General features: G+C 49.5%; 3 protein-coding genes across 4 annotated transcripts; 2 read left to right on the plus strand and 1 right to left on the minus strand.

The window, feature by feature from the left end:
* Nucleotides 1-12,940: 12,940 nt before the first annotated feature.
* HEPACAM (hepatic and glial cell adhesion molecule) lies at nt 12,941-26,725 on the plus strand. Of its 2 annotated transcripts, none has more exons than XM_040977160.1 (7): nt 12,941-13,096; nt 22,779-23,120; nt 23,759-24,040; nt 24,308-24,407; nt 25,241-25,314; nt 25,604-25,674; nt 26,407-26,716. In XM_040977160.1, exons 1-7 carry the CDS (start codon nt 13,012-13,014, stop codon nt 26,707-26,709), a joined length of 1,257 nt encoding a protein of 418 aa, XP_040833094.1. In that variant the 5' UTR covers nt 12,941-13,011; the 3' UTR covers nt 26,710-26,716. The 2 variants fall into 2 exon arrangements, with proteins under 2 accessions (XP_040833094.1, XP_040833095.1); XM_040977161.1 differs by having other exon boundaries at nt 12,971-13,096; nt 24,308-24,401; nt 26,407-26,725.
* A 10,719-nt stretch (nt 26,726-37,444) lies between these two features.
* ROBO4 (roundabout guidance receptor 4) lies at nt 37,445-50,090 on the plus strand. Its single transcript, XM_040976691.1, has 18 exons — nt 37,445-37,514; nt 37,833-38,162; nt 38,386-38,543; nt 38,722-38,842; nt 39,110-39,237; nt 39,338-39,566; nt 39,792-39,904; nt 40,865-41,033; nt 41,192-41,377; nt 41,505-41,547; nt 43,633-43,769; nt 43,902-44,165; nt 47,234-47,341; nt 47,536-47,674; nt 47,818-48,054; nt 48,143-48,501; nt 49,350-49,538; nt 49,640-50,090. Exons 1-18 carry the CDS (start codon nt 37,445-37,447, stop codon nt 49,648-49,650), a joined length of 2,991 nt encoding a protein of 996 aa, XP_040832625.1. The 3' UTR covers nt 49,651-50,090.
* A 66-nt stretch (nt 50,091-50,156) lies between these two features.
* ROBO3 (roundabout guidance receptor 3) lies at nt 50,157-65,822 on the minus strand. The gene is given in 28 exon segments (XM_040976692.1): nt 50,157-50,216; nt 51,889-52,148; nt 52,570-52,731; nt 52,923-53,033; nt 53,169-53,320; nt 53,696-53,908; nt 54,033-54,174; nt 54,306-54,503; nt 54,789-54,919; nt 55,062-55,104; nt 55,200-55,223; nt 55,731-55,916; nt 56,084-56,255; nt 56,529-56,650; nt 56,746-56,971; nt 57,134-57,255; nt 57,687-57,853; nt 58,045-58,210; nt 58,516-58,597; nt 58,819-59,024; nt 59,334-59,505; nt 60,647-60,771; nt 61,010-61,137; nt 61,412-61,550; nt 61,645-61,765; nt 62,161-62,318; nt 62,563-62,889; nt 65,660-65,822. Coding segments are annotated over 28 exon segments (4,278 nt in total).
* Between the last annotated feature and the right edge of the window lie 42,044 nt (nt 65,823-107,866).

Below are 107,866 nucleotides of genomic sequence, written 5' to 3' on the forward strand. Positions count from 1 at the left end.
CCAAGGATGCTCCAGGTAGAAAAGAACAGTACCAGTGCCTCCAGGGAAGGCGTGGTCAGGTAAACTGGAGCAGCGGGGAGGGAGCCATTATTGGTTTTGAGCAAAGGAATGCCAAAATATGATTTTAAATAGATTTGTTTTTTTTTTTTTAGTCTAAAGCTAACCCCTCAGTATTCCCATATTAAGCTGAGAAGCAGAGGGGGAAATGTCCACACATTGAGAAGAATGAGCGAGCTAAAGAAGAAAGCAGCGCTGTAACACCTCAGAAGCCAAGCTTAAAATCAAATATTCCAATGAAGAGAACAGACCATGTGAGTCAAATCCTGATGAGGAAGGCTGAAAACTGACTTGGATGTGAAAATGTGGAAGTAATTAATTTTTATGATGAGGGGTGTCTTTGGGGGCAATTGTCTTAGTGCTTTTGCCTGTTGGAGTATACTTACAGTGAGAGAGGGAACTGGAAACCATCATTTCATGCAACTCTTTCAATGCATTGTACTGTAAAGAGACAAACAAATGGCTGAAAGGAAACTTGGGTTAATGAAAAGTCTTTTTTTAAAGTTCAGAGCAAAGGCTAGCATGGTGGCATAGAGGGTTAAGCTGACACTTGTAACCAGCATCCCATCAAGGGAACAATGGTTTGAGATGCAGTTGGGACATTGTATGTCAATCCAGCTCCCTGCCAACTTGTCTGGGAAGACAATGAAAGATGGCCCAAGTGTCCAAGATTGTGCTACCCATGTGGGAGACCAGGATGGAGGACCTGATTTTTTTCCTGGCCCAGCCCTGACTGCAGCCAAAAATTTGAGGAATGAATCGATATATACACAGGTCTTCATCTTCACCTCCACCACCACCTCCCCGTCTTTTTCCATCTCCCCTCTGCATATAGGCTGAGGAAAGCCATGCCTGACAGGAACAATCACACACAGAGGCCAGTTTGGCAAGGAACTGACGTGAATGAGCCTCAGAATAGATTCTCCAGCTCTAATTTAATCTTCAGAGATTGCTCTTGGCTAATAAATTCAGTGCAACCCTATAAGAGACCCTGAACCAGGCCACCCAGTTAGAAGCTGTTTGAGATCTTATTAATTTGTTTTAAGATGCTAAATTTGGGGACAACTTGTTACACAATGAGAGGGCACTAATACAAATATGAAGAAAGATCACCAGTTAATAAAATAGAGGATGAGATATGGAAGGTTTGGGGAAGGATGAAAAAATATAAAATGGTACTCCAGAAAACAGGAAATAGAAACTAGAGATAAATATAATTGCCAGATGGCTTTAAGGACCCAGGTGAGGTTATGACCACTAAAGTGAGACCAATTAACAAAATTTAGTGGGTTGTTTTTTTTAAAAAAAAAAAAAATCATGTGGTTACTGGCATGAAGGAGCTAAAGAACTGAATTTCAGTTGTCTTTGTAAAAAACACTATTAACCAAGAAAGGGGCAAATGAAATAAAGATTAATACAAAGGAGTAATGAAATTATTAAAGTAAGTAATTAAAGAAGGAACGACAAGACAAATGTGAAATAGGGGGCAGTGAAAAGTTGGTAGGACTAAGATTATAGTTGGGGTGGGATCCCAAGTTTTGTTGGAGCAGGATGCTACTAAGTATGTGCTTAACAAAATAAAAGGTGGTGGCCTGTGAGTGGGATGCAGGGGATAGAGAATGTGGAGGGGTTGTGGCCCAAGGTATAACCAAGGACGTGAAACGCACAGTATACTGAGTTAAAAAGATCACTGTGGAAGAGGAGGTCGTAGGGAATTAAGGCCAGGAGAACTGGATGGATTATATGTGAAAATATTGAAATCATCAAAAACTATTAGTAAGAATTCTGTTGGTGACTTCCAGGAGCGTATTTCTTCTAGGAATTTAAAGAAAGGTGCTGGACGTTGGTAGGTGAGAATAAGTTGGAAAGCAGCAAATGGTGTCATCTTATGATAAAAAAAAAATTAAAGTCAAAGACATGAAAAAGGGAGGGATTGGCTTAGAAAGAGCACTAAGAGTATTGTTCACACATTATATAAATTCTCAGTCAGTGAGAATTAGGAAGGAAATAAGGAAATCCATTCTACCTCCACCCAGAAGGGTATGGAACAGAAAACAGTTACCACAGAGGAAGGCTGAAGTATTCATCTACGCCTACACATTTGTGTACACACACACACACACACACACACACACACACGCCAACATAAATACTTGGCAGAAATGCTGTTAGGTTGAAAAGGTTAATTGTAAAGTGACTGAGCTGCTGAAAGTCTGAAATCTCCAAAGAGATACCTGCATCCTGTTAGAAAAAGTTTCTGTTTCCTAAAACACTGGGAGGCAGACAGGAGATAGAGAGAATCTTGGAGTTTTGAGATTTACTGGAAGGACAACTACCTTCGAGGCATGCTGTGTTATTTTTGTCTGCATTGAAGTGATATGATCAGGACCCCTTCTGTTGCCTGCTTTCTGCTTTGTGTCACAAAGCTTTTGATTTTCCCATAGTATTTGCTGTAAAAAAAAAAAAAAAAACAACCCACACTTATTTCACTAGGTGCTAGGTGCACTTCTTGCTCATGGCAAGACTCGCCATGGACGTGCAATTAAAATCATTTCACGCTCCTTGGAGTCTCACTCGATAGTGCTTTGGTAAAAATCTATACTCTCGCTGCATTTTGAGATTCACGTATCAGTTCCTGTTCCCACTTTTTGACCTCTCCAACAAGGCTTGTATTCTACTTGGCCAGAAGAGGTCTCTCAACAGGAAAGCTGTTTGTTTAGAAATGTCTGTCTGATTGAGAAGCCAAAGAAAAAAAGGGTTCAGAACACTCTGTATCCTTTTTCTGTGGTTGTGTGTGCGTGAGTGGGTGGGTGGGGGGTGTCACTGGTCCTGTCTGCACACAACCCTGAATCCCTGGGCTTTGACAGGAACTCATCCCAAACAAAGCTGATTGTTTTATAAGCCCCAGAGAGCAATTTATTGGTTGTTCCCTGTTCCATTTGTAACTGGTGGCAAGAATACAAGTGGACACCTGTGCCAAGTAGACATTTTGATCACATGGCGGTTCTCAGGGCCCATCCTATGGAGAATTTCCATGAACATGTAAAACATGCTCTCAAAGGAACTGTATGCTGGGAACTCAACCTCACACAGTAGGATCACAACCACTTTCAAGTTTGAGCAGGATTTTCTGGGACTGACCAATGTCCCAGGCTATTTCCTGAAAGCAGTTGTGGCACTGTTCTTTGTTCTTCCTCCTCCTCATCCACTTATCAAAAATATCCTCGCTGGAGTAACTAGAGGGGGTCCCTCTGCTTGCCTGAGCAGATCAGGTTTTGCAGTAGTTTTTCACTGCAAATAGCACCAAGAGCAGATCGCTCCACTCAAGTCCAGTATTCTCAATGCATCTGCTACACTGCTTTTGCAAGAGATCCTCTAATTTTATACTAGTCGCACGTTTTTTTTTCTCTTTATCCTATGTGTGTGATTTAAAAAAAAAAAAGTAATACATAGTCATCTCTCTATCTCTCCATATTACCAATAGTGTCCCTAGCATGCACGTGAGATGTCTTGTACAGGTTGTCCTTCCCAGTTAGAAGCTGTGAATCTTTTAGAAAATTTTTCATTTTTCTGCAGCTTCCATTCCCCCACTTCTTCTACTAGTTATCCCTCTACATGGGAGAAGGCACATGGTCCAGCCTGGGGTAGTTTTCTATTTTCCTGGCTATTGTGATTGATCCAGAGCTGTGGATCTAAACCAAGATAGGCCAATCACACTTCAACATTGAGAAGACATTTTTTTTAAAGCTCTCTTTTTCATTTGTTAAGGGTTTGTTTATTGAAAAGGCAGAGTGTCAGAGAGAGAGAGAGAGACAGGTATTTTTCATTTGCTAATTCACTCCCTAAGTGGCTACATCAACCAGGGATGCTCCAAGCTGAAGCCAAGTGCCATGAACTCTATCCAGACCATCTTATGCTGTCTTCCAACTTGTATTAGCAGGAGCCTGGAAAAGAAGGGGAGAAGCCAGGACTTGAATGCTGCTCTGATATAGAATGCCATCTTTGCTGGTGGCAGCTTAACTAGTTGTAGCACAACACCAGCCCCTGCCAAGATTTGCAGCTGATTCCATCTCTTCCCTGGATGAGAAGTTCCACTATCTAATGAAGTTAACCATTAGCTATATCTGGTTTTGTTAATTAAATGAAATCTTTCATTTATTTCTTTAGTCCTACTAGCCAGAAGAGACTAAAATTGGCTACCGTTGTCGACGACACAAATATAGAACCTTTCCATTGTCATAAGAATTAATAGAGGACCTCATTGATACTCCAGAGTGTCCTGATTCAGGGACTGAACCTTCATCCTAGACGAGTGTGAAGGTTCCAGAGAATGAAGCTGACACCAAAAGCATGAGCAATGCACATTTCAGCATTTACATAGATAATTTCTAATTATTCCTGCTTCTTCCAAAATATTCCCTCATGCGATAAATGCATGTTGGCAAACCAACATTCTTCAGTTTGTCAGGGAGCAATGCAGACTCCAAATCCTGCAGGCCTGGGCTCTGGAAGGCTCTATGTGCTGCACAAGGCAAATCCCTAACTCTAGCAATAAATGATGAAAACTCTGGGCTGCCTCAAGGCCACGTCCTTTACCAATTTAATTGGGCATCTTCTTTTAAGAAACCTCCCACACACCCCCAGCCCCAGCACCTCATCCTGTTGTGGGCCTTCTTTGTCTCGCTTCTTGTTTCAGAACTCTCACTTGACCTACCTCCTTAATTCTAGGCCTGGCCGAAGACAACCTACTTTAGAATTATAGTATCATGAACACTAGCAAGAGGCACACGTTGAGTCTGGGCTTTGCAAACTGTGTGACTTTGAACAGATCACTTAACCCCTCTGAACTTCATGTTCTTCCTTGAAAATGAAGGGGGAAAATATGGGTCCAGCAGCATGGCCTAGCGGCTAAAGTCCTCACCTTGAATGCACCAGGATCCCATATGGGCGCCGGTTCTAGTCTCGGCAGCTCTACTTCCCATCCAGCTCCCTGCTTGTGGCCTGGGAAAGCAGTCCAGGCCGGCCCAAAGCTTTGGGACCCTGCACCCATGTGAGATACCCGGAAGAAGTTCCTGGATCCTGGCTTCAGATCGGCGCAGCATCGGCTGTTGCACTTACTTGGGGAGTGAATCATTGGACAGAAGATCTTCCTCTCTGTCTCTCTTCTTCTCTGTATATCTGACTTTCCAATAAATAAATAAATCTTAAAAAAAAAAAAAAGGAAAAGAAAATGAAGGGAAAAAATAATCCTACCACATGGTCAGAAGGTGAAATAAAATAATATTTTAAAAGGTAACTTGCAGTGCAAATATCCACTACACTTGCTTAAAGATGGGGCCAGCATGATGGCCTGCAGGCTAATATATTCAGATTGCGGCACTGGCATCCTATTTGGGCTCCGGCTCTAGTAGCAGCTGCTCCACTTCTGATGCGGGTCCTTGGTCAATGTGCCTGGGAAATCAGTGGAAGATAACCCAAATCTGTGGGTCCCTGGGTCATTGTGGGAAACCCAGAAGAAGCTCTTGGTTCTCAGCTTTGGATTGGCCCATGTCTGACCATTGTGGCCATTGTGGGACTAAACCAGTGGGGAAAAAAATCTCTTTTTACCCCTCTGTCTCTGTAATTCTGAATTTTGAGTAAAATAAATAAATATATATATTTTTAATTTTTATTGGAAAGGCGGATATACAGAGAGGACAGACAGAGAGGAAGATCTTCTGTCCAATGATTCACTCCCCAAGTGAGCCGCAACGGTCGATGCTATGCCCATCCGAAGCCAGGAGCCTCTTCCGGGTCTCCTGTGCGGGTGCAGGGTCCCAAAGCTTTGGGCCATCCTCGACTGCTTTCCCAGGCCACAAGCAGGGAGCTGGATGGGAAGCGGGGCCGCCGGGATTAGAACCGGCGCCCATATGGGATCCCGGGCGTGCAAGGCGAGGACCTTAACTACTGCGCCACCTCGCCGGGCCCTAAAGTAAATAAATATTTTAAAAAGAAAAAAAAAAAAAGAAAGATGGAGTCCAGCATTATGCCACACCTGTTTCATCACCACTTGCACACCAGGATCCCATATCAAACTGCCAGTTCAAGTCCTGGCTGTTCCACTTCTGATCCCTCTCCTGCAACTATGCCTAGGAAAGCCACATCTAATGGCTCAACGTCTTAGGCCCCTGCTACCCCCATGGAAGACCTGGATTGTGCAGTTTTTTTTTTTCCCCCAAATAAATCAATCTTTACAAAAACAAAATTTTTGAAAATTACATTATCACTTTCCCAATCAAATTTAAGTCCCTGGCTGCGAGAGTGTGTTCCTTTTGAATCTGTCCCCTCCCGTCCCTGCTGTTGTTAACATCTGGAACTTACAGTGCCCATCACACAGTAGGCAACTGTTCGAGGCAGGCCAGCTGATTAGCATCTCTGTGCTTCCCCCTCTTTGGGAGGAGAGTTGGGGGGAGGGGAGCGAATCCCCTGGTTGGTGGGTGGACATCATCTGAGGAACTAGGAGAAAGGACACAATGGGGCCTTTCAGGGCTTGGGGCAGAAAGCGAGGTTTCCCCATGAGTTTGCAACCTGTTTGTATTTGAGCACTGAAGCTTTGTAAGGACAGAACTGCAGAGATGTTCTCTAGCATGTCCTCCTGCATTTTAAGTAGATCAGCAAAAGCAGGATCTTTCCAGAGTTGTAGTGCCCATTAATTTATCCCCTTTGTTCCCCGGAGGGCTGTTGAATAGGGCACGTTCTGCAACCATGGACACAGGCCCGCTCCGTCCTCTCCGCTTCTGAGGGGGTGGGAATTCTATTCAAAAATCAAATATTTACTCTCAGCATAAAAGCCTTTGATGTTTTTTTTTTTTTCTGTTTTCCAGTATAGCAATGGGAACGCCTCTCTCTCTGCCTTTCCAAATTTTACCCAGAGCCCTGCGCCACCCTGGGGTCGGTATTTCTTCTACCAGGCCCCACCCCCTTTGGAACACCGTTTGGTGGAAGAAACTTTTTGCTCCAAGTGCCTCTTTGTGTTTACGGAAATCCATAGACAACAAAGCCAAGGTTCAGATAGAAGGTCCTGGGGACCCTCGAGGCACCTTTTGACACCCATCGCCACCTAGGAGAGCATCGGAGAGAAAGAAAATGTCCCTGGGGAGAGTCATCCCTCACTGTCCTGTGCCCACAGAAAGCTTGTTTTGTTCCGAAGGGAGCTGGCTAATCTGTCTCTTGTTCAGGGGTTGCTGCAGGACCCGGACCCCGCCTCTTCCCAACACAAAGCCTCACACAAATTCCTTGTTTCCCAGGCACTGTGCTGTGGCTCCACGCATTCACTGGCTGGCCTTTGCCTCCGGAGTCCTTGCTCCAGGGGACAGATTGAATTCAAGCAGGGATAGCTTCTGCACCATTTCCATATAGATTTATGGAACAACTCTCCCCGCCCCCCGAACTCTTTCAGCTAAAATAGAAGGCATAAGAGGGGAAGGCTGAGAGGACCCGCTACCACCTGGAGTTTAGAGACTAAGTGCTGGGTGCAAAAGGTCAGGATGTCCTACTGGGAAGTTAAAGAGCTGGTAGGAAAGCTAAGCTTTGTTGGTGATCACCTGGTTCTCATCCAAGTTCAAATCCGGCCACTGAAACAGCCATGTAACCTCAGGAAGTCGCTAACCTCATGAACATTTAGGTCTGTTTGTTTGTAAAACAGAATTATATCCTTAAAAGGGATTATATCCCTGAAAAGGGTGCCAGGAGAATGCAGTGAGCAAATATTTGCAAAGTGCTTGAGAGTCAAATGAGGAGTGGCTTACACACACTTAGACACACACACACACACACACACACACACACACACACACACACACACACACACACACACACACACACACACCAAGAGCAATCAGAGCGGGAAGTAGGTGTGGTGTGCACAGGATGCCTGCATGCAAGACTCAGGATAGCAGTCTGGGGAGTTAACCCCCTGGCCCTCCCTGACAGCTCCCTCTCTGCTGTCTGCCAGAGTTCCCAGCAGGTCTAAGTAATTTGCTCAACAGGCCACCTTTATCAGCTTCCTCCTTCCAAGTTTCTCATCCCCTCCCCCAATATATTACAGGTTGAGCATCCCTAACTCAAAAACCCAAAATCTGAATCTGTTTGTGTGCTAATATACAGCCACAAAGTGGAAAATTCCACACCTGACCATCAAAAAGCAGGTGCTTTTTTTGTGTGTGTTGTCCCAAAGTTTCTGGTTATTTCTCATGTAGATCAGTGTCTGTTTTGTTCTTCGACTCTGTATGCTCTACTATTCCGGGTGGCACATTTAAATGTTTTTCTCTTTTGAAACAAAATGCCTTCCTTCTGCAGAATGTTGGTATCATCCGTTGGAAGAATGCTTTTCATTCTACTACCAAGATCACTGACAGCTCAGTGGAGGAGACAGATATGACTCAGTTAATAACAGGAAATGAATTAAAGGAAGGAAAGGGAGAGTGCCAAATATAAAAATCACCACTGACGTGATCACGTTAGGGCAATTCTAAAACATCCTTAGCGGGTCTGTCACTCTACCCCAGACCTTACAGACAGAGGAGCAGGCCAAGTAGCTGGGGACACTCCCAGCTATAATGTTAAGACTATTTAAAATATTACTTAACTTATCATTTTCCTGTGTTTCTCTGTAAGTGTATGTTTTATCCTTTTGTCCTCTGCTGTTAGGTAACCGGATTTTTTTCCTTCTGTACCTTCTTCCTGCTGATTTTGTTGTCTTGACGTAACTTTAGAACTCCTAGGTCTACCTGCAGACAGCAATTTAACTAGGCAACTCCTTAACCCGTCTGCCCTCTGAGTAATGTAGGGGGACAGGCCACCTCCAGTATCTCACACCACAGGACGAACCTGCTGCTCTGTGTCCCTCCTCCCACTTCCATGACATTTTCAGTTCTTGGAAGACAGAGCTCAGTTTTACAGCTGTTCACTCTACCTTGTGGATCATTTGTTTCCCATTCCTGCCTAGGACAGTGACTCAGTTGAACCCACCAGTTTCCTCCTTCTCCTCTGTTAGACACTTCTGGTGGATGAGTTTGGGGTGTGGGGGGGGGGTCTGGCTGGAGGGGTACAGAGACACTCTTTTCTCAGCTGCAGAGGCCCTGTCTTGGTGCTCTGTGGATAGCCCTGAGTGCAGTGGGTCTGGGCTGTCTGGGGTGCAGGATCCTAGAGCCCTAGAGGCATTGCCAAAGTAGGAGGAGCAGCCTAAAGCAACCGCATGGGGCACAGGTGCCAAAAGAACTGGGTCATGCTGCACAAAAGGGGATGGCGCCTAGGAAACAAATCTGTGGAGACAGCTCAGGGAAGGAAAGGGCAGGGGCTCTGGGCTAGGCAAGGGCATTCCAGCCTCCAGTCAAGCCGGCAGTCTACAGCACTGTTGGCGCAGCCACAGTAGGCACAGCTCCACCCTGGGTTCCCTGAGAACACCCGAGGAGTGAAGGCTTATAGTCCCTACTCCCTAAAGAGCGAGCAGGCAAAACAGGAGCTAGCCACAGTAACTGCAACTTGTTCCAAAAATCAAAGATGCAGACCAACAATTATAAATATATTGCTGGCATAAAAGGAATGTAATATTTCTAATCAAGAAATCTCTTTAAAAAAAGTCTAGCAAGCATCACCAACAGTTAGATAGGATATCCATTCCCTCAAGGACAACCCAGAGGACACCAGCAAGGCCTGCTAAGAGCAACATGATGTGTAAGCTGCCTGTGGCTGTTGTTCTGTGTCTCAGAATCCAGCTGCCTTTTGGCTCAGTGCTCCTCCCGAAGTGGACCCCAGTGATGTCTGCAAATTCCCAAAGAGGTACCTCATGTGTGTCTACACACTGGTCTCTCCTCCTCCCCAAGTCCTTCCTCACGTGAACATGAGACAAAGCCAGCAGCTGGGAACTCGGCCTAGGCTTCTCATTTGCCTGGCAGCATCCCAATTACTTGGACTGTTACTTCTGCCTCCCAGGGTGCACATTAGCAGGAAGCAAAAGTCAGGAGTCACAGCCAGGTATCAACCTACATATTCAAAATGTGGAATATGAATATCTTAACCACTAAGCTAAACCCCCAGCCCTGCTCCAGTCATTTTTTTAAAAGATTTATTCATTTTTTATTACAAAGTCAGATATACAGAGAGGAGGAGAGACAGAGAGAAAGATCTTCCATCCGATGATTCACTCACCAAGCTAGCCGCAACGGCTGATGCTATGCCGATCCGAAGCCAGGATCCAGGAACTTCTTCTGGTTCTCCCACAGGGGTACAGGATTCCAAAGCTTTGGGCCTTCCTCAGCTGCTTTCCCAGGCCACAAGCAGGGAGCTGGGTGGGAAGTGGAACTGCTAGGATTAAAACTGGCACCCATATGGGCTCCCGGCGCGTTCAAGGCGAGGACTTTAGCCGCTAGGCCACTCTGCGGGGCCCACTCCAGTCATTTTAATATTCTCTTTAGAAGGCTCAGGCTCTGCCTGGACAGTCCAGGAAACTGTTCAAGCAAGTTTTCTATATACCAATACTAATCTTGGATTTTGCTAAGAAGGGGTTCTGGCCAATGTTGGTGGTGTGGCTGGAGTCACCCTGTGGCAACAGAGGAACACAGTGCGGATATGTAATTTGCTCAGCATTCCCACTGGTCTCTGCCACTGGCCTCTAGGTTGCTTCCTGGTCTGGTAAAGTTGATACCAACTCCCACCATAGCACCCAGAAGCCTTCAGTCTCAAAAATCCCTGCATCCATGTCCCCTACTATCTCTATCTTTTACTTTCTACCAGTTCCTTACTCGTTGAGCAATTCTGAGTTCTAATAGGGGCCTGTGGGCACTTTAGGAACTTGTAATTTCTGCACAGGTTTAAGGACCCTCAACATCATTCCTGGGATAGAGGAGGGCAAGGTGTTGGGACTTGTATCCTCCTCATGTCTCCCCAGCACATTTTCTCTCCATAATCCTTTGGGCTAAAGAAAGGCAGTCTTCAAGCTCTCTATTTCCTGAACAGCACACCGTTTACCTCTATTCACCCAGCTTCAAAGTCTAGCATTGCAGGCAAGAGGGAACATGTGTCTACTGGACCATAGAAGAACTCCATGATCTGTTCGATGATTCATCAAAGGAAAAGCTTCCAGAAATTAAAATATCTTCTTATCCATTACAAAACCTGGTTTTTAACTCTTTTCATGCTCCCCTGATTCTAAAATACCATCTGAAATGTTCAAAGTTGAGTAGTTTGCAATGTAGCAGTTAAAGCTGCTGCTTATAGTGCCAGCATCCCGTATTAGCACTGATTTGAGTCCTGGCTGCTTCATTTCTGATCCAGCTCCCCACTAATGTACCTGGGAATGCAGTGGAAGACAGCTTGGGCCCCTGCACTCACTTGGAAGACCGGAATAAATCTTCTAGATCCTGGCTTCAATGTGGCTCCAACTCTGGCCTTTGTGGCCAACTGAACCAGTAAGATAGAAGATCTCTCTCCCTGTGTCTCCTCTTCTCTCCCTGTGTCTCCTCTTCTCTCCGTTCTCTCCATGACTCCGACTTTCAAATATGTAACTAGAAAGAATTTGAATACTAACTTTGTCTTCTCTTCCATTCCTGCTGTAACAATACATTGCCTCTTCAGCAGGCAGGTGCCTGGAGCAGTGTAAGGAAAAGTCCAAGACACAGAGATGCAAAAGGAGGAAGAAAACCCCCTGTGAAGTTCAAAATCAGCACTTCCCAATTGTCTCCTCTTGCCTTGCCTCGGACAGGCTCAGCTGTGATGCTTCAGTGAAAGAAACTTGTCCTACTCAGGCTTTCTCTAGCATTGTGAAGACGGTTGTTAGAGAGACAATGGCTCTGTTTATAAGACTAAGATCCAGGTTAGAGATGACTGAGAGGGGGAGTTAGGAACTTTGAAATTATAAAGATCTCTCTACAGGGCAGTTTATAAAAACAAAATAAAAAATGTTTAAAAGCTGTATCTTTAAGAACTTGGTAGGCATACTCCTATGCCAAAATTTTCTCATTTTTTCCATTGGTTCCTCCAGGATAGCAATTGTTTCTCCCCATTTTACAAATGTGAAATCAGAGGCTCAAAGAGGTTGCAAGCCAGTGCCAACCGTACTCAACTAGCAAGTTCACCCTTTCTTGGCTGCTCTCATGAGAAGGTGTAGCCATGTAGGGCAGGGGTGCTTCTCCTCTTTGCAGCCTTCAGACAGGGGTCCAACTGGGCAGTTATGTTGGCAGCTGGCTGTTAGGGCACTGCCTTCACTTGGCTCTGAATTGGCTGAAGGCAGCAGGGGGGCAGAGTGGCTTCCGGAAAGAGATCGCCACCATCTGTATGGTTCTGTCGCAGCAGAGACTCCCAACCAGGACGAAGCACAGGCGTGAGAGCTGGAGAATTCAAAGCCATTTCCCTATGTATATATATTTTTTGCTTTTGGAGTGGAATAGGGGTTTTTCATTTCTTCAGTCGTTCTCTGGAATCTCTCTCAGCTTTTTAAAAGCGCCTCCCCCTCCCTTTGCAAAGCTTTTTGGAGGTCTGTCCTGGCAAGAAACCTTCCCAGAATTCAGGAGTGTGAGGTGGAGACAGGAGAGGCTGGGACCCAAGATCCTGTGGAATGCGCGTCCCAGCACAGCACCCTCACTGAGCCCGGATCCGCTTCTGCTCCAAGAGTGGAACTTGGTGCAGAACTGCGGGGCCACCACTGCCACCCCCTCCCATGCTGGAACCGCCATTGGAAATTACCTCCTAAGCAGATCCCATATTCCATCCTAGGGATGTAGAGCTGGGAAACTAGAAAATGCTAAGTCTGAGAGAGGGGAAAGAACCAGCCCAGCAACACACAGAGCCCTGTGTATTCAGAGGGAAGTTGGCAGAGCTGTGTTGGGGCAGAGAAACTCTGAGTGGTACAAAGGGACGTGCCCAGAGTGGAGAAATCATGCTAATTGTCTGCACCAGAGCTGGAGAACGCCACCCAAAATGAAGAGAGAAAGGGGAGCCCTTTGCAGAGCCTCGGGGGCCCTGCGCCTCGCTCCTTTTGTCTACCTTCTTCTGATCCAGTCAGGTAGGAGCCCCCCAAGGGTAAGAGAGGGGCTGGAGGAAGGCCCCAAGGCTTTCAAAGGAGAGGGAGGGGGGAGCGGAGGGCCCCCGAAGGCCTTTGGGGTGGGAGGAGGGAGAGAGCCCAGCTGTCGTGGGAAGCATCTCAGTAAATCCAGGCATTAGTGTTGAATGTATTTCTTCATTCTGCGAGCCTCGGGCCTGGACCCCTCCCCCAAAGGCGGCATGACTGAGGAGCTCCCACGGCATTCAGTGCATTAGACGGAGGGCACTGGGCCATGTCTTATGGGATGACTTGTTGGCGTGTGACAATTCAGCATTCTTTCCAACGGATTATGGTGGGGCTTGCAGGGAGGGGTAGGGGAAATCTTGGTTTTGTGCTTCCCCAGCCTCCACTCTGATTTCAAAGCGTATAAAACAGCAAGGGAGATGAAGGACATTTTGGAGATAATGAGCCTCCTGGTTTGACTGATTCATACCAACCTATCCGTAGTTTATTATGCCACGGACATCTACCTGTCGTAGCGCCCCCTGTCAACTCCTTGGTGAATTGATCTTATTTTAAATACACTGCGTGTATATATCAATTACAGAAAGCTAAGAAATTCACAACTCACTGGGTGAACAGATACAGAGACCGTTGTGTGCAGATATGCAGAAAATACATAAAAATCAGGAATGCTGCCTACCAGGAGCTGCTACTGGTAGTACAGGGTGAGGGTGAGGCTGGGGGATACCAGGAGTGGCTTCCTGTTAGAAGGAATGTCTGCACTGAATTTTAAAGAATGAGATATATAGGTAGGGATGTGAGTGGGCATTATTGTTGGGGAAATCGACAAAGGTCAACAGCTTGAAATGGCAACATGTGTTTAGGTTGAGCCCAGTAGTTCATCATCGCTGGAAAGAAACGTATGAACTGAATTAAGCAGCAGCCTCATAAACCATACTCAGAACCTGGAATATTACCTGTAAATTATGGCTTGAAAAGGGAATCAGGTGATTTTTAATTAGGGAATTGGCAGAGTTGAGGACACTTTGCAGGTGGTTCAGCTAGCCTGCCGTGAAGGGAAAGTGGAGGCAGATAAAGTAAAAGAGGAAGCTCTCTCTGGTCCCCTAGGGCTGCTATGGTGAAGCATCTTGCGCTGGGCGGCCATCTTCTCAGTTCTGAAGCTTGAAGTAGCGATCAAGGAACAGTGGGACAAGCTCTCTCTGAAGGTGTGAGGCAGTGGTCTGGGACATGTCTTCCTTCGAGGGTCTGATTGTTCATGGCTTGAGGCAGCATAACTCTGGCCTTCACATGGGATTTTCCTTGCTTGTATGTCTGTGTTCAGCTTTCCCTTTTCATCAGAATGTATGCCACAGTGAGCAACTCTACTCCAGGGTGACCTGATCTTAATAAATCTGCAAGATGCCATCGCCAAATAAGATCATATTCTGTGGCTCTAGGGGGTTAGGACTTCAGCATATGAGTTTTGGGTGAAAATAATTCATCCCCTTAGCAAGGCTAGTGAAACAGTCTAGGAAAGAAATAACACAGACTAGAATTGGGATGAAGGTAGGGAATGAGGCATGTTGAAATGGAATTTTGGTGGTAAAGTCAGTGTCAAGTGACTGATAGAAAGATTCAGAGAAGGTAGTAGGTTTTCTATGTAAAACCATAAACCAAAGATGAGCTAGGGTTGGGTGACATGTTGATTAGTGTTTTTCCATGTTTAGGTGGAACCCTAATGAGGCTCCATGTGAAAACATTAAGTAGCCTGAAGCTGAGTGGAGGAGAGGTCAATGTGGACAGAGCATTTGGAAGTTATCAGTGCACAGATGAGGGTTTAAAAGATGAGAATTAGCAACATTCCCTAGGAGAAGGGGAAAAATGAATTAAAAATAAAGCAGCAAGAGGAAGAAAAGTCCTTTGAGGAAGCCATGAAGAAGCGGTCAGTTTCAGAAGAACCAGACAGACCAAAGTTGGATTTTTAGGAGTAAATCAACACCATAAAATGTATCAAAAAGATGTTGATAATATGAACCTGAAGTTAGGGAGGCTAGTGTTCAGCTTTTGAGAGAGGAGTCTCAGGGTAAATTGCATTGACTTGAGAAAATAACAAGAGAAGGTGTTGCGGAGTCCGGGGGCTGCAGACTGGTGTAGTCAAACGTGCAAAGTGGAGATGGCCCCAAAGACTCTCAGCTCATTAAATGAATTGAATGAAAGAAAAGAATTGCAGAAAGATCTGGTCCAGTGTGACTAGGAAAAGCAGAAAGTGATAAAGGATCCTGTATAAATGGACTTCATAACATAATAAAAACATCTAAATATTAACTGCTAACATATTAGTTATGATAGGTGAAAGCTGAGTGCAGGATCAGCCTATTCTGCTGTAACCAAAGAGTAATACAAGGTGAGATTTTGTAAGGAATTCTTGCTATTCTTAATGGATTATTTATTAGAAAGCTTATTTCCTAAGGCCAGCACTGTGGCATAGTGAGTAAAGCCTCCACTTACAATGCCAGCATCCCACATGGGCACCAGCTGTTCTACTTCCAATCTGGCTCCCTGCTAGTGGCCTTGGAGAGGCAGCAGAATATAAGCAAGTGTTTGGGCCCCTGCTACCTACCTGGGAGAGCCAAATGAAACTCCTGACTCCTGGCTTTGGCCTGGCCCAGATCTGGCTTTTGCAGCCATCTGGGAAGTGAACCAGCAAATGGAAGATCTCTCTCCTCTTTCTGTCACTATTTTAGAATAAATAGTGGGTGCAGGGTCCCAAGACTTTGAGCCACCCTTTACTATTTTCCCAGGCCATAAACAGGGAGCTGGATGGAAAGTGAAGCAGACAGGACACGAACAGGTGCCCATATGGGATTCTGGCATTTACCGGCAGAAGATAAGCCAGTAGAGCCGTCTCATTGCTCCCCTCCCTATCCTCAAGCTTTCTAACAGTTGTATTTTGGTGAACAGATAGGAGCATTCTTTTGAAGATGTGCATAGACATAAAACTGCCAAGTTGTAGAGTTTGTGCTTGTTTAGCGTTGGTAGAAGGACAGAGTCATTTTCACAAGTGTTTATAGCCATTATATCCCACACCAAGATGTATGAGAATTCCAGATGGCACACATCTTAACCAACAGTTGTATTTTCTCTTTCATTCTGACTGAGCTACTATTGTAGCGACTTAATATTGGATTTCCATGATAATTATTGAAGCTGACTTTTTTCATATTTTTTAAAGTTTTTTCTTTTATTAGAAAGTCTAATTTACAGAGAGTGGGGAGAGACAGAAACATCTTCCATCCTCTGGTTCACTCCCCAAGTGGCTGCAATGATTGGAGCTGAGCTGATTCAAAACTAGGAGCTTCTTCTGGGTCTCCCAGGCAGGTGCAGGATCCCAAAGTTTTTGACCATCCTCTGCTGCTTTCCCAAGTCACAAGGAGCTGGATAGGGAGTGGAGCAGCTGTGAGACAAACAGGAAGCCATAGCGGATCCTAGTACTTGCAAGGCAAGGATTTAATCACAGAGCCATTGTGTAAGACCCAAGATTTTTCATATTTTATTAATCATTTGAATATCTTTTTGTATCTTTTAAATATTTGTCTATTTTCCTACTGTTTACTTTTTAAAATAAAAATTTGTAGGAATTTTTAAAAAAATATTTTGCATTTGAGTTCTTTCTAGTACTCTGTGGATTCCCCTTTCATTTTTGAGCTGGTATCTTTTAATGAACAGAAGCTCTTAATCATGTTGTGTTCATTGTAACATTTTCTTCTTTTATGGTTGTTACCTTGCGTCTTGTCTAAGAGATCTATACCCACCCTCAAGCCATGGAAATGAGTGTTGTTATTGTTTGGACTTTCACATTTAGATCTGTAGTCCACCTGGAATTGATAAAATAGATGTGGGTTAAGGGTTAAGATTTCTTTTTTTCCCTATATGGTCTAGTGCTATTTATTGAAAGGCAAAAAACACCCACTCTTTCCTTGCTACGCTACAGTGTCGCTTTTGTCATACATTGCATGATCATATAAGTCTGTTTAGGGACTCTATTCTGGTGATTTATCCTCATGCCCAAAACAAACTTCCTAGAATTTTGAATAATATTATATTAAGTTATAAATCCATTTGGGAGAATTGACAGTTTAACAATAATTGTTCTAACCCATAAACATGGTAAATATCTGGATCTCCTATTTTTAAAAATGTTTATTTTTACCTACCTGAAAGGCAGAGAAATAGGCAGAAGGAGAGGGAGAGAGACAAAATGAGAAAGAGGAAGAGAGGGGTACATAGTCTTGAACATTTACATTCCTTGGAATGTAGGTAAAAAGTTAGCAACCCTCTGTTTTGTTCCTAAGGGAGCACTTTCTGTATCCTGGTTTTCTCCCATATTCCCGAATGATTGATGTCACATTCTCATAGATAACAACAGAAAAATACAACTCAGTTGGGCCAGGCACGATGACTTTGCTTTGCAAGCACCGAGATCCCATATAGGCACTGGTTCATTTCCAGCTGCTTATGGTTTGGGAAAGCAGTAGAGGACAGCCCAAAGCCTTGGGACTATGCACTCACATGGGAGACTCTAATGAAGCTCCTGGCTTCGGATCAGCTCAGCTTGGGCCATTGTGGCCAGCTGGGAAGTGAACCAGTGGATGGAAGATCTTTCTCTGTCTCTCCTTCTCTCTGTAAATCTGATCTGCCTTTCCAATAAAAGCAATTAAATCTTATAAAAAGAAAAGAATACAACACAGTCATTCTGACATTATACAATAAGTAATTCATCTGTGTGGTAGCCACAAGGGAGGGGTGTTGTTTTTCAGACCATCATTAATTAGGAAGGATGTTAAGAAATCAAAGTAGGACCAGTATGTTTTTCCTTTCAGAAAGCCAAGCACATGCTACCTTGCATTACTGTATGCAGTTCTGGCCACCACACCTCAAAAAGGAAGCGATATATTGGATATAATGAAGAAAGTTTAGAGAAGGGTATCTATGATGGCAAAGGGATGGTGGGACTTCTCCATGGAGACAGAAACAAAACAAAGACCTTCAGATAGAATGGAGCTGCAGTTGTGAGTGGCAGAGAGTGTGGATAAGGTGACCAAGTTGGGCATCATGCCAGTGGCAATGTTCAAAGGTAAATTCAAAGCAAATACTGGGAAAGAAAGCTTTTGCCTATATCTGGGTGGGAGAGTGAGGGGAGGGGAATTTGGCTTAGCAGTTAAGATGTCCAGGTCCCATACTGGGTTCAGTATCCACCTCTGGCATCTGATCCAGGACCTAGAAGGCAGCAGTGCAAACTCAGGAATTGGGTTCCTGCCACTGTCGTGGGAGACCTGGATTTCATGACCAGCACCTGGTCTTGGCTTCATCTTCTGTCCACAGCTTCATGCATGTGGGGAGTGAACTAGCAGATAGGAGCTCTCTGCCTCTCAAATAAATAAACACAAAATTAAAATGGTTTCTTTAACGAAAGAGGTAGTTGAGTAAACCAAGATTACTTGTAGAAGCTTTCTCACCCTGCAGAGCTTACCGGTCCTTGGCATCACAGCACAAGGGCCCCAAGGAACCCAGAGTGGCATTGTTTAGGTTGACAGGAATGTCTTGCTGAGATGTTTATTTCCTTTTGTTCAGCCTCTGTGGGAACAGAGACTTTCCACATATTGATGCCTCAGAGACAATGAGCCAGTTAATAGCTTCTCCAGGTTGAACGGTCCTGGTGGCCTTCATTTCCACTCCAGGCGGCAGTAAGCCATTTCCTCATTTCTGTGTCCCATTTCACCCCCCTCGGCCCAGGTTTCTGTGTTCTTTGGGCTGGAGTTTTGTTTTTGCTTTTCTTTTTTTTTTTTTTTTTAACAGTGTTTTCTCAGCAAAATGCTCTCTTTGTCAGCCTCTGAGGGACTCCTCCATTTGCTGATGGAGTCATATGCATGTAACCCTCAGCTCAGGCACACAGCCATGTTCACAGGCAGGGGGGCTACCCTCCTAGCCCTTGCGGCAATCTCTAGGCTGTGGCTTCTATGCTGCTCTTGTTTGGAATGAATCAAGTTTGAGTTGACCGAAAGAGCAGACTGAAGAGGGAAAATACATCACAATAGGACTGCCAGGACCTCAGAGGGGATAGGAAAAAATGGAGTCCAGGAGGCTGAAGGGAGAAGTCCAGAAAAGTTGGAAAAGGAGGGAGAACCCGTTCCACTTAACCTTGATGCTGGGGCTGTCACTATCCAGTCTCCTGGAAGAAGGAAAAGAGACACTTCAAAGTTTGGTGCTTGGGGTCACATGTAGAGCTGCTAGCCTCAACATGACTCTGCATTTACAGCCCTCCTGCACGTAGCCCACGACTTCCAGCTGGGTCCTCAGAGGGGACGGATGCGTCCAGTCATTTGGTCATCACCCTGGCCTTTAATGAAGCACTATGGATTTTTTTCAGGGCCACCATATGCCACACATGCTACACCACACATACATACATTATTTATTTATTTATTTATTTATTTATTTATTTGAAAGTCAGGGCCACAGGGAGAGAGAGAGATAGCTATCTTCCATCTGTTGGTTCATGCCTCCGATGGTCAGAATGACCAGGGCTGAATCAGATGAAAGCTAAGAGCCAGAAGCTTCTTTTAGGTTGCCCACTTAGGTTACAGGGGACCAAGAACTTGGTCCATCTTTTGCTGCTTTCTCATGTGCTTTAATAGGGAGCTGGAGAGAACAAGGAGCAGTCAGGACTTGAACTGGTATCCATATTGGTTGCCAGCATTGTAGCTGGTGGCTTCACCCAATTCATCACAAATGTGAAGGCTTGCTTTTCTAAGCCGAGAGAAGCCTAGCAATTAGCAGTTACTAGTCAGGAAATTCCAACATAATAATCACAGAAACTAAGAGTTGGCAGAAACCTTGAGGATCACACATGAATTTTAGTCGACTAGGGCCACAGGGATTCACAGGAAGTCCTCCAAGTTTTAGGGGCCAGAAGGGCTCTAGTCCTCACCACTTCTTCCACCAAAGCTGGTGAGCTGGAATTATATTTCACTCCTTTTCATTTTTACATAGCAATTTTTAAGAAACTAAAGTATCTTCGATAAGAAATGCTTGAATAAGATTGGAGAGATAATAAAACAGTAAGAAATCATATAAATGTTGAAGAAACAAGCATCATATCACAGCTATAAGAGTCCAAATTTAGTAAATCACCTAAAAAGTGAAGAATCTAAACTATCCTGTGCATGTTTTATTATCTAAAATCAACCTCTTAAGTTATTGTTCTTAAGAACTTAAATCATAAAAATTTTATATGATTTTTTAAATGTTTAAAAATGGTTGGGTGGTTGATTTTGTCCTTGCTCCTTTCCCTGTACTACTTTCCCTCAGTAACAGACATATGACATTTGATGCTCATATCCACAGCAGCATGGGTCACTGGAGCCTGTCTATTCCATGCACAAGGTTTCATGATTCTAACAGAGCTGGCTGTCAGAGGCAAGAAGGTGCTCAGATCACCTGGTCCCCATCACTGCTCTGTACATACAAAGACACTGACATCTCCAGAGGTGAAAGAATAGCTAACTGTCCTTTCTTGACCACTTCCAAAGATGAGGGGCTCGCTACTCAACAAAGCACCTGCTCCCAAAATGGGCTAAATATCTGTAGCAAGTAAAATGTGCCTTATTCTTCATGACCAACATTTTAGTGTAATTGCTTCTTGTTTTTTCCTGGCATAGGCCTTCCAGGCACAAGGAGCAAAGCACGGGAGGGAGATGTACCACTCAGCTTCTCTGGGTGTAAAATGCAACCATGGTAGAGTGGGAAATGAAGTGAGAAAGAGGAAACGACTTTTTAAAAAAGATTTATTTATTTTTACTGGAAAGGCAAATTTATAGAGAGAGGAAGAGACAGAAATATCCTCCATCTGCTGGTTCACTCCGCAAGTGGCCGCAATGGCTGGAGCTGAACTAATCCTAAGCCAGGAGCCAGGATCCCCCTCCAGGCCCCCCCATCCAAGAGCAAGCCCCAAGGCTTTGGGACATCCTCTACTGCCCTCCCCTGGCCACAAGTAGCGAACTGTATGGGAAGTGGAGCAGCCAGGATGCAAACCAGTGCCCATATGGGATACCAGCACATACAAGGTGAGGACTTCAGCCACTAGGTTACCATGCCGGGCCCAAGAGGAAACTTCTGAGACAATGATAGAGGAGGCAAGTAGCTGGGGGCATTGCAAGAGGGCCCGAGAACCTGGATTTCAGCCCTGCTCTCATTTGGCATACTCTCCAGCAGACCTTCCTTGGGCGGTTAGAATATTCCACAAGGCCAGATGATACCAACGAACAGCACTGCGCAGGCCTCAAAGCTCCTACAAGCTCCACTGAAATGGGAGATGCAGCACTGAATTGGACAGGATGATAAAATCCTAGAATTAGAGGATCAGAACAACCCAATGAGACCATCTAGCCTACAACTCTTCCCATAGGGGACTGACTTCTCTTGGATCACACAGGCAAAGAGGGCCACATCTCTGCTGTTCCCATGTGTGTTTTCTATACTACGCAACAATAACAGATGTACATATTGTGTCTCACAATCTTGTGAACTTGTTAAGGCAGTGACTGCTGTTCTTATTACCCTTATAATTTTTTTTAATAAGAAGGAAGTTCAGAAGATTTTGTGCCCAAATCTATCTGGTGGCTAAGTGATAGCGCTCAGTCCTGTAAGGCTCTTCTGATGCCCCAAATTTGGCTGGAGTTTTGGTGAATTCCCAAAGCCACCTACACAATTGCAGTGCTGTTCTGCATAGGCAGACTTGGTAAGCTGGCACTAAAGCTGGGGTTAGGACAGGGAAGCACATGGTGTGACTGGTCGATGGTCCTCATGTCTTTAGACCTCTAAGTTGCCCTTTTATTGTCACTATCTTAACCACATTTCTTTCTTGTGAGCCTATTTTCCCATGCATATTCCAATTTCCTGTCCTCCCAATCCTCAGTCACAAATTTACTCTAAAGGCCAATGATCTATAAGCTTTAGTAGGCATAGAATATTGTCTACTTTGCTTTTGATGCAATTCAACAATATAGAAAAGTATGTGGCATAGAACAAGTGCTCACTAAATATCTCTTCTAAAGTTTTTATGTATTTGAAAGAGTTATACAGAGGGAGAGGTAGAGAGATGTTCTGCCTGCTGGTTCATTCCTCAGATAGCTGCAAAAGCCAGGGCTGAGCCAAAACCCAGGAGCCAGGAGCTTCATCTGATTTCCCATGTGGGTTCAGGGGCCCAAAAACTGGGGCCATCTGTTGCTGCTTTCCCAGGCCATTAGCAGGGACCTAGATCAGAAGTTTAGCACCCAGGAAATGACCCAGCACTCATATGGGAAACCTGTGTCACAGGCAGTGGCTTTACTCACTGTGTCACAATGCTGTCTGTTCAAATATATCTGTGAATGAAACACATAGGGTGTGGGTTAACTGGAAACTTCCACAAGAAGAGACAATTGAGATAAGTACCAGAAATCCAGAGGACCAGATGGAAAAAGCACTGAGGGGCATGGATTGGCTGTAAGGGAGGCTAGGGGTAGACAGCCAATGGGCGAGTTCATGGCACCAACATGCAAGAAGTAAGTGCTAGCAGGGAGAGTGGAGGGCTTAAAGGCGGGAGTTGGCTAAGGAACCAAGGGCTGACATTGCCCTCTTCCACATGGGCCTCTGTCTGCAGACCCCCTTGAGGGGGTGAACATCACCAGCCCGGTGCGCCTGATCCGCGGCACAGTGGGCAAGTCGGCCCTGCTCTCCGTGCAGTACAGCAGCACCAGCAGCGACAAGCCTGTAGTGAAGTGGCAGCTGAAGCGGGACAAGCCGGTGACCGTGGTGCAGTCCATTGGCACGGAGGTCATCGGCACTCTCAGGCCGGACTACCGAGACCGCATCCGCCTGTTTGAGAACGGCTCACTGCTGCTCAGCGACCTCCAGCTGGCCGACGAGGGCACCTACGAGGTCGAGATCTCCATCACTGATGACACCTTCACTGGGGAGAAGACCATTAACCTCACAGTAGATGGTAAGATTGTCTGGCGGAGAATGAGGCAGGGCTGGCACCTGGGCTGAGCAGGCTCTGCCCAGAACAGCAGTTAGACTCAGGGCAAACCAACACGGAAGACACCAGGGGGCTGAGAGTGAGCTTGTGGGATGTTGGAAGTTGGCATACAGGTGGAGCTAACAGAGTCCTCAGTGCCAGAGACAGTGCTTTTCGGATGTTCACTCCTTTAATACTTATCATGATCTAAAAATAGTTTAATGTCACTATCCCCAGTTTGCAATTGAAAGGGTAAGTAAGAAAGGAACACAGCTAGTAAGGAAGAGTGTTGGAACTGGGCTCGTTCCAAGCAACGTATCTTCCAGGCTGAGTCAGTAGAAGACATTAAAACCCAGTGGTCTTGGGAAGGTATTTGGAAACAAGGGAATGAGGACGGACACACAGCTGTTCGGCTTAGCATTACAGTTCCTATGCCCAGCGAATGCTCAGTAAGCAACTGGTGAGTAAACGAAGGAGTGATGGGAAAGAACGCGAGGCAGAAGCCCCAGAGGAACTTCTCGGCCCACAACTTGAGTTGTGATGTGTGGGAAGCTAGGGAGATGCAGAAGGAAGGGGAGAAGCTTTCCCACCCCCTGACTCACAGGCCCCCTGCTGGGTTTCAGTGCCCATTTCAAGGCCACAGGTATTAGTGGCTTCGACCACAGTGCTGGAGCTCAGCGAGGCTTTCACCCTGAACTGCTCGCACGAGAATGGCACCAAGCCCAGCTACACCTGGCTGAAGGACGGCAAGCCCCTGCTCAACGACTCGCGGCTGCTGCTGTCCCCTGACCAGAAGGTGCTCACCATCACCCGCGTGCTCCTGGAGGATGATGACCTCTACAGCTGTGTGGTGGAGAACCCGATCAGCCAGGGCCGCAGCCTGCCCGTCAAGATCACAGTGTACAGTTGAGTCTCCCTACCTGTGTTCCTAGAGACCCTGAGAGGCATGGGTCTTTCAGAGTGTGCCACTGCAGAGGGGGAGAGGAGGCAGAGATGAACCATCTACCCGTGGGGGGCAGCAACCCAGCCACGCGGCCGGTGGGCTCTAAGCGCAGAGCTTCCAGCTGGCCCTGCTACCAGGCCCTCCCCAGCTGTTCCTCCTACCACAGAGCTTCCTGCTCTGCTGCCTCCTCTGCATGCTCTTCTACCTCTTTGCTCTTCCCTTTCACCAGGAAGAAGCTCCCTCTACATCATCCTGTCTACAGGAGGCATCTTCCTCCTTGTGACCTTGGTGACAGTGTGTGCCTGCTGGAAACCCTCCAAAAAGTCTAGGTAAACCTCCAAGTGCCACCCTAATCCTTCAGTCTGCCCCAACCCCAAGATCGATCTTTCCTTGCATCTCTTTTCAAATGCCTGTCCTCCCAGAGCTCTGCATGTCTGCCTGGAGATCTGTGTGAGGAAGCATGCCCTATGCTCACCACCTACACATGGACTACCTCAGCACTATTTTTAATATTTCTTTTTATTTGAAAGGCAGGTTTACAGACAAGAGGACACACACACACACACACACACACACACACACACACACACTCGTTTATTCTTTGCTTCACTTCCCAAATGGCCACAGCTGAGCCAATCTGAAGCCAGGAGCTTCTTTTGGGTCTCCCACACAGGTGCAGGGTCCCAAGGCTTTGGGCCGTCCTCTGCTGCTTTCACAAACCACACGCAGAGAACCAGACTGGAAGTAGCACAGCTGGGACACGAATGGTGACCACACAGATGCTGGCACTGCAGGAGGAGGATTAGCCTGTTAAACCACCATGCCATCTCCCAAGTCTTGTATTATTAATGGTGGTCAGGTTACACTGCAGTTAACATGCTCCTTTTGAAGTCTGGTTACCTGCAGCTTACAGATCATGACCAGAGACTGACGGTGGTGAAATGACTTGCTTACTGCAAGAAAAAACTAGTGACAGACTCAGGAGGCAAAATCAAATGTGGCTCATTCTCAAGTTCATGGACCACCGCCCAGTCCCGGCACACACACAGCCCACCTTCCAACCACAAGGTGTCTTTTGTGGCCATCAGACTGCTCTCTGTCTGTCTCTCCCACATGCAGTAAAAACAGCCCTGTTCATGAGAGGGGCTGGGCTGATTTGCAGGAAGAAGAGAAAGCTGGAGAAGCAAACCTCCCTGGAATACATGGATCAGAATGACGACCGTCTGAAATCAGAAGGTGAGTTCCCTCTCACCCCTGCCAGCCACGCTCAGATCAGTGGGCTGCCAGGGAAGGACAGAGCTGGGCCACAAGGAAGCCACCTCTGCAGGGCCCCTACCCCCAGCCACTGCCCTAGAACTGCAGAGCAGAGAGACGTGCCATCAAGGTAGGACCCCAGAGATGCTGCTGTGGGCCTGAAGGTTGTGCTAGGAGTCTTGCCTGGCACCTGGGGAGCCAGGAACCTAGGCTCTGGCTGGAGGAGAGGGTCCGCACCTGGGCCAGTCACCCCACTCTTTCCCCCATGTAGCAGAAACCCTCCCGCGGAGTGGAGAGCAAGAGCGCAAGAACCCCATGGCCCTGTACGTTCTGAAGGACAAGGTGAGTGGCGCAGGGCTGGGTGCTGATGCTGGGGCCCCACAGTAACTGGTATGTATCCCTTTATGATACTCACAACAGCCTTGTGAACTATTGGTGCCACCACATTTTTTGAGATGAGGAAAATAAGGTTGAAAGGGAAAATGATGAACAGGCCTGTCTAGAATCAAGCAAGTAAATAAGTGCCACATCTTCAGACACCGGTTATAATTCCCCTCCTCTAGCACAACTAACTTGACTTAGGCTCTCCAAGGCAAGGGGAACGCAGCAAATTAAAGGCACAAAGCACTCAAAAAAAAAAAAAAAAGAAAGAAAAAGAAGAAAGAAGGAAGGAAGAAGGAAGGAAGGAAGGAAAGAAAGGAGGGAGGGAGGGAGGGAGGGACAGAGAGAGAGAAAGAAAGAAAGAAAGAAAGAAAGAAAGAAAGAAAGAAAGAAAGAAAGAAAGAAAGAAAGAAAGAAAGAAAGAAAGAAAGAAAGAAAGAAAGAAAGAAAGAAAGAAAGAAAGAGAAAAAGGAAGAGAAAAAGAAAGAAAAGGAAAAGAAAAGAAAAAAGAAAAGAGAAGAGAAGAAAAGAAAAGAAAAGAAAGAAAAATTTAGACCCTGCCGCCTTTCAGTAGGTGGGGGCGTGGAGGGAGCTGTAACCCCTGGGCGTCAAGGTTCCCAGCGCCCTTTAACACTACGCGCGCGCCCCATCCCCGCCTGTGTCCCCTGACACCTGTCTCGCGGGTCCTTGCAGGACTCCCCGGAGCCGGAGGAGAGCCCCGCGCCAGAACCTCGGAGCACGCCAGAGCCGGGGCCGCCCGGCTACTCCGTGTCGCCCACGGTGCCGGGCCGCTCACCGGGCCTGCCCCTCCGCTCGGTCCGCCGCTACCCGCGCTCGCCAGCCTGCTCGCCCGCCGCCAGCCGGACGCACTCATCGCCGCCACGCGCCCCGAGCTCGCCGGGCCGCTCGCGCAGCGCCTCGCGCACACTGCGGACTGCGGGCGTGCACATGATCCGCGAGCAGGAGGAGTCCAGCCCGGTGGAGATCAGCGCCTGAGCCGCGTGCGGACCCCGGGAGGCGCGATTGCGGGGCGCGGGGAGGGCCCCGCACCTACGGCGGCGCGAACGGTGTGAGCATGCACGGGTGGGCACGGCGGGCTGGCGGAGAGTCGATGTGGTGGGGTGTTCTCGGTGGGTAAGGATTGTGCCTTTTTAGGATCGTATAGAGTTTTAAATTTCGAGCCCAAATCCCCCCAAAAGTATTCCGGACACTAACACCAATAACCCTGAAACTGTCCTGGCTATGTCCAGTAAAGAGCTCATGTGGTTTCCCCCAAAACCTCGCCTCCCAAGGCACACGTTTGAGAAGCCCAGATTATATTATTCCCAAAAGTACATTCCCACTCACTGCACTTTGCAGACAGCAAGTGGGGAACTGCTTTTTCACCCCTCGAGTTCATGCCTTCTCCCTAGTTCGCTTACAAAAGAAGCTTTTCAGGCAATCATTACACCTTCCTCCAGCTGTCAGAGTGGGCTTGGGAATGTATGGAGGTGAGCGTGTCAGAACCACACGGCCCACCCTCGGGCCTGCTGCCTCCCACCTGCCCAGATGTTGGGGTCGCTAATCACACTAACATCAGAATACAGAGAGGCTGTTCTGCTGTGTAGCCAGGCCGTACCCAGACCACATCTCTTGAACAGTTAGTAGGAGAGGGCAGTACCACTCATGAAGCGAGGGGCAATTGCAAAGCTGGAAGAGGAGGCTCTCTGGGTGTTCTGTCCCGTCTCCCTGAAGCCTCCAGGCCCCTCGCATTCCCAACCCTTCCTTCCCCATCCCTCTGAGCTACAGCTCTGACTCTCCACCTTCCCACGGAGCGAATCCCAAGGCCCCAGCCCACCCACGGGGGCAAGGGGAGGGAGAAGTTTTGTTCCAGCCTCAAGGGTCCCTCTGCCCCCACCCTGCTAGCAAGCCCCTCTCAGCACCCCTCTCCACCTCCCCACACCCACTGGAGCAGTAGCGTTCGTTAGCCAGAACCGACCCTCTCCCCCGCCCCCCCCAATGAGATAGTGTGCTGTAGTGGGGTGGGGTGGGGGGTGTTCAGACCACCGGAGGAGGCAGGTCAGCCTTGAAATGCAGGGCTGAGGGTTAAGGTGAGATGCCACACCCTGGTGCTGAATCCCTGAAGGGCAGCTCCCCAGGTTCAAGCCAAATCTGCCTTAACCTGTGGGGGTAAGGAAGTGGTTTTTCTTTTTTGTTTTGTTTTGATCTTCATCTTTGTATTACTAGCATCTAGTGAGTGCCTAGTACACCCTGGATGCTCAATAAACTTTTGATGAAATGAAACGACCACTTTATTCCACTTAAGCAAGCAGGAAAAACAAACAACATAAACATCCCAGTCATTTCTCTTTTTTCACCTGCTTCCCAAACTCCAAACTTCCAAATCATCACTCACTCACCCATTTATACAACAAGCCTGTGTTTATCTACCATGGATCGGGTCCTGGGCTAGATGTTAAGACAGCATAGCTATGCCATGACCTCATGTGGAAGGTAGGTAAGCACTGGTGCTTTCCCTGCCTTGTATGAACTGGTGTGTCTTAGTTGGCCAATGACAAGTGTGTAAAGGACATTGAGAGAAACAGATACAGTGTACTCTGCAAGCAGGTGGAAGCTAGTCAACAAAGGCATTTGGAGAGCAAATCTGAGCTTAGTCACACATTAGTTAATCAGTTCATAATCAAGGCATGGGACAACAGACTTTACAAGCAAAAAGAGAATATGTATAAGACACATGAGGAATTTAGGATACTGAGCCAAGGCAGTGAATGAGATTCTTTCAGTACACAGAGAGAAAGTGAAGAAGACTGCTCTCTGTGGACATCGCTTACTATAGATTCAACGGTCCTCACCCAGCCAGGTAAAAAGATACAGTCAGTAAAACTAAAAGACCTGAAGGAAACTGATATCATGTAATCACAAAGGGGTTTAAGAAAAGAGAGAGGGAGAGAGAATCCTGGCTTGGTAAAGGGGGATCACATAAGAAAAGGAACCTGCAGGCATGGTGCATTAGCTGTAAGATGATCAGCTTTCTTAAGTGGTTTCAGTTGTATGTTGTGTGAGACCTCCCCGCGCCCCGCAATCGCGCCTCCCGGGGTCCGCACGCGGCTCAGGCGCTGATCTCCACCTACGGCGGCGCGAACGGTGTGAGCATGCACGGGTGGGCACGGCGGGCTGGCGGAGAGTCGATGTGGTGGGGTGTTCTCGGTGGGTAAGGATTGTGCCTTTTTAGGATCGTATTATTTTGCATCACTGACCTTTGAGAGACAGGAGAAATTCCCAAAAGATCACAACCAAAACGGAATTTAAAAAAAATATAATGAGTACAGAGTATTCATTACACACCAAATGTGGAACTGTTTGGGGCAAATGTTTATATGCCAGTGAGATGGATTCTGCACTTGGCCTGTGGCAGAGTGGGGAGAACAGAACCTAAGCCTACTGGATGAAGTTGGTATCCTGGATGCGGGCCCCACTTGGTAGTCCCCAGACTCCCAGCAAATAAAAGTAAAAAATTTTCCCTGGAGAAAAACAAAAATTTCCAGAATTTAAGATCTGCCAAAGATGAGTTAGGGAAAGGTAATTAAATTCACAAATCATCATGAATGAGAACCAAGATTTAAGAAGCAATAGATATAAATCCCCATAAGCCTTGAGATAATATAATGATCAGATGATACTTATGAAATACACAAATACCAAACAAAAATTACTGAAATGAAAAAGTGACAAGAGACTATAAAAAAAGCAACCACATTTGAAAAGGAACAAGATAGAAATTTTAGAAAGAAAAATATAGCTTATTAAATGAAAACATTAAGCACATTATATACAATGAAGATGTTAGTTAATTGAAAAAAGAATCTAGGGGCTAGTGTGGTGGCTCAACTGACTAATCCTCCACCTGCAAGTGCTGGCATTGCTCATGGGTGCCCGTTGGTGTCTTGGCTGCTCCACTTCCCATCCAGCTCCCTGTTGATGGCCAGGGAAGGCAACAGAACATCGTCCAACACCTTGGGACCTGCACCCGCATGGGAGATTCAGACGTTCCTGTTTCCTGGCTTCAGATCGCCTCAGCTCTGGCTGTTGCAGCTATCTGGGAATGAGCCAGTAGATGGAAGATCTTTTTCTCTGTCTCTTTTTTCTGTAAGCTTGCCTTGCCAATAAAAATAAGTAAATCTTTTTTTAAAGAACGAATATGAGGATATATTCAGAATAAAGCATAGCAATATGAGTTAGAGAGGTTAAGGGACACAGCAGGTGGAATAAAAAGTTGTAATATATATAATCATGAGCTCAAAGGAGAGATGAGACAGTGGAGAGGCCATCTTGTAAGAGATAATGACCAAAACTTACCTAGAACTCATGATACAGACATACACATCCAGGAAGTTGGTTTTCTTTTTTAAGATTTATTTATTTATTGGAAAGTCAGATATACAGAGAGGAGGGGAGACAGAGAGGAAGATCTTCTGTCCGATGATTCACTCCCCAAGTGACCACAACAGCCAATGCTATGCCGATCCGAAGCCAGGATCCAGGAACTTCTTCCGGGTCTCCCATACGGGTGCAGGGTCCCAAAGCCTCGACTGCTTTCCCAGGCCACAATCAGGGAGCTGGAAGGGAAGTGGAGCTGCCGGGACTAGAACCGGCGCCCATATGGGATTCCGGCACGTTCAAGGCGAGGACTTTTAGCCGCTAGGCCATGCCGCCGGGCCCCCAGTAAGTTTTTGAAAAGAAAACATGTAAAAAGAATTTTCACACACAGATAAAATGTAGTAAAACCACAGCAAAGCAGAGAAAACCTTAAAATCCAAGACCAAAAAACAGAGTCTTCTGCATTAACATTCCAATAATGGTGAAAATCATTAGAAAGTAGAAAAATATCTTCAAAGTGATGGGCAGAAATTAACTATGAAGCCATAGTATCCAGTAAAAAAGAGACTGTCAAATACAAGGATAAAATGAAGATATTTTGAAAATAGCAAAAATTGAGAATTTACCATCAGTACTAAAAAAAAATTTTCTCTTTAAAAAGAAAGATTTATTTATTTGTAGTGGAAAGTCAGTTTATACGGATTCAGAGAGAAAAATCTTCCATCCGCTAATTCACTCCCTAAGTGGCCGCAACACCTGGAGCTGAGCCGATACCAAGCCAGGAGCCAGGAGCTTCTACCGGGCCTCCTACGTGGGTACAGGATCCCAAGGCGTTGGGCTGTCCTCCACTGGCCTCCCCAGGCCACAGGCAGGGAGGTGGACGGGAAGTGGAGTGATTGGGATATGAACTGGCACCCACATGGGAACCCAAAGGCTGCAAAGTGAGGACTTTAGCTAGTAGGCTACCGCACTGGACTAAGAAACTTCCAAAAGACATTGTAGAATGAGGGGAAAACATTCCCAAAGAAAGATGTCATTTACATTTCATTTTATTTGAAATATAAGAAAGAGTAAGAAGCAAATAAATTAGTAAACAGGCAGTGAAATCTAGATAATGCCTTACGCGAAATGATAATGGCAACATTGAATTTGTGGTTCAGGCGGGTGCTGTGATACAGTGGGTTAAGCCTCTGTCTACAATGCTGCCATCCCATAGGGGCGCCGGTTTGAGTCCCAGCTGTTCCATTTCCAATTTAGCTCCCTGCTAAAGTGCTTGGGAAAGCAGCAGAAGATGGCCCAAGTGCTTGGGCATCTGTCACACAGGTAGTAGTTCCACCTCGCCGAACTAAATGGCCAGAGCTTAGCTGAACAGGAGCCAGGAGCTTCTTCCAGGTCTCCCACACAGGTACAGGGTCCCAAGGCCTTGAACCATCCTCCACTGCTTTCCCAGGCCACAAGCAGGGAGCTGGATGGAAAATAAGGCAGTCAAATATGAACTGGCACTCTTATGGGATCCTAGCACATGCAAGGTGAGAATTTAGCCACTAGGCTGCCGCTTCAGGCCCAGCATCCAACTTGCAAGTGTTAGAAAAGGCACACCTGGGGTGATACAGTGGCCTAACAAGCTAATTTTCTGATTGCAGCACCGGCATCCCATATGGGTTCCAGTTATTATCTCAACTTCTCCACTTCTAATCCAGCTCCCTGCTTTCAACCTGGGAACATAGCAGAGGCTTGCTCAAGTGCTTGGGGCCCTGTACCCATGTCAGAGATTGGAAAGAAGCTCTTGGCTCCTGGTTTTAGATGGGCTCAGCTCCAGCTGCTGCAAGCCGTTCAAGGAGTAAACCAGAGGATGGAAGATTTTCTCTGCATCTTCTTTCTGTAAATCTGCCTTTCCAATGAAGTAAATGAAGTTTTAAGAAGAAGAGAACAATCAAAGCCAAAGAATATACAACAAAGAAAATGATTATTGAGATAACAGCAGAAAATAGCAAAATAGAAAACAGAAGATTTATTACAGAAGATCAGCAAGCCCAAATGTTATCTGAAAAAATTTTTTGACATTTTATTTAATTTTTTATGTTATTTTTAATCTTATAGTACAATTCCACAGGCTCTGGGATTTCCCATACCTCCTCCCCTAATTCTCTCCTCCCGACTGATTTTCCCCCTATTATTGCAATCGTATAATCCTTCATTAGCAGTCTAAATCCATCAGTCTGTTATGTAAGTGTGCCCTGACATTGTTGGTACAGACAATGACAGACAGTCCAGCATTTTACTGACAACATATGTCCAATAGTTTCATTGGGAGTCATGATGAGGACGGCCCAAAGCTTTGGGACCCTGCACCCACGTGGGAGACCCGGAAGAGGCTCCTGGCTTCAGATCGGCATAGCATCGGCCGTTGCGCTCACTTAGGGAGTGAATCATCAGATGGAAGATCTTCCTCTCTGTCTCTCCTCTCTGTATATCCGCCTTTCCAATAAAAAAATCATAAAAATAAATCTTTAAAAAAAAATGGTCCAAACCTAAGGGAAGTACAGTAACTGTGTAATGGAGATTATCACATCTAGTAGCATGTTATTTAGTTTCATGTAGTTGTAAATTTCTATTTTGAATTTGTATTGTGGCTTTTCATTTAAGGGAATGTATAGTAACTGTGTAATGGAGACTATCATATCCAGATGTGAGGATACAATGCAGTATGCATCTCTACTTCCAGATCAAAGATGGACTCCCAATGAAACTGTTTATTATATCTTGACAATCAGATGCTGGACTCTTTGTCACTCTCCATGCCTGCAATGATGAACATGATTATTTATGAAGAACTACACTACAGTGATAATATAGGGGAACCCAGTTGGGGTGGTAAGGAACTCGGGGAGAGGGTAAGGAAAGTCCCAGGGCCTATGGAAATATATCATAAAATGATAATAATAATAATAAAAGTAAAAATAAATAAATAAATGCACTAAACCTACAATAAATATTAATAAATTAATCAATATTGAAGCTTAAAATTCTACTGCAATAAAGAAACCATAAAATCAGACTTGCTTTTGCAGCATCTGTAATCCTTGGAGACTTTCTATCCATCTAAGGGAACTTCAAAATATTAATGAAAATGTAGAACTGAGATGTTTATTTTGGTGCAGAAAATTAAGATCTATGCATAAGCTTTTGAAATATCATTTGTATATCAAACCCTGAAAATCATTCAGAAAAAGACAAACAATTTTAAAAAATGAACAAAAAATAGAAATTGATATTTCCCAAAAGAGAAAACAGGAATGGTGACTAAACATGTGAAAAGATGCTCATTATTTTTAACCAGAAAAATGCAAATTAAGACAACTATAAAATACCATTTTTCACACACTAGACTGGCAAAATTGAGAGGTGGTTCAATTACTCAGAGGATGTGGCTCAAGAGCACTGGCCCAACTCATCTGGAAACAATGGATGCACATCATCTTAAGTTGGATATTTGTCAGTCTCAAGACTTGAATATTCTCCAAGGTTTATTCCCCGAGGAAATCCTGGGGCACTTACCTCAGATGACATGAATATTCAGAGCAATGCTGCTCATGAAAGAAAAAAAAATAATAACCACTTGATCCACTGCCTAGAAAAAGTCATTAAAAAATCAGTTCTGCATGTTCTTCCTAACAGCATCCAATATAAAGCAAGCCCTTGTTGAAATTAGCCACTCTGTGATTCCCCACAACATACACTCTTCACACCCAACTTGTTCAACAATGCGAGGTCTAGTGGTCCTCAGCTGATGGCGATGGGCCGGACCAGGATGAACAGCTAATCTCGCTTTCTTCCTAGACACTCAAATACTGACATCGGCAGCCTTTGAAATCTCCATGTGGGTAATACTTGGTCTAGGCATCACTCATTAATGTTAAAAGCCAGGACAGGGCCCAGTGAGATGTCTCAATTGACTAATCCTCCACCTGCAAGTACCAATATCCCAAATGGGCACCGGTTTGTAATCCAGCTGTTCCACTTCCTATCCAGCTCCCTGCTTGTGGCCTGGGAAAGCAGCAGAGAATGACACACCGTCTCGTCTCAGATCCCTGCACCTGTGTAAGAGACCTGGAAGAATCTCCTAAGTCCTGGTTTGGGATTGGCTCAGCTCTGGCCATAGCAGCCGTTTGGGGAGTGAACCAGCAGACAGAAGATCTTTCTCTCTGTCTTTCTTTCTCTCTATAAACCTGACTTTCCAATAAAAATAAACCTTTAAAAAAGAAGAAGAGGTAGTAAAAGAAGAAGGAAGAAGAGAAGAAAAGGAAAATGTGAGGCAGGTGCTTTCAGATTCCAGGGATCCTGAAATAAGTCATGATAAGGTTGATAGGACCAGGCACTAGGGAATAGAACTGGGGCCATGGAAATGGCATCAACGCAACTTTGTGTGTAAATCCCTTCAGTTCCCACGTAAGCTCATCCCCTTTACCCTACCAGTATGGCCAGAAGGGTCCCTGACCACCTCGTCAGATGACACAGACCAGGAAGCAGAGTCACCAGGAGCCAGCTATGTCACCTGAAGAGTCACACAAAAGAACAGCTGATCTTCTTCCTTCCTCTCTGCTCCAACAGGCAACTAAAGATGTTACAAAAAACTCAAAGTAGTGGAATGAGGGAGGGGTAGAGGAAGACCCTTGCTAACCTGGTCACTGGGCCTGGGCCCTACTGAGGTTCGACTGAGGCCCCACAGAGATCCCAGAGAAGTGTGCCTAAATGAACAAGAGGGGGCAGCTCCCGTGGAGTCACATCAACCCTGTGACTCATGAGCCAGCTCTTCCTTTGTTTATGGAAATGAGACAATCAGGGTGCTGAGGGGCCAGGTTACTGGAAATGAGTACTGTGGTCTCTGGGAGCCTTCCATGTACACCTCATCCTTAGCCCTCGCTCCATGCATCCCTGGGTGCCTGGTGGCTGAACTGGGCTAGAGTCCTAACACCCTATTGGAGTATCCCAGAACAACCGGTTCCCCTAGTCCCTTTCTGATTTTAGCATCTGGGTTTGTGCTGCAGGCTGATCTACAGCAGGGAAACTGTGACCAGGCCTAGGGCCCCAACCCTGCTGGGTGTCCCTGGCAGCTCCTCTCAATTCTCACACCGTTTTCCTAGATTGTGTAGATTTGAGCAAAATCAAATTAACATGAAAATCTTAGCAGAGACCCTGCTTACTCCCCTCAAGTCCAGTGCAAAAGCAGAAGAGGCCTGAAATGGACAGCTGACAGCTACACTGCCAGGAAGCAGTCGGGGGCGTAGAAATCCCAAGCCCCCGTGCCTGGAAAACTCCAAGTTGGCCCTATATGCTGTAAATCCATCTGTCCCGTCACAGCCTCTTCTGTCTGGTCCTTGGCTGACTTTGTGATCCACAGAAATAGCCCTTTCATCACTCTGATTCTGCAGATTCTCAACTGCTCTGCCTGCCACACCTACACCCTCACTTAGGTCATGGCTTTGACCCCCACTCTTAGACACTACCTGTGGGAAGTCCCAGACCCTGAATGCTACCCTTCTGGTTCTGCTATGCTCTTACTCCCCTTACGCCCCTCCTATTTTTCACCTTCAGACACTGAGGGATTTTGGTGTCCTTTTTGCCCTGATTCCTCCTTCTTCATCAGGCTTGGTCTGGGTTTGAGGAGAAGGAGTGACGGAGAGGGTGGGCCGTGAGGACTGGCGCTGCCCCTGAAGTCAGGCTGGGAAGAGGAGGAAGGGCAGGAGTCAGCTGAGTTAGGGGCTCCTCAGAGAAGCTGGCCTGGCCAGGAACAATTGGGAACAAAGCCTGGACACTCTTCCGCAGAGCCCCAGAGCCTGGCCTTGGCCTTCCGGAACAGCTCCAGGAAATGGCTAACATTCCAGGTTTGGGAGGAAGAGACCTGTAAACAGGAGTTGGCTCTGGGAGGGGAGAGAAGCCTGAGTCTGGGTGTGTGTATGTGTGTGTGCGTGTGTATGCCTGTGTGTTTGTGTGTGTGCTTAGATGTATGTGTGTGGAAGGGGGGCGGTGTGGGTAGCACAGTGAGAGCTGACACAACAGACACAGGGTCTCAGAGTTGCTAAGACTCATGAGCATTTACTCCAACCACCTTTCCCAGACCTAAAACACATCCCTGTTAGTCCAAATGGTTTTAGCCATGGGATGTGTGTTTAAAAAAAAAAAACCAATAATATTGGGGCTGGCACCATGGCACAACAGACTGATTCTCCATCTGCAGGTGCCAGCATCCCATACTGGTGCTGGTTCTAGTCCCAGCTGCTCCACTGCTGATCCAGCTCCCTGCTTGTGGCCTGGGAAAGCAGTGGAGGATAACCCAGGTGTTTGGGGGCCCTGCACCTACATGGGAGACTTGGAGGAAACTCCTGGTTCCTAGATTAACTCAGCTCTAGCTATTGCAGCCATTCGGAGAGGGAATCAGTACATGGAAGTTCCTTCTCTGTGTGTTTCTCCTCTTTGTAAATCTGCCTTTCAAATAAAACTAAACATTGTTTAAAGTCAGTAATAGTTCAACTGCTACTGACCCCTTATAGCATGTGGGATCCTGTCTAGACCAAGTGATTTTATGTTTTATTTCATTTCATTATTGCTGTAGCCCTCCAGGTAGGACCTGTTGTATTTAAGTCCCATTTTACAGGTAAGGAAAGTGACTGCAGGTTAAACAATCTGCCCAGGGTGTCATGGGAGTTTTCGCATCCATCCCAGAGCTGAATGAGGACACATCTGGATAATCTTCCAGCTTTTCCGCAGGCTCTGAGTCCATCCTGTCTTCTACCCTGGCATTGTCTGGCCCTTCAGGAAATGGGCAACAGGCTGGCCACTCCCACTCCTCCACTCAGCCTCCACAGCCCATAGCTTCCCTGCGCTCCTGGCTTCTCCCTGCCACACCCCAAGAGTCCACATCTAGCTGTCCATTCCACTGGAGCAGGTGGGCCTCTGCAAGCAAAGGGGTAAAAGTGAAGACTGAAGGTGGACATGCAACTTCAGGGTTACAGGCTCAAGGACGTGGTTAGGATTGTGGGTAGTGTGAGAACTCCCTTTAAGAAATCCCAGAGCAGGTGACAAGGGCAACCTGAGGGCTGAATCCAGGGGTTACTGCAGCCAGCCAAGGGGTCGAGGTCAGAGAGTTTCTCGCCTAGGGGCCCCTCCCAGTTCCCCAAGGCACGGAGGGCCAGGCAGGAAGCATCGGTTTCCTCAGAGCCGCTTCCCTCCTGGGGCAGAGTCTCCGTCACAAACAACCACCGCCACCCCACCCACCGCCCCTCCTTCCCGTCGCAGTGAGCTCAGAACAGCAGGACAAAGTGCCTGTGATTAGGACGGAGGCCTGGGAGCGGCCATGGGCTGTGGGGCAGTGGACCTCCCCGGGGGCTGCTGGCCCCTGCCTCTCCTGCTGCTGCTCATTCCGGGTGAGTGTGACCCTCCCGCTCCTGGCCCCAGCTCCCTGTCTCCCTGTCTCCTTTTCCTGGTGGGGGTGCTGGAGGTGTTGATGATGATGATGATGATGATGATGATGCTGGGAGCATGGGGTGTATGTGATGGAGAGCCAAGCAAGCACCCAGCTGGCCACTGTGCCCTGTCCTATCCCTGAGCTTGCGATTTTGGGGTGCACTTTCTGTAGAACATGGGTGAAAGGGGGGCATAAGAAAAGGCAGAGGAGGTGGGGCCCAAGGGACTGGGGACCTTGTTGTGAGTCATTCTGGTCTCTGCCTCCCTTCCCCTTTCAGGAGGCATGGCTCAGGACTCCCCGCCCCAAATCCTCATCCACCCTGAGGACCAACTACTGGAGGGCGCTGGCCCTGCCCGCATGAGCTGCCGAGCATCCGGCCAGCCACCCCCCACCATCCGCTGGCTGCTGAATGGGCAGCCTCTGAGCATGGAGCCCCCAGGCCTACACAACCTCCTGTCGAATGGAACCCTCTTGCTGCTGCGGCCCCCCACCCGGGGCCGTGCCCATGATGAGCAGGCCCTGTCCACGGCCCTGGGCGTCTACACTTGTGAAGCCAGCAATCGACTGGGCACTGCAGTCAGTCGGGGTGCTCTACTGTCTGTGGCTGGTGAGCTCTGGAGGCAAGATGCTTGTGCTGAGGGGCCGCTGCAGAAGAGGCCTGAGCTGGCAACTTGAGGGGCAGGGCAGGATTCGGGACTGGCCCTGGTTAGGGTTGGGCAGGAGCAATGGGAGGTGGGCTAAACAGAATGGGTGATGGTGGTGGGAGACACGGAAGGAGTGGAGGAGTGGCCTGGGCCTTGCTCCCCGCCCATGTGCTGCCCACCCCCTAGTGCTCCAAGAGGATTTCCAGATTCAGCCAAGGGACACAGTGGCCGTGGAAGGCAAGCAGGTGATTCTGGAGTGTGGGCCGCCGAGGGGCTACCCAGAGCCCATCATCTCGTGGTGGAAAGATGGGAGACCTCTGGCCCTCCGGCCAGGGCAGCACATGGTGAGTGCAGCCCCTTCCCCACACTTCATCCTGACCTGGGTATACCCGGGAGACTGTGCTGCCCTCCACTCCCACAACTCCTGGCAGAACTGGGGGAAGTGTGGGTAGGGAGGTTGCAAATGTCCCTCAGGTCCCCCACTCCGTGTGGGAGGCTTCACAGGGCACCTGGCCTTGGCAGGTGTCCAGGGGGTCCCTGCTGATGACAAGAGCAGAGAAGAGGGATGCAGGGCTCTACATGTGTGTGGCCACCAACACAGCAGGACGACGGGAAAGCCGGGCAGCCAGGCTGTCTGTCCAGGGTAAGGCAAGAGAGGTTGGCCAGAATCCAGGACTGGATGGGCGCTCCAGTTAGGATGGCATGGTTCGGTTTGGGCTGGGATCAGAGTCAGAGTGGTGAGGGCCTATGGTGACAGGGGTTGGTAGACATAGGGTGGTGTTCCCTGTGCCAAAGCAGAGATGAGAGTGCTCTGAGAGTCTGTTCCTGCATGTCTGGGAGATGTCTAGTTCCTTGGTTCCCTCCCTCTGCAGAGCCTGTAGACCCCACTTTTGCCATGTTCTCCTCCCAGACTCCCAGGACCACAGGGAGCATCTGCAGCTTCTGGCTGTGCATATTCATCTGGAAAATGTGACCCTACTGACCCCAGACCCTACAAAGGGTCCCAAGCCTGGGCCTGCTGTGTGGCTTAGCTGGAAGGTAAGATCCCAGGCGCTACAAAGTGGGGCCAATGTGGAGCTCAAGAAAGGTGCCATCCTGACTCCATGACCCTTGTCCCTTCCTCCCAATGACTTCCCAGGTAAGCGGCCCTGCCGCCCCTGCTCAGTCCTACACAGCCTTGTTCAGGACACAGACTGCGCCAGGAGGCCAGGGAGGTCCGTGGGCAGAGGTTCTGCTGGCTGGATATCAGAGCGCAGAGCTGGGAGGCCTGCAATGGGGCCAGGACTATGAGTTCAAAGTGAGACCATCCTCCGGCCGGGCTCAAGGACCTGACAGCAACGTGCTGCTCCTGAGGCTGCCAGAGCAAGGTCAGACCGGGGCCCTGAGAACACAATAGTATCTTCCCTGACTCCTCCCCACCAAGGTCCCTGGAGCGGCCCCACTCCAGTCTGACTCTGGGGCTCTGCTCTACCTTGGCCAGGCATCAGACCTTCTGTTCTCAGGGGGCTCTGACTGACTGTGTGTTCTCCAGTCAGCTCCTTTGCCAAGCCCACTCCCCCAGTCCCATTAACGGTCTCTCCTCACTCCACTAGTGCCCAGTGCACCACCCCAGGAGGTGACACTGAAACCCGGCAACAGCAGTATCCTTGTGAGCTGGGTCCCACCACCTGCTGAAAACCACAATGGCATCATCCGTGGCTACGAGGTATTCCTAGCAGCAGATGCACCCTCTCCTACTGGGGCCCTGCCAGCCCGTGCTCTGGACACTGAACTCATCCCTGTGCAGAGGAGGAGGGTCATGCCTCTGCCAGACCCAGCCCAGCATGGTCCTCCATGATCTTATTTTACATCACAGTCCACCCAATTTGCAGATATAGAAAGCAAGGCTGGGGGTCACATGTGTGAGGGAACAAGCAGGAACAATCCTGTGCCTGTCTGACTTTTAATCCCCAAGGCCGTGGTGCTCAAATGTGACTCCAGGGCCTGGCATGGTAGCCTAGCAGCTATATAAGTCCTCGCCTTGCATGCACCGGGATCCCAATGGGCATCAGTTCTAATCCCGGTAGCCCCACTTCCCATCCAGCTCCCTGCTTGTGGCCTGGGAAAGCAGTCAAGGACGGCCCAGAGCTTTGGGACCCTGCACCCATGTGGGAGACCCAGAAGAGACTCCTGGCTCCTGGCTTTGGATCGGCTCAGCTCCGGCCATTGCAGCCACTTGGGGAGTGAACCAATGGATGGAAGATCTTCCTCTCTTCCTCTCTGTGTATCTGACTTTCCAATAAAAATAACATAAATCTTAAAAACAAACAAACAAACGTGGCTCAGGGGCCAGCAATGTAACCATCCCCCTGGAATGTTAGGCAATTTTAGGGATGTTGAACCCGGCAGCCTACCTTTGGGCAAGCCCTGCCGAGGGGACTCTGAATAAGAACCCCTGTTTCCTGCACATTTTGGCAGATGATTCAGCCCTTCTTCAGTTGGTCTGGGGAGAAGCCACTCTTATTTCGTACATGATAGGGGAATGGGAAGTATGGGAGCCTACTGAGAGGAGGGTCTCCAGGTGGAAGGCAGGGTAGGATGAACCTGTGCCGAGAGGTCAGTAGAGACAGGGCTCAGCTTCTGGGACACTGTCCAGAGCGTTTATTTGCCTTTACATGTCCCTCAGATCTGGAGCTTGGGCAACACTTCATTGTCCCCAGCCAACTGGACCGTGGTGGGAGGGCAGACACAGCTGGAGATCACCACCCAAGCACCGGGCTTCTACTGTGTGCAAGTGGCTGCAGTCACTGGAGCTGGGGCCGGGGAGCCCAGTAGCCCTGTCTGCCTCCTTTTAGGTGAGGGCAGTGCCCACAAATCTCACCTGCACCTTTCTGCCTCCTTCTTACGTTCCACTCTCCCTCTTCCTGCCTACCCCCAACTTCCAGATCCACCCACTTACCTGACAGACCCCTGCTCCCTCACCTGCCTCCTCTGAGCTCTACTTCCCATACAGAGCAGTCCATGGAAAGAGCCACATGGGACCCCAGTAAGTCTGGTGTCTGGAGCCTGGAGCAACTGAAGGCCACTTTGATGCGGCCAGAGATCATCGCCACTGGGGCCGTTGTGTTGTGGCTCCTGCTGCTGGGCACTGCTGTGTGTATCCACCGCCGGCGTCGAGCTGGGTTGCACCTGGGCCCAGGTGAGAGGGCTGGAGAGATGGCCAGCTGCATGGGACTCCTTGGGCCCAGCCAGTACACTGCACAGGGTTTAGATCTCTGGCTGGATGATGGAACCTCTTCACTATACCTTGCTCTGCCTTCTCCTAGGTCTGTACAGATACACCAGTGAGGACGCCATCCTAAAACACAGGTGAGAGGTGAAAGGGGAGGCACTGGAGGTGGGGGACAGAGTAGACAGACAGGGAAAGCACAGTGGAGCTGGCACAGAGAGGTGGATGGCTTGGTATCTACCCAACCTCTAGGCAACTTGGAATCCTGGTCCATGAATTTAGCCAAGTGACAGCTGTTTTCCCTTTCAATGATGTTCTTCTCACACCATTGACTGGTGAATAAACTCAAGTTCACATAACTTTGCCAATGGCTTTACCACTTCATAGCTGGCCTTAAGTTAAGTGTTCTGACCACCAGCATCTTGCTAGCACTTCCGGCCCTCTTCTGATGACTCATTCCCCTGTGCGGGGAGTGGCTGGATGAGGCGGTCCCCTCTGATATCTCATGCTGTCTTGACACAGTGTCTACAAGGTAATGCCTGTGCAGTCAGTACACTGCCTAATGAGCAACTGGTTCTGCATGCTCATCCCTCACAGTTCCAGCAGAGGGCACTCAACCCCTACATCACAGGTTCCTGCTCACGGTGCTGAAAAACTGTTGGTCAGCAGGTAGTTCTGTTCCAAGTAAGGTTGGTGATCAGAGCAAACCAACCGTCAGCATGAGATTAATGAAAAGGAAAACATCCTTTTTGTTTTTCTTCCACTGGCTGTTTCACACCAAGTAAATTTTCATCTCTGCTTGCTGCCTTCTTGATCCTTATCTATTTTTAAAGATTTATTTATTTGAAAGTCAAAGTCTTAAAGATGGAGTGAGAGGCACAAAGATGCCCATTTCTGCAGATGACCACAATTGGTGGGGATGGGCCAGGCCGCGGACAAGCATCAGGAGTTTTGCCATGCCATAGCTAGGAGCCAGGAGTTTTTTCTGGGTCTCCCACATGTGTGGTAAGGGACCAAGCACTTAGGCTGTCTTTTACTCCTTTTCCCAGGCTATGAGTAGGGCATTAGGTCAGAAGGGAAGCTGCGGAGACTTGAATTGGGCACCCATGTAGGATGCCGGCATCATAGGCAATGGCTTTACCTGCTCTGCCACAATGCCTGTCCCCTTCTTGGCTCTCTATTTCATTAGCTTTCTTGTGAGAGGCTTCACACTCCAGCTCTACATCTTTCAACAGCAGTGTTTCAAACACCTGCTGGATGTACCAAATACATGCAGACCTTGGGCTGCTGAGTTCTTAGTATAGAGAAAGGTGGCAGGCTGGCTAGTGGTGTGTTCTTGGTTTTTCCTGTTTTGGTGTGTGCAGTCCTTTGGCGTGATATCCAACTCCCAAGTCTAGGCAGAAACGAGCATGAGAGCAAGGAAGTGTTGGCAGTGCAGAGGCATATCCAAGATACCTGGAAGGGGATGGGATGGGGAAACACATTCGCCCAAAAGGTCAGAAGGGGAAGCATAAAGCAGCAGGTACAGCCTGCTAGGCCTGTAGGGGAAAGCCAGGCCAGTTGGTCTGGGTGGGGCATAGGGTGCGAGATGGGTTGGAGCAAAGGATAAGGTTAGGGAACCGGAAGCCAGACCAAGGTGAGTGCTGTTAGTCACGCTAACAGTACTGGGCTCCATCTCAGTAAGTGGGAGCCACTGAAGGTTTCAGGCAGAGAAACACCTTGAAAAGTTTTAAGCAAGATCCCTGCTATTGAAGGCAGCCAAAAGTCAACATCACGTAGCAAAAGTCCTGCTCTGCCTGCTCAGAGGACCCATATTTCCCGCAGAAATACACAGCATCAGCCTCGTACTGAAGGCTCCATGGTTGCCATCCTACAGCGGAGGAAAGTGACTCCTAGAGGCTCACAGGTTTACTGTGCTGGAGCAGTGAGGGATTTTCAAAGCTGGTTTCTTTGACTCCAGACCCACTATGTAATACTATAACATGACGGGAGCCTCCCTGCCCTAGGCAACTGGGGCTTGTCCAATCACTCGAAGAGAAAGGGCTGCTGAATTTGGAGTTCCAGAATGAAGATTTTCAGGAGTCTGGGAAGAGTTGAAATGTGGCGCCAAAGCTAAAGCTAATACCTCTGCCTTCGGGATCTTCTGCTCCCTGCTGAGCTTGAAAGCTTGACTGATTGGGCTCTCACTTTTCCCTCTTTCTCCCTTGCTCACCCCTGCGGCTCAGGATGGACCACAGCGACTCCCCGTGGCTGGCGGACACTTGGCGATCCACCTCTGGCTCTCGGGACCTCAGTAGCAGCAGCAGCCTCAACAGCCGGTTGGGAGTGGACCCCCGGGACCCACTAGACTCTCGCCGCTCCTGTGAGCATGCTCTGGGAGGACAGGGCTTAGCTGCGGGTGGGGGTTAGGGGGAGTGGGCAAGGATTCCTGGGAGTGAGATGGGGAAGGCCAGACGCCATGTGTGCATCATAATTCTTGCCGTTTCTATCGCAGTGATCTCCTGGGACCCGCGAAGCCCTGGGGTGCCTCTGCTTCCAGACACCAGCACGTTTTATGGCTCCCTCATCGCTGAGATGCCCTCTGGTGTCCCTGCCCGGCCAAGCCCTCAGACCCCAGCTGCCAGGCGTCTCCCGCCCCAGCTGGCCCGGGGCTCCAGCCCCTGGCCCAGCTCAGACAGCCTCTGCAGCCGCAGGGGACTCAATTCCCCACGACTGTCTCTGGCCCCTGCCGAGGTTTGGAAGGCCAAAAAGAAGCAGGGTAAGGCTGAGGAAGGCGGGCATGGTCGGAGCAGGGAGACCATGGCTGTGGTGGTGGGAGAAACGGGGCCCACTGGTAGACACAAAGCCTCTTCCCTGCACTAGAGCCTTGATTGGTGGGATGCTCACTCCAGCTTTTCTTTCCAGCAACAGGCCCCATTTTTGCTCAATTCAATGAACATTTAATAGGTACTGCTGCATGTCAGACACAGGAGACACAAAAATGCTAGACAGCCCTCTAAGGGCTCAGAAATTGTGCGATGAAAGTGCTGACTCGGGGGTGGGCATTTGAGATGGCAGTGGTGACACAGCACCCTGCATCGAAATATCTGGATTTGAGTCCCAACTCTGTTCTCAGTTCCAGCTTCCTGCTAATGGGTTCCCTACAAGGCAGTAGGTAATGATGCAAGTAATTCAGTCCTTGCTGTGTTCATGGCTGCTTGTGTTCCGGCCCCTCATGGCTGCAGCCATTGTGGCCATTTGGGGAGTGGATGGGAGCTCTCGCACTCTCTCCTCTCTGTCTTTCTTCTTCACAAAACATACATGTAGCGTGCTCACGCACACGCATACAGAGGCTGGCAGAGTGTGGCCACTGCTGTGCTGACCTGAAGCCTCAGGCTTGTGTGAGTTCATCTCCTCAGGCACTATATACAGGTCTGCTGGGGCACTGGCCCTCTGTATCCACTTGTTCTGAATTTGTGGATCCAGCCACCCATGACTACAAGATATACAGGGGAAAAAAAATCTGTAGTGAACATGTGAAGATTCACTACAGATAGATCTTGACAATGCCAACAGTGTAACGACTATTAACGCAACACTTACATTAGATTGGGCATCTTGGGTCCTGGAGAGAGGGGAGATATGTGATTAGGTGATGTGCAGATGTTGTGTCGTGTTATATAAGCCACTCAAGCATCCACAGGTCTGGTATCTAAGGCAGGTCCTGGAACCTGTGTGTTAGATTTGCCGACCACTGGGGAAGGAATAACTCAGCCAAATATAAGAAAAGAATTTAGATGGCCTGCATCCTCAGGGAACCATGGTCACGGACTTCCCTTCTGCATGCTTCTCTCCTTGACTTGTTCATTTTTGAGTGAGCTCCTCCTCTCCAGCTGCCCACGAGGGCCCAGCAGGGCTCTAGTAAGGAGTCAGGATTGCAGGGTTGAACACCCAGCTGAGCGGCAGGAAACCAATCACTGTTGCATTAGCTTGGAACTGGAGTCAAGAGGCAGGACTGTATCCTGGGTATTGTGGTGTGAGATGCTAGCATCCTAACCAGTGTTTTAACCTTGAGGCCAAAGGCTGGACCCCAGGAGAGGGATTGTTGTCAGGGTCTTTTTAAAAAAAAATTTTTTTTATTATTTATTTTTATTACTAAGTCAGATATACAAAGAGGAGAGACAGAGAGGAAGATCTTCCATCCAACGAGCTCATCAATGCTGCGCCAGGGAACCAGGAACCTCTTCCAGGCCTCCTATGTGGGTGCAGGGTCCCAAAGCTTTGGGCCCACGTGGGTGCAGGGTCCCAAGGCATTGGGCCATCCTCAACTGCTTTCCCAGGCCACAAGAAGGGAGCTGGATGGGAAGTGGAGCTGCTGGGATTAGAACCGGCACCCATATGGGTTCCTGGAGCGTTCAAGGTGAGGACTTTAGCCAGGCCCTGTTGCCAGGGTCTTTTAGAGGAAATGAAATGGGCTGAGAATAAATATGGCCTTTCCTGTGACTGGCTTTTCCCCTTCTTTTTTTCAAACAGCCCAACCAGTATATGCTCAGATTTCTGAGCTTTTTTGAGAAGCCAGGCAGTAAACAAAACAAAGACCAAGATACCAAAGTTGAACCGTGAGTTCTGAAGTTGGTTTCCAGAACTCTCTATATGTCAGGAAAACTGAATAAAAATCAAAGTACAAAAGGAAACTCGATTGAAGCAAGTCTAGTCACTGTGTGGGTTTTCATTCTAGGAGATCAGTGAATTGGGCCCTTCATTCCCAGGGCCCAGAACTTAGGGTGTCAGTCAGAGCCAGCGCCTTGGTTCTTTCTAGCTCTGAAACTGCCCACGGTAGTCTTTGCAATCAGACTTCCACTCCACCCAGAAGGTCCTGCTTGGTTCTCTGGTCTGCCAAGGAGGGAAACCTGTTCCTAGTGGGCTTTCTCATCACATGACACTCGCCTTGCTCCCTTGCTTGAAGTTCTCCCAGTTTCTAAATTTGGAATGATCTCTTCCCTGTTCCACTCTGCTAGAAATCTGATCCTTCTGGATTCCGACTTGACCAAGAAGCGTGCTCAGAGTTATTGCATGTGGCAGGCTCTGTCCTTTGTTCTTCACTGTCTCTGTTGTCAAAGTCAGCCCAGAGCCCTGTGTTCTCAGTACTCATGTGGGTCAGAGGATGGCGGCCACCTGTAGCCGCTCTTCTCAGTTTGGCTCTCTCCAGGAACATCCATTCGCTCACCCATTCCCTCACCCCATGTTACTACATATCCCAGGCAGTGCCTTGCCTCCCTGGGTGAGAACAATGCATTTTTCATATTCTCAAGTCCCTCTTCTTATCAGCTGACTCTCTCTTGTCTCACCTGGCATTGTCTGGAGCTTCCTTGTTTTTTGTTTTGTTTTTTATCTTGCCTACTCCACTCACCTAAACTAATCACCCCATATCCTTAAAAAGGCATTCAAAAGAGATGCTCTAGGAAAGGGTGTTGCACCCACAATGCCAGAAAACACAAGAAGACAGTAGCAATGACAGGGTGTGGCCAGCAGAAAGATTGGGATGGTCATAGTCAAGTAGAGAAAACAACATGGCTTTTTAAAGGTGTGGAGAACTTTGCAATCTATTGGTATTTCATCATCAAAGCTATCATTTGAAGTGCGGGTTTTTGTATAAGAAACTGAGTCTCAAAAGAGGTTAGTGTGTTTCTCCGATGTCACAAAGCTGGGCCAGGACTTTGCCTTCTAAGCCTGCTGCTCCTTCCACCTGCTGAGATGAAGGTGGGAAAGGAGGAGGACTGAGGCCCTTTGCTCCCCTGCCCTGTGCCCTCCTGCTCATCCTCGTGCCACTGACTCTTCCCCATGCAGAGCTGCACCAAGCCAACAGCTCCCCACTGCTCCGGGCCGGTCACCCTGTGGAGCTCTGGGCCTGGGAGTTGGGGAAGAGAGGCTCCAAGAACCTTTCCCCAAGCCCAGGTGAGAGGAAGCCCTGGGGTGGGTGGGAGCGTGGAGGGCAGGGTGGAGAGCTACAGCAGGGTACAGGACCCACCAGTCCAGGCCCCATTGTTGGACTTCTCCCCTGTCTCTGGGGCACCTGAGGAAGATGTAGGCCAGGGTTTGATACTGATCTGACCTCCACCATTCTCAGGCCCAGGCTCTTTGTTACCTAGGAGCTGTGCCTCGAGCACTGGTTGCCTGGCGGGCCCTGGGACCGCAGCTTCTCAACTCCTCGAATGAGCTGGCTACACGGCCTCTCCCTCCAACACCCACCTCCCCTCATGGAACCTCCCCACAGAGTCAGCAGAAACAGTATGAGGACATGGGGTCAGGAAGCAGGGTGGGGAGAGTGGGGATTTGGGGAACCTGTGCTGGGAGGGAGCCAGGCTGAGCAAGGGGGTAGGGGCATCTGAAGAATCGCACTTATCACCCTGTATCTCTCTTGCCCTGTTCAGGCCCTTGGTGGAGCACCAAGCTTCCCCCTCCATCCCTCTGCCTGCAGCCCCCAGCCCCATCCTTAACTCCTCCAGGCCCACCAGCCCCCAAGCCTCTTCCTTGTCTGGTCCCAGCCCAGCTTCTAGTCGCCTGTCTAGCTCTTCATTGTCATCACTGGAGGAGGACCAGGATAGTGTGCTGACCCCCGAGGAGGTGGCTCTATGCCTGGAACTCAGTGAGGGTGAAGAGACGCCCAGGTATGTAGCCTGAGAGAGAAACCATGGGGGTGGGCAAACCACTGACCCCATCCTAATCTGCCCTGGTGGCTACCTTGTCTCTTCCTAGGAACAGTATTTCGCCTATGCCAAGGGCTCCTTCACCCCCCTCCACCTATGGCTACATCAGTGTCCCGACAGCCTCGGGGCTGGCAGACATGGGCAGGGCTGGAGAAGGGATGGGGTCCCAGGTGGGGGGCCTGTTGTACCCACCTCGGACCTGCCCCACACCCACCCCCAGTGAGGGTTCCCTAGCCAATGGCTGGGGCTCAGCCTCTGAGGACAATGCCCCCAGCGCCAGAGCCAGCCTGGTCAGCTCCTCCGACGGCTCCTTCCTGGCTGATGCCCACTTTGCCCGTGCCCTGGCCATGGCTGTGGATAGCTTTGGCTTTGGTCTAGAGCCCAGGGAGGCCGACTGCGTCTTCACAGGTGCGTGGGGCCACCCCTTCTGACTCCTGAATGCTACCTTTACAGTGAACACAGCTACCTAAGGCACCCAGTCTCCCCAGCCCTGGAGTAAGGCATCCTAGCCAATGTCATTGTCACTGACAGTTAGTTTTATGTCTGAAGTTCTAGAAGTGCTTCATGTCCATTGAACATTCGCAGGAATATTCTTCATCTCTCTTTTGGATAAGGGAACTGTAAGTCTTTGAGGCCTACTGACTTGCCCAAGGTCACCCACAGGACAAAGTCAGATCACCCAGTTCTGTAGTGTTCTGTGAGCCAACTGCAGGGCTCAGGACCCTGTCTCTTCCTGCCCAGACACGTGTGCCAGCCTGGACTCATCCGTTTCCTCACCACAGGCAGCGCACTTTTCTCTCTCACCTGCTGCTGCTCCTCCAACCCTTCCTTTTTCCCTTTCCAAGGCAGAGGTTGGGACATCAGGACTCACGCCCTGCCACCCTGCCGTGTCTCCAGCATGGGCCCCTCATCCCCCCCACCAACAGCAGCAGTTGGCTCCCAGCTTCCAAGCCCTGGGTGCTGTTCTCCTCCCTAGAACTCCCCAAGCACCAATCCTACCCTTTGCCCCCAGGAAAACCTACCAAAATTTATGATAACTGAGAAGGAAAAGGAGGGTGCTTATGGAGAGGGAGAATGAAAGGAGTGTGTGGAGAGCTCATGGAGGGGAAACATTTAGGTCATTTTGTCTGAGGTGCGCCACTGGTATGAGCTGGAATAGGTGTGTGTTCTAAGCCAGTCCTAAGCTTTCTGTCCCCAAACTGCTTCCCTGGGGCTAGAGGATCAACCCTTAGAGACCCCTCTCCCTTCCCTGACAGGTGCCTCATCACCTCCCTCCCCCGGAGATGACCTCTCCCTGCCCCCTTGGGAGTGGAGGCCAGACTGGCTGGAGGACGTGGAAATCAGCCACAGCCAGCGGCTGGGCAGGGGGCTGCCTCCATGGCCCCCTGACTCCCAGCTCACATTCTGGAGAAGTCAGCTCAGCTGCCCCGTGCCCAAGCCTGGCGGTGAGTGTCAGCATGCGAGGAGGAGCTGGGTGGGAACTGAGGTTCTGACAGCAAAGATGAGGTGCAGGGCTGACTCCTCCCACCTTTCATCTCTACTGCAGATTCCTCCTGACTTGTATCCCCAAGATTGCCAAGAAGTGTCAGGGGCACCTCTGCCATCTGTGAGGCCTGGGCTGGGGTGTGTGGACCTCGGCCTAAGCATCTGTGTACTTGGGACCCCCTTTCCCTGGTCTCCAGGGAGCTGTCCCCCTGGGACTGTGAATGCAAAACAAAAGAAGGGCGAAGCTGAACTGGAGTCCTCTGCACCTGACCCCCAGCCATTGCTATCTCCTCAGCCCAGCCCACCCCGCCTTGACGGGGCATTTTGACTGAGGATGGGCCCCACCTCCTCCAATTCCCGCTGGCTTGGATCACAGGAAATGAAGGAATCAGAAGCTGGTAGAGTACGGTGGAGGAGGATGCTGAGGGAAGGGAGGTGAGATGTGGGACCAAAGCCCTCTCCCCAGAATGTTACCACTGTGCAGTTAAGGAGCTATAAATCTGTGAAGATGTGAGTTCTGCCAGCTTGTTCCCTGGGGCACCACTGAGGGGAGGGGGCACCCTGCGAGATCACAGCAGTCACAGCGAGGAAGGCGCGGAATGCCAGTTGACATTCAGGGAGTGTCCCGCCTGTCGGTTCTGCAGTTGGAAGGAGAACCATCAAGTTTTAGCCTGAAAGTGGGAAAGGGAGGCAGAACTGCTGCACCTGGAAAACTTATCCTGAGAAGCCAACTCCTGTCAGCCGTCCCAGCTCCCCTTTCCTGAAGCCCAGGTCCAGATGCCTTCTTAGAATAGACCAGGCAGATAGATTTCAAAAGAGGATGAATGGCCTGTGTTGGTTGGCCACTGACCCACCCCCCATCTTGGACAAAATCACTGGGTGCAGAGTGGGCCTCCCAGCAGCACTCCCAGGAAGCTCCCTCACTTCACGGGAAACATACCTGTAATGGCTTGTGTACACTGAATGTTCACAGAACCTGCAATCTGGGCATGGGGTGGGGGTGGGGCTAGACAGCAAGGCAGGGGCCACAAGGAAGCAGCCCTGTGGAGGACTGATTCAGGAGCAGGCTGGGAAAGCAGTGTTTGATCCCCAAAGCCCAGCTCCACCTGGAGGCCACTTGGACTCTGGAGGCCAAGTAGGGGTGTTTGGGGAGGATGGCAGTGGGTACTTCCAAGAGCTATGATGCTACGCTCCAAGCTAGGCCAGTCAGGACGTTCACCCTCTCAGCTGGATGACTCCGGATACACATCCGCTCCTCTCAGTTTCCTTTTTTGTTTGGTGTTTTCCTTTATACTTCCTGGTAAAATTCCTTTCTGATAACATTCCAGGTCTGTTTGCCAGACTGAAGAGGGGGGAAAGACAACCATTTCCACAGAGGCAAGAGAGGTCAAGGTGGGGCTTAGAGTCTGGCATCTGTGCCTCGGGGCAGTCACAGAGCCCAGGGTGCATAAGTGACAAGGAAGCAAGCAAAGCAAGGTAGGCTCTGAGTATGTGGGCTGTGGGGAAGGAGAACTGGGGGCCATGCCAGCCAAGCCAATCACCTCTGGGCCCCATCTGGCCAGGAGAGGCCAGTGTGCCCACACCCTCTGTGTGCAGGCATGTTCTGCCTGCTTGCCTGGGGTCCTACCCATCACCTCCTCCCCCCTTTGGGTTTTTAAAAAGCATTAATGGGAAGAGCACGTTCCTCGACTGGAGAGCAGCCCTACTGTTCCACTAGCACGGCTCTCTGCCCCACCCAAGTTCAACAGGAAGCAAGTGGTACCAGTGTACACTGACATACAGTCTCCCTCCCCCTGTGTCCCACCCAGATCCAGACACATCAGGCTCAGGATGCCAGCCAGGCATTCTGTCTGATTTATTGTCGTCACAAACTGGTCTCCACCAAAGGGAGATGGAAAGGGAAGCGCCAACCCTTGGGCTTCTGAGCCACCTGTAGCCACTGAGGCCCTGGGCCCAGGCTTCAGTGAGCCGCAAGCGTCACTGCTGGCAGAGAAGACAGCCCTGTCCCAGCTCCTCTCGCCCCCATCCTGAAACGCAAGAGGCTCTCCCAGGCCCTGGCGTGCATATGGGATGTCCCATGTTCTCATTGCCGCATCCAGGGACATCATGGTTCCTAGAGGAGAGACAAAGGGTCTGTTTTCCAAAGGCCGGGCTCAGGGCAAACCAGGCCACACACAGGGTGGGAGGAGCCTATTCTCCAGCCCTGTTAAGGTCCTCAGCCCCTTTGCCCAACACTTCCCTAGGATTCCTTCCTTGCTCACCATTTACACACACCTCTTCTCAACACTCCTCCGAAAAAACGTTTCCCACCTTCTTGCTCCCAGCACCGCCCCCTAGTTCACTGCTCTCCTGGCCTGGGGTCTCCAGCACCCCCACCTCTCGGCGTTTCTGTCCCGGTCTTTGACTCTGTTGACTCTGGCTGCGGCTGCGGCTGCGGCTCCGGCCAGGGCCCCGGGATCCCCGAGAGCTGTTGGAACCCCGGGAAGAGGTGCTGCCAGCTGTGGAACAGGTGCTGGTACCTTGGCCCTGGGACAGGAAGCTCGGTCTGCTGTAGGGGAGCCAGGCCTCATCTGCAGCACAGGAGAGAAAGGGGGCTGGGCCCAGCCGGGGGTTGGACCATCACCCCTCGCCCATCAACTACCAACCCCAGCTCAGCAGAAGACTGAGCTCAGCAGAAGACTGAGGTGCCGGGCTTCGCCCCGAGGGCAGGGTTGGGGTGGGAAGAAGCAGACAGTACAGCACAGCACATGAACATAACCAGGGTTCACACACACGCACACACACAGAATTTCCAGGAAGAGAGCCTGGGGGCGAGCAGGGAACTCCACTGTGTCTCATCTAGGCTTCAGAGACATGGGTCTCTGATTGGACCAAATGTATGATCTGATGTTGAAATACACACGGACCTAAAGGAGGGTGAGGGGTGAGCTGGCCATTGTCTACGTTCCCAGCAGCTTTCAAGTTCCCTCTGCCTGTCCAAGTGCCCCTTACCATCCAGGTGAGGCCCCCGCTGTGCCACCAGGGGCACCACCTGTGCTGTTCTCCTCTCTCCACTGCGCTTCCGCTCCAGGGAGGATGTGCTATCCATTGCTCTCAGACCTAGGGCCCAGCTTGACTCCCCCTCTGGGGGCGGCAGGGGCGGTGGGGGCAGGTCTGGAGAGAAACACATCTTTAGCAAAATCTCCCACCCCTCCTGAGAGCAAGTTTTCCCTGGCACTGGGGAACTGGAGGAACAGCCCCAGTTCTGGGCTCATCTGCTCTCTCTCCTCCACTCACTCTTGATTGCTTGTCTGGTCCCCGGCCCCTTGTTGCGTCATGACCTCCCAGGTTCCCAACTCCCTCACCCCCAGGACTGTGCTCTCTCCTGTAGGGAAGAGCCTTGAACTTCTTCCGGATCCGGGCACGGGATCCTTGAATTGGGGGCGTTTTCTCCCCAGGCACCTGCCGGCTTCTCCCTGGAACAGCAGGAGATGGGAGACAAACAGGTAAAAACAAGGATCAGGAAGGGGTTCAAGAGTGGAGGCAGATCCAGCTTTGGAGCAGATGCAGGGAGGTGAGGAGCAGAGTGAGTGAAGAGCCTGCAGACTCACCTGGGGCACTGCTGGCTGTGCTCGGGGCAGGGCTGGGGCTGAGGTGGTGGGAGGCCATGGGGCCAGGTCCCAGGCCAGCAGGCCTCCCTTCATGGCTGCTCAGAGCGGGTTGGGATACGCTGAGAGGGGAACTGGGCCCCAGCGGCACCCTCCTGCAGCGACAGGAAGCCTTGATGCTTGCTCACACCACAGGAATTAAATACCTGCTGGGTCCTAGACTGTGCTAGAAACTCAGCCTATTATGCAGATGGACAGGAAGCCCATCCTCCCCGGCCCCACCCACCAGTCTCCCAAGCTGGAGGAGTTTGAGGAAGGTAGTGTTTGAAGGGCCATCTGGAGCCTTACAGTCTTGCTGCCAGAGGCTCATTCAGAAAGTGACAGGCCAGCTTCTGTGGTCAAATCACACCCTGACACAGCCCTAAGACCTGAGTCCCCCAGACTCCCCTCTGCATCCTTCATCCACCCATCGCCTCCTCAGAGATGAGGACCAAGGGTGTGTAATGAACAAGCCTCTGTGCACTGCCTACCTTGGCATCTGATGAAGGTGGGGAATGTCAGTGGGGGGCTGGGGCGGATCTGGAGGTGACGGGGTGAGGGTGGCTGTGGACTGTTCTCCGAAGGAGGGTGTGGGAGAGGGGGTTTCTCCTTGGGATGGAGCAACCAGGCACCCTTCACTGGCGCTGGGCTCAGCCAGGTGGCTTCTCTCGGGCATAGGTGGGCACCACTCTTCTGGCTCTGAGCTGAGGGCAAAGCACCAGGAGAGAAGGGATGGACCAAGTCACTTCCATTCCTTCCCCCTTCCCTTCCTCTGCCAGCATCTCTGGGCTGGTCCACTGTGTGGGTCACAGCTGCGGCAGGGAGCACCCTTACCCGTCCAGCCCCTCCTCAGGCTCCTCTGGGCAGCCCAGGTCACAGGAAGGGGGAGGTGGAGGCAGGGCTTCCGGCCAGTTCAGGGAGGGCACCTGCACTGGTCTTGGTAGAAGCTTCACTTTGCCTCCCCTGGCTCCTGGGGAACACAGGGTGGGGCACCCCATTAACAGACTGGAAAGGGCCAGGCCAGGTGCTGGAAACCAGCGTACAGCAATACTCTTTGGGGACACGTGGCTGGAACAGGGGTGTCAACAACGGGAGTCATACCACTGTCACCCTGACTCCATTCCGGGGGTGCATACTGGCTCCAGGTGCCTGGATCCCCTGAGGGGTGCTGGGGGAAGCCTCCGTGGAAGGTCTGTAACTCCTCCCCACCTGGGTCAATGGTACTGTAGACAGGCCCCTCGCCAGCAGTGGTGCCGGTGCCCCGAGCCGTCTGGGCCAGGTACAGGGAGATTCCTGCTTCTGGGGAGGAGAGAAACGAGGCCCAGGGGCAGAGGCAGGGAGCAGAGACAGAAAAATAGAGGACAACAGAGAATGGAGGGCAAGGGGACATCTTGCAGGATTAACTTCTTCCCCCACCCCAAACCAGGGGACAGGCAGGGTCTGAGATAGCTTCCCCCAACCCATATCTTCCCCAGAAGGCTGACTCCAAGACTGAGGCGCCCAGTCTCTCCCAGTCAGCGCCCAAAAGGTTAGGAGATGGAGGAGGTGGGACAGGTGTGTCCTGGGAGGATCCAGACTCCTCACCATTGTAGTATCTGTCGTCTGGGTCGGGGCAGCCGCCTCCCCGGGGTTCCTGGGCTGAGGGGCTTCGTGAAGGGTGAGGCCATGAGTCGGCCAGCCAAGGATAGGAAGCAGGCCCAAGTCCCACGGGTGGCCTGAGGGACAGCAGGTGGGCATTGGGGATGGAGAGTCTCAAGAGGCAAGGTTCCAGGTGGCATGGAAGCGGGAGGCGTGCCAGTCCTTGTGCTGTGCATGGAAGCAGGGCACTGAACCTCCCAAGCTCGCTGAGACAATTACCTGGAACTGGCTCCAGAGAGGCCCTCTGAGTGTGGGAAGGACACTGGAGAAGATGGGGTGCGGAGGGGAGACGCAGTAGTGAGCAAGAGAAGAGCCAGGAGGCAGCCCAGAGCCCCCTCTGGGGCAGGGAGGGCTTACCTGCCGGTGTGAAGGCAAAGGAGGCTTCCGGAAAGGAGCCCGTGGGAGAGGGAAGAGACGGAGGAGAGGACGGGTCAGGAACAGCCATCTGCTTGTCCAGGCCTCACCTCTGTCCCCCGTGCAACCCGGACCAAGTTCATCAGAATTTTCGGGCTATCAGCATTTTGCTGACACTCCCCAGTGCTACAGGTAGCGAAGACTGGAAACCACCGACTTCGGGAGATCTCCAGAGCCGCCCCCCACCCTGCAGGAAATGGGCTTTTCTGCTTTACTAAAGGTTGCAAAAACCTATCCTCTTAAAAAAAAAAAAAATCATTTATCTGAGAATTAAATCTCCCATCTATCGGCAGCCCTGAACTCCATGTGAGTCTCCCTTGTGGGTGCCAGGGACGCCAGCAGGGTGCCAAACGCCTGCGCTGTCACCCAGGCAGCTCAGGCGCGAATCTTCCCCGCCTGCTCGGATCGAGAGCCCAGCACGTCGTCCCTGTCCCGACGGCCCCTGTCCCGGCCCGCCGAGCCCCCGGCTCTCACCCGTGTAGTGACTGAGCTCTTTGCGCTGCTTCCGGCGCCGGTAGAGGGCGGCGCAGAGGCCGAGCAGCAGCGCCCCGCAGGCCGCGCCACCGCCCGCCAGAAAGGCCGGCTCCCGCAGCACCTTGGCCAGCCGTTCGGCCAGCCCCGGGCCCACCTCGAGCCCCGGCTCCAGTCCCGGCGGGGCCGCTGTGGGGGTCAGAGAGGTGAGGGGAGGAGGAGCCCCGAAATCCAGAAGCTGGAGAGCACAGTCCCAGGACCCTCCCCCCCTACCGCGGAAGGTACAGCTACCCTAGGACAACCCCCCCAACCCACTAAGTGTCCGGGGCAGCCCTCCCACGCCCACCTCCACTCACGCAGCTGCACCGACACAGGGGCGCTGGCGACGCCTACGCCGGCGCTGGTGGCCGCCGCGACCCGAGTCCGGTAGAGGAGCCCGGGCTGCAATCCTCGGAGCGTCGCCGAGCGCGCCCAGCCTGCGGCAGACCGGTTCAGGTGGAAGCGGCTGTCGTTGCCCAGGCACCAGATCTGAGGGAGGCCGAGATCCCGGGTTGAGAGAATCAGAGAAGGGTTTCTGAACCCAGAAGTTAAGAAAGCGCCAAACTGTAGTCTGCGCTTAGCCAGGCCTGGAGTCAGGCCTGTGGAACCTCCATCCAACTCACAAAGCCAAACCCTGCCTATAGGCTATCTCAGACAGGCTATCTCAGACTCTGCCTGTACCCCCAAATCCAAACCCTGGTTCCCTCCACCTCTGCCTGGGCCCTCCCAGACCCGCCCTTCCTCACCTCTACCACCCCATACCTGGTATTCTGTGATGACTCCATTTTGCTGGGAGGGGAGTGGAGGTTCCCAGGTCACAGTGACACTGCTGTTGCCATCACCCCCCAAGGCCACTGCCACTCCCTGGGGGGGACCGCTGGGGGCTGGGCCAGAGTGGAGCATGGTAGGAAAGACAGGCAGTCATTGGGAGCCACCTGCCCACTCCTCCCTCCCCCTGTCAGCTCTGTGCCCTCCTTACCCTCCTCAGGAATGCTCTTTGTCACAGAGGGACTCTCAGGGCCCAGCCCCTCCAGGCCTTGGGCTTGCACCTTGACCTGGATGTGGGAGCCTGGGGGCAGCCCTCTCAACACTGCACTTTGTTGGCTCGGGGACTGTAGGTCCAGCACGGTCCAGCTTCCCCCATCAGGATCTGCTACCCTCCAAGACACCCGGAACCCTTGTACCAGCTGGACTGGGCCATCCACCTAGGAAAGACGAGATGTACTGGAGAGGGAGGCTGGGACCTCACAGGGCCTCCAGGCTCAGCCCCTCCTTCCCCAAACACTCACCTTTTACTCTCCCACTCTCAGCATTGGCGGTCCCCATGCTGCCCACCATTGCCCCACCCTTAACTGGGCCACACTCACAGTCCAAGACACTTGCAGGGTCCGCGGCTCGAGAACTACAGGTTCCCGCATGTGCACAGCCACTTCAGCCAGCCCCTGCTGACCTCCCCAGGGGTCCTCCCCTGGCTCTGATGGGCTGCTATCTGTTGACCGAAGAGTTCACTCAGCAGAGGCTACCAGGGCCAGGCAGAGACTGAGAGCATGTGTGGGTTCCATCTGTGCCCTGCCCCCACAGACTACCACCTTGTACAGGGCATACTGCCAGAATCAAGAGGGCACTAGCTGCTCAGGGGAAGTTCCCAGAGGTGGGCTGAGGGGAGGGGGTGAGGATCCAGCTAACATAGGAGTCCTTTGTGCACCCTGTCATGATCTTGGCTCCTCAGTTCCTTGATTATTCCAAGGAGTTTTCTCTGTCTCTGCCTCCATCCCCACCTTATTCTCCCTCCTGTTCCTGGCCACCAGTACAGGCCTAGCAGGGGAGAACTTTAGGAACACCCATGCAGCCATGGCTTGGGAGAGGAGAGCCCTGTGGTGTTCCAGGTCATACTTGATGGCCCAGGAACGCTGTCCTCACCTTGGGTGCGCACTGGCTCAGAGACAGGGCTGGGATCGCTGAGGCCCCAGGCCCCCACGGCTCGCACCAGAAACAGGTAGATGGTATTGGGCTTCAAGCCTCCGACTGTGTGCGTCTCCAGCTGCACACCGTCTGCCACTGTCCGCCATGTGCTGCCAGCTGCTTGGCTGCCAGAAAGAAGAGCCGTGATGTCTACTCCAGAAATCCCCAATCTTTCTACTGTGTTTCACCCATTCTCCACCCCGCCCCCCGCACCTTGGGGAGAGAGGACTGGAGTGCCTCCCAGCAACAGCAAAGACCCTCAAAATATAGGGTCCCTTCTGATCCTGCAGGGTTGCATTTGAAACTTTCTTCATACCTGAAGGCCTCTATCATGTAAGAGGTGGCTGCAGCCCCAGCCTGCTGGCTGTGCTTCCATGTCAGGGTGATGCTGTTCTTGGTGATCCCAGTGACCACTGGCTGTGAGGGAGGTCCCGGAGGAATACTGGGTTCTACAGGGGGATCCGGGGACACTCCCCAGTCTTCTGCAGTGGGAGACCATCTTTAAGTAGGAAGATAGGGAAATAATGCCCCCCTACTCCAGGATAACCTGCCTGTTTCTCAGTGGAGCTTTGCTGGTGCTGATGTTCCAAGGGGCACATGGTACATACTAACCTCTACTTGCATGTGCCTCCCAAGGACAGCACTTCTGTTCCTCCTCATCCCCACCACCAGGGTCATGGCATTAGGAAGAGAGAATTAGTCCTGGGGCTTGGGAAAGCATTCACTACCTTTGAAACAGGATTGAAGGGACATGCTGGCAGGACAAAAGGTCAAAGAAAAAACTCACCTCGCTTCCTAAGCCAGCCACTCCATGTGGCCTCCCCTATGGAGCTCTTGGCCACACAACTGTAGAAACCCGTGTCCATCTCCTGCAGGAGAGGGTAGGCACGGGCACAATGGGAGTGGAACAAGGCAGGATGAGGGGTTAGAGAAGGTGGCAGAAGACAGGGAAGACGTGGGCACATTTCTGGTGGTCCGAAAGAGTAGAGGAGTAGAAACGGGGTTGGAAGCCCAGCGGGGTACTTACTGGAGTTGGGAATGGGAACTAGATAGCTAGATTCCATTACTGGGGTCTATGAGTAACACTCACCTGCAAGCTGGCAATGTACAAAGTGCCATTGGCCAAAAGGTTGAGCTGGAGGTCGTCTCTCTGCAGCCACTGCCCATCCTTCTTCCACTGGACACTGGGCTGAGGGCTCCCAGTCACTCTGCATGGCAGCCACACAGAAGTGCCAAGTGCCAGTGTCTGGTTGGCTGGTCCTTGAAGGATGATGGGAGGCAGCCTGCCCAGGGAGGCTGAGAGAAGAAGAACTGAGCATCTCAGAGGAGGGGCAGAGAGTTGGGCAACCAGCCCTTGTTCTCATTCTGTTCTTTCAGACCCTTTCCAACCCCCAACCCAGCCATCAGAGAGGGCTTTGATAATCATCTTTCATCTCTGCTTGGGACCAAGTAGCTCTCGGTGGCTTCTGCTGGTGCATCACAAACTTCAAGGACTTTCTTAGGAAGAGTCCTTGCACCCCTTGCCTCACATTCATGTTGAATAGAATCCAAGAAAAGCAGCTGTCTGTAGGCCCTGGGCCTAGCGTTCCCTCCATGGGCATGTACCTCCTTTAATCTGCAGGAGGGCCTTGGCCACAGTGCTGCCAGCCACACTGACAGCCTGGCACACGTAATAACCAGCATCGCCACTCTGTACTTCAGTGATGTTGAGCTGGCCTCCTGGAGAGACAGAGAAGCGCCCCCTTGGCTGAAGTGACTGGCTGGGGAAGAGCAGGACCTGGGACAGAGTGAGGAACCCAAGTGGACAATGAGCAGGGAGCTGGGCAGCCGATTTCCATTCCTAGATTCCCCAGAATCTAGAGAACTCCTCCAGTTCTATTTCACTCTCTGCAATCAGTGATGTGTCCTTGGGCAAATCAGTTAAAGTTACTCACACAGAGGGAATTTATTAGAAGGTTTTGGGGTCTATTTCCCAGCTATCCAAATTCTACTTGGAAGGCTAGCTGGGGGAATTAAATGAAGCAATCGTGTGAAAGTTTTCAAATACCTTATTTCCAAGTATTAACTGCTACACATTCGTCTTCCTTCTTGCTTTAACCTTTTAGATTAGATAGGCATGGTAGGGACACAGGTTGGGGTCTCAGGATAAACAGCTCCCCTGCTGAGCACCTGTTTCCTATTTCTGTGGCTGCTACCATCACTAGGTTTGCTCATGTGAGAACCCAGTTAAAATGCAGCAGTCCCAGGTGCTGGAGAGGATGTTGGGAAATTGTGGCTGTGTGCATGAATGGAGAGATGGACTGCCAGATTTCCCAGTGGGCTTGGGGAAGGATACTGCTCAGACTGTTATACTGATCCTGTTTCTTAGTAGCATAATTCCCAGCCTTCCGTTAGAAGGAGTTACTTGTATCCTAACTTTAGTAAATACACATCTGGTTGTGCATTGTGGAATTTGCTTGTTAGGTTAACAGGGGATGATGAGAGCTCCTCCTGGTAGAAGTCCCTTGGTTGCTGTTGCTATAAGGAAAACAGCAAGTGCTTTCTACTCTTTAGAGTCTTTGGTTCAACACTTGGTTTCCAGAGCAGACTCTCATGTCTCAATGCCAAGGCCCAAGGGTACAGTGGAAAAGGGGGCCCAAAGGGGGGTCTGAACAGCCTTACTCCAAACAGAAAGATTCCCCAAGGAATTGATCGTCCATGACTGTTCCCTTACACTTCAACATGTTATTATCACGGATTAAAAAGTGTCCGATATACTTTAGTTCTTTAGTATTTGTTTTCTTAGTTAATCCCCCAGAATGACCTGCAAAGGTTTTGGGAGGTACCAGAAGTAAACAGAAGTCTCACAGAGAAGTTTGCAGACTATATGAGGTGCCCAAGATTCAGAGGAAAAGCAGGGAAGGGGAGAAGACACCCACCTGACTCCCCTCCTTCTGCCAGAAGACAGCAGGTGGGGGGTTTCCTCTGGTCTCACACTGAAAAGTCACGTTGTCTCCAAGAGCCACCCTCTGATCCTGGGGCTGGGTCACCAACTGGGGTGGGACTAGAAGGGGAAAGTCAGATACAGGAACATAGACTCAGTGGTGCCAAGAAGGGACACTGAGAGGACGGGATGGAGAGCCACAAGCCTGGCTTCCTGGGAGCAGACACCGTTCTCACACTCATGCCATTTTAGCTTTCTCTTCTGTCTTGGATGACTCACCCACATTTCCTGTCCTGTCTTCTATTCCACCCTCTCCCATCCGGGTCCTCCCTCCTATCACTCCAGGGGGTGCCCTCACCGTGAACACTGAGGGAGCCGGAAGCTTCCACTCGGCCCACGCTGTTCTCCGCCACACAGGTGTAAGTACCCTCATCCTCAGCACTCGTGCGCCCGATCCAAAGGCTGGAGTCACTCCGGATCTCATACCTGCCCCACTCCCCATGTCCAGGCTGGGTTGGCCACAGCTACAAGCCCCTTTTCTACCCTCCCCAAGACAGCAGCAGGGACTAGGGTGCACGCGGGCAAGACAGAACTCAACACAAATGGGGTGGGGAGGGATAGGCGCCCCGCCCCCGCCCCCTCCCAGGCCCTGGGAAATAGATCTCTCCGTGTCTTACGTGAGAAGGCGACCACCTTAGCACCTTCCCATTTGCTACTGTAGAATGGGCTCTTGAGCTGGTGGCAGGAGGTGGGTTCTCACCTGCCTGTGGGCAGTTCCCCATCCTCCTTGCGCCAGCGGAGGTGAGGCTGGGGGTCCCCCTGCACCTCACATAGGAAAGTCACGGGGGCATCAGCCAGAACCACCTGATTCACTGGTCTGCGCAGGAATGAGGGACGCTCTAGGGAAGGTGAGTGAGTAAACGGTTTGGCGGCCACCAGACTACTTATTTTGCGGGTGACCCCCTCCCCAAACCCCAACACTCCCTTACCTACCCAGTACCACAAGTTCAGCAGCCCCGCTCTCACGCTCTCCTGCCATGTTGGAGGCCACACACACATACATCCCCGCATCGCTCTTGAGTGTATGTGACATCATTAGCTTCCCTCCGCGGATCTGCAGAGTAATAAGGACGACCCTAGTTCTTAGTAGCTACAGGTGTGTACGCATTTGAAACACTTCAAGTTCGTGGATAAGGTGGACTATGGAAGAACGAGGCATAGATTTCAAACTTGCTTGTGCTGAAGTAAACTTACCTCTTAAGTACGTGCCTCTACTTAAATGTGTGTGGGTAAAGTCCATCTCCTGACAGCCAGTAAAGCTGACCCATATCTCAGATAAGGAACCTCTCACATATCTAACCCCCAGCTCTCCCGCCAGCTCCAGCTTGTCCTCTGGATCCCTCACTGCAGAGCTGACTGACTCTGGTCATCTCACCAGCACGCACTGGCCCCTGCGCCTCCAGCCCTTCTTCCTCTGAGAGGCTCCCTAGCCTGGGACCAGCTCCTCACCGTGATTCTGCCCTCCTCCTCTCTAAGTCTTGTGCCGTCCCTCTTCCAGGTCACAGAAGGCTCCGGGTGGCCGCGAGGAGGGACGCATTCCATTACCGCTGGCTCCCCGATGGCCACCACCACGTTTCCGGGAGACTGTCTGAAATCGTCGCGGAGGACTGCGGGAACACACAGGATTTGGGGAGACACAACGCAAGCAAAAGGTTGTCTTGGAGAGGCGTGAACCACCTTTCCCGGATGAGGGAAGCACGTCTCTGACGAGCCTTACTTCCTTCGCTGGGCCGGGCACTGGCATGTGGCATTGGAGAACAACGGACTGAAGGTTCAGGGGTTCTGGCTGCCCGGTTTCCTTCCAGCCTCCCACAGGCTTTGGAAGCAGTCAGCTGCCAACGGGACTCTCACCTGCCACTTCCAGAGAGGCGTTTCTGCTGGCCGCTGCCCCCAGGTAATTGCGCGCCACGCAGGTGTACACGCCCTCGTCGGGCCGCGCGCGGCGTCCGTGCACGATGCGCGGGAAGAAGAGGGCACCGCTGGGCAGCAGCAAGCGGTGCGCGCGCGGGTCCTCGCGCGCTGTGGCTACTCGCGCCCCGTTCTTGTACCACTCGATATGGGGGCGCGGGCGGCCCTCGGCGCGACAGGGTAGCGTAGCCGGCTCGCCGCGGGACACCAGCAGATCCGGAGGCTGCTCCACAATGCGCGGCATGGCGTCCTCCGGGTCCAACCTTGTTCCTGTAAGCAAGGAGGGTGCAGCGCGTTGGCACTGGGTAACCAGAGGGAGAAGCTTGAGCTGCAGTCCGCGGCGGTCTGGTCTCCGACGCTAAGTCTGCTGGACCGTGCTGCGCACCTGCCCAGCGGTCCCTTCCCTGTGTCCGGCTGCAGGCTCCAGCACCTATTTGTCCAGACAGTAACTCCTAAGCTGGCTGTGGGGGCTGCTTTCCACCCCTGCGCCCTCCTCTCCTGCTAGGTGTGTGTGGGGAGAGAGGTGGCTAGCAGGCTAGATCGCCCGCACCCCGTTTGTAGGTACGTGGTTCTCAGTGAACAACGCCTGAACAACCCCGAACTATGCACCATAGCCCGGAACCTGATTCTTCAGCTCCACCTGGTTCTGGGCGAGTGAAAGGAGGAACGTGGGCGTCTTATGAAGCGAAGATGTGGGTGACAGGGCTGGACCCCAGAGTGCTTCCGACGGACACTGTAGCCCACTCTCTCAGATTCTGGGGTTCTGGCGACCTCAAGTGGTCACAGATCTGTCGCTAATGTTGCTTCTCCTGGGAGGTGAGTGGCTTTCAGAGGATAATTCTCAGAACTGTCGTGACCAATTGGTTAAAAAACATACTGGAGGGGCTGTTGCTGTGGCATAGCACATAGAGTCCCAACTGCCTTATTGATATCTCATAGGGTACCAGCTTGAGTCCTGGATGCTCTACATCCAATCCAGCTCTGTGCTAACGCGTCTGAGAAAGCAGCAGAGGATGGACCAAGTACTTGGGCTCCTGCACCCATGTGGGAAACTCGGAGGAAGCTCTTGGCTCTTGGCCTCAGGCTGGCCCAGCATAAGCTGTTCTGGCCTTTTGGAGAGTGAACCAGCAGTTGGAAGTGCTCGCTCTGCCTTTCTCAACTCTTTCAAATAAATTAATAGAGTTGTATTGGGAAAGTGATGCTGAACCTCCTTCGTTAGTCCGTATATTGGCTTCCCCCCTCCTCCGCCCTTCCCTCTTGGCCTACAGACTGGTACTATCCTCTGCGGCCAATGGGGTGGGGGTGCTCAGGTGCCCCATCCGAAACAGAGTCACCCCCGGCGGACCGTAGGGGTCGCTGAGGCCCCGCGCCTCGGGGGTCCCCCAGGGCCGGCTCCGCCCCCTTCCCAAAGCCCCTGGGACCCAAGGATTCCAGCCCGGGGGTGGAGTTGGGTCTGGTTTTCCAGCCCCGCCTCTAGGGAGCTCTGCTGTTAGACAAAGCTGGACCGGGTCGCGGCGGACTGGCGCTGGTCCTAGGCAGGGCTTATTTAACGGGTTAGGGACGGGAAGATGGAGTTCTCTCCCGCGTGAGGGAGGGGTGAGCTCAGTCGCCTGCCTTCCACGTGGAACTCTTGGCGACTCGCCCGCCTCTGCTGCTCTGTCCCCTTCTGGTCCCCATCTGGGCACACCCCTGCGGCTGCTAGCAGGGCCAGGAATATGTGGCTGTCCGACGTGGGGCCAGGCGCGTTGTTTCTTTGAGGCTTGGGGTTCACCGGAGCCCAGTGCCACCTGGTGCAGTGGAAGCGGACTAAGCACCTTCACGAGGTTTGCACGCCGCCTCTGTGCTTATCCGAGTACCCTCCACGTTCTCCTACCTACAGACTTACTAGTTTGTCCCGCTGAAACTGGAGGCTGGTAAGGATGGGACCACCCTCCAACTTTGCACGGCGGGCCGAGGCGGACTCAGCGGTGGGTGGAGGAGATGTCAGCGAACAGGGCCGTGTGCTTAGGTCCCGACCCCACCCAGGGGATCTGCGAGGGTCACCAGATCCCAGAATCCCAAGTACACACACACCCTCCCGCCTTTCCGACCTCCCCACTCCTTGCAGGTAGGTACAGGCCACCGTAATTCCTGTAGACGCAGCTGCGAGCGCCCGATCCCTGGAATTTCTTCTCTGTCATTCCCAGTCTCAAGAGACATTTCCGCAGCAGCATAATGAATAGCTAATGGCTATGCTAATGGGACTCTGGGGCTCCTCCCCCAGCACCTGGAAGTATCTTCCCACCCCCACGCACACACACTGTCGGCCCCCCCTTTTTTTTTTTTTTTGCCTCTCCATTCTCCAGCCCGGCGCTCACCACCCGACTCCAGCCGGTCTCGGCGTGGGGAGGCGCGCGGCCGAGCCAGAGCTTCGTCCCCCGGCCCGCGGCCGCCCACTCGCGACGGCCTCCCCGCGGCGCTCGGGGAGAGCGCGCTGTCTTAGTCATTTATTAATCACCGTAATTAGTGGTAACGAGCTCGCCGCCGGCGCTGCCCGCTCGCCGCAGCTCTGCCGGGGTGGGCCGGCTGAGTCTCACCGCTGGGAGAGACACTTCAAAGTTTCCTGAAAATGATCCCCGCCCCTGGCCCGGTCCCCAGCCCTCCAGTGCAAACGTGGTCAGCCCTTAGGGCTTCCTCGCCCTCCTAAGTGAGTTCTTCGAAAACCTGGGGTCCCGAAGTCAGAGGCGCAGGCCGGCCCGCCCCCCGCACATCCTCCCTCCTCCCCGCGTCAGCCCTGCAGGGAGGCTGAGTAGGGAGGTCTTTCACCCAGAGTGGGCGTCAGGGGCGGTGGGCAACCCGAATGAAGGACGCGACAGCCTCTCCTCCAAAGCCTCTGCCCTTCCGCTCGAAACACCAAGCAGGGAGGCGTCTTGAGTTCCGGCCCTCGAGTCCTGTAACCCTTCTGCCTTTTCCCCTCCTTCGCAGCCGCCCTCTCCTCCTCACCCCATCCCCGGACCCCAAGTCTCACCACCAGCCTCCCGTGACCCGGGCAAGGCCTCACCGTTGAGAGGGGGGTCGCCCGAAGGCAGCAGGCTGTGGTTGAGGGTCACCTGCGAGGAGTTGAAGCCGCCCAAGAGCAGCTCGCTGGAGTTGGAGACGTCGGCGGACAGTGAGTCCGCGAACAAGTTCATCTGCAGTAGCGCTTTGAGCAGGTAGCGCAGCATGACGCGGACCGGCCGGGACCGGGGCGGGGGGCTCGGGGCCCAGCCTCTGGGTCTGAGACCCGCGGGCCGGGAGCCGGAAGCCCCTCCACAGCCTCTGCGCGCTGCTGCAGCCACGGTGCCGCTGTCCTGCCGGCGCACTCGGGACCGGCCAGTGCCTCCGCGCGCCCTCCTTCTTCCCGCGTGTCCTTCTCTCCACCCCGCAGTGCCGGAGTCCCCTGGGAGCTGGGCGAATGGAAGGCAGGTGCCACGCCGATCACAGCGTAATTAAGGGATTAATCCGTTCCCTCCACCCTCCACCCCTACCCCGACGGCCACTGGCAGGGCAGGAGACGCGAGTCTCATCGCGCGCCAAGTGGAGTCCCCGCCCCGCGACCCGCGTCCAGCGCTGGACGCAGCAAGCCAACTTCCCTGCTTTCTCAAAGCACCCAAGACACGAGACGTCCGACCCTGCGCTCTTGCCCAAAATTGGAAAGCCCCTTTAGCTCCCAAAGCAACCCCTGGCTTCCATTAGATCCCAAGACTCAGAGTTTGGGAAGCTCTGGAGGCGGGGATGGTTTGGAGCAGAATCGGGAGTGAGAAGAGAATTGTACAGCTGGTTCCTCTCTCTTGCCCTAGTAGCGGAGTCTGCAGCTGGGAGATGGCCACTACCTGGCAATGAGCCCCAAGTGTCCTAATCCAGGAGTTCCTGCAGGAAGATCCGAACAGGGTAGGCTCAGGGACGCCCAGGCAGCACGACACGCATTTATTTGCATACTTTTGCATTACTTTGTGCTGACATGTTTTATTAAATAGTTTTACATTTCGTGGAGACTGACGGATTCTAGGACAAAGCAATGCTGTTTCTGAAAAGGCAGGTGCAAGAAGTAAAAAACGAGCTGGAAGCAAAATTCCTGCAAATCTCAATTTAATAAGGATCATCTTTCCAGGGGGAAAGGACACGACCCCTTTCCCTCCCAGCAAGTTTTCTTAGGGTTCTTTCTACCTGAAGGTAGCCCAGTCCCCACTGTCACAAATACACGGGAACACTTTCCTAGGTAAGAGCTGGCCTTAAAGATGTCAGGAGAAGAGAAAAGTGCTCCCATCTTGGGTAGGATGCTGCTGCTGATTGACAGGCTCCAGATGTGACAACCTTTGTGAGTGAGTGCTGCTGACCTAGGAGAGGCTGGTAAAGTTAGCTGGTCCCGATTATTAAGATGGGGGTGGGTGGGTCACAGGGTCCTGACCCACAAGAAAACACAGTGAAGAACTGGAGTACTTCACGCAGGGTCAGTAAGGGAACCAGAGCCCTGTCAAGAGGTGGGAGACACCCTAGCCACCTTGCTCCATCCACACTCCTGGAGGTGGCGCTTCCAACTCAACAGCACTTAGGTACCTTCACCTCAGCTCCAGGCCAGCCAGACACACAAAGGGATGGGCAGAAGTACTCCACCCCCACCCCCACCCCGCAGCATCCTAGGAGCTGTCCTTTCAGCACCTTTTAAATCCAAGCAGAGCTGGAAATCTGGACACGTTGGGGTGGGTGGGAGGGAACTAGTGGCACGTGTTACCAGGATACCAAGAGCTAATGTGACTTCTGTGCCTGCCTCCAGGACTAGGTTGCCCTCAGGTAAGAGAGAGGTAACTGATGTGTTTCCTTGCCAGAAATCTCTGTCTCTCATGGCCAACCTAGAAGCGAGCTCCAGTCCTTGGTTTGCCAGTCATAGGATGTTGCCTCATGTATCTCTGCCTGCATCTGTTCAGGAGGAGCTGGGATACTTGGCCTGCTAGGACCCTTCAGATGCAGACTCTGGCACTCTGCGCCTGACCTTAGTCACCTGGGTCCCAGCACACAAGAGGTCCAACCAGGCCAAAAATCTGGCATCCTGGCATGGGAGCCTGCTCTGTGGCAGAGAGGCTGTAGTCCCTCCCACCAGGAACATCTTGCCCCATCCTAATCCCCTGACTTGCTCCAGGCAGGCCTCTCAGCAAACACAGGCCTGCCAGTGTCTGGGGGCTTGTCACCCTGTTAGCGGATTTGTTTCCGGAGATGGCACAGCTAATTGGCCCTTTATGTGGGGATCAGGGTGTATTTGCTCAGGGTTCCCTGAGCGGAGGCAGCAGCTTGGCCCCTGGGCAAGGCAATTCCGAATCTCTGGCATCTGGATCTGGAGACTGGACAAACAGCAGAGCTGTTCTCCTGACCAGGACCCTGCCAGCCTGAATCAATCTCCTGCACCTACACCTCACCTCTTCTGACACTTGTTTCTCTCCTCACTCTTCTTGTTTCTTTCTGTCCAGTCCTTTGTAGTACTTTTATGTGTTTCTAGAATACCTTTTAAAAAAAAATATTACTGGAGCCAGGTGCAGTAGCCTAGTGGCTAAAGTCCTCACTTTACATGCACTGGGATTCCATATGGGTGCTGGTTTTAATCCCAGCCACCCGGCTTCTAATCCAACTCCCTGCTTGTGGCCTGGGAAAGCAGTGGAGAATGGCACAAAGCCTTGGGACCTTGCACGCATGTGGCAGACATGGAAGAAGCTCCTGGCTCCTGACTTTGGATCTGCCCAGCTCTAGTCGTTACAGTCATTTAGAGAGTGAATCAGTGGATGGAAGATTTCTGTCCACTGGTTCATTCCCCAAGTAGCCACAATGGCTGGTGCTGAGCTAATCTGAAGCCAGGAGATAGGAGCTTCCTCCATGTCTCCCACATGGGTGCAGAGCCCTAAGGCTTTGGACCATCCTGTACCTCTTCCCCAGCCACAGGCAGGGAGCTAGATGGGAAATGGAGCAGCTGGGACATGAACTGGCAGCCATATGGAATCCCAGCACATGCAAGGCAAAGATTTAGCCACTAGGCTACTGCACTTGGCCCAAAATAAAATAAACCTCTTAAAAATATTATTTATATTGAATTTATATAAAGGCAGAGAGACAAAGAGAGAGAAAGCTTCCATCTATTGATATCTTCTCCCAAATGCCCACAACAATCAGGGCTGAGTCAGACTTAAATCCAGGAGCCCAGAATTTGGTCTGCCTCTATATGGGGACAGGGATCCTACCACTTGTATTGTCATAAAAATTATAAAAATTTCTTTTAAAAAATTAAGTGCAATCAAATCTATGAAAACATACATAAGCACCAAAGAAACACAGACAGTAACACCCCAGTGATTTAAATTGATTATTTAACTAATTAGTTATATTGGAAAGTCAAATATACAGAGAGGAGGAGAGACAGGGAGCTTCCTTCCACTGATTCACTCCCAAAATGGCTGCAATGGCCAAAGCTGAGCTGATCCAAAGTCAGGAGCCAGGAACTTCTTCCAGGTCTTTTGGGTCTCCCACGCAGGTGCAGGGGCCCAAGGCTTTGGGCCATTGTCCACTGCTTTTCCAGACCACAAGCAGGAAGCTGGATGAGAAATGGGGCAGCAGGGACATGAACCAGTACCCATACGGAATCCCCACACATGCCAAGGTGAGGACTTTAGTCATTAGGTTACGGTGCCAGCCCCCACCCCAGTGATTTAAAGCAGAAACTTCACATACTCATATGCATTTAATAAGACAAGCATTCTTCTATGAGAGTAGATCAAAAGAGGCATGGAAATAGCCATTTTAATTAAAAAACTGCAGCATCCTCTGTAGGATATAGGGGATTTGAAGATGTTAGTTGGTCTCTTCTTCTGCCAATCTGATCCTAAACTAGCAAAGAGAGGAGAGAAAGGTGGAGAGAGGAGGAATATTGAGACATAATGAAATAAAAAACAGAGTTGATTTCTGCCAGGAGTTATAGAAAAGAGGTACTATACAAAGAGCTTACATTGAGTTTGGAGAGATGCAGGGGTTAGATTTAGAAACCACAACCAGAATGATAGAAAGAGCTGGAGGTTTTTGTAGGTTCCAGTCAGCAACATGATTGCAGCAGACATGTGTTGGAGAGCAGGGCACAGGAGTCTTGCTTTTGCAGTACTGAGATGGAACTCTCTCATGGAGATGGGGCATACCCTGAACACTAACCATCTGGGTGTAGAATCAACCAGAGTTTAAATTCTGGATCCTTCACTGATTAAGTAATTTTGTATCAGTGTGCTAGCCACTATGTGTCCAAGTCTCCAAGTAAAGTACAAATAAAAATTATACCCAATTTTTAGCTTTTTAGGAGAATTAAATGAGTGAATTCATGGGAGATGCTTCAAGCAATCCTGGCTGTCATAAATTTGCAATAAATATTAAATGGCTCATGTCTTCATTAATATTAAATGAGCATCTGCTACAAGCCACACATGATATTACACACCAGGGATGTGAAAATAAATGCTACAGTTCTTACTCTTAGGAGGAACTTTGAGTTAATGAGGAAAGTAGGCATTTAAGCAAATAATCCAGACACTGCATGTGAAGTTACACAGGACACCTAACCAAGTGATCGGGAGAACCGTACAGCCTAAGAGAGTTCCTCAACAGATAAGTGACTAAATATGAATTACCAGATGGTGGAAAATAGAGGGCCCACAGTATTTCAGGAAGAAAAAATAGCAAGAACCAAGGCATGGACACACAAAGAGTACCACACGGTCAAAGACATAAGGCAGTTTGGTCATATAGTCATGGGGGTGGTGAATAACAGAGAAGATCTTGCAAAAAAAAAAAAAAGATAGCTCTCAGGCTATGGTGACACTTGCACACCACCCACGTGGGGTCTTTCCTATAGGAAGAAGGGAGACATTGTAATCTTCAGGTAAGTGAACAGTGTGTTTAGATCTGAGCCTCCAGACAAGCATGCAGCTTAGCATTTGGTGCTTGGAAGGTGCTTGCCATATAGACTGACCAATGAACAGAAACTCCCAATAGCATCTGTGTAGGGTCTCCCTGGGAGACAGAAAGCAGAGTCAGGAGGCCCTACGATTCTCAAGGTGGAAGACTGTGAGATGGAAGTAGTGTCCATGGAGATGCACAGGAGGTTTGGAGTTGATGAAATACCTCTCAGAACTCACCGAAGCAGCATGCTCTGTTTAGGGGTCAGGGACTAACGGGTAGAGGGAGAAGTTAGGAAGACTCCAAAAGATCCTGCTTACAATACACTCGGAATAAACAGAAAAACAGAGGTTCCAGATCTAAAGGATGACTGTTTCCTAAATATCGAGGAATATAAAATCATGTACCATACTGTCGGACTTGAGGGATGATGTAAGCACACTTCCTGTTCAGAGTACTGTCCGAACCATTCTCCCTTTTTCTCCCACAAAGAAATCCCCATCTTTGAGTGTAACGTCACAAGGCTGTGCCACCCACCACCTCCGTACCACCCATGATCACATCTCAGAGTCGCGATGCTGCAGATTTTAACTCCTGGTATGCTGTCACTCTTACCAAATCCCCCGCTCCAAGGCTTGATTGCTTTAATATTCATTGAGATAACTAGTACAGCTCTTGTGTTAGTTGGAGTGCCCAGTGTTTTCAAAGGCCCATGTGTTAATGACTTGGTTCTGGGATAGGCATTTGGGGTAACTGCCACATGCTGTGTCCTGGATTGAAGTGCCTGGGTTCAAACGGCTTCCTTCTTGTCCCAATTTCCTGTTAATGAGCATTCTGGAAGGAGCAAGTGATACTTCTTGGGAGATGTATATTGACTTCCTAGAGATTAACTCCAGCCTGTCCCACTTCCATCTTTTGCGGACACCTGAGCAAACCATTGGATAGGAGACTAATGTTTTTTAATTTGAATTTTTTATCCGAGAGAGTTATGGAGAGAAGGAGAGACAAAAAGATCTTCTATCCACTGGTTCATTCCTAAGTGGTTGCAAAGGCCAGAACTGATCCAACCCAAATCTAGGAACCAGGATCCTCTTCCACATTTCCCGCATGGGTGTAGGGTCCAAGATTTTGGGCCATCCTCCACTGCTTTCCCAGGCCTAAACAGAAAGCTGGTGGGAAGTGGAGCAGCAAGGACACAAACCAGCACCATGTGGAATCCCAGCACTTGGAGGTAGAGGATTAGCACTGGGCCCTGGCTAGGAGGCTTTCTGTGTTTCTCACTGCCTCTATGCTTTTCAAATAAATGAACAATAATAAATTTGAAATGGTTTTGTCCCTAAGGTGGGACTGCTGGTAGGAAGTGGAACCTAAGGTCTAGTCTTTAGATCACTGGGAGTGTCCTGTTGCAAACTAGTTCCCACTTGAAGGGTGCTATAAAAGAGTTTGAATCTGAGCCTGGCATCATAGCCTAGTGGCTAAAGTCCTCACTTTACACACACCAGGATCTCATATCCTGGCTGCTCCACTTCCCATTCAGCTCCCAGATTATGGCCTGGGAAAGCAATAGAGGATGGCCCAGAGCCTTGGGACCCTGCAGCTGCATGGGAGAACCAGAGGAGGCTCCTGGCTTTGCATCAGGTCAGCTCTGGCCATTGTGACCACTTGGGAAGTGATCAGTGGACGGAAGATGTTTCTCTCTGTATCACCTTCTCTGTGTAATCTGATATTTGAATAAAAAAATAAATCTTTTTAAAAGGAAGAGAGTTTGAATTGTCTGTTTCCTGACTTGCCAAATGATAGATCGTCTACATGCATGCCACCAATGCCAACCACTGCCCTCAAAAGAGGCCAAACCCATGAGACTACCCAACCTCAGAGCCGAACCTCCAAAACTGTGAGATAAGTAAGTATTTTCTCTTCCTTAAGTTCTATGCCTAAACGGCTGGGTCTCCTGCACAGGTGCAGAAACCCAAGGCTCTGGGCTATCCTCCACTGCTTTCCCATGCCATAAGCTAGATCAGAAATGGAGCCACCAGGACACGAACTGGTATCCATATGGGATGTTGGTGCTTGCAGTTAGAGCTTTAGATAGTTGAGCCACATTCTGCTTGCTATTTCATGGAGAATAGAGAAGAAATCAGAAGTGAAGTCACATGAGCTTTCACTGTCACATCTTATTACCCCCTTGTGTCTGCATGTATACACCCCACCTTTTGAATCACTGGAGTCACAGTTTAGGCAAGGGCTACAGGTGCCCTGGGCCCCATCCTGTCTCCTCATAACGGACATTGCTCTAGCGACCTTGCCCTTGCCTCTGTATCTTGCTTCTCCTTTCAATGCTGTGACTCTAGTCAGCACATAAGCACGAGGCTGATTCTCCCAGATTTCCTCTTATCTCTCTGGTCCTTTTGTTCATATTCTTTATTCTTTCTCCTCAATTTCCTAAATCTTAAATGTCAGGGACCAGTCTCCAGTCTCTGTCCTTTCTTTCTTTCTTCCCCCCCCTTTTGCTATCTTCCTTGATTTTCTTATATGGATATGTGGTATTGTGTACAATTTATATGATGAGGCTTTTCAAATTTATACCTCTGACCTAGATAGCACCTCTGAACTTCTGACAAGTTTATCTAATTAGCTGTGTGATGACATCATTGTGCCTTCTAACAGACATCTCACACATCAAACTCTCCCAAACCAAGTACCTGCTATTACCCATTGAATCTATAATGTCTTCAGAATTCCCCATTTCAGTAACAGTTTGTCAGCTCTGTTTTTAATATGTATCCAGGATTCAGATACTTACCCTCTCTATGGCTCCACCCTTATCTTAACCACCATGTATTTCAGTTACCTGTGTTTTGTAAATGCTTTCCAACTGGTTTCCCAGCTTCCATCCTTGCTCCGTCTTCAGTCTACCTCAGCACAGCAGTCAGAAATCCTATTAAGTGTGAGTCATATTATGTTACTCACATGTTCAAATGTCTCCAGTGACTCCAGTCTCAGAGAAAGCTGAAGTTCTTTATTTGGCAACACCCTATGTAATCTGCCTTCTGGATGTTTCTCTCCCCACTTTCTCTCTGCTTGCCACCCACGCAGACCTCCCATCTTTCCCTCCAGTTTTCTTGTTAAGCCACTGACTCAGGGTCTTGCATTTGCCACTCCTGCATCTAGAATCTTTCTTAAGGTAGCCCCATTGTGCATCACCTCACTTCCTGAATATTTTACCCAAAGGCCTTTCCTGGGAACCACAGTTAAATATTAGCTTCTCCCACCACTATCAAGCACCTTTCTTGTCTATCATCTCCTTTGAATATGAGCTACATGGAGGCAGGAGTCTGGTCTATTTTTATAATCAGTGTATCCCCAGTAGCTAGAGTCCATGATCACTAAATGTAATTTAGTGAGTACATATTTTGTCCTTGAAAATAATCAATATTGTAAGAATGTCAAATCTCTGAAATTGACCCTTCAATTCAACAGAAGTACATAAAAATATAAAAAAAAATTTTCCCAAAGCTTAAAAGATGTATACTTAAGGGTCTCTAAAAAGTAAATTCCAGAGTAGCCAGAGAAAGTCCAAATATCAAGAGTAATTAAAGGAAACTATTAGGTGGTGAAATATATTACAGAGCTGTACTAATTGACCAATCAAGTACTGTCATGGGAATTAACACACAGACAACTAACAGAACAGAAACTCCTGCTCACAAAGGAAATTAGCATATGACAATGGAGACAGACATGAACAGCTACTGACCTCTTTATGTGGAAAAATTATTTTTAACATCAACAATGTAATTGTAAAATATTAAGCCCTAGAATTATTAGAAGAAAGTCAGGATTTTTTTTCCCACAATCTTGTTATGACAAAGGTTTTTCTAAGCAAGAAATACAGGCAAAACATATAATGGACTTCTCTGATACCTTTAATTCTGTTTTCAACTACCTGGCAAATATTTCAAAATCACAAGTACAATGAGAAATGGAAAGACTGTAGCGTATGCATGAAGGACAAATAGTAAAATTTTCACAAAACACAGGAGAGAAAATCTTGGAAAACTATGTAACTGGCTAATAACTGTATGAAAATATGCTCAGATTCACTATGAATTAAATATATGTATATTATTTGAGCTGTTAATTAATTATACATGTTTATTAAGATAATTATAAATATATATTTGGTCATGATGAACAAAGGAGGATACTCTTACACTGTTGAGTAACTTTTTATTGTGGCAACATTTTGGAGGACAATTTGGTAATATCTGTGAGAATTTTAAATATACATGCTTTGGGCCTAGTGTGGTAGCTGAGCAGCTAAAGGTCTCACCTTGCATGCACTGGCATCCCATATGGGTGCTGATTCTTTTTTTTTTTTTTCAACTGCCGATAATGTTGTATTTTTTTCCATTTTTTAAATTATATTTTGACAATCTTTACATAGTTAATTAGGGTAAAAAGGTTCAAGGGCTATAGGAAAGTGGGTGAGACTATTATTTTTCCCATATTGTTTCCTTCATGTTTAAAGGGGGGTATTAAGGGAGAAGGCCCCACCCCCCCCAAGTTCCCACCTTCCTCAGGTCCCGGATGTAGGGTATGCTCTGAGGTTCTTGCTCAGGTGGTTTGATATTTCAACAGTTATGAATTGCTGCCAATCTTGCCACTCCAAGCTCTATGAGGTCTTTGAAGAATCCACTGGTTGATATAGTCCATCATAGAATCTCTGTTTGTCCCGTATTTCGCTGCTAAGATACAGCTGAGATGGTTGGTTGACCTGTTCTGTCTTCTCTGGTTTCTTGGTTTGGGTTCTGAATCCAGCATTTTGATTGGGGGGATCTCTAAAAAACTTTGTCTGAGGTGTTCTCAAACCAGATTCTTGTATGTGCTAGCAAGTACAGGGCCCGGCACAGTCCATCACCCTGATCAGCTGGTGTTTGCAATTGCTGGATTGGTTCTGTTTTCACTCCCGACTTCCACTGGAATCAATGGGTGTTGCAGTCCAGCCTAGTTCTGCCCAGCACATACTCGGCCCTCGCATAAACCAGTGGGAGCTGCAGCCTAGTTGGAGCGACCCACAATAACCGCCACCAGGCCCGCCCCCCTACCCCCTTAGCCCCCAGTGCCAGCTTCTGCCAGCTGATGCTGTGGCTAAGCCCAAACAACCCTCACCCACTCTAATTTTGTTTGCACCAGTAGGAATAATCAGCCCAGCCTGGCTTTTCCCTGATCTAGTCCACATGAGGCACACAGGTGTTGTAGCCCTGCCTAGACTGATCTGCCCCCATCCCAGCCCAGGCTCTCCTGCAGGAGTAGCTGTCCAGCAAAGGAACCTTCCCTTATTCCCCTGCTGGCTCTGCTCCCTCCCTTCCTTGTTCTCACGCTTGCTGGTTGGGCGCTGCAGTCACATTTGGTACAGGCATCCTCACCTTGGCAGTCCATATTGTGCACTAGTCTTTGTTGTGCACGAACCTGGCTCAACCCACACTTTTCTGGTGCTTGGATTTGCCAGTGGATGACGTGGACAGATTCAGCCTGGTCTTCCCCATGCTAAATGTATGCCAGTGGGTAACTTTACATGGCCTGTTCTGGGCTGTTTCCTATCCATGTTTCTTGTGCTTACCTGCCAGGTCTGTGTCCTGCCAGAGGAGTTGCCCAGGCTCCTCCATGGGTGCTGGTTCTAATTCCAGCAGCCTAGTTTCCCTTCCAGCTCCCTGCGTCTGGCCTGGAAAAGCAGTCGAGGACGGCCCAAACCATTGGGACCCTGCACCTGCGTGGGAGACCTGGAGGAAACTCCTGGCTCCTGGCTTCGGATTGGCTCAGCTCCAGCCGTTGAGGCCACTTGGGGAGTGAAACTTCGGATGGATGATCTTCCTCTCTGTCTCTCCTCTCTGTATATCTGCCTTTCCAATAAAAATAAATAAATATTTAAAAAGAATGAAAGAAAATATTTCTTGCAGAGATACATTTATCTTTTAATTCAATTTTTCAATGAATTTTTTGCAGGTCTCTAACATGCTTTTTTTTTTTTAAGATTTATTTTTATTATTTTTTCATTGGAAAGGCGGATATACAGAGAGGAGAGACAGAGAGGAAGATCTTCCGTCCGATGATTCACTCCCCAAGTGAGCGCAACGGGTCGATACTATGCCGATCCAAAGCCAGGAGCCTCTTCCGGGTCTCCCACGCGGGTGCAGGGTCCCAAAGCTTTGGGCCGTCCTCGACTGCCTTCCCAGGCCACGGGCAGGGAGCTGGAAGGGAAGCGGGGCTGCTGGGATTAGAACCGGCACCCATATGGGATCCCGGGCGTGCAAGGCGAGGACCTTTAACCACTTGCGGCACCGCGCCGGGCCCTCTAACATGCTTTTTAAACAAGTCGCTACCCCCAAGCAAATGTGTCTGTAGCATGAAGGACTTAATGCTTCATGAACTTGACTTTCATCTTACACTCCTTGGATATTTTTGTGTAAGCACGTACTAAGCCTATATTAATACAAATATTGTTGAAACTAGCAAAATGGGACTCCTAACAAAGCATTAGGAATAATAAAGGGGACTGGTGCTGTGAGTAGCAGGTGAAACCACTGTCTGGTACAATGGCATTCTACATATGCATCAGTTCTGGCTGTTCCACTTCCAATCTAGTGTCTTACTGATGCTCCTGGGAAGGCAATGGAGATGGCCTAAGTGTTCAGGCCCTTATACCCGTATGGGAGATCCAGATGAAGCTCCTGGCTCTTGGCTTTGAAGCAGCCCAGCTCCAGTTGTTGCTTCCATCTGGGGAGTGAGCCAGCAGAGGGAAGATGTTTCTGTGTTTCTCTCTATGTGTAACCCTGCCTTTCAAATAAATAGATGATTATCACTTTTTTCAACAGAGCAAAGAGGGGAAGGATGGAAGGGTATTACTAAGTTGAATATTGTCCCCTCCTTGCAAAGTTCATGCCCAGCCAGAATTCTGGAATGTGGTTTTATTCGGAAATCACGTATTTGCAGGTGAGGTCCTACTGGATTGATGTGGGTCCTGAGCCTTAAAGATGATATCAAACAGACGTAGAAACTCATGTACAGAGAGAAGGCAGCCAGCTGAAGAGGGAGGCTGAGCAGGAAGTGACACATCTGCAAAGTCAGGAAAGCCAAGGCTTTTGGCAGCCACTGGAAGCTGGGATGGACCTAGCTGGATCCATCCTAGAGCCCTGGTGCAGGGGAGGGGGAGAGGACGTGGCTCAGGTAACACCTTCATTTGGTGGTGGTGGTGGTGGGGGTCCAGCCTCTAGAATTGAAAGAATGGATTCTTGTAGCTTTAAGGCACCCAGTTCGATGAGGGGCTCAACACAGTGGGATAGAAAGGGACAGATGGAGAAGGAGGGCATTGGGCAGTTAGGGGGCAGCTATGAGGGCAGCGTCATCAGCATCGTCAGCGCCATCATTACGTGTATTCACTAAACAAAGGAGGTGTCTTCAAAGTGTTCACACACACACATGAACAAAATATTATGAAAATAAAAGGTGCATGGATTTTTTTGGCATCAAAATTCAAGTATCTTTTAATTTCACTTTGACAGCTTTTCAAGTCAGTTTGTATTTGTAGAGCACTTGTTCCATACTTAACTTTACAAGAGGACCCAAGGAACGCCCTCATTCTCCCCCAGCCTTTGTCACATCTGCACTGCTTGGTCGCATTTGAATTTCTTGACTTGGTGCAGCACGTGGCAAGTGTCATCTGTGGCTCCTCCACTGGAACCCTGTGGGGGCCCTGGCTTATTATCTCAGCAGCCACAGGGATGGAGCCAACAAACTCCAACTCCTGCCAGGAGCAGTCCCCTGCTGGCTGCATTCCAGCTGGGGGTCTGCTCTTTGCTCTCTGATTCCCTCCTCCTGCACGGCTCTCTGGCCCTTGCCTCTTGGGTCACTCCCTCCTGGATATCACTCTGAAGTCAGCAGCCCTGCTGGGCCATCACAGACATAGCCTCGTGGTGGTGGGGGCAGATGTTAGTTATTCCTCCTCCTCACCCCATTCCTCCATCACACACACACACACACACACACACACACACACACACGTTCAATGTGTATTAGTGCCCTGGGGAGGGGTCCAAGTGGAAAGAGTGATGGGAGGTGCAAATGGAAGGGGCGTTGTGTGTGCACGGGGGGGAGGCTGTGGTGGCAATCAGTGTGAGTTGGGGGCTGTCCTCAGACTGCCCTGCCCAGGTAATTACATGGCAATAGCTCCATCCAATACCAGCTGGCATGCAGGGGTTGGACCAGCAAGGGGCTTCTCCACATGGTGCCTTGGTCACTGAAGATTCCCAGTCACATTCTCCGACCTATGTGCTGGCACCAGGCCAAGCAAATCCGCCTGGGATGGCTGATCTACTCGCCTAGCTTCTTCCCATCTGCATCGGATGTGTTAAACTTATTAGAACAAACTTCCCATTAACTCCAGAAACGAATCCCTAAATCTCCCTGCCTCCTGCTAACTCTCTCATTTCTAAATCTCTTCAAAACCGCATCTCTTCCTGACCCTCACTACAGGCAAGGCTGTGCTTATTAGTGTTAAAGCCTGAGAAAAAAGTCATTTACTGAGATGGCAGAGGGAAGAAACCCTGAACTCACATCTTTTTCTGCAGTTTAAAGGTGGAGGTTTGTAAATCAATTGAACAGATCTGGGATAAGACACCCCAATTCCAAGGGCCCTTGTTCTGGACTTCGGGTGCTGTGCACGCACCTGCAGTTTACATGTTAGGGTACGAGATTAACACAGTGAGTTTTCTGTTCCCTGTAGGCAAGAGCAAGACACCAAAGACTTGCCTTGATAATCTGGGGGAGGGAGGCAATGAGGAGACAGGCAGCTAGCAACTCCCCTTCAGACACTGTTTCTTTGGTGAAAGGATGCAGGACCAGTTTCCAAGGGACCTTGAGTCAAGAGAGATAAGGGCAGGGAAGGCCTCAGAAGAGGGGGAGCCATCCTCATTGCACCATCTCTGCTTGCCCTGTTCCACCCCCCACCAGGGGCCAAGGGAGAAAGGAGGGAATTGATGCATTTAGGAAATAACTTATGCCTTCTTTCATCTGCCCTTAGTATTCAACCCTCTTTTTGCGTTAGACCTGAGTTGTTTCAAAAGGAGAATATTCTGGGAGCAAGTATTTGGTGCAGTGGTTAAGATGCCACTTGGTGGGGACAGTGCCATGGTTCAACAGACTGATCCTCCACCTTCACCTAGTATCCCATGTGGGTGCCAGTCCATGTCCCAGCTGCTCTGCTTCCACTTCTCTATGCATGACCGGGGAATACAGCAGAGGATAGCCCAAGTCCTTGGGCCCCTGCACCTGTGTGGGAGACCGAGAAGAAGCTCCTGGCTCTTGGCTTCAGATTGGCTCAGCTCTGACAATTGCAGTCATCTGGGGAGTGAACTAGCAGATTGAAGATAACTCTATCTCTCCTTCTTTCTGAGAATATGCCTTTGAAATAAAAATGAAATAAAAATTTGGGTCACCCACATCCTGTATTGGAGCATCTGGGTTTTAGTCCCAATTCCATTCCCATTCCAACTTCCTGCTAATGTGTACCCTGGGAGGCACAAGGTGACAATGCAAGCAGTAGAGTCCCTGTCTCCATATAGAGCCAGACCAATTCTGGCCTCCTGGATTTAAGTCTGACTCAGCCCTGTTTTGTAGTGGGCATTTGGGAGAAGATATCAATAGATGGAAGCTTTCTCTCTCTTTGTCTCTCTGCCTTTATATAAACTCAATATAAATAATATTTTTAAGAGGTTTATTTTATTTTGGGCCAAGTGCAGTAGCCTAGTGGCTAAATCCTTGCCTTGCATGTGCTGGGATCCCATATGGCTGCCAGTTCATGTCCCAGCTACTCCATTTCCCATCTAGCTCCCTGCCTGTGGCTGGGGAAGAGGTAGAGGATGGTCCAAAGCTTTGGGCTCTGCACCCATGTGGGAGACCTGGAGGAAGCTCCTGTCTCCTGGCTCCAGATTAGCTCAGCTCTGGGCATAGTGGCCATTTGGGGAGTGGACCAGTGGACAGAAGATCTTTCTTTCTGTATCTCCTTCTCTTTGAATATCTGCCTTCCCAATAAAAATAAATAAATCTAAAAAAAAAATTTAAGAGGCAATGTTCAAAGAGAGAAGGAGAGAATGGAGAAGGGAAGCTAGAACTTCATCCAGCTCTCCCGCGTGGGTGGCAAGGATTCAAGTCCTTGAGCCTTCTTCTGCTGGCCTCCCATGTGCATTAGCAGGTAGCTGGATTGGAAATGTAGCAGCTGGAACTCAAACTTGTACCCTGATAGGAAATGCTGGTGCTGCAAGCAGCGGTTTAACTTATTACATTACAATACCAGCTCTTGCATTCACCTTGAATACTGGACCGGTATTGCAGGGACTGTTCTGCTCTAGGGTTCTTCCATGTATCACCTCACATTGATGGCTTTAAAAACAGAAAGATTTATTTATTTGAATGCAGAATTATGGAGAGGGAGAGTCAGAGAAAAGTCATTTCTACTGGTTTAACTCTCCAAATGATCCCAGTGGCCAGAGTTGGATCAATTTAAAACGGGAGCCAGCTGTTTCAGCCAGGTCTCCCACATGGGTGCAGATGCCCAAGTACTTGAACCATCTTGTGTTGCTTTCACAGGTGTGTTTGCAGAGAGCTGGATCAGAAGGGAAGCAGCCAACGTTTGAACTGTACCGCCATGGGCTATTGGTGCTGCAAGTGGTAGCTTAACCCATTGTGCCATAGCACTAGCCCATGATCTTTGATTCTCTCATACTATAAGGGACTCCTTTTCAGATTTCAGCAGGAGGCCAAATCCTTCCAGAAAGATAACTTCAGGATCTTCCGGTCTTACCTGGGGAAGCACTGTGTGCCATGGGAAAGTCTCGTCTCAGGTGATCCCATTCGCTATCCACACAACTAACACAACCCAAGAAGTCATCACTCTGGCAAGTCATGGAAATCCACTCTTTCTCCTCCCTTCTTTTGTGAATCTCCTCTTTTCTCATGGTATCTTTCACGTCTCCCTCCTTTCCTGGCCTCCCTACCCCCATCCTTGCTGCCTGTTTATTCTTTAAGCCTTACTTCCTAGGTCCTGATTGCATAGCTCATAAATATTCAGCATCTCTTAGGAGAAACCTCTGAATGATATTTCATCACCCAGTGCTGTTCCCCCGTCTAATCAGAGATGCGACTATACTTTCCTGAAGGCTACTTCCTTTGTCCCCTTGAACCCTGCCCTCACAGCCAGCACAGAACCTAGTCTTAATACTCCCTCACTGGGATGCAGTCTCCTACATGTTCCAGCCATGACCATCTCAGGCACCCATGGCTTTGTGAGTTTCCAAATATTTTATGAAGATGTTTACTTATGAGAGGGGAAAAACTCTGACATTCGGAGAGGGGAATGAAACGCAGGAATGGATCAGGAGTTACGGTGCAGGTAGAAAAATGACTAGCACCATGCTTAGCTCATGGAAGACATTCAGTAAGTATTTTAACATCACTGACTGATTTCATTATCATGTGAAGAAATGGAAAGCAAGAAAAGTCAAAATATGACCAAAGGCTCACCTGAATGGTAGGGGATTTGTAGAATGGTTCCATTTTAAAGCATTTTGTTCTTTCCACAAATACAGAATATAAAGTCATTTACATAAGATGAAGCAGAGGGAGGGTTGGCACATGGATCAGGGGTTCTCCTTAGGACACAGAGGTCCTGCCTCAGTGAGCACCTGCAGGAACTCTTCTTTCGCCCATCTGTTTGGCAAAAGAGGCTCCAGTTCTTTGGGTAAGGGAAAAGAAGGAACAGAAAGCTGGGAATAGAGGTAAGCATAGGAAATCAGATGGCAGGTGCCTTTGCAAATGTCCTTCCTACACCTTGTCTCTGTGACATTTTAAACAGAAACCATCCAGGTTTAACTTGAATCTTTCCAGAGGAGCTCAACAGGAGCTCCATGGGGTCACTTTGTGCAAAGTAAGGCAGCACCGACACAGCGCTCTTGCCTGCAGATACCTGCCTCTCCTCCACTGGACTTGGTTCTGTGTTAATGAAAGAAATTAATGAAAGATCAGTTGAGGGGCTGGTAGCGTGGTTCAATAGGCTAATCCTCCACGTTCAAGCACTGGCATCCCATGTGGGCACTGTCGTGTCCCAGCTGCTCCACTTTCAATCCAGCTCCTTGCCTGTGGTCTGGGAAATCAAGGGAAGGTGACCAAAGTCCTTGGGATCCTGCACCCATATGGGAGACGCGACTCAGCCGCAGCCATTGTGGCTATTTGGAAAGTGAAACCACAGATGGAAGATCTTGCTCTGTGTCTCTCCTTTCCAATAAAAATTTAAAAAATATTTCAAAGGGAAAAATATCAGTTGAACAGTGGCGGGGAAAAAAACAGGTAGGATCAAAAGACAGGCATGAAAATCCAAAAAGTAGGAAAAGAAAATCTCTTGGTCAGAGGCCAATATCTGAGGGGACACTGGAGAGTCGTCCTTTAACCTGCCTTGAACTATCTCTGCTCCAACCGCACAAGAGGATTCAGGTTGGCTGGGGAGGAGTGGACAGCAATAACATGGGCCAGTGTCCAAGGAACTGGCTTCATAGCCTCTATTGAAATCGTATTTTAGCACAGTTTATATTGGAGATGGTAGTGGGGAAGATTCCATGGGGCTCTCTGAAAAGGGTCAGGGTGCTGTCAGTAAAAGCTATGAAAGTGTGTGTGTGTGTGTGTGTGTGCTGTGTAGGGGGCGGTGGGGGTTGTGGGATGGAGACAGGGCCCATGTGTTTTGGGCTCTATTAACTAACTCCTTCTCATCCATCATAGCCTCCCCCCCAGGCCGCCATAGCCCTGGCAGCTGGGTCACCCCGGGGAGGCTGGGCTGGGGGTCTCTAAAGGGAGCCAGGCATCAGGCAGAGAGGCAGAGACACATGTGTGCCTGGCCGGGTTGGGGCTGGCGCCTCATTGAGAAGGGGGCTCTCCAAGCTGGGCTTCATTAGGGCAGTGGCACTAATAGGGAGGGGGTGCCGGGGGCTGGGCTGACAGCCAATTACTTGCTCGTCTGCATTATGGATTAACCCATCTGGGCTTGGGAGATTGGCTCTGAAAGGGGCACAAAAGGGGGGGCGTGACCACAATCACACACTGAATTATCCCGTCTGGGCGCCATTGTCCACCAACAAACAGGGCCTCGGGATGGGTGACCCCCTTGGGTTCTTCCATGCCCCTTAGCCCACGCCCCACAGGAAAAGCCAGAGGAAAATGATTGCCTGGTTAAATGGCAGGGTCTGGGACAAGGAGGTGAAGGGACAGGAAAGCAAGGATGCTGTCCCAGAGAGACGGGGATTGAGGAGAGAGAAGTCAGGAGGCAAGGCTTTTGGACTCTAGTCCTTGGCCTCAATGGCAAAGTAGAATGTACAGGAACTCTCCCATTGGCCTTGCTGGACAGAATGAGGGAGGAGAAGCAGCTCAGAGAGGGAGAAACGGAAAGGATCAGAGTCAGGTGTCACCCGTCACCCTTTCTGAGGCTAATTGAGTCCAGACATGAATAGGGGACTCTTCACAAGGGGTCTTGGAGGACCCCTGCCCTGCTTTGGCATCTCGGATGCAGCCCCAGTGGGAGAGCCGGAGCCCCTCCCCCACATCCCCTCCTGCAGGAGTAAGCAAGGGATGCAAGGTGATGGGGGTGGTGGGGGGACTGGGAGGCAGGAGCAGGCAGGGGGCCTCTCTCCTCTGACTAATCCCCTCATTACCATCTCATAATCAGAATCTCGCTTTCAATGTAAATGGGGATGTTAAATATTGGTTTCTCTAGACGTGTGCGATCCTTTGGAGGAAATTATTGCTGCCTCCCCCTCTTTTGCCAGTGCTGGTGGCTCCGGTGGTGGGTGAGGGTGGGGCCTGGAAGACTCAGTGAGGGCTGGGGGCTGAAGGTGGGTTGAGGGGAGGCTGACAAGAGGGGCTGATTCGGTTTCAGTTGGTCTGGGCAACCTCAATTTCTCTGATTTCCGCAGCAGAAACTCATCTGGAGGAAACTGGCTCATTTCAAACTCATCAGGATTTTGTTGGAGCTGATTGGCTTCTGGTTTCTGATTGTTTTTGACTGGAGATCAATACAATACGGTGGGGGAAGATCCCAGATTCAGGTGATTGTTAAAAGCTGCTTGTTCCGCTCGTTGGAGAGACTTTCCCCCTAGTTTCCCGTTGTTTGGACTCCCTGCAGTGGCCCCTGGGGGGAATGGCCTGGACTCTCCTGACTGTTTCTGGACCACAAGCACAACATGAAACTGCAAGAGTCTTCTGCACCCAAGACTCTCCCCCTGCCCTGCACCCAAGACTTCCCCCTTGCCCTGTTACAGCAGTCCTGTGACACCCAGACAACTGGCAGAGGAGATGCAGACGTGGTCAAGCAACCTGCCCCAGCTTTGCACAGCTGGCAGCATCCCCAACCTCCCAGCCCGGCTTTCTCCTTAATAGTCGAGGCTGCTGTTCCTTTAGCACTGGCCAGGGGCAGGATACCATGTGGTGTGTCCAGTGTCCGCCCTCAGAGGGGTGTGCATTGAGGGCTGGGTGTGGGGGTCAGGCAGAGGTCATTCTTCACCAGAGGCAGGCCCCAAGGACACAGATGGTTGGAAAGGCCGCTCTCTCTTCAGTGTTTCCGGCCTTCATCACCTCTACTCAACTCTGGGTTCAGAAGAGGGAATGGGTAACATTAAGAATAATGACAGTGGCTTCTCATATTTGTTAGCATTTTACAGTTTACAAAGTTTGTTTCATGTGTACCAGTATCTCTATTTATTTATTTAGACAGAGACAACATTAATATCCATTGGTTCATTCTTCAAATGGGGGCAGCAGCTGAGACCAAACTGGGAACCATGAACCACGAACTTGGCTGTGATCTCCCACACGGATTAGGCCTCACTGCTGCCTGCCAGGGTATGCCAGGACCAGGAATCCAATTCCCACGTGGGCTCTGAGCATCCTAACTATTGTCTTCAACATGAAGCTAAATGCCCGCCCTCCACCCTCCACGTGTGGCAGGATTTGCTCCTCAAAGCCACCTTGGGATTGGCACCTCAGCTTCCCACTCTGGACCGTGTGTGCCAACCCCACTGCTTATTAGCGAAGCGATCTCAAGCAAATATGTTCTAGCTCCCGGCCCCGGAGTCCTCACCTATGAAATAGAGATGATGGCAATGCGTTCTAAGTCGTTCGGGGAGAACAGAGAAGTTGCACACGCCCAGGGAAGTGTTTGATACCTGCCTAGTTCTCAAAAATGGTAGTCGTTTTTAGGTAGGATTCCGGGCTTACAGCTGCAGCAACTGAGGCTTAATACACTCAGTAACTTGACAACCGCAGAACCGGTTGATTCGGGTCTGGAATGATGTCTGTAGGTGGTCTGAGGCCACTGTGCCCAAAATTCCCCAAGGAGAGAGGAAAGAGGTTTCAGATGGCAGAGGAGGGTTTTTGTGTTTGGCACACGCGCTGGCAAGGGAACCGATTTCCCTGCTGCTGCTGTTGGCGCGAGGTGGAGGCGACCCCTCCTCTCCCTGGGCCAGAGGAGGCGGCCGAGGGAGCCAGGAGCACCATGTGGCTTGCGCTGAGTCTTGCTAAAGAGAGGGAGGGAGATGCCTTCGGAGGGCCCCCTCCAGGGCTGGGAGAGGGCTGCGGCTGCTCAGCGCCCTCCGTTTAGCTTTCCCCTCATTAACTCCCCGGCCTCATTAATCAGCGCCGGTGAAATGCGCCCCCGGGAACACTGGCCGCCCGCTCGGCCGTTTGGCGCTTTAATTATCCTCCCAGCGGGAAGAGGCGGGGTTGGCAGGGCGCTGGGCTTCGCCAGTACACAGGACTAGCGCACAGAGGCCCTCGCGGCCGCTGGGCCGGGGCAGCGCCCTGATCATGAATCACCGCTCTAGGGCACCAGACCCCAGCTTGGCTCCCGGGATGCCACATCAGTCCACTTTGTGTCCGCCCACTAAACTTCCGTGGTCCCTCTGCCAGGAAAGGTGGACCCTCTCCCAAAAGCTCCATGTTTGTGAGCCAAAAGCTCCGTGTATGTGAGCCAAATCCTGCCTGGCTGCCTGGCTCCCTGGAGAGTCTCTCTTGGGCCTGGGGGATGCTTCCATCCTAGCAAGAGGACAAGTGAAAAACAAACTTCATTTGGAAATCAAAACAAAACACAGCCACACCAGAAACAAGTGGTGTGCGCAAAGAAAACAGTCCGCTGTGTAAATGCCCCATAGGACATCCAGTGCGGCCAAGGCCGGCCCAGAAAGATTTCTAAGATCAAAAGTGGCACTTAGACTGTGAGCGGGAGTTAGCCGTGAAGGACTGCATGCTTACAGATGCAGAGACAAAATACAGATGGAAATGCACGCAGAGACCTGAGGGTGGTTTGTCCTCACTGGAGGACCAGGTGACACCAGAGCAGCATGAGGTGGTAGCAGAGTAACCAACGGATTAGAAACCAAAGTGTGACAAGATTAGACTAACGTTTTTGGAAACTTTTTTGAGTGAGGAGGATGAATTGGAGGTGGACAGGAAGTTAACCCAAAGGCAAGTGAGACTGACCGTGTAGAAGGCAGTCTGGTCAGGCACTTCCCCAGCTCATCTCTAGGAAGACGTGACTGGTTTGGATCTGCCTATTAGCTCGGATCCTGCAATGTCCTGGGAGAGGGTAGAAAAGATGGGAGCAAATGCAGGAAAGAAACTCCCACAGAATGGCAAGTTCAAATCTACTCTAGTCTTACCAGTAAAGGACTCTGGATTGCCTGAACTTCTGCAGCAGAAACCAGAGTTCAGTCGTTTAAATACAAATTATCATTCTAAAATCCCCATGCAATCAAAATATACTGACTTGAAACACAGCAAATACATTGAAATCCATGACTTCAGACTGGTGTTTTTAAAAAAAGTCATTGGTCACCTACAGAGGACATTAAGGAATGGACTCCATTATTTACAAAATACTAAGTGAAGGGAAAGAATAAAGCACTTATAATCCAGTTGCTGCTGACAGTCTTTTCAGAGAAGATTCCAGATCATAAACAAAGAAGGGTTTGAATGTCATCGCTTGGGAGCCACTACTAGAATCTGGACAACGATTCTTCTGAGTGGCTGCTGAAGTAACAATGGCAGCACAGCTAGGCAAACATGTGACAGAATTAAACTACACCGTAGTCTTAAGGAAAAAAAACCATGAATTGATCAAACCTCTATAGCTAACAACCAATTTACAGGAAATATAAGGGCAGAAGAACATGGAAATGGCACTATGGGGATACATTCAACAAAATCCAGGCTGTGCGAGATCCTACAGAACAAATGAACCCATTTTTTCAACAACTAGATGACAGGAAAGAGATGTATGGGAGGCGGGGGAGGGGGGTGGATTGGATTAAAACAGCACTCTATAGATTCCCAAGGACCTGAATTCAATTCAAACAACATCAAAGAGAACGTTGAGGCAACTGGAGAAGTTTGAACTTTGAATATGTATTGCATAAGAAATTAGTATTTATTATTTTAAACGTTTCCCTATTTTTAGGAGTGTATTGAAATAGACACACACACACACACACACACACACACACACACACACACACACACACGATAGGATTTCTGAGTTGCTCCGAAATCATGAGAGTGGGGAAACAGATGAAGAGAGAAATTGCTGTAGAATAGGAAAATGCTAACTCTGGGCCCATGGGGATGCATCCTGTTATTCAGCCTTCGCATGTGATTGCATAATGCTGTGTGCTCCTTATGAGAATGTTTTAAACACACTTTGACGGGCCAAAGTGTGTCCGCGCCTTGGACTTCGTTCTCAGCCTGCCAGATTGTGACCTGTGAATCTTGAGACCATAAGTTTCCATTCAATTTAAATCGCCCCTGATTCTAGACCATCAGCCACAGGACCCCATTAGACCTTGAACTCCCAAGCCTTTCCGCCGCCCACCCCCCCTTCACCGCTCCCCCACCGCCCCTTCTCAGGTTCTTCCCCAAAAGTGCCTGTCTCAAGGAGTGTGATGGCGAGCACCGAATAAAACCAGAAGGACCTGCGCCAGTTCCCCGGCAAGGAAGGCGCCCCGGCAGCCAGGGTGTCTGCAGCCATCCCGGCCGGTTTTTCCCTCTCCTGGGCAATTCCCAGACCTCGACTGGAAAGGGACGCACCGCTCTCAAGCCTGCCTGCCCGTCTTTACTCTCAGCATTCCAAGGACTGACAAAGACGCCCGCCGCCCCAGGGAAAATAAATAAAGGACCAGGACTTGGGGTTGGGAGACAGCCGGTTGTCTTTGGGCGGCCACAGAGGGGAGTCTCTGCATGCAAAGGCACGTGACGGGGATGCTGTCGGTGAAGGCACACCCTCTGTTTGGAACGCCGCATCCTTTCTCCCCGCCGCGTGAACGACCCTGCCCCCAAGACACGTGTCTGCGGCGCCGGCTGCTCTTTTAGAAAAGAGAAGGCCAGTTCTGAGAAAGACTGCACCGGCGGGCGGTGCGCGAGGGGCGGTGCGGGGCACGAGGGGCGGTGCGGGGCGGGGGCGCGGAAACCCCACACAATAGGCAATCAGCCACAGCCGGGTTGCCAGCAGCCGGCGCGCTCCCTGGGCGCCGCCCGACCCCCGCGGGCCTCTTATTGTTCCCAGGGTCTTCCTCCCGCCCGGCCCCGGGAGTCCAGGTTGGCGCCGCTGGTGCGGGTTTGATGACTGTCACTCAGGTCCGCAGTCTCACGCCTCCAGCCCCGCGCGCCCTTGGCCAGGTGTCAGTGTGCGGTGTGCAGGTGCCCGCCCTTCCCTCCCCGGCTCAGGCTTCTTCCCTCCGCAGCTCCCTTCCGGACCCGGTAATGAGAAGCCCACGGCCAGCCCCCTCCCCGCCCCAACCCGCGCCTTTGTGCGCGCACCGGGGTGCCGCGGGGTCTCTGCGGTGCGGTGGAGGGTGACCGCGCGCGCGGCTGCGACTCCCGCTCCACACCTGCTCCCCGCCCCCCAGCCCGGGGCCGCCGCGGGTGTGTCCTCTCCCTCCCCGCGGGAGGGGTCTCAGCTGGGGCTGCACTTGGTAAAGAGGCCGTGGAGAGGCCGGCGGCGGCCCGAGGAGGAGCCATAAATTTGGAGCAGATGTGGCCTGACAGTCACCCAGCCCCGGGAGGTGGGGGGAGGGCTCCGCTCACCGCCCAAGCCCCCCGCTTTTCGTCTGCAGCTGAGTTCGGCGGGCTCCAGGCCGAGGTGACCCAAGACCTCGCACACCCGGCGTCTGTCCCCGCCACCGCCTGCTCTCTTTGTGTACCCTCGTGTGGGGAGAAAGAACGGAGGCGGGAGGATGCGTGATTTAGTTCGTTACTTCCCACCCCAAAATGAGCGCTTTTAAATCACTGCGAACTTGGCCCCAACCTGGCACTTTTCGCAGCAGCTAGAATAAATCAGCTCATCCTGCTTTCGTATCTTTCTGTAGTTCCCTCCACACTATTTATGTAGCACTCATTTTTGTGCCTGCAATGAAAGAGTCCAGGCAGACGGAAAGGGTAGATGATGGGAAAGCGGCCCAGGAACAGTGAGCAACAAGACTTTGGGCAATGTTGAGTGGACTCTTAACTAGCCTTTCCCAACAGGAAGCAGCGTTTCCTCCAGCAGGGTGGGGAGTGGCTCTGCAGCCAGGAGGTCCACCCGGGTGTCCACGTGGCCAGGTGTGTGGAAGGAAGTACACTGAGAGCTGACCCTGAGCGTGGGGGCGGGCCCTGGCTGCTTCCACTTGGTTGATACCGAAAGGGCCTCCCTCTAGAGTCGGGTGAGCTGAGGTCGTGAGGTCTGCAGGCTGCCAATGGCCAATCGGACAGGCTGATGTGAAATTGAAGGTCCACAACACGAGGGCCAAGTAGAACTGGGAAAAGCCTCTGCCGTGAGGTTGTCATTCTCCTTTTGCAGCCATTCCTCTTCGCTGTGACACCGAGGGGAGAGCCGGGGGTCTCCCTTGGTCCCTTACTCCTCATCTCCACCAGCCTGCCACAGTCTCCCGTATCAGTGGGTGGTTTTTATTATTTGTTTGCGCTCAGTGTTGATTGTTTACATCTGTACAGTAACAACGCAAGTTATTCAAATGTTTAGTCAACACAATATTATTAAGTATGTCAAGGTGGTCAAAGCAACATGTGTAAGCATATACATATAAGCTCATTCTCACTGGTGATGAAGGTGCATGGAAAAGACTGAAGGCTGCTTGTATAATTCCAACGTGTTTAAGAATGACTTTTCGAAAACTTCATTTGGCCTGGGATGGGGCCAGGTAATTTTCAGTTCTAAAGGTTTCCCTAAGGAGGGGGGCATTCACATTGGAATAGCTAGTTCTTTCCTTTTTAGAAAGATTAATTTGTATTTAAAAGCCAAAGGCACACAAAGAAGGGGAGAGATCTATGCGTTGGTTCATTCCCCAAATTTCTGCAGTGGCTAGGGTTGGGCCAATTGCTTTCCCAGAAGCATTAGCAGGGAGCTGCATTGGAAGTGGAGCACTCAGGACTCAGGACACCTAAGTGGGATGCCAGCGTCACAGACGGCAACTTTACTTGCTAAGCCACAACTCTGGCCCTGGGTAGCAGGTGTTTTACCAGATCCCGGCTTCCTGCAGCAAAACACTCCGGGAGGCAGCAGTGATGACTGTTGGGTTGCAGACCTGGTTGTTGCCCAGCACAACCTGGGTGCTGTGGGCAAATAGACACTTTAGAGTTTCCCAGGTGGTGACAGTCCTGATGCTGGGGACCACTTAGAAAAGTAAGAGCTGGTGGAAGAGGAAGAAGCAGAGTGCTCCGGGCTGTGGGAGGTTATAGGAATTCACAACCTCAGCTCCACCAGGACACCGAAGGCTGAATCCCCAAAGAATTGGGCTTGGTCCACTGCCCCCCTTCACCCAGGGTGCCTGCATTTCTTGCCTGGAGGCCTAGCAGTCCCCCTGTTGGGCTAAAAAGATTCAGCACTCTCAACCTGACTGAAGGAACAAGAATTAGCTCATTTCTTTTAGGTAACCTAACTTGTTTATCCACCTATGTCTTTGTCACTAAAGGAGCAGGGGTGATGACTTGCACATTTCAGATTGAAAGTTGAACAGCATAGCTTTTAGTAAATAGCAATTCAATAAATGACTGTGAATGAATGAATGAATGAATGAATGAACCTTTTCTTCTAGGAAAGCCCTGATCCTTACCAACCCCCTCCTTACCTTTGCTTTTTAAAGTAACCATTTAAGAAGGTTGAGTTTCAAGTATTTGGTGGAAAATTATGTTTAAAATATGAGTGTCATTATTGCCAGTTATGAGCCTTTGGCTTGTGGCAAACAAGCCCCAGGTGGAAGATCGGTTTGTGAAATAGGAGTTTAAACAACAGGTCAGGTGAGAAAAGTAAATGGCATTTAATTTCCTACCACTAGGTGGCAGACCTTGCCTCGTGAATGAGAATTTTCTCAGCCTAAAACTGCCTTTTTTTCTAACCAGAGCCAGAAGAGGAATCAAGGCAGTAAAACTGTGGTTTGAAGCTGTGTGTGTGTGTGTGTGTGTGTGTGTGTAATGTGCACACTTATTGAGGATGGGGCTGTTTCGCTGGTGGTTAGTGGGTCGTTAAGATGTCCACACTCCATGCTGGAGCTCTGAGCCTCATACTGATCTCTGCTCCTGCCTGCACCATCCTGCAAGTGTAAACCCTGGCAGGCATTAGGGATGGACCAGGTGATTGGGTCTCTGCTACCTTGTGGGAGTGCCTGCGTTCTCAACTCTAAGCTTCAGCCCCGACACTGCCAAGGTTGTCTGGCCATTGCGGGGAGTGAGTCATTGGATAGAAGCTGTGTGTGTGACTGCCTCTCAAATCAGTTAATACACACCTAACTTTTAAAGAAAATCTCCCCTGAGCTGGCTCATCAGCGAGAAAGGGCCCTGGATCGTTTTAGAGTTCCTTCTAGAAAACAGGTGTGTTGTCTCTTAGATGTAAGACAGTGGGTTCCTTAACTATGAGAAATGCAGAGGATCTGACTTCAGACCAGAGATGCCTGGCACCACATCCACATGTGGCAGCCCTGCACAATGTGATGAGCCCAGGCTGGCCTTCCTCTGCCCCTGGTTCCTGCCTGGAAAACACCTGTCACTTCTCACCTCCTGAGCATTTATGGTTCTCTGCCTCTCTCTCAAATGTCCTCAGACTAAAGACAAAAGTTGTTTCTAAGTCTAGAACCCACCCAGGACCTTCTCATCACTTTCCAGTTTGCAACCTGATGGAGGATGATCTTGTAGACCAAGTGATCTTGTCCCTCAGATGATACTGCAAAACCAACCCAAACCACACATGGGTCTACAGCAGGAGTGTCAAAATCACAGTGTCTACAGCAGGAGTGGCACACGTGCTGGTGTTGCATGGGAACATCTTGAAAGGAGCCATGCAGGTTTTACTGGATCTGTTTTCAATATGAAAAGAGTATTAGTAATGCAATAGTCTCACATTATCAGCCACATAGGAGATTTTGTTGTAATTCAAGCATTTGTACCTGGTCTCCTTAATATAGCCCATGGCAGACTCTGTTAACTGCAACCAAGTTAGCAACTCTTCATCGACATCAGAGAGAACAGTGAGGGCTTTCATTGCATTTACTGCAGCATCGTTGGGGTAGGAAGCAATGTCAACAGATCAGGCCAAGGCAAGCGTAACAGCCATGTAGTGGCGTGGTCTGTGATGGATGCTGCATGGCCATTGCGAGCAGTCCAAGCAAGCACCTTAAGCGTAACTTGGATAGGGCTTTTTCTAGGACCGCTGAGGTAGAAGATGCCAGCCGCTCTCGAGTAAGGTTAACAGGCTTAAAGGTTAAAGGCTTTGAGTTAGAGGGGAGAACATTTTTGTGGGAATGTGAAGTTTCTAAGCAATCAGCACATGAACAGTTTGAACATAGACTGATTATAAGTAACAGAAAAATTTCCACCCGTGGTCAAATCATCCGGGCCTAAATTGAAAAACTTGAGTTACCAAGGCTTTTGATAAAACTTAAGCTGGGGACTTGGGTGTCCTCTCTGGCTCCTTGTTTGTTTGTTGTTTTTTTTTTTTTAATTGCGTACATCTGAGAGCTGAATGTGCTTTTCCAATGACTTCTCGAGCTCGAGGACGAGAGGAGAGGCCGCCGACATCTTTGGTGCCCCCACAGAGGTGGAAGCTTAGCCTACTATGCTACGATACTGGCCCCAATCACTAACAATATTAAGAATCTCACCTAAAAAAATAATCAATGAAAGTTTAGTCACTCTAATTCCACCTTTCACATGGAAGACTATCCTGTGTAACAAGAGAAATAGCACCAGATACCAGGTTTGCCTTGCACACCTGGAACCATCCGTGAGAGCATGTCATGCTGTAGGGCTGGGCTGTTAGAGAAAACAAAGGAGAATAAAAGGAGAATAAAGGTTAAAAAAAGGAAATAAAAGATGCAGTGTAGGAAAAAGGCTTATTGGGAACTCAACTGCCTGACAAACTCTGCCAACGAAACTTGCATATAAGCAGTTCAAATAAGTAAAAGATTTTCAACAGAATGAGAATTGAAAGAAATACAAATTGTGTTGGGATGATATTGTATAGGTTGTTGGCAGCAGCACTGAGTCTGCTTTACCTGTTTGGCTAATAACTCAGGTTAGGGAGTTAAAGGCCTGTGTCTTTTATGACTAAAAATAAAAAGAATCTATTCTAGGATGCCTGAAGACTTGTCTCATGGACCAAGAATACCTGTTGGGAGAACAGTGGTGGGAAGGGGGACAGACATACTGAGAGGTTAACACAGAAAGTGGTCTTGGGTTGATAAGTTGAGCAACAGGAGCCGTTGCCTGGGGGGTCAGTGTCCCGGGGGATGAAGGTTCAGGATCCCCCTATGAGATCAGAGGTAAATGCTGTAGTTGGGAAAGAATTCTAATGCCGGGTGAAGCCAACAGATAATTAAACAACAATGCTTACTATTTAATATATGTTAAAATGATAGGTAATTAAATAATAACTGATTTATAATAGACATGTTAATTAATTACAATAATTAGTTCAGTAGAATAGATAATTAGACAATAATTTGAAATATCCTGACAAATTTCAACAGAGAACCTCTATTTATTGTTAGTAGACCCTATAATATCATCTCATGCTCTCGCTTGTGAACAAAGTAACTTTTCCCTGGGCTTGCTCTGTGCATTACAGTTGGGCCTGAGTTATAAAACACCAGCCCAGTGCCTTGTAGCGTTTTGGTTGTAATTTGGTTTTCTACCAGGCAGTGCCAATAGGCTTGTTTTCAGCAAAGTTCATCATACTTGCCCAACACCCATACCCCACATTCCAGAAACCACTGGCAGAGGGTTGGCAGCCTGTCATTCTGATGTTGTTTGGGGGCAATACAACCCCACCAACTGAACCCCAGATGCCTAAGCACGCCCCAGGCATTTTCTGTCCGTTACCAAGGGCCTCAGGAAGGTTCTGTCCCACTTGGTCTCGCAGTTCCAGATTCAGAGATCAAGGGTTGTGCTCAGCCACACGCTGGAACATTTGCTGTTGGAGAGCTTTGCTCCTTACAGCTGCAGCCAACGCTTTGAGACCGTGAACACGCTCTGTTCAGCTGAGCGCGACGGCCTCTTGTTACCCTAACTGACTTCTGTTCAAAAGCCCTGAGTTCCTGGGTCTTGCCAGCCACTGTGGAGCTCCCCCAAACCTCTTTCAGTTTCAATTCATCCTTTCGGGATTATTTCTTGTCTATATTGGGTGCCTCTGCGAGGAGCAGCTACCCCTTAGTGGAAGGAATGAAGGCACAAAACGTAGGGTTGAGGCAAGGGGCCAGCAGACATTATCAATGCAAACCCAGAGTCTTATATTGAGGCAGTTATGGGCCAAGAGGCAGGACCTTCAGAAAAACAGGCAATCTCATATTACCACTTGACATGTCTAGAATGTTTTCAGAAAATAGTTGCTGACGTTGTCACTGACCCAAGGGCTGGGACCTGGCATGACCTGATCAAGGTCATGGCATTCCGTTTCTTCAGGTGTAGCCAAGCACGAAGTAGCCTGTTGCTGATGCCGGTTCGGCTCACCACTGTTGAGTTCCTTTTTCCATGAACTTTTGACGTCCCTGCACATAAGAAGTTGAGACAGTACGTATCTTTTTTTTTTTTTTTCTATCTAGGTTGTTAGCAGTCAGTCAAAATACATTTGTGGAATGCCTGGAGGCCACATAGCAGAGCAAGTTGTTCTTCATTGAAAATTCATTGTAAGTACCATGCCTGGACACGTTTCCCATGGAATTTCTTATTTTGTCATTGGATTGGCAGGAACTGATTTGAGATACAGAACGAACAACTCCTTCTAAGGCCCTTATCTAAACTGTCTCACACTACAGTGAGGCACAAGAATTTCCTAATATTAGTGTCGGGGTAGATGAACTTAAGAGCTGAAGAAATGATGGTACTAACATGTGTAGAAGGGAAGCAAAATCTTCGAAGTTTGTGAATTGAGGTCAGTGTTGTGGCATAGCGTGTGAAGCTGCTTCCCTTCACATTGGAATCCCATGTGGGCACTAGTTCATATCCCAGCTGCTCCACTTCCACGCTAGCTCCCTGCTTGTGGCCTGACAAAAGCAACAGAAGATGGTTCAAGTGTTTGGTTCCTGTCACCCATGTAGGAGACCTGGAGGAAGCTCCTGGCTCCTGGCTTTGATCTGACCCAATCCTGGCTTTTACAGCAGTCTAGGAAGTGAGCCAGAATGTGGAAGATCTCCCTGTCTCTACCTGTTTCTGTAACTCTGATTTTTAAATAAAGAAATAAACCTTAAAACTAAAACAAAAACAACTAGTGAATTGGGGCTAGTGCTGGTGCAGTAGGCAAAGTATTGCTGCAGTAGGCCAATTCTCCATCCTGTGGTGCTGGCATCCCATACCAGTTTGTGTCTTTGCTGCTCTACTTTTTTTTTTTTTTAAGATTTAAAAAAAATTTTTTAAAGATTTATTTATTTTTACTACAAAGTCAGATATACAGAGAGGAGGAGAGACAGAGAGGAAGATCTTCCGTCCGATGATTCACTCCCCAAGTGGCCTCAACGGCCGGTACTTGCCGATCCAAAGCCAGGATCCAGGAACTTCTTCCAGGTCTCCCACGCGGGTGCAGGATCCCAAAGCCTTGGGCTGTCCTCAACTGCTTTCCCAGGCCACAAGCAGAGAGCTGGATGGGAAGTGGAGCTGCTGGGACTAGAACTGGCGCCCATATGGGATCCTGGTGTGTTCAAGGCGAGAACTTTAGCCACTAGACCACGACGCCAGGCCCAAGTTTTTTTTTTTTTATTGTTGTTGGAAAGATATACAGAGAGGAAGAAAGACAGAGAGGAAGACATTCTGTCCACTGATTCACTCTCCAAGTGAGTACAATGGCCGGAGCTGAGCTGATCTGAAGCCAGGAGCCAGGAACCTTTTCTGGGTCGCCCATGCAGGTGCAGGGTCCCAAGGCTTTGGGCCATCTCCGCCACTTTCCCAGGCCACAAGCAGAGAGTTGGGGTTCAGAAGTGGAGCAGCAGACCCAACATGATAGCCTAGAGGCTAAAGTCCTTGCCTTGCTTGCCAGGATTCCATGTGGGTGCCAGTGCTAATCTTGGCGGCCCTGCTCCCCGCACCCCATCCTTAGTGAATCATCTTCCATGAATGCTCCAAAGTTAAATTTTCAACTGAGAGGTCTTGGCATTATGGAACTGGCGAGTTGTAGGTCATTCATGACCACTGCATTTGCATGTACAACAGTTACGGAATGTTGCATCCTCTTGCTGTTTATACCAGGAAACCAGACTTAAAAAAATCCCACAATTCTTTGTTCAAGGCAAAAGTAGACTCCTTTAAACCAACATTTGGACTTTCTCTGAAATTCATTTAAAAACATAAGGAGACTTCCTGAGTTTGTTCTTTATTCTTTCCCTTTGCAAACTGTAACAAACTTTATTAGCATATAAATATATATGGTTTTGTCCTCTTTCCTTTAGCAAGGATTTTTTTTTTATTACTTATTTAAGACACTGGGTAATGACTGCCTACTTCTTACATGTCTTGCATCATGTGGTGTCTTGTCAAGGATTACCAACTGCAGTGGAAGTCCAACCCCATGTCCCTTCACCAAACCTCTGCAGGTGTCCACAGACCCACATCCTCTGCTGTATTCCCCACCTGCTTAGGGAAGGAGAGAGAACAGAGGTGGGCAGAATTCCTTAATCTGGCTTCAAGAAAGGTCACACTTCTTGTCAAGTGATTGCATCGTGGTGACTGACCAGGGAGAACAGTGTTGAGAACAGGCAGGGTATCAAATAGTTCCCAGGTCAAACGTTGGATCCATTTGTGGTAAGGGCCTTCTCAGAGCTGAAGCTAACCTCAATTGTAAACTGAAGCTTAGATAAGATAGAGTGTAAAATGCTTAGTCTGCCTAGCACACCTAGAGAATGTATGAGGAGGTTTTAGTACCCACCAGACCCAAACCTCGATTAGCAGAGAAGCCTGCATCCCAAACAGTGCTTCAGGCAAGTTTGAGTGTTGAGCGAAAATTCTCACCCAGAGTACATGTATGAGATCTATTTGATCTCCAACTTCCTGACATGGTTCCGAACAACCCTGGGATTCTGGTATAAGATACTTTTGCATGTAACGAATTGGTTGGTGGCTGGCTGACTTGAAGTACAGACCACAAGGACTGCCATTGTGGTTCACAGTGGGCCGAGCCACTACCTGTAATGCTGGTGTCACCTATGAGAGCTGGTTCAAGTTCTGGCTGCTCCGTTTTGGATCCAGCTCCCTGCAAATGTGCCTGGGAAAGCAGCAACCAATGGCTCAGGTGCTTAGACTCCTGCCAAGCTCATAGGAGACCCAGATAAAGTTCTGAACTGCTGACTCAGGAGTGGCCCAGCCCTGGACTTTGTGACTGTTTGGGGAGTGAACCAGCCATTGAATTATCGCTCTGGCACTCTGTGCTTCAAACCAGTACCCTGATCTCTCTTTCTCTTTCTTTTAAAAAAGATTTATGTCATTTATTTGAAAGACAGGGTTATAGAGAGAAACAGAGATCTTCCATCCATGGATTCACTGCCCAAATTGCCACAATAGCTGCGGCTTGGCCAGGCAAAAACCAGAAGCTTTTTCCAAGTCTCCTGCATGAGTGCAGGGACTAAAACTGTTGAGGCATCTTCTGCTGCTTTCCCAGAGGCATTAGCAGGGAACTGGATCAGTACTAAAGTAGCTGGTAGTTGAACAGGCACCCAGAGAGGATGCTGGCACTGCAGACAGCTACTTAAGCCAATATGCCACAACACTGGTCCCAATGTATAAATATTTAAAAAAAAAAAGGAAAGAAAAGAAAAGAAGTACAGTTCACACCTTATACTTACTATTGGCACATGAAGTGGAGGCATTCTTATGGGCTGGGTTCTCAATCTATGAAAGACAGTGTCCGGACTGAATTGAAGTTGCCTTGGAAGGGCCCCTGGAAGTGGCCAGGTATCCACCGGAAAATTGGTTAGTGGATAGGAGACCAGCTCCTCCCCTTAACACCTGGTGTCAACAATGTGAAATGGCTGTGTAAGAGTAGAGAATTGGGAGGGCGGGGGTTGTGTGTGTGTGTGTGTGTGTGTGTGTGTGTGTGTGTGTGTTTTTTTCTTTAGTGGACATGAACAAATACTACATAAAACTCACTGAACTGCCACTAAACCAGGAAGTGGCGTCACAGGGATTTAGGATATAAGGCAAATTATTCTGTGTTGAGTAAGAAGCGAAGGTGAGTATATGATTGTTGGCGGATGCAGTGACAGACACCGAGACAAGGCGTTTTCTTGGGAAAGAGAATCATCAATAGGAGAATAGAGAGAGAGAAAGGAAAAGTGTGAGGGTGAGCTGTGAGCAGTGTTGGTTTAACCATGGGAGATGATGTGAGTCACACCTCAGGGGTGAGGAGGTGGATCATGCCCTGGGCGTGGCCTGTCAACAGAATCCTGGAAGTCTAAACTGAAATTTTCCTGATGGAGTTTGCAAGACACTGGGTGACACACTCTAGGAATGTGCATAATCTAAAATAGCAAATCCTCAGGTTTTTAGAAATCCTCTAGATCCTGAATTTAATCTAGATGAGTCCTTCTTACGCTTGTTCCTTAATGTTAGGAACAACAAATGGCACTTGGAATAATCTGCCTGGTGAGTTCCTTAGTCGCATGTTTTAAACGTTATTGAGTACATTTTCTAGCTTTCACTGTCCCACAGGCAGCGTCTCCCAGATTATTCCGTGACTACATTTTTGCTCCTTCCCTAGCCTCCAGCAACTGTTTCCCCACCACCTCTCCAGCTCTGCTGGGGATGTTGGTTCACCATTTCTCCCGCCTTAGCTTCATTTCCCTCAGGACTTTCCCACCCTCTAACTATCTGCTCCAGTTTAGGATTTTGGGAGGACAAGAGTAGAAACTGTGTCTACAAGGATAGGTTCTGGAACATCACTTATGTCACATTTGATAGATCAAAGCAAGCCATGAGGCCAGTCTAGATTCAAATACTGTAGCAGAGTTCCAACCTACAGTGACAATGTGGTTCAACTTAGAGAATACATCTTTTAACACACATGTAGATTTATCTATTAAAATAAGTTCCTTGAAGTGACTCTTGCAGTTTTGTGAGATATTACCAGTTTTCCTTCTTTTTAAAAAATATTTTATTTATTTTTACTGCAAAGGCAGATATACAGAGAAGATCTTCCATCTGATGAGTCACACCCCAAGTGGCCACAATGACCCCAGAGCTGAGCCAATCCGAAGCCAGGAGCTTCTTCTGGATCTCCCACACAGGTGCAGGGTCCCAAGGCTTTGGGCCGTCCTCGACTGCTTTCCCAGGCCACAAGCAGGGAGCTGGTTGGGAAGCATGGCTGCCATGCCCACCAAGTCTCCTTTTGTAGAGGTGTGATAATTGTGTTTATTTATTAGAAATATCTACTTATTTATTTTAAAGATAGAGTCACACACACACACACACACACACACACACACACACACACACACACACAGATTTCCCATCTGCTGAGTTACTCTTCTGGTGGTTACAATGTAAAGGTTTGGCCAGACTGAAGCCAGGAGCCAAGAACCTCATATGTGTCTGCCACATGGATGGCAGGCACGCAAGTACTTGGGTCATCTTCCACCACCTTTCCTAGTGTATTTGCAAGAAGCTGGATTAGAAATGAAGCAGCCAGGACCCGAGTTGATGCTTATATGGGATGTTGGCATCATAGGCAGTGGCTTACTCCAGTGCACCACAATGCTGGCTGGCTCCAAGAAACATTTATTAAAAACAAACAAACAAAAAAACAAAAAAAAAACTGGGCCTGGCACGGTAGCCTAATGGCTAAAGTACATGCCTCGTATGTGCCAGTATTCCATATGGGCACCAGTTCTAATCCCAGCAGCCCCGCTTCCCATCCAGCTCCCTGCTTGTGGCCTGGGAAAGCAGTGGAGGATGGCCCAAAGCCTTGGGACCCTGCACCTGCGTGGGAGACCTGGAGGAAGCTCCAGGCTCCTGGCTTCAGATCAACTCAGTTCTGGTCGTTACAACCACTTGGGAAGTGATCCAGCGGATGGAAGATCCTTCTCTGTGTCTTTCCTCCTCTCTGTATATCTGACTTTCCAATAAAAATAAACACATCTTAGAAAAAAAATTAGGCCCAGAGTGATGTCTCAGCAGCTAAATACTCATCTTACATATGCTGGGATCCCACATGGACAACGGCTTGTGTTCTAGCTGCTCCACTTCCCATCCAGTTACCTGCTTGTGATGTGGCAAAGCAGTCAAGGATGACTCAAAGTGTTTGGATCCTGCACCTGCCTGGGAGACTCAGAAGAAGCTCCTGGCTCTTGACTTTGGATCGGCTTAGCTCCAGCAGCTATGACCACTTGGGAAGTGACTCATCGGATGGAAGATCTTTCTCTGTGTCTCTTCTTCTCTCTGCAACTCTCTGCCTTTGAAATGAAAATAAATGGATCTTTTTAAAAATTAAAAAAAAATTTTCCACTTTCAGTAAGCACAAGGATTGGCTATGGCACTTCAGCCATGGGCCACTTCCTTTCTCGCCCACTCCCCCCGCTCCATATGATAAAAACTTTGCTCGGGGCAGCTGTGGCCGTGAAAACCAGGCTTTTCCTCCCCATGGAGGCCCCTGGCATTTTCTGGAACGCAAAAGTCATGTTTCAGAGGCTTCGTTTCAGCAAAGTGCTGCCAAGAGGTTGGAGGCTCTCTTTCTCCGTCTAACTCCCATGTTGCCTCTCTTCAGTGAATTTCTGCCAGTCAGGTTGAAGGGCTGTTGGCCCCCAATGTTTCCAGCTGGCGACACCTGGGAAGAACCTGTGACCTACAAATACCAAAGCATGAAAACAAAGATGAGCCATCACAGAAAAAGAAAACTAGGGTTATGTATAACCAGTACTAAAATCAGCTGTATGCTACTTCAACCCACTTCAGAATAATGCATCAAAGCTTATAATCATCAACAGGCTTTACTTCTGAGAACAGTTTTAGGTTTCAGAAAACTGAACACAGAGTACCCAAAGTCCTCATACCACAACTGCCACACACACACACATTTCCCTTTGAATTGATTTTTTGCCTTTGTTAAAATTTTCAAACCACTCTCAATTACTATAGCTACAATCCACAGTTTACACTAGGGTTGATTCCGTTACTCACCAGTAAAGCACATCAGGAGACTTTCATTGCCCTGCATGAGACCTGAGCTCTGCCTGCTCACCCCCCTCTCCTCCCACAGCACACTGATCTTTGAACAGTCCCTCTAGTTTTGTCTTTTCCAGAATGTCATCTGTACGGGAGGAATGATGTATGTGACCTTTTCAGATAGCTTCTTTTGCTTAGAAATATGCATTCGAGTTCTGTGCATGGCTTGACAACTGCTCTCATTCTTTGCATTCACAACCGTTATGTGAATTACCAGTTTATTCATCCATTTACCTGTTGAAAACATCATTCTTTATTTCTCTGCTGTGTAATTATGAATAAATTGTGATAACACTCCCGTGTGGGGTGTTGTAGGGGCAATAGCATGACTGCCACGTTGCATGGTAACACCATGCCCGGCTTTGTAGGTGACTGCTGTACTTTGTATTTCTGTCAACAATGAATGAGAGATTCATTTGCCCTACATCCTCATCAGCATTTAGGGATGTCATTGTATTTTAGTCGTTCTAATAGGTGTGTAGTAGCAACACATCTTTTTTTTAAAAAAGATTTATTTTTATTGGAAAGTCAGATATACAGAGAGGAGGAGAGACAGAGAGGAAGATCTTCTGTTGATTCACTCCCCAAGGGGCACAATGGCCACAGCTGAGCCAGTCCGAAGCCAGGAACCAGAAGCCTCTTCTGGATCTCCTAGGCTTTTGGTCATGCTTGAATGCTTTTCCAGGTCACAGAGGTGGATGACGTTCGCATGGGATCCTGGCACATGCAAGGCGAGGACTTCAGGCGCTAGGCTACTGCGCTGGGCTCACAACTCATCTTCTTAAAACCTTTTGAATTCATGCAGGTTTTCCACAAACTTTTTCAAATTTTTTTTTCCATTTTATTTGAAGGGCAGAGAGACAGAAAGAGACAGAGGCAGACAGAGGAAGGTCTTCCATCTTCTGATTCTCTCCATTGAATGCCTGCAGCAGTAAAAATAGGGTCTGGCTGAATGTAACCAGGAATTGGGAACTCAACCCCAATTTCTCAGGTGAGTGCAGCAAACTCAAGCACTTGAGTCATTCCTGTGCTTCCTTATAAGTGCATTAGAAGTGCAGCTGGGACTTGAATCCAGGCACTGTGACATGGGATATCAATGTCTAAGGTGGAGAAGATCCAGAAACAATCCTGGTTCCCCACAGGGGTGCTGGGGATCTTCTGTTGCCTCCCCAGGTGCATTCCAGGGAGCTGGATTGGAAGTGGAGCAGCCAGGACTTGATACGATATGATAGTAATGTAAGCACTGGCTTAACCTGCTGGGCCACAGCTCCTGGCCTGACACATGAAGTGGTGTCTTAACTGCTGTGCCTACAGGCCACTACCCTTAATGACATCTTATGATAAGCATATTTTCTATATGTATAAATATATTTTTGCTAGGATTTCTGTTTGGCTCTTCTGCCCATTTAAAAAAATGTGTTGTTGGTTTTTTATTGTTGTCTATTAAAAGTTCATTATATATTTTGAATTGTGTTTCATGGATATTTCTCATTTGTGGCTTCTCTTTTTATTCTGAAAATAAGCTTATTATTTTTCTTCCTTTTTAAAGATCTACTTACTTGAATGAGATGATAGAGATAAAAATAAAGATAGATAGATCGATCGATCGATCTTCCATCTACTGGCTCACTTCCCAAATGGCTGCTCCTTGCTCGGCCAGGTTGAACCCAGGAGTCTGGAACTCCATCAGGGTCTCCATGGGTAGTACAAGACCCAACACTCAGGACATCTTCAACTGCTTTCCCAGGCAGATTTGCAGGAAACTGGATCAGAAGTGCAGTAGATGGGACTCAAACTGACATTCACATGAGATATCAGCATTGTAGGCAGTTTAACCATACTGTGCCCCATCATCATCCCAAACAACAAATATAAACATTTGAATAACAAAAATATTATAAAAATCGAAGTTAACTCATTTACCACATTGTTTTTATGTCAAAAATTTACAAAAACAAAACAAAACAAAAAAACCCCACAAGTTTCACTGGGAGTCCATCCTCAATCCAGAAGAAGGATCATACTGCATCTTACCCTCACATCTGGACATGTCAGTCTCCACTACACAGTCACTGGGGAGCACAGGAGCCAGGACTGGGGGGTGGGCTGGCCAGGCAAGGCTGCAGTACTTGTCAGTGTTTGTGTGGGCCAGGTCTGGGGCAAACCAGGCTGGGCTAGTCCTTGGCATTTGCTGATATGCACTGAGCCAGGACATGGTGTGGGCCACACCAAACTGGGCTGGGATGCAATACCTGTCAGCAAGAACTGACTCTGCAGGTGAGCATCGCAGGCTGGGTCAAGGTACCTGCTAGCATGTATAAAACCTGGGCCTGGAAATAGGCCTGGAAGGGAAACTCCAGGAACTTGCTTGCTGGGCAACAGCTCCCTCTGGTGAGAGCTAGGGTTGTTGGTGGACCAGGTTGGGCAAGGCTGCAGCATTGATCACATACTGTGGACTGTGGATGGATCATGCTGGGCAAGGCTGCAGCACTCACTACTATGGGGGCGTGTGTGGGCTGTCTGGGGATGTGCCAAACTATGTTGGGCTCCAGCGCCTACTGGTGCTCATAGGAGTCAGAATGGGTGAAAGCCAGATTGAATGAGAGGCAGAATGGGTACAGGCCACCTGGGCTAGACTGCAGTGCCCACCAATGAGTACCAGGACTGGGAGCCAGCCACATCAGTCTGGCAACAGCACCCAACAGCACACATAGCATTCAGGACTGGGAGCAGGCCTGGTAGGGGAACTTGGTGAACTCCTCTGCTAACAGCTCCTGCTGGTGAGTGTGAGAGCTACGGGGGCATAGGCTACACCAGGCTGGGCTGTGGCACCTGTTGACACATGTGTGAGCTGAGTCCAGGGGCAGGCCTGGCAAGGTCAGTCCACAAAACACACTGACATGAGTGAGAACTAGAACAGGGTGCAGGCCAGGCCAGGTTGGACCATAATATGCTAGGGTCCATGTGGTGGGTGTGGTGGACATAAAGGTGTGAAGAGAAATGTTTCATTGCAGGCAAGGCCACAAGGAATTTCCTGCTGCATGGCAAGGCCCGGTGGATGTCTCTACAACCACCTGAAAAGCAGTTCCACCTCACTTTGCATGGACACCAGACAACCCTGCTGAGAATTATGTAATCTATTTAGGCATTGTCTGCCACTGCAGAGTTGGTCTTTACTATAAATTTGAGCTTGGAAGTTCTGAAGTTGCTGATAATGTCTTGGCAAAAGGGCCTTTTACTATTCATGCTGTCTCGCTGCCCCGTTGACCGTATGCTACCCAAGGGTGTTAAGTCCCTAGGTGTAGCAGGAACCTATGTTTAGAGTTTTCCTTCCCCATTGATCGTATGCTAATCAAGGGCGGTAAGTCCCTGGATGTAGTGGGAATCTATGCCTAATTTTTTTTCCTTCTTTCCTTCTCTCCTTCTGTGATGCATTTTTTCCCTTAACTGATTCAAGACTAAGTTGTAGGATGAGGATTGTAGTAGGAATGTGTTACTTATTTATTTGTGCTGTCTACTGAAAACTTCCTGACCACAGGATTAGGACAGCTGATATCCTGCCTCAAGGTGAAACAAACAGCATAATTATCCTTGGAAATACCCACTTGACCATGACATAAAAAGTCTGTGCCAGAGTTTGTGACTGCTTCTGTATAAGTAAAAGGGACAGCTTTCTTGCATTGTCCATTATGATCCTGAAATTGTAGTGGTCCATTTCTTTTCTCTATGCCTACTCGACTCACCCTTCTCGAGTTCCGAACTCATCTGGAGCTGGACTCTGGCAATAATACTTGACAGTTCACATGAGGGCTGCGGGTGGGCTGGGCTAGGTTAGGACACTGCAACCACTGGTGAGACCTGGGACTAAGGACAGGCCATCTCAGACTGGGCTGCGGCGCCTGCTGACACATGCAAGACGCAGGACTTAGAGAAGACCTAGTAGGGGAACTCTGGGGACTCCCTTGCTGGGCTGCTATTTCTACTGTTGAGCATTAGAGTTGCACTGAAGGTGAAAAGCCAGGTTGGGCTAGTTGTAATATCTGTTGGCATGGCACTTGCTGGCATGCATAGGAGCCAGAATGGGTGCTGTCCAACCAAGCTAGGCAACGGTGCCAGTTGGCAAGTGCCAAAACCAGGCATGAGTCATGTTAGGCTGGACTGTTGTAGCCCCTGGCAAGAGGATTATTGGGTGTTGCCTTGACTAGGCTGTGGCACCCACTAGTACGTATATGGTCCTGGTCTGTGATGGGGTGGCTGGGTCGGGCCGCAGCACTCACTGGTTCAGGTGGGATACTGGGCTTAGGCAGAACTGACCAAACCGTATCTATCAGTGCATTGATTGGCTGGTGCAGGTGACAAACTGAACCTGACCCTACATTGGCTGGGGCACAAGTCTGTGGTTACCCTAGATGAAGTTGCCTGGGAGACTTTCCAACTAGACCACTGGATTCAGACCCTTGGCCAAGATGGAAAATCACAGGATGTACAAGCCGACCTTTGGGTGCATATTGGGACTGGGCTTCAGTTGCTGATGCCTGTGCAGTGGATGGCATACCCAATTACACATGGGAACGTGATGGCCAGGTCACGTAGGCCAAAAGAGGACATCAATAGGATGGAAAGGAGAATGTGTTGGACCACTCTCCTGCCCAAGCTTTACAGAAGGCTCCTGGGTCTATGGATGCTCCAGGGTTGATAATATTTTCTCAACCATGTAGCAACAAAACCGACAATGTCTCAGAACTATCCAAACCACTCAAGTAACACCCTCAGAACACTCTTTCCCACATTGGGGTCTCCAGGGCATTGTCAAAGGATTGTCCCTCAGCCTCAGGTACTGATGTAGTTTGACAACAAGGAACAGCCTCTCCTCCTTCTCTGTGGTTACAGGAGGAAAAAAAAAAAAAGACTGAAATTTGTGTCCCATACATCTTCCTCCACACCTGACTCTTTTCCCACTCTAATCAGAAGCCTACATGGGCATACTTCTCTCTCAACTATGTTAACACTATTAAAAAGCAAAATTTTAAAAAATACTGGCATATATGCATCAGGATATATGTACAGGAACATTTATAGCAGCATTAATAATATTCTGAATTCAAGAAAATCTAAATCTCAACAGACTGTATACATAAAATATGATATATTCATATATTCACAAAAAAGTATTTATAAGAACAAAACTTAATAAACTGGCTTCATAGAGCATACATGAATTCTTAATTAAAAATAAACATTGGATGAAAGAAGTCAGACAGAAAACATGTTATAAAACACAAGTTCAAATCTAGAGAAAATGTAGATTCTAGCAACACCTAGTAGAATTATAACGCTACAAAAATGGCAAGTCAGGATAGTGGTTATCTTTACAAGTGGGATAGGAGTTAGTATCCAGGAAGAGATGAGGCAACAGTTTGTAGAGTTTTGATCATATGCCATTTCATGAAGTGGATGGTATTTGTGTGGCATTTGCTTAATAGTAATTCATATAACAATCATATGCACTTTGTGTAATTTTCTCTATGTATGTGTATTTCAC

Source organism: Ochotona curzoniae, unplaced genomic scaffold (assembly GCF_017591425.1).
Source record: "Ochotona curzoniae isolate NIBS_2020 unplaced genomic scaffold, NIBS_Ocur_1.0 contig_2723, whole genome shotgun sequence".
Taxonomy (NCBI): Eukaryota; Metazoa; Chordata; class Mammalia; order Lagomorpha; family Ochotonidae; genus Ochotona; species Ochotona curzoniae.

What these genes read in the sequence shown, in the direction of transcription:
- HEPACAM (XM_040977160.1), top strand. Translation starts at nt 13,012, where the DNA reads ATGAAGAGAGAAAGGGGAGCCCTTTGCAGAGCCTCGGGGGCCCTGCGC. An exon ending in CATTAACCTCACAGTAGATG is followed by an intron (nt 23,121 to 23,758) that starts GTAAGATTGTCT and finishes GCTGGGTTTCAG; the next exon opens with TGCCCATTTCAAGGCCACAG. An exon ending in CGTCAAGATCACAGTGTACA is followed by an intron (nt 24,041 to 24,307) that starts GTTGAGTCTCCC and finishes CCCTTTCACCAG; the next exon opens with GAAGAAGCTCCCTCTACATC.
- ROBO4 (XM_040976691.1), top strand. Translation starts at nt 37,445, where the DNA reads ATGGGCTGTGGGGCAGTGGACCTCCCCGGGGGCTGCTGGCCCCTGCCT. An exon ending in CCTGCTGCTGCTCATTCCGG is followed by an intron (nt 37,515 to 37,832) that starts GTGAGTGTGACC and finishes TTCCCCTTTCAG; the next exon opens with GAGGCATGGCTCAGGACTCC. An exon ending in GGCCGACTGCGTCTTCACAG is followed by an intron (nt 48,502 to 49,349) that starts GTGCGTGGGGCC and finishes CTTCCCTGACAG; the next exon opens with GTGCCTCATCACCTCCCTCC.